Genomic DNA, 132,581 nt, shown 5'->3' with positions numbered 1-132,581 from the left:
AGTTCATTCATTGGAACAAGTTTATTATCATAAACTTACTTTTTTTTTTGCTTTCTTGCAAGACTTTTTGATCCACTTGTGTGGTTATATTTTTGTTGCTTTCTACTACCAATCCCAATTTGTTCTCTTTTCTGTCATAAAAAATAATTACGTATATGATAGAAATACAAATATTACCAACTTAAACCATAAAACACTTTCATCATTTCATTATACTATATAAAGTTATAAACTAGTACCTCTTTTTTTCTTGAGAACCAAAATCTAGATTCATTAACCCCAACTTCATTGGCGAGCATAGTGGCACAGTCGCTTATCATGCTAATCATGTGATCCTATGCATGAAAAGATCGATTGATTATTATTTGCTCTCGTATAATGCGTAGTAAGCTATATTCCAACCTTAATTACTCCAACCTTGCCCAAATTTGATTTGATGCGTAATTTGAGTATATCGTTGTTATTATTTTGCACTCGTCATTGGGTGTTTATTGTTATTAACACTAAATCTTTAACGCCATACTTACTTAATTCAGTTAATCTAACAACGATGCTTAACCCCGATATTCAAACTTTTATAAATATGTATTATACTTTATTATATTATATATCTTCTGTTTCTTCATAAGTAATTTTATTTATGTATTAAGTAATTTTTTCTTCAATTTAGGGTAATATCTGCATTCAATAAGAAGATAGAGAAACCAAAATGGGTCTCATTACCGGTAAATGTGAAATATATTCTTTTATGCTGAGTTTATGTAGATAAATATTTCCTAAACCTATTCAATTTAATTTTTAGGTACCTCGTTAATCCAGTAATACTAAATGTGGATATTATATTCTTCATTTTAAGTAGGAGATAGTGTTACATAATTTTATGATCACATTATTCAAGGTTAGTATCAATTTCATAAACTCGTTATATCTTCAAAAAAATAAAAAGGTACATTATATTCTCATTTCTTAGCATTTACTTCTAATATTTTTTTAGGTGGGAGAGTAAAGAAAGCTTCACGAAAGAAGAACTGGAAGAAGTCCATAAAGAATTGTGTGATTATGTATTATCATTTATCAATGTTGATAAACCTTCAGGTTAGACATTGTTGGTTGAATGTAAATATATAAGGAACAAATTGTTATAATGTTTTGAACATGCCATGTTGAATGGAAACTTTAAGTTTGTACATTGGGTTATTAGTTTAATATTATTATTATACTTAATATGAATACACTATGTGTACTTAATAAATTATTGAGTACGATAATTTAAAAAAGTATATTAATATAACAACATTATCAGTTTTAATTTTGGATATGTGGTTAATTTATTGAAATACAATAATGTTTATTATGTAAATTCTAAAATGTAATTCGTAGTATCACATATATAAACCAAATATTTTCTAGGCATTAATATCCAACTGACAGCAAACGTTTACTGGGCATAAACCTATAACTGATTTGACATATACAATATCAAATATGTTTTTTTGATGAGATTATTGAAAGTATTTTTAGTAAGAAAACGCATTGAATCATCCCTAACAAAAAATTTTTAAGGCATTTTTAACCAAAACTGCCTTTAATAATCACCCTAAAAATTTATTGTGTGGAATATTAAAGGCGATTTAGGTAAAAAAATGCCTTTAAGAATCCGTTGCATCTTTTTGTGTGGATTATTAAAGACATTTTAAAAAAATGCCTTCAATAATACCAACTAAAAATTAATTGAATAGATTATGAAATGCATTTTCCTACGGGTAATGCCTTGAAATGCCTCGAATAATCCTAACAAAATGTTATTAAAGGCGTTTCTAGATATAGTCGCCTTTAATAATTCGACCATTAAAATTTATTATCTAGAATATTAAAGGCATCTTTTTACCAAAATCGCTTTTAATACTCCCCCCAACAATTTATTGTGTGGAATATTAAAGGTGTTTTGGGCAAAAAATACCTTCAAGAATCTGTCTCATCTTTTTTGTATAAATTATTGAAGGCATTTTAAAAAATGCCTTCAATAATACCAATTAAAAATTAATCGAATGGATTATGAATGGCATTTTTCTATAGGTAATGCCTTGAATAATTTTTAATAAAATATTATTGAAGGTGTTTTTAGATATAACCATCTTCAATAATCTGATCATTAAAATTTATCGTATGGAATATTAAAGGCATTTTGAGCCAAAAATGCCTTCAAGCATCCATTCAAACTTTTTCCTATGGATTATTGATGTTGTTTTTGACAAAAACTGCCTTTAATAATCACAACAAAAATTTATTGATTAGATTATAGAATGCGAGTTCGGCCAAAATACCTTCAAGAATTAGCTCCATATTTTTTCTATGGATTATTAAGAGCATTTCTCTGTAAAAAATACCTTCAATATTCTCTGTAAAATTTTTTAAAGCAATTAGTGAAGGCGTTTTTACCAAGCAAATACCTAGAATAATCAATTACAAATAATCTCTGTAAAAACCCAAAAAAAGCTAAAGGGAGGGACCGAACCTACAACCTTATGGTTAACATCTGTACAATCTAAACATTTTGATATGATATTTATTGAAGGCGTTTTTGAACAAAAATGACTTTAGTAAGCTTGTGAAATTTTTTGGTCTAATTATTAAAGGCGTTTCTTGTAGAAAATGCCTTCAATAATCTCATATAATTTTTTATTAGGTGATTATTGAAGGCATTGTCTATAAAAAATATGCCTTTAGTATTCGTTGAGATTTTAAAGGTAGGATTATTCAAGGTGTTTTAGTCAAGAAACGTTGATATCAAGTTTTAGGTGGCGTTTATGAGTAACAATGTCACTATTTGAATATTTAGTGATGTTTTAATAATAAACGCTTTAAGTTTTATAAAAACACGAAAGCTAGAGGCATTTGTAAGTGAAAGGCCACTATAAAACTGTCGCTAATACGTCATTTTCTTGTAGTGTACGTATATATATGTATGTTTCTAAATGAATGAAAGTTTTATTTCTTTATTTTTGATATATGAAAATAGGATCAAACATGTGATTATTTACATTTTGCTATATAAATGATGGATCATGCTTTTGAATGAAATAAGAAATTGATTTATATTTAAAAAATAATTTTATGATAGCTACAAATGAATCCTTGGGAAGTGGGTTCATCAACACTAAAATTAGTTCTATGGCCCTAGCTAATAGGTTAAAGAGTTAGCATAAGGTTATGTTATAATAGTTAGCAATGATCATGAAAATAAAATTATTGATATGATTATTGTCACGGGTTATAATAGTGACTGTAACTAATGATGAATTAATAATAATGATAATTGATGATGATGAATTTACAATTTTGAAAATTGATCCATGATTTATATGAAATATGTATTTGACCATGATTTATTATTTATAATTGATGAAATGATATGTTTTGATATGATATCAATCATTTGAATGCTTACTTAAATGTTTTGGAAGTCTAATTTGAATGATGATTCTGAATGAGCTATTTGTATGTATGAAAACGATACTTAATTTGATAAGGTGTGTGAGCTTATACTTACTAAGCTGTGGTTTTCTCATTCCTTTCTTTAGTTTCTTTTTACAGATGATTAAAATGCTAAGTTTATTTAGTTTGTGAGAAGTTAGAAGATCAAATTGAAAAGATTACTTAAGCATTGGAGACATTGTTGGCATGGGAGATCTTATAAAGCGGTTTTGTATTTTTTTTTTAGTTTATATTTATGTATATGGAGATTTATCATTAGTTGAATTAAAGATATCGATTTTACTTGAACATATTATCTTATTAAAGAATTTTAGAATGATTAAGAAAGAAAGTTTCATATTATTTTAGGGTTCTTGACTTCAAGGTAATACGACCATATTACTTCTCGGTATCAAGGCGTGGCAAAAGTGATCTCAGAGATTAAGTTGTGATCTTTGGAGAATTTTTAGTATTTAGATTATGATATTTAATGATGGAAATTTTTTTAAAAAAATTAAGCTATTATCTTTGAATAGATGAAACTCAAGTTATGATTTTGAGGGATTTTTCTTAGAAGATTTGAGAACGATCTTTGAATAAATGGGGATTTTCTAGGAGTATAATATATGATCTTTAAACTATATGTAAAATATTTAAGAACTTATATTATGATTAAATTTTTTCTAAGAGCTTAAGTTATGATCATTCGAGAATTACTAAGGAGTTTATTTATGATAATTAAATTAATGGTGATTTTTTAAGAAAGAAAATTATAAAAAATTTTAAGAACTTAGATGGTGATTTTTGGATTATATGATGATTTTCTAAGAGTTCAAGTTGAATTCATAGCTCTAGTGATAAATATAAGGAAATGATTCAATAAATTTTGGAGTAATTAAAGTTTTAATGAATTTTGAAGAATCAATGATTTAATGAATTCTTGATGTAATTATTTTGGTTGATATTTGTATATTACTTTTGGATCTTGTAGTTAAGTGAAGGTCTAATTACTTTAATATAGTGTAATGTTATAAGTTAGAGAAACTTTAGGTGCGACTTCTAATGAGACATTTTATGAGCTAAAGGATTATTCAAAATAACGATTTGACCATTGGAGATCTTATGGGTTTGAGAAAAGATCTTTTATTTAACTAGGTTTTGAAGTTATTTGATGACTGTTATGTAAATCCTTAATCATGGATTAAGAATGGAATATAAGTGTGCATTATTCAAAGTAAAAGTAGAAAATATTGGAGTTGGAATTGAATGATATTTTAAAATTTTGAAGTAATTAATTCTCGGTTACTATGCTAGAGAATGTCTTGATGACTTTAGTTGAGAATATTATAGTTGTGGTAAATAGCTTTATATATGTAAAGCAGGATGTTCGTTTGATGTGGTATATTCTATATTTTATTAAGGAGTATTTAAAGTTGTTACATGAGTTGGAAGTTTGCATAATTGATTTGAAGTTTGATTATTATATTTTTATTTAGAATGTAATGAATTTTCTTAATGGTTAATTTGATTAATTTGTGATTATTGTTCTAATTGAAGTACAATATTGGGTTCTTTAGAAAAATATATTACTGCAAAATTTTGATTATGATCGTAAAAGTCATATGCTATAGTATATGTTATGACCTTGTGGATAAGAGTTAAATTGTGGTTAGATAAAGAATTTGGCAAAAAAAAAAAAAACAAATAAGTTTATTTTGAAAGAGTAATTGTTTTAGAATATTGTTAAGAAAGATTTTAAATATCTTACAAGTACACAAAATGGTTCATATTTTGATTAGATCTTAAGAATTAGTAATGATTTTTGTGTATTTAGTGTCATAACGATTTTGGAAACCACTAGATGAAAAATTTTAAAAAGTTAAGAAAAACAAAGTAAGTCATCATCGATCTTTTTTTTATTTTTTTTGTTTTTTTGAATATGATTTTTGAAAGGTTGATAATTTTTTGAAAATAAATTTAGAAGTTTTTTTAAGAAAAGGTTAAACAACTTTTGAAAATAAATTTAAAAACTCATTTAAGCAAAGGCTCAATGACTTTTGAAAATAAATTTAAAAGCTTCTTGAAGCAAAAGCTCAATGACTTTTGAAAACAAATTTAAAAGCTTCTTTAAGACTTAACAACTTTTGAAAACAAATTTAAAAACTCCTTTAAGCAAGGGATCAATAATTTTTGAAAATAAATTTAGAATCCTAGTCCATTGTAGCCCTTTTTATGGCAATAACTGCATGTTCTGACCCTTTCAATCCTGGAAAGTCCACTTTTGATCTTACCTTCAAGTGGTTCATGCTTTATTTTCTTGGTTGGCCTACTAGGCATTATTTTTACCATATAAGCTAACAGTGGTCCTTCATTACTTTTAGGCTAAAACATTCTTCCTTTCACTAGGTTGAGAGTGTTTTATAGGCAGAGAGGTAGGCTTCTTTCTTGAAACATGATGACAAATAATCCACAAGGTTTGATCTATCATACACAATAGCACTTACAGCATCCTAACAAGGGACTCCACTGATGTCTCATTTCCTACATGGTATGTGTTAGCCTTCATTGATCTTTATTTTGAAATAATAAAATATTAAGCTAAATAAGTTTGGTTATAATTTTACAAAAAAATTATTTAGTATAATGTTCTTAAGTTTATTATTTTTGTACTAAAATATATAATATGTTTATGAAAAGGATATTTGATTTGCTAAAGTTTGGACAAATGTTTTAAACATAAAAAGAAAAGTTTTGCCAACTATTTTTGAAGTGGAAAATGTCTTAAGATAAAAAAGTAACTTTTTTTCTTATTTGAAAACATTTTTATGCAAAGTTGAAAATAAAGGATTGATCATCTGGTTGATAGGATTGATCCTCTGGCAAAATGGATCAATCCCTTGAGTTATAGGATTGATTGATTTTTTAAGCAGAAAGCTTCCAAGTTTAATTTTTTACAAAATGGATTGATTTCCAATGATAAAAGATCAATCAGGTCTAAAGTTTAGTAAAATTGATTGATCCCTTAAGAGAATGGATCGATCGATTTTTTTTTTGTCCAGAAAGCAACGAGATTACAGAACAGCCAAAAGGGATTGATTCCTTATAAGAAAGGATCAAATAGGTAGCATATAGGATCGATCAGGTCCAAAACAAGATCAGTTGATTCTTGCTATTTCAAGTTCAAATAGCTAGTTTTTCAAATATTCAATAGGTATTTTCTTATCCAATCAATCCCCAATGGCTTTAAACTCATTTTCTTTATAAATTGGGTATTCCAATACACCATTAATGAAGAAAGCACTAATAGGCTTTATTTCCATTCTCTTAAGCATTTAAGAGTTTTTAGAGCTTAATATCCTTTGTATTTCTTGTATCTAAACTATTTCTTATTGTTCATTCATCATACTTTTTATTTCATTAGAAACACGTAATATTTGAGAGGTGTTTTTGGTTTACAAAACATTAGAGCTAAATTGTAATCAAGAGGTGAGGCATACTCTTGGAAGGTTTTGAGAGTTTTATAGAAACTCATTTTGTGAGATTAGAAGTTGCTACTTTAGCCTAGAAATGTGAGAGATTAGAGTTTGCTATCTTAGCCTAAAAAGATAGTGAGTGAGAGGTTGTTATCTTTAGCTTAGAAAACAAAGTGATTGTATTGCATTTCAATTAGTGGATTGAACTCCTTGACAAATGAGGTTAAGGGAAATGATATAGGTGTATTTGAAAAAGGATCGAACCTTTATAAATTCTTGAGTTTGATTAATTTCATTATTGCTTATATTTGTGTTAAGATCATTAATTGTTGTTAATTACCTCATATTTTCACTAAAGAGCATATTGTTTTTAATTTCTCATTCAAATATTTTGAAATATATTTTTGGAAAAAAAATTTGAAAAAAATTTAATTCACCCATTTTTTGGATTGCTATCTACATTTGAGCTAACAATAATTCTTAAACCTCATGTTTCCTTCAAAAAAAAGCCAAATGACCACTTGAACAACTTTGTTTTGTCATTTGAAATTTGTTGGAATAGTTCAAGGTGGTTAAAAATGAGATTAACTAGTTTTGAGATTTATCAAGTTCTTTTTCAAGCAAATATGATGAGTTTTAATCTTGAAAATATTGAGCTTTGGTTGGTTCATCCTATTTTGTTTGGCATAAAAAATTTTGCTTAAATGAATTTGGTGCTACATATATGATTTTTCTGACCTTAATGCATTTTGTATGGCATATATTGATGTTTGAATAGTATGGAATAAATATACTTTGTGATTGTTCTTAATTGTTAATTTAAGATTTATTTCTTCTCTTATATTTGTGAATTGATGAACTTCTTAAGCTTAAAAGAAATATATTAATTCTTAGTTCATCTATAGTCTTAGTTAAGATATATCCTTGTATGATAATTGATTCAACTTAACCTTAATGCTTATGATTTGAAATACTAAATTATTTATGTCTTGATTTTGCAAAACATTTTTGACATGTGCTTATTTTTGTGCACAATCGATATACTTTTTGGCTTGAGATTTTGAGTTGTATAATGAGCTAATTGATCTTAAATGCAAATATTGTTGGTTCATCTATAGTTCTTATCAAGTGTATGTTTATATGATAAATATTATTTAGCTTGACTTGACATACTTGCAACATGATTTAAGTAAGTTTCTTGTAATGCTTTATTTTTATCTTAAGTCATTATTGATTGTAGCTTATAATTTGTGTAAACATTTATTCTTTTGTGTTAAAATTTTCTTAAATCTATATTTGGATGATAAATATGTCTTTTTTAAACTTTTAATTTTTATATGGGCTAAAATTGGTTTTAACATATTCTTTTGTGACTTCTTGTATACATTTGAATATTGAATATATCTTCTTTGTGTTCATAAGTGACGTAAAAGGATTGATGATTGCACATTATAGGAGAACTTTAGCTTAGTGCCAATATTATGAAAATTTGATGTTTAATGTGATATATGGCCTATAACTTAAGCTAATGATATTGTTTTAATAAAATATATCTCCTTTGCAGTTAGTAACTTGTGCTAAATGAATAAATTTTTTGTTTGCCTATAACTTGAAATATGAAATTCATTTTATAACAATTGGTATAATTTTTATCAATTTGTATTCTTAATGCAAGTAATGAATATTTCTTTGTCAAAAAATTTTCTAAGTCTATACTAGGGAAACTTGAAAAGTGAATGAATATGTCCATATTTTAAAATTTCAAGTATAGCAAACAAAATGGTCATCTTTATCAATCAAGCTCAAGTACCAAAAGACTTGTTCAAATGATGTAGAATAGAGGATTCAAAGCCTCACTCAACTTAAATGAGCACAACAACAAAGCTTGAAAATGATGGAGGTAAATGTTAATAATTCAAATGCTTTGACTGTATGAACACATTGCACAGGAAAGATTGTGTGCAAATATATGATTTTGTGGTTTAATATATGAACAGATTACACAAATCAGTCATCAAGCCACTTGGTAAAGATTTTTTTAATATTATTGAAAGCTTGGATTGATTAATTCACCTTCAATGATATTCATGCTGAGTTTTTTATTGTTTTGGAAATTATAGTTTTAATGCATGAATATTTTTCTAAGATGAATCTTTGAACTTGGCTATGAGTTGAATATATTAATTTCTTAAATTTTAATTGTTTTGACTCATAGATTATGAACTTATAATTTAAAATATTATACATGTTCATTGATTGAGAATATTGAAATAGCATATACCAAATTATGCCTAAATGTTTGCATATCTTTTTGAATTGGGTATATTACTGTATATATAATTTGAAATGTTTTTGCTTATACTTGTATGATTTTGATTGAAATATATGTTTAAATACTTATATATATTTGAATTAAATAATATTAGCTCAAAGATTTGGAACAAACCAAGAGGGAATGAATTGGTTCTTATGAAATTTTCAAAAACAGTATTCAATAAGCACAAATTTTGCTAAACAATTAAACACAATAATAGAAAGTAAATAAGATATAGGGTTAAAAAATTTAACACCGAGATTTATAGAGGTTCGGTCCTTCCTTAGGCACCTACGTCCTCTCACTTAGTCTCTCTTGGCAAGAAGTTTAATGTACTATATGATGAAGATTACAATCAAGCTTCTCAAAGCTTTATAAGAACTTAACTCAACACACTTTTAAGGGTTATTTTCCCCCTTAAGCTTATAAACTCAAAATACATAATTTTTAAGTGTTTTGCAAACTCTAAGAACCTCTCAAAGGTTAGGTATTTGCTAATTTGAAGTACACAATAGTATGGACAAGAAAATAGAGAAAAATTAATATGAATTTTGTACTTTTCTAACTTCAAACAGCTTTGAATGCTAGAACAGATTGGTAGGTGAATAGCAATAAGTTTTTTTGGCTCTTGTTACTCTTAATATGCAGTGGAATGCTTGATTTATAGGTAATAAGAAGTTAAGAGCCGTTGGATAGCATTTAATGCTTCAAACTTGCAAAAATTTCAGATAAAAAATAACCATTGAGAGTTTTTGGCCTTCAGGGGATCGATCCCCTCCCTTAGAGGATCGATTGGTTCATGTTGGAGGAAGCACGATTTTTTGCTTGAAAAACTATACCTGATCGATCCCTTCATCCAATGGATCGATTGGTTTTTTAGGTGATCGATCCCCTATATAAGGGGATCGATACCTTTTCTAGATTTTCAGATTTATGGAGCATTTTGTTTTAGCAAACTATCAATCTTTTGAAGAGAGGATCGATCCCTTTTTTGAAAAATTGCACGATGAAATTTTTTGTATGAAAAAGTTATCGATCCCTTGAATGAGGGGATCGATCTGGTCATTTTGAAACCCCAATCAATCGATCCCTATAGGGAGATGATCGATTGGTTTTTGCCAACACATGAAGAATTTTTGGTTCTAGAAGAAAACAAGATCGATCCCTTTTGCTAGGGGATCGATCCATTCTATCAAAACTTGCACTTTTCAAGTTTTGTTTTGAGAATTTGACTTGTTTTAGTTCTCAAATGGATTTTGGCAAGATAGAAAGGTGAAAAAATGTTTAATTTAAGCTTAAAAAAGATTGATTCACATTAGGCAAATTTTTTTTTGTCAAATCAAAACTCTTGATCAATTCAAGGCCAACAATCTTCCTCTTTTTGATATGACAAAACCAAATGAAAAATTTACATAAAAAACATTTTTTCTTTTGAAAAACAAGCTCATCCTAAAGTTATGAAAAGCAAACTCCCCTTGAATAATAATAAAACTCTCCCTGAATTTAAGCATAAGTTTTAAGGCAACTAAGCAAAACCAATATCACCAAAACCTTCAATATCATTAGGATCATCAAAACAATCATTAAAGTAATTTTTCATACCAATATTTTTCCTCCTTTTTGTCATAGCAAAAAGGATGAAGTAAAGCCAAATGAGAGGACAATCAATTCAAGGCCACTTAAGTGCATATCAATCATCAAATAACACATTAAATGCCACAATACCACAAGCAATATGAGAATGAAATAGAAATTGCAGTAATATATATATCAAGTACCAAAGGTTACAAACCATAATGTAAAGGTTTCAAAGATATATTTACAAGTTACAAAGATGTGGGAAAACATAAGCAATGGCACTAATAGAGCTCATTGAGGTGGAAGTGGAGAATAGGGAGACTGATAAAGATGAGGAGAATGAGAAGAAAGCTGCCTCATGTGCGAAGGTGTAGACCGTATTTGCTCAATGTCAGTGCGAAGGTGACGAACTTATGCTACCAATTCATTCTACATTCTCTTCATAGTTTCCAATCTGGTGTTCATACTACCAACCATCGAATGCAAGTTGTTCATCTAAAGCAAGAGCATTTCTAAGGCTCCTTGAGTGTTGAATGATGAGGTAGAGGGTTCATCTTGAGGTATAGGCATATCTAAGGGTTCTTGCTCTTCCTCTTTTTCTGGTGTAGCTCCAATATCACCCTTTTTAACCCATTCTCCAACTGCATTCTGAACATAACCTATGCTATGCAGTGTAGGAGCCCCTAGAACACTAAATGGGTTAATGAATACCATCTGCCTGTCTCCTCTGGTATTCACCTCCAAATGCCTCAAAATGTTACCTATTGCATATCCATATACCAAAATATAATCTTTATTTTGAATGATCCTTATCATATCATGAAAAATAAAATGCACCAAATTTAGTTTTTATCCATTCTTGATCTTATACATCCACCAATAATCTTACTTCTTAATGGTGAAGTATTGTGTCCCAAAAGGTGCTAGAACATGAGTAACAATGAGGTGTAGTAACCTATTATGCATGGATAACCTAGAGGCCTGAGTGAGAGCAACTTATAGATTATGATCGCTAAAGATGTCTTGAGCAAGTTACACCATGTCACATCTAGTGTTTGTTTCCCCATCATCATTTAACTTAAAAGCTTCAGCTAGCACTTGTTTGGTAATTAGTATTTCCTTTTTTATCACATAAGTTCAAAATCTATCAAGGTAATGCCTATTTGATCCTTCAATCTGGACACAGCTAGTATTACTATAGAAAACTCTTACTAAATTCTCAAATAATAAACCTTTCATGCACAAATAATGTAGCCAGTCAAATTCTTAAAAAATATGCAGGTAGGGGAAAGCTATTGATTAGAAGAAATCTAGGGAAATTACCTTGCCATGCTTTACTTCTTGATGCGTAAAATGCATCTTATACTGGTCTTTGGCATCTAGATTATTGAAATTTTAATTGAAAGATGGCTTTATTGTTGAGCTTAAAGCCTTCCTTGGAGGATTTCTTCTTCCGACAGTGACTTTGGTTTTTAGAGCAATTTTGAGGGTTTTAAGGAATAATTTCGACAAGATATCAAGTGGGAGTGAAGAAATTTACAAGAGATATTGGTAAGAAAGATCAATTTTGGGTGAGAAATGAATGGGAATGTTTAGGGTTTGGATAGGATGAGTTTGGGAAAAAGATGAACATGAAAGAAAAGCTGAAATGATTGGTTACACTGAGAAAGACTTGACTTTATCATGCCAAAAAGGCACTACTCGTTCGATCGGTTGACGTAGAGGATTGGTCGATTATGGTTCTTTGCATGAAACTGATCAATCATTTTTGAAAAAGATTGATCGGTTTTGCTCGTTTCAGACTTCTTGTAACTACTAGTTGAATACCCGATTGATCCTATTCCAAGGGGATCGATCGATTCTGCATGAGTTCAACTAAAATTAAGTACCACCTATACATCCGATCAATCCTATCCTAAAGGGATCGATCGGTTCCTTATATTTTCCCTTTAATTTGGCTATTGGGTGAAGAACCAATCGATCCATTCCAAAAGAGATCGATTGGTTTATGCTCTAGCATTTTTTTTAATTAAAAGATTTAAAAATTATATGTAATATGATCATTCCAGCATACAATCATGCACAAATCATAGAAAAATTTAGATAAACACATATTTGATTAATCAAGAGTACATTATTTATCATAACATCAAGAAATTCACTTCAAGGAACATATATCATGCCAAGTTCACCTCTAATAGCATAAAATCTATCCTTATCAAGAGGTTTTGTGAAAATATTAGCTAGTTGATGCAAGGTATCAACATATTCAAGCACAATATCACCTTTTTAAACATAATCTCTAATAAAATGATGTCTAATTTCAATATGTTTGGTTCTAGAGTGTTGAATTAGATTTTTAGTGAGATTGATGGCACTAGTATTGTCATAATTAATGCAAATATGATCCGTGGTTATTTCAAAATCCTCTAATTGTTACTTAATCCATAGAACTTGAGCATAACAACTTCTGACAGCCACATATTTAGCTTCGGTTGTAAATTGAGCAACACTATTTTATTTCTTGAAAAATCATGTTATAAGCATATTTTCAAACAATTGACAAGTACTGAAAGCGCTTTTTCTATCAATTTTGTACCCACCAAAATTCGTATCGAAATAGGCATGTAAAACAAAAGATGAACCTTTTGGATACCATAATTCTAAATTAGGGGTGTCCTTAAGATACCTAAAAATTTTTTTGACAGTAGATAAATGTGATTCTCAGGGTAAATATTGAAATCTAGCACATACACATACACTAAACACAATATCAGGTCTACTTGCAGTAAGATACAGTAATGGACCAATTATAGACCTATATAGTTTAAAGTCAACACATTTACCTCTTTCATCTTTGTCAAGTTTTGTTGAAGTGCTCATTGGTATTAAGCAAGGCTTTAATTCTTCCAATCTAAATCTTATGAGCAAATCCTTGATGTATTTGGCTTGATTGATGAAGGTGTTATCTTTTGTTTGCTTTACTTGTAGTCCTAAGAAGAATGTGAGTTCTCCCATCATGCTCATTTCAAATTCACCTTGCATAATCTTAGCAAATTCTTGACAAAAAATTTCATTAGTAGCACCAAATATAATATCATCAATATAAATTTGCACTATGAGAATGTTCTTTTTTTTGTTTTAATAAAAATATAGTATCAACCTTCCCTCTATTAAAATCATTTTCTACAAAAAAAAATTGACAATATTTCATACCAAGCTCTAGAAGCTTGTTTTAAACCATATAATGCTTTTGTCAATTTATAAACATGATTTGAAAATTTTGAATTTTCAAAATCGGGAGGTTGCTCTGCATACACTTCTTCATTTATAAAATCATTAAGAAATGCATTCTTGACATCCATTTGAAAAAGCTTGAAATCTTTAAAACATGGAAATGCAAGCAATATTCTTATGGCCTTTAACCTTGCAATCGGGGCATAGGTTTCATCATAATCAATTCCTTCTTCTTGACTATACCCTTGAGCTACCAATCTAGCTTTGTTTCTAATAACATTTTTATGCTCATCTATTTTATTTGTAAAAACCCATTCTGTGCCTATAGTAGGATGATCACTGGCCTAGGTACAAGATTCCATACTTGGCCTCTTTCAAATTGGTTCAATTCTTCCTGCATGGCCAATATCTAATGATCATCTCTTATGATTTCATCTATATTTTTAGGTTCAAAATAAGAGAGAAAAGTAACATAATTATATACATTATAAGAGGATCTAGTTCTTACCCCTTGAGTTGGATCACCAATGATTTCATTATCTTTGAGATACCTCATTTCTTTAAAATGATTAGCTCTTTCTTTATGTGTTGTGGCTCCTTTAAAAACTCATCATTTTTTTTTTAATTGTTCTCCTCAATGTCATGAGGTGCATCATTGATCTATTTTTGAAGTATACCTACATCATCATCATCAAGAAGCACTATTCTCGAAAGTGGGTTAGATTAATAAAAAATAACATGTATAGATTTTTCAACCACTAATGTTCAGTTATTAAAAACTCTATAAGCTTTTGAATTCAAAGAATATCCTAGGAAAATCTCTTCGTCACTTTTTGCATCAAATTTACCAAGATCATCTCTTTTTTTATTCAAAATTAAGCATTTGCAACCAAAAGGATGAAAATAGCTTATGTTAGGCCTTTTTTCTTTAAAAAGCTCATAAGGGGTTTGCTTTAAAATTGGCTTAATCATAGCTCTATTTATAATATAACAAGAAGTATTTATAGCTTTTGCCTAAAAATATCTAGGTAAATTATTTTCACAAAGCATGATTCTAGCCATTTCTTCTAAAGTTCTATTTCTCTTTTCCACTACCCCATTTTGTTAAGGAGTTATAAGAGCAAAAAAATTATGGCTAATACCATTTTTACTATAAAATACATTAAAGCCAAGATTTTCAAATTCCTTTTTATGATCACTTCTAATACTAGTAATTGAATAACCTTTTTTATTTTATATTTGTTTGCTAAAAGTGATGAATTTTTTGAAAGCTTCATTCTTAGAATGCAAAAAGAGAATGCATTTAAATCTAGTAAAATCATCAACAATAGTAAACCCATATTGTTTTTCCCCAAGACTCATTGTTCTAGTATGGTCAAAAAGATCAATATGAAATAGTTGAAGAGGTCTAGCAGTTGAAATGCAATTCTTAGGTTTGAAAGAAGTTCTTTTATGTTTTTCTTAAGCACATGCATCACAAACATTGTCATTTTCATATTTCAACTTTGGCAAACCAACAACCAAATCATTTTGAGAAAGTTTTGAAATTATAGGCATACTTGCATGTCTAAGCCTTCTATGACAAATCCAACTCTCATTTTCTTTTTGAGCCATAAAACAAACATTTTTAGAAGATAGGTCATTTAGATGCACTATATAAATATTTTCTTGATGATGTCCAACAAAAACAAGTTTGTTAGTTTTGATATCAATTACTTGACAGCACATGGATTTAAACACAACCCTAAATCCTTTATCACACAATTCACTAATGCTAAGTAAGTTATGCTTGAGTCCTTTCACAAGTAAAATATTTCCAATAGTAGTAGAAGAATTATTACCAATGGAGCCAATCCCTTCAATTTGGCCTTTAGAGTTGTCACCAAATGTAACATCTCCTCCACTTTTAGCTTTCAAGTCCTTGAAAAGAGTTTTATCCTCGGACATATGTTTTGAGCATCCATTATCAAGGTACCATGGATTGTTCTTGCTTGAATTGACTTTGTCGCAATGCTTATCCACCTATAAAAACATAGTTAAATTTTTATTTTGGGTACCTAAATTTTTTTCGGTCCTTGAGTGTTAGTACTAACAATTTTTGTGCCTTTTGGAATCCATTTCATTTTAGTAATCTCATCTTAAGATGTGCTAACTCTTTTTGAAATCCACACTCTCCAATGAGCTTACCTTTATAAGTGATTTTCTTCAAGGAACAATATTGTATTGAATGACCCAATTTATGATAATGCGTACATATACTAGATGAATCATTTAGCTTAATAAGAAAATTCTTTAAATGAGTTTCTTTGTTGCCATTATTATAACCTAGTCTATCTTTATCAAAGAAAGCTCTTTGTGTTTCAAGCATCTCATTGAGCTTTTGATGTCCCATATAAAATCTAGAAAATGAATTATGCAAATTTTTATTTTTTTTAGTCAAGTCATTGACATTTAATTTTAAAAGCTCAATTTCCTTTTCTAAGTCTTTTTTTGTTTTAGTCAATGATTCATTTTACAGTTTCAATTTAGAGGCCATTTTCTTATATTTCATGCTCATGTTTTCAAATTCTATGGCTAATTCATCATAGGCATCTTGTAGTTCATCAAATATGTATGAATTTAAATTACATGAATTAGAGGTTACCTTTGACTCATCAAGAGCCATGAGGTATAGATTTACTACTTTCCCCTCATTTGATTCATCATCGGAGAAGTCACTATCACTTCATGTTGCTACCATAACTTTTTTCTTTAGCTTTGTCATGTTTTACTTTTTCCACAAAGGACAATCAAGTTTAATGTGACCTGGTTTGTTGTATTCATAGTAAATAATTTGATCCCTTTCTCTTCTACTTGATTTCCCTTTAGTAATCTCCTTTTGTGGTTTTCTTCTACTTGAGAACTTGTTCATCCTCATGAACTTCTTGAATCTCTTTGCAAACATGACTATCTTTTCATCTTTATCATCTTCATCTTGTCCAAAATTTTCTTTATTTTTTTGAAAAGTATATTTGAGAGCAATGCCACCTTTCTTGATTAGTTCTTGTCCCTCTTTTAATCTTTATTTTATAGGTGAGGAGGGAGCCCATTAGTTCATCCAAAGATAGTGTGTGAGAATCTTTGGAATCTTCAATGGCTGTTACTTTGGCTTCCCAGCTCTTTGGTAGGCTATTGAAAATTTTCTTCACCATTTCTATATTTGAGTAAATTTTTCCAAGAGCCTTTAAACCATTAATGATGTTAATGAAGTGGTTTGACATCTCACTAATGGTTTCATCCTGAATAGCTCATAATCGTGAGTGAGCATGTCAATTTTTGTCTACTTCACTTGATTGGTACCTTCATGAGTAACGACTAGCTTATCCCAAATTTTTTTTGCATTTTCACATAAGAAAACTCTATTGTACTCACTTGACCCCAATACACAAAAAAATGTATGCATTGCTTTGGCATTGAGTTGAGCCATCTTCATGTCATTGGCATCCCATTCATTTTCAACTTGATTACCTCCCTACCATCCACCATCTTCATTAAAATTTGAAGACCATTTACAATGATCTTCCAAACTTCATAATCATTAACTTGTATGAACAACCTCATCCTAGTCTTCTAATAGGAAAAGTTGTCACCAACAAAGAGAGAAGGTTCTTATAATTGAATGCCCTTCACTTCTAAGAGATGATGTAACTATTTCATTTGTCATAAGAGACACCTCTTGTTAGCCACTGTAATTGTTGTAGCTTGATGATGGTTTTTCTATATTTATTACCATACTTCTTTGAACTATTTTTATGATCATTCTTAAGTTGTTAAACCTATAAAAAAAAGTACTAACTCTGATACCAATTGTTAGCTCAAAGATTTGGGATAAACCAAGAGGGGTGAATTGGTTTTTAGAAATTTTCAAAAATAATATTCAATAAGCACAAATTTTGCTAAACAATTAAACACAATAGTAGAAAGTAAATAAGAGATAAGGTTAAAGAATTTGACATCGAGATTTATAGAGGTTCAATCCTTCTTTAGGCACCTACGTCCTCTCTCTTAGCCTCTCTTGTCAGGGAGTTCAATCCACTATATGATGAAGATTACAATCAAGCTTCTCAAAGCTTTACAATAACTCAACTCATCACACTCTTAAGGGTTATCCTCCCCTTTAAGCTTACAAACTCAAAATACAAAATTTTTAAGTGTTTTGCAAACTCTGAGAACCTCTCAAAGGTTGGATGTTGCCAATTTGAAGTACACAATAGTATGGATAAAAAAATAGAGAAAAATTGATATGAATTCTGCACTTTTCTAACTTGAAACAGCTTTGAATGCTAGAGCAAATTGATAGGTGAATAGCAATAAGTTTTATTGGCGCTTGTTACTCTTGGTCTGCAGTGGAATGTTTGATTTATAGGTAGAAAGAAGTTGAGAGCCGTTGGATAGCATTTAATGCTTCAAACTTGCAAAAATTTCAAACAAAAAATAATCGTTGGGTGTTTTTGGCCTTCAGGGGATCGATCCCCTCCCTTAGGCGATTGATTGGTTCATGTTGGAGGAAGCATGATTTTATGCTTGAAAAGCTATTCCCGATCAATCCCTTCATCCAAAGGATCGATTGGTCCTTTAGGTGATCGATCCCCTATGTGAGGGGATCGATCCCTTTTTTGGATTTTCAGTTTTGAGGAGCATTATGTTTAAGTAATTGATCGGTCTCTTAAAGAGGGGATTGATCCTTTTTTTGGAAAATTACACGATGAAACTTTCTGTATGAAAAAGTGATCCATCCCTTGAATGAGGGGATCGATCTGATCATTTTGAAACCCCAACCAATTGATCTTTACAAGGAGGAGATCGATTAGTTTTTGCCAAAACATTAAGAATTTTTTATTCTGGAAGAAAACATGATTGATCCCTTTTGCTAGGGGATCGATTTGGTAAGGAGGGGATCGATCCCTTCCCTTAGGGGATCGATCCTTTCTATCAAAACTTGCACTTTTCAGGTTTTGTTCCGAGAATTTGACTTATTTTGGTTCTCAAATGGATTTTGGCAAGATAAAAGGGTGAAAAAATGTTCAATTCAAGCTTAGAAAAGATTGATTTAAGTTAGGCAAATTTTTGTTTTGTCAAATAAAAACTCTTGATCAATTCAAGGCCAACAAATAAATTCCTATGTATTGAAATAATTTAAAATTTATTTGAACAATTATGCTTTTATTATTTCTTTGCTATAGCATTTGTTTTCATCATGTTAGGAAAATCATGCTAATATAATTTTTTGTTATAACTTAATGATTGAATCTCATTGCTCATTAGTACTCATGTTTTATTAATTATGTATGAGCTTATGATTCTTGTTGAATATTTAGTTCTTTAGAATATGCTAATGAAATATTGCTTTTATTATTTTAGATTTATTGATTGAACCTTTCATATGCATGAAATATTTTTGCTTTTTGATAAAATTACTAATAAAATTTTGAACTTTCATAGATGCTTGTGCTTCTTATACAATACTTGATATAAAATATGTGCTTATCCTTCATAGAGTTTGTACGTTTCATAATTTGCTTGATAACATATCTTTAACATTTGATATGAGCTTGAATACATGTGCTTGAATATATTGTTACATGATATTGATGTTTATTTTGAAATGACAAAGCAAATATTATGAAAATTGAAATAAATTGCTTTGAACTAAAAATGAAATTTTTTCTAGCCATTTATCAAGTGAAAAATGTTTTGAAACAAAAAGAAACTTATTTCCTTGATCAAAACACATTTCATGCAAAATTGAAAAGAAATGATCAATCCCCTAAGGGACAGGATTGATCTTTTAGATGAATGGATTGATCCCTTTTTAAAGAAGATTGATTTGTTTTTAACTAGAAAGCTATCTCGTTCTAAAAATTCAAAAATCAATCAATTCCCTCTCATACAAGATCGATTGGATTAAGAGTTTACAAAACAAGATTGATTACAAAATAGGATTGATTGCCTCATTGTATGAATTGATTTGTTTTTTATTCGGTAGCTAAACTTGTTTCATAAACTTGAAAATGGATTGATCACCCATTTTAGGGATCGATTAGGTATGTGATAGGATTGGCTGGGTCCTTTACCTGATTGATCAGGTCATGCTTTTTGCTTGTATCATTTTAACTTAAAAGGCTAAAACCAATTGATCCCTCTATAAATGGATCAATCGGTTTGATCCTAACAACCTCAAACAGTCACATTTTTTTATTCTATGTAAAGCGCTCTAAGCATTAAATGAAACCAATGGCTCTCTTTTCCTTTCTACATATAAAATGGAGTCTCTTACCATATTACAAGCTATCAAGAGTAAAAAAAATTAAATGCTTTCATCCTCTATTTTCTTCAAGTAATAAGAAGCATATTGTTGTGTGAAAAAAGAAAAAAAATCAATCTTGTATTTATTTTTCTCTTGATATCCTTCACAGCATTCATTTGTACTTCAAATTAGTAACCATCTAACCTTCAAGAGATCTTCGTATTTGTAAAAATACTTTAAAATTTGTCTTGGAGATTGTGGGCTTATAAGGAAGCATAACTTTTAAGAGGTTTGTTATTAATTGTATAGAGCTTTGGAACAGTTAAGTTGTAAAATTTAATATCTTGATAGTGAATTAGACTCATTGGCAAGTGAGGCTAAAGGAAAAGATAAAAGTGCATTGAGTAAAAACCAAACTTCTATAAATTTCGGTGTTTGATTCTCAAACTCTATTTCTTTATTTTTCAAATTATTGTTGTTGTGATCATCTATATTATGTTTGATCATCTATATTATGTTTATTGGCTTAAAAATATTTTTTTGTGATTTTTCTATTAATTAGCAATCAACTTGTTAAAATTCATAATTAACCAATTCACTCCCTTTTTTGATTTATTTAACCTTTTGAGCTAATAGTATGAATGTAGTTGTGACATCACTGTACAACTCTCCCTTTCATGTTTGATCAAATCATCCCATTAAACCTCATGTTTATCACATCCATTCCATTCAACCTCCCATTTTGTACTAAGTTTGCTTTCCTTTTCAAACTTTTCAATAATTTAAGGTTTATAATAAGCTAATAATCAATCTTTTACTTAATAACATTCTACTTTTTCAAAACCAATCTCTTTATCACATACAATCTAATATCTTCAAGCATGCTTATTATAAACTTGCACCTAGCTTCTAAGATTATCCCAATGAATGTTTCACACATATTGTTGTCAATACATCACACTTAGTTATTTCATAAAAAAAAGCCTGACATTACTTCTCTACAAGTCATTTTCCAATAGATCTTCTTTTGCACTAAGTCTTCCAAGGATAGTTGCTAACTCATTTAGATGCTTGTTCAACTCAAGCTTATTAGGAGACCTAGCATAATGTCAAAATTGCAATTGTAGGACTTCAATCCTATTTGTCTACCCCCATCTAGCATAAATATGTTTATCATAACTTTTAGGTTTAAAAATCTATCTATTAGACAAAAAAATCATGGAGTAATCATTAATCTTTTTTATTTAGCTGTTATTGACCTTCTATATGAATCTATCATTTTTAAGGTTATCTTAAGCCCAAACTAAAAGTTCTTAAAAAAAAAATAGATTCTAGTCTACAACAACAGAACTAAAATTTGAGAGTCCATTACGTGCAGAGAAGGTATTAGCAACCTATTATGCTCAAAATTGATACCAAATTAATTATGTGTCATTTGATTTAAACTTTATTCAAAGATGGTTTTATATAATGCAAATCATGTAAAATCAATTCAAATCCTTTTATTTTTTATAAAATATTATCATACAAAAAAAAATTCTATAAAAAATATCATGCAATCATATCACCACATGCAATCATGCAAACATCATAAAATCATGCAAATATGAAAATCATACCAAGGTATCATGCAATAAATAAAAAAGAAATCATCATGTAATAAATCATGCAAAAACCAAAATGTAAAAAACCATGCAAAAATATAAAATAAATCATGAAATTAAATTATATCCTTGCAAAAAATATATATAATTAAATCCTATAATAAATTAAATTCATTTCAAATATCATGAAAAATATATACTATAATTATTCATACAAAAATATAAAATATCAAGCAATTATATATTCATGCAAAAATATCAAAATAAAAGCATGCAAATAAAATCATAAATAAAACATGCAAATAATAAATATCATATATAAACAATGAATCATGCAAATAATAAATATCTCACCAAAATTTTTTTTATTATTTTTATCACTTCAATCAACACTTGAAATAACAAATAATAAATAAATATATCAAGAACATAAATCAAAAGAAAAAAATTTAAAAAAAAATCAAGACAAAAAAAAAAGTTTTACCAAAAAAATCGGGTCACGCAGGTCGGGTATGACTTTCATGCGAGTCTGAAGCTGCAGACAATTTTGCTTACGGCACCGTTTTTAATAACTCCTTCCAAACAACCAAAAAACAAAAAAAAGACAAAAACAAAAATTTAGACTTATTTTCTTCTCTTCCTTTCTCTCGACGCTTCCAGATCCTCCGCCTTATCTCCCTTAATTTCTCAGTCAAGATAAAACCAGTCGCGGACGAAGCCTGCTGCTGCTTCCACCGATCGTCGATATCCGCCACGCACCGGTGCTGAAGAGCCCAAAAATCTCTTTGTCGAATCTCCTCCTTTCCAGCAATGTTTCCTTCTTCTCTTTTCTTATTTCCTCGTAGCCTCATTTGTTTTCGTTCCCAACAATTCCCACAGAAAAGTTGGAAGCTTTTTCACTTAGTTTTTCTCTTCTTGCTTGGAACCAAACTCCTGCAAACACCTAAAATTCCCAAAGACAAGTTCAAGCCGAAACCCAAAATCAAAAGAACACTTTTGAATTCTCTTACACTCTTGTTCTAGTGTGTAATTGCTTCTATTTTGTGTATTATGCTTGTCTGTTCTTGCTCTTATTTGGCCATATTTGCTTTGATTGTGAGCTGGTTGGTGTTTGCTTCTAGGTATGGGTAATTTGTGAGCTTGGGTTTCGGTTCTGGGTATGGGGCTGTGTGTGCTTGATTTACACATTTTGCAATGTATGGCTGCAGGGTGCGGATGTTCTCGGGTCTGGCTTCTTGTTTTTGCCTGTCTCTTTTGTGGCCGCTTAGAAAATTGGGCTTGAGCACTGAATTCTTTTTTGCTTGGAATTAGTTCTTGTCTTGCACTCGATTCTTCCTCTGGTTTGCGCTGCTGAGATTGCTGTTGAATATGTGGCTGCCGAATTATGAAATTGCTGGAAATTGTTTTCTGATTGTTTCTCTGTTGAATTGTTGTTGATTCTCCGTGTTAAAGTGCTCTCACTTATGAATTCAGCAATTGCCTTCCCTTGTTGAATGTCTTTGGGCAATTGCTTGTGTTCCTGCTGGGTTGATCTTTGAGACTATGTTGAATTGCCCTGTTTTGGTGCCGATTGCTCACTGTCTTGCTTGATATCTTGCTTTCTGCTTGATCTTGCTTTGCCAATTGCTTGATGTCGATGATTCTGTGGAATTGATGTGCTGGCCTTGCTTTGCTGTTTTTCTAGTCAGTGTTATGCCAAACTGCTCCTCGTCTCTGTTTTCTGCGGAATTGCTTCTTCTTGCTTATTGCTTGATTCTTGTGTTTGTTGTCCGTCCTTTGTATTCACACGCTGGTTCTTTTTATAGTGATTAATCGCACTTTAACTTGGAAAAATCCAAGATTTCCAAGATTTGAATTCTCTGTAATCTTTCCTTTCATTGGACAAACTTGGTATTCAGGTATTTCCATAACCAATTAATCATTAAATTCCAAACCGAATCTGAGAACCGGATCCTAAACCGAATCTACCACTTCACTTTTGCCAAAATCCCCACGTTTTCCATATTTGGATTTCCCTTCCCATTTTTTTTTACACCGGACTTTGACTTTAATTTTGAAAACAAAATTAAAACAAAAATTAAAACTAAAACTAAAATCAAAACCAAAATTAAACCAAAACCAATATATTTGGGCTTTTAATCCTCAAGTCTAAAATTTTTGTTTTAAAGGCCCAATTTAATTCAAAAGGCCATTTCGATTTCAAAAAATTCTTCAGATAAAATAGTGTATACAATGTCCAGCACATATCTTTTGCTCAGCTAAAGGCAATAATTTCATAATAGATTTTATTAAATCCTATAACAAACAAATATATTAACAATGTAAATTGAATATACTTGAATAAAAAAGTAAATAAATTAAATTGTTAATTTACAAAGCAATAAAAATATAACATACCTTTTGCATGTTAAAAATCACTAATCATTCAATTCCATCTTCGATTCCCAAATCAAAACATAGTTGGCTAATAAACTATGTCCAACTCTCAGTACAACTCTCAATATTCTTTATTTTTATCATTGCCCATGCAATTGGGAACATTTTATTGTTTTCATCCTTCTTTATTACCACAAGTAATTGACTTATAGCCACTCATTTCAAAAAACATCCATCCAAACTAATAATGTGTCTACAACCATTTAAAAAATTTTCTTTGATAGCTCCAAAACACAAATACATCTTCGAAAAATGGTAATGAATCTAGTGTTGGTCTTTAAGAAACAACGATAACAGTGCTTCTAGGGTTTGTACACTTCGGCTCCTTTACTCAATCATTTAAAATTTTAAATTATTCATTATATTTCTCTTTAATTTTTTTTAATAACTAGCCTTTTTGCTGCTCCATACACACTAAAAGTCAGAAGCACACTCAAATATTTCTTCACTAGTGTTTTTAAATGCCAAGGTTTAATGAATAGCATAATACTAATCACATTCTCATATATGTATATATTTTATAATAGAAGATGTCATCCTTTTGTTCTTAGTTGTAGGTAGGTAATTATGATCAGAATCATATGATTTCACAATAAAAGTCTTATTAGCATTGCACCATGAGCAAAGGTTCAACCAATTACAAGCTAATGTAAAACATTTAGCCCTCAACCTTAGCTTATCATTCTTTAAGTACTCAAATTGAAGCCTTTTTTGAGTTGAAAAGTCAGTAACCATATTTTTAAATGTCTTTAGATCAGCAAACCTAAGTTTTAAAAAAAATCCTCTAAGGGAACATTAGGATTATAATATTTATTGCTAATTGTGCATAATCTTCATTAGACCAATCATTAGTATCCACAAAACTCCATGGGTCTCATGAATTAAAATATTCACTTTTATATCCATCAACATTTATGCCATGATTTTCATCCTCAACAGTAACATTTTCACAATCATTTTCATCACCATCATCACCATTGTCATCTTTATCTGCATCATCATCATTATCATGTCCATCAACATCATCATCATAGAAGCCAGAATCAATATCATTAATACGTAACTTTTTTTCTTATCAATGTATTTCCTTGTTTTTAGCAACTATCAATTCATCATTAACATCTGAGTTATCACTTGCCCATGGTACATCTACCAATCTCTCTTCATAATCTTTACTACCAACATCACTGGCATGGTTATCGTTACTATCTACATTTACTTCATTATCATTTTCCTCATTTTGCTCACAACTTGCTAAACCCATTTCACCTAATTTCTCCTTTTGCTCACCATTATCATAACCCTTTTCACCTAATTACCCCTTATGTTCACTACTACTACTACCTAATTCCCCCTTCTTTTCACCACTGTCATGTTCCTCATTCTATTCATTATTATTATAAAAGTCCTTTAAAGTTGGTGTATGAGGTCTAGGTGGTTGAGGGGATTGTTCACTATCATTAATTCTGCTTACACTCATAACAACAATATTATCATTATCATTGTCACTCTGAATTGTTTGCCAAAGGGCTTCTGGCATGTCATTATCATTATCACAATTTCAATGCTCTAAATAGAAATCAATACTTCTATTCTACCTTAATTGCTATGCCATTTCCACCATACTACTATCATTATTTAACAACTTTAACCCTGCATTTAATGTCTTGCCATCCTCAAGATAATATACTTTAATTGTCTTATTTATGCCATAACCTAATGACTTTACAACCTCTATTATAGTTCAATAATAAATTCTATTAGCATCATTTTCAAATTCAACTATAGTATCATTTACATATCTAACAACACATTTGGTTCTTGATAATATCTTCTCGTTATGGTACCTTGCTACATAGACTTGCCCCATAGACATGCTAACATGTGAAAAAAGATAAAATGAAAAAAAATTATAAAAACTATTTCAATGGCAAACAAAGTTTTGTTATAGTTAGATAAAAACTAAAAAATAATGTTTCAATAATAGACACATAAAAGCCACAGGGTCCGCACAAACACCACTGTTGAAACACAATACCACCAATAATCTAACCATAAAAACAAAAATTAAACCTAAACCATACAAATATTAAGGCAAAACAAAACTTTTACTGGTTGTTGACAATATGTAGGTAGATAAGTCTTGTGCTTCCACGATTTTGACGATCATCTCTCGCTTCTACTTCAACGAACTCTTTGTCTTCAATGGTCCTCCCTCACTTTGAAATCCATTGCAACAATCCTTTGCAATATTGTTTTGATGCATTGAAAGGAAATGAAAAATTTTAAGAAAAATGGAGAATTTGTTATTTTAGGGTTAATGAGATTAGAGAGGAGAAAACAAGAAGTAACTGATGGATTAGAGAGAGATAAAAAACTAGATGGAAAAAAGAAGAGAGTCTTATGTGGCGCTAATTTTTTCATATAAGCTTTTTAAGATAGTGGGAAAAAAAAATTGCCATGTGAGCTTTAATTGCCTAGATGAACAAAAACAGTCGCCACATCAACACATATACAAATTCAATCATCTTGTTAAAAAGTCAACTTCCATGTCAACTACAGTAATGGCAACAATAACCCCTATCAATAATTTTACTAAATTCTATTGATCATTTTTGTACAGGGATTCAATTACTATTGAATGTAGTGGAGGGACGGATTCCACCATTTCAATAAAGTACAAGGGTATCCGTACAAGTTGACTAAAAATAAAAGGAGTAAAAGTTTTTTAAATATAAATTAACAGTTTACCTTTATTATTTTCTTCAATTTTCAAAAATACATTAGAAGCTTGACAAGTAATATTAACATTTATTTTTTTATCAAATCTAAACCCCTATCATTACTTATTTTATTTCTTATAGCTGTCGTCAATTTATTTTATTATGGTTTTCAAATTTATTTTTATGGAATTCTTGTATGTATATTTTTATTCAATTATTCTTTCCTTTAGCATATTTTTTATCTTATAAGAAAATAAAATTTTAAGTAATTTTTGGTTTAGATAACTTCCAATTGTCCATAAAAAAAACCATATCTTTTATTTTTATAATTTTTTGGGGCCTTATATCAATTTTATATTTTATTTATTTTATATATTTGGGAGAAAATAAAAAAATATATGTATATGAAAAATATGTACAATTATAAAAATTATGTTTATATTAATGGAGCTTGTTAAACGTGTAAAAAAATATAAATATAATTTTGTAATTTATTTTATTTATTAAGATATATTTAAATTATTGAATTTTTTTTATTGAAATTAGTTCCGAAACAGATATAATCTTATAGAAATAATTTTAAACTTAAAATATTTTAGGGATTAATAAAATAACATGAAATTTTCTTTCTTTTTTACTCAAAATAATAAATTTCTAGATTTTTGATATGACAAATGAAACAATTCAAGGTATAACCAAACAATTGAAAGATAATATTACAATGAATTTTTTTTATCTCTAACTAAATAATAGTTGTTAATTTTTTTATTAATTTTAACTATTTAAGCAAGATATATATCTATCATTTTTTTTTCTTCTAAAAGCCGTTAATTTTTTTATTTTTATTTTTATTAATATTTATCTAAACATAATGTAAAATATTGATTTAAGAATGTTTGAGCCGTCGTTTTTTTTTAATCTTATGTTGAAAAAGCCAAAAATTAATTTTCATAGTTCAATTGGTTTTTAAAAAGATTTCAATGTATTCAAACAAAATAAGCTTTTATACTTTAAAATCAAATGATTTCATGTTGACAATACAAAATATGTTAGAAAATTGTACTTATTTGACATCATCCCTCATTAGTCCCATATGATTCCAACACGAGATTTTTTGGTCTATTCCGCTGGCTTTCAACAACCTTCCAACAAATCTATAGTAGCAAATGAAAAGAAAAGTCAAAAGCGAATACTGAAGACCCCAATTTTATATGGGGGTTTTCAAATTATTCAGTTCAGTTGAAGAAATATGTAAGAGACGCTAAGGCAGGAAGAGGTTTTCATTCATCATAGCTTCAAACTTTTTATTTCCGATGGAAGGCTTTATCATATTTCTTGTTATTTGCTTCTTTCTGTGTTCTAATTTAGTAATAACATCCACTCAGGTCGACAACATAGATACGACTTAATCAATTAAAAATGGAGAGACCATAGTTTCAGCAGGTGGAGTCTTTGAAGTAGGATTTTTTAGCCCTGGTGATTCCAGAAAAAGGTACTTGGGAATATGGTACAAGAAATCTACGACGACTTTTGTGTGGGTGGCCAGCAGAGAAGTGGGTCTAAATGATTCTACCGGTGTTCTAAGAGTTTCCAACCGGGGAATTCTTTTCCTTGATCACAATGGGAGCACTGTTTGGTCTTCCAACTCAACAAGAACTGCTAGTAGGCCGGTTGCACAGATCTTGGATTCAGGTAACCTTGTTGTTAAAGAGGAAACTGATAATAACCCTGGAAACTTCATATGGCAGAGCTATGATTATCCTTCTGATACGTTCCTACCAAACATGAAGATTGGAAAGGACTTCGTAACGGGCCTGGATCGTTACTTATCATCATGGAAGGATACCAACGATCCTTCCCGGGCTAAATTTACCTATGAATTTGATCTTGGTGGCTTCCCAGAGTGGATTCTGAGGGAGGGTTCAACCGTGAAATTGCACCGTGGCGCCTGGAATGGTGTGAGGTTTAGTGGGGTACCTGCACTCGTACCAAACTCTGTTTACGGATTTGAATTTGTTTTCAATGAGAAAGAGGTGTATTTCAGCTGGAGCCTTACTAACAGCTCTAGTCTTTCAAGGTTATTGGTCCTTCCTACTGGCAATATACAGCATTTCACATGGATTGATAACGCCCAAAATTGGGTGCTTTATCTTCCACCATATCAGGATACGTGTGACAGTTATGCAGTATGTGGTGTAAATGGCAACTGCATCAATAACAACAACAACTCCCCAGTATGCAGTTGCTTAAAAGGATTTGAGTCAAAAAATACAAAGGAATGGGAAGTGGTACCTGGGTTTGGTGGATGCGCGAGAAAGATTCCGCTAAACTGTTCTGGAGATGGATTTCTGAAGTACTCTGGACTAAAGTTGCCCGATTCAAGACATTCCTGGTTTAACTATCGTATGAACCTGGAGGAGTGCAAGAACCACTGCATGAAGAACTGCTCGTGCACAGCTTATACTAATTTGGACGTACGAGGAGGAGGAAGTGGGTGCCTGATCTGGTTTAATGATCTGATTGATGTTAGAGAGGTGAATGGAAATGATCAAGAAATTTATATAAGAATGGCTGCAAAAGAACTTGGTATGTTACCATCCCTAACCTTCAAAGTCTGATTCTTATACAAGGACTTCTATCAAACTTCTGCAGAACATATATGTTAGGAACACAGCGACTTTCTAAGTTTTAATCCATTCTAGATAACTTAAGCTTACAGTGAAAGTGATCGAAAAAGAATGCAAGAGCAGCATTTTTTTGTTACATATCCAAGTAGGACTGCTGGAATTTTATTTTGGAGTTTCTGCTCTAATTTCTCCACAAATTTTTGTTTTGAAATTTTAATCTCAATATTTTCCTGCTGTGATTTTCTTTGTGTACAGATCAAATTGACCGTAAGAATACCACAGCCGAACCCAATGCGAAGAAAAGTAGAGTGATAATTGTACTCAGCATTGTATTACCTACCATAACTCTGTTCCTGATCATGGTTTTCTTTGTTTGGAGGAAGAGACACCATAAAAGAGGTATGTATTTCCTTTCTTAAATGGTTTATGAAAGTTCTGCCAAATTTTAATTGAAACAATCCAGTAGACAAAAAAAACTAGTTTTATTAATATTAACTTATTATTTTCAATAAAAAAAAATTTTAAAAAAAGAACAAGAAGAAGAACCTCACTTGTATTATAAAAATTAGGTAATGAATGGATGTCGCCAATGAGATACCATCCCTACTGCCTGCTGTAACTTATCATTCATTTGCTGGAGGTTTCTAATTGTTAGTCGCGAATTTTGAAATGATAATATTAAATTAAATAAATTTGATTAAGGTTTTGAAAAAAAAATATTTAATAAATATTCTTAAATTATATTATTTTTATTATTAAATAGATACTAATAATATTTAAAATGAAAAAATTTTAAAATATTTTTATGATATTTTGGAGATCCACACTCAACTTATGAGGTATTATCTATTTTGACTTAAAAGTTTCACAATTTTGCTCCACAAAATACGTTTCATAGATTTGGATTTAAATTTCTACTTATATATTATAACAAATCCTTATAATATTTTAATATGGAATTGAAATATCACAAACTCCTTCATTAAAGCTTGACGTCTCCATTAAAACTTGATGTCAAGTACAACACAAAGCACGTAGATCCACTAAATCATATCAAAAGTTGGGCAAGCTCAACGTAAAACACACACATAAAATCATATAAGACGTTGAAATTCTAGAGATGATTCTCATTATATAGCACTTAATTCTCTTAAAGTTCTAAAAGTGGCTTTTATGGTATAACACTTAGCTCTCGTCTGATTGGTAATAATTTTGATATCATTTATGGAGATCTGAACTTAACTTGCGAGGTATTGTCCGCTTTGATCCGAATATTTTACGGTTTTGTCTCACAAAAGATGCATTACAAGTTTGTAATTAGATCTCTACATATATATCATAAAAGAATTTGAGATTATCCTAATATAAGATTAGAGAATTACAAACTCTCATGTTAAAGCTTGACGTTCCCATCAATTCCAATATAAAGCACATAAATTAACTGAATCATATCAAATATTAGGCAAGCTCAACATGAAGCATACACAAATCATAGATAACAGGATTATACAAGATGTTGGGATTCCAAAGGTAGCTCCTATTATGTAGCACTTCACTCTCGTAAAATTCTAAAAATGACTTCCATAACGTAGTACTTAGTTTTCGTCTGATTAATGACCCCTTTTATATAATTTGGGTGTGGGGCACATACAAATCATAGTTGATAGAATTACACAAGATGTTGAGATTCTAGAGTTAGCTTCCATTATGTAGCATTTAGCTCTTGTAAGATTCTATAAGTGACTTTTATGATGTAGCACTTAGTTTTCATCTGACTGATAATTATTCTTATACAATTTATGGAGACATACATCCAACCTACAAGATATTTTATACTTTGACTCAAAGGTCTCATGATTTTATTTGAAAAAGATATCTCATAAGTTTTAAGTTTAGATATCTACTTATATATCATAGCCAATCTTTAGAATATTTTGATATGAAATTGGAGTGTCATATATATATTATATTTTACATTAAATAATATTATATTTTTCAAAATATTATTTGTTTTGAAAAATATCCTATATATAAATTTTACATATATACAAAAATTACTATAATCACATGTCGGTTGCTTTTTTTTTTTTTTAGTTTTTCCTTTTCCTTTTCTTTTTTTTTTTATTTGTTAATGTATTTTATTCTTAAATTAATTTTATTTTCTTCAAGTGGGTTCCATCACTTTTTTTTTTGGACATGCTATTTTTGTTTTTTTTTTTTGTTAACTTTTTTATATTTTATATTTTTGTTTTATTAATTTTTTTAATTTTTGGGCCCACTTTTTTTGAATGATAGAACCTTTTTTTCCTGATAAGTTTTTGGACCATTTTATTTTTTATATTTTATCTTTTTTAATTTTTTTTTATATTTATTACTTAAAAAATAAAATTTTGTGGGACTTATCATGTTTGTTTTTCATAGGGTTTATTTTGAGTTTTTTACTTTTTATATATTTTATGTTTTCTATTTCGATGGTGACTATGATCTGTTTTATAGATTTATTTTTTTGTTTTGGATTCTTTTTGAATCGTTTTTTTTTTTTTGGGTCTTTTTTATGAGTTTTTTTTTTACTATTTTTATATATTTTATGTTTTTATTGTGAAACCCGCAAGTTTTTTTATTGACCCATTTTTTGTTGTGTTTTTAAATTTTTTTTTTTTTAAAATGTAAGAGCCTTTTTTTTTGCACTAAATTTTATCTTTCTTCATTTCAAAATTTTTTGTACGGTGTTGCATGTTTCTAATTTTTATGCCTATTTAATATTTAATAATTTTTTTTATTTTTTTGTTTAGACTCAGTTGAAACCAATTTAATAATTTTTTTGTTTAAAAATTTTAATTTTTTATATCTTATTTTTTTTGTTTGACCGGTTTAATGCTAAAGGTATGTAAAGTATTAAACCAATTAACGCCTTAATAAACTTGAATAATTTTTAATGCAAACCCTACAAAAAAAATAAAAACATCTCAAAAAAATTATTAAAATCAATTGAGGTATGTTTGTTGGGGAACACCACAGCTCTGATACCATTTGTTGGGCTAAAAGCCTCTAATCCAACCACACACAGCAGAAGCGAAATCAAACAATAAAGCAAACACATAAAAGATAACAATTTAACGTGGTTCGGTCCAACTGACCTACATCCACGGATGAGAAAAAAGATCCACTAGTTGTAGAGAATTACAAACTTACATCAAATCATCAACCTCACTCAACAATCAATACTCATAAGACACTCTCAATCTTCTTTAGTCCTATGGAGTATTTTCAACCCAAATAAACACAAACTTAAATCCTTGTGCACCCTTTCAACATAACCAAACACATACCCATATGCTCCCATACACCATACCTATGTGGACCCTCTCAATCTCTTCTAGTCCACTCATAAACAAACATACACACCCATAAGACGTAGAGCCTCAATACTCCTATGGGGTATCTATCCCACAAAACCCTACAACTCTCTTACATCTTTTTTTCATACCTAACCCTGTAGAGACTTCACCTATTTATAACCATACAAACTTGCCCATTAAGAATCCCTTTCCTCTTAGAATTCTTCTCTTGTAAGTCAAACTTGCCTATTAAGAATCCCTTTCCTTTTAGAATTCTTCTCTTACAAGTCAAACTTACCTATTAAGAATCCTCTTTCTCTTGGAATTCTTCTTTTATAAGTCTTCTTTCCATCAAGCAATATCTGACAAATCTCAAACAAATCTCTTATGATATTTGAGTCAATATTCCCAACAATGTTAAATAAAACAATCCGTATCTAAATGATTTTGATTCAACCAAATTCGATAGGTGTATTTTTTATTTGAAATTGAATTGAGACTTTTTTGAAAATTAAATTCAAGTCGGATATTGATTTATAATATTCCTTTTTGCCTTAACTGTGTATATTAAATTATATTTTATATTATTTAATTTCATTTTATTTGTGTATGTATTATATTAATAAAGATATTATTTAATATCTTAATTTTTAAAAATGTCATATTTATACATAATTAAAATATAATCCATCCATCCAACTTTTTTAAATTTTTTATTTAGATTAATTTTGTAAAAAAAAAAAGTTTCCACATGGCATCCTAATTTTTTTTTCTTTTCAATTTTTTTAATTAGATATATTTTGTAATAATAATAAAAAAACAATGAATAGGAATGTTAAAACAATTCGTATCGTATGGGTTCTCATTCAAATGAGATGTTCACATAGAACTCAAATAAACTTTCTTTTCCTCTCTTTTCCTTTTTATGTTTTATGTTTTATATTTTTTTTTCTCTTTTCCTTTTTCTATTAAAATTCTTTTGTAAAAAAAAATTAAAAGTGTCCATGTGGCAACCATTTGTTTTTTTTTTTTTTTACTTTTTTTAATTTTATAAATTTTGCAATGAAAGACATTAATTGATAAATATGCCGAAACAATTCATATTCGATTGATTTTGATCTATCTCGATCTGATAAGGGTCTATTTTTTTTTTTTAAATCAAGATTGAGTTGAAATGTATTAGATTTTTTTGAAAGAAATGATATTAGGTCGGAAGCATGTTTACGGTGCTTTTTTCCAACCAATTTTGAGATATATATTAAAGCATATATATTTTACATTTAATTTAATTTAATTTTAAGCATATATATACTATATTAATAAAATTATTTTTAACTTTAATTTAAGAAATTAATATTTTAAGCTCAATATAAAATATAAATGTAACACCATCCATAAGCTGTTTTTTATTTTTTTTTTCATTTTCTCTTTTCATTTTTTAGTCTTTTAGTTTTTTTTTTAATTTTAATTTTTTAATTAGATAAATTTTATGAGCAAAGGAAGTTGACATGTTATTCATGTGTCATTCCCGTTTGTTTGTTTGTTTTTTTTTAATAGATAAATCTTGCAAAAGATATATGATAAATGCATATAACAAAACAAAAAAATTTTGACCCATGGCAACATGAAGGTATATTTCTAGCTTTTATAAAATTTAAAATCTTTTTTTTATATATTTTTGTATTTGTCAAACTAAAATTATCTTTAAAAATTATTTATTTGAATTTAAATGAAAATTCAATTGTTTTTTTTTTAAGTAAACTTATTCATCTTGAACTTAATACAATTTTGATAATTTCGATTTTAAGAAATAAATTAATTTGAGAAAGTTGATTTGTAAGAATAATTAAAGTTTTACAGCATTGAATTTATTTTTTTTTAATTTACAAAATTTTAATACTTGAATATGGATGAAAAGTCTTTTGAGTCTATTTTCTAATAGACCAAACAAAATGAAAATCAAAATTTTTTAAGAAAAGATTTTAAATTTTTATTAGAAACTATATAAGTTATCTAACAACTGCACAAGGGATAGTTTGAAAATTCACTATAATTATTACACATCAAATCAGATATTGAATTTTATATGTATTGAAAGTCACATAAATTTAGTTTCTAAATTTTCAAATAAATCTTGATTTGAAATTTTATAATTCAAAATATAATCAAATTAATAAGTAGAGTGTAAAAAAAAATTTATTTGAAGGCAGTCAATGTACTATTCATATAGTCCCTTAAACAAATTTTGCAAAAATAAATAGATCACTATGAAAATGGATTGACCCATTCTGAAAATGAATCAATCTCTTTATGAAAATGTATTGATCCATTCTGAAATAGATTGATCCCCTATAATATAGATGGATCCATTATTTTGTAATTATTAAAATTTGAATTAAATTCAAGACTCAATCAATTCCCTATTGTATCCAATCATCTTTTTCGCTCTTGATAGCTTTTAAAGATTATTTTGAAAGGAGAAAATCATGCATTTTCATTTCTCAATCTCGGGCATTCCAACACACTTGTGAAGTAAGAAAGTAAGCACCAACAAGCTTTACTTTTATTTTCTCAAAAATGCAAGAGCATTCTAAAAATTAGAGCTTTAATTCTTCCCATTCTTATATCCAAGTTATATTTGTTCTTCCTTTATCATTCTTTGTACTCAAAATTAATCAAATATTTAACTTTTAAAGAGGTGCTTCATAGTTTAGAAATTTTTTGCATTCAAAAGGGATTTTTGAGTCAAAAAGTGAGGTATCTTCTTGACTGAAATTAATAGGATTGGATAATATTTAACTTTTAAAGAGGTGCTTCATAGTTTAGAAATTTTTTGCATTCAAAAGGGATTTTTGAGTCAAAAAGTGAGGTATCTTCTTGACTGAAATTAATAGGATTGGATAGAATGCTAGAAAGGGTAAATATTACTATTTTGACCTTAAAAGATATGAATTATATATTGTGAGAGATTTTTTTATTAGTGGGTTAACCCTAGATAGGAGAGCTAAGGGAGAAGATATAGGTGTCTTTGGAGAAGAACTAAATCTCTATAAATCTTTATCTTTGTTTTCTCTATCCCTACTCTTTTATTTCATTATTGTTTATATGTGCTTTAATTTTATTTATTATTGTTAACATTATCAAATTTCCATCAAAGATTTTATTGTTTTAAACTTCTCATTCAAATTTATTGAAAAAAAATTTTCGAAAAGAATTTGAAAATAATCCAATTTACCCTTCATGGATTGTCATCTATACTTAAGCTAACACCGATTTTATTAAAAAGCTGAGTTTTTATATAGGTTGCTGGTATCATTTTTTTGTATATCCATGTTCCTTCTTTGCAGGATTTCTTAAATGCATTGGTGGAAGCAGTTCAAATAATCAAAAGCAGAAGGAAGATCCAGAATTACCATTGTTTGACAAGGGGACAATTGCCCATGCAACAAAAAATTTTTGCAATACGAACAAGCTTGGGGAAGGTGGTTTTGGATCCGTCTGTAAGGTAAAAATGTAGTAAATTGGATAGCAATATCCTCTTTGTTAATAACTATGATTGTCTTCACTTCTTGCATCGACATCAGTAGCATGTAACTGAGGTTTTCTTCAACTTCATCATTACTTTCCTACTCTAGAGAGACGGAATACAGGATTCAGTGAGTATTATTCGTATTGTTACTCCATATATATTGACAAAACTTTTCAACTAGTAAGACTCAGCACTTCAGATATCAATGAAACTGTGTTTTTCTATGGGAGGGGTGGACTATTAGGTGTTTGGTTATGAAAATAGGAAAAGTAGCCTTCTGAATGGTGCCTGTTTAAATTTGGCATCAAACAAACTTTTCAGCATTACAATAATTGATCTGTGGTTATCAACTTCAGGATCTGTTAAGGGATGGACAAGAAATAGCAGTAAAGAGGCTATCAGAGAATTCGAAACAAGGTCTTAATGAGTTCAAAAATGAAGTACTACTTATTGCAAAGCTGCAGCACCGAAATTTAGTGAAGCTTCTTGGTAGCTGTATTGAAGGAGATGAAAAGATGTTGATCTATGAATTTATGCCTAACAAAAGCTTGAATTTCTTTCTTTTTGGTAATCTTTCTTAACCTTGCATGTGACTGCATTCAGCATAAAACCACAACTTAATATTTTCAAGTCCAATATCAAAATCCTGCCTTTAGGTTGCATGCTGAATTAGTTAGCCAATGCATAAATTTGCACGTTTCCAAGTTCACTTGGGCTGTTTAAAATTGTTTCTTTTCTTTATATATATATATATTAATCCGGATATTGAATTGTGTAAGAAATTTAGCAGATCAAGCTCAAAGCTTGTCCCTGGATTGGCCTAAGCGCTACAACATCATCAATGGAATTGCTCGTGGACTCCTTTATCTTCATCAAGATTCCAGGCAAAGAATAATTCATAGAGATCTGAAAGCTGGTAATATATTACAAGACAGTCAACTGAACCCAAAAATTTCAGCCTTTGGCCTTGCTAGAAGTTTTGGAGAAAATGAAACCAAAGAAAAGACCAAGAAAGTGGTGGGAACATAGTAAGTTTTAGCTCCATAATGGTAAAACATTTAGTGTCAACGTATTATGTAAATTTGAAACAACAGCCAATGGTTTTCTGCAGTGGTTACATGTCTCGAGAGTATGCAATCGATGGGCTCTACTCAATTAAATCTGATGTTTTTAGCTTTGGTGTGTTGGTGCTAGAGATTGTTAGTGGCCAAAGAAACAGAGGATTCACACATCCAGATCACCACCATAACCTTCTTGGGCATGTAAGTTTGAAATGATGATCACATTTCACCTTTTTGATATGATTTCTATTATAATTGAAGTTGTTTTAACTCAATATATAGGCCTGGAAGTTATATGCTGAAGGGAAGTCCGTGGAACTGATTGCTGCACCAATTAGGGACAACATCTATCTATCTGAAGTTCTGAGATCAATCCATATAGGTCTATTATGCGTGCAACGGAGTCCAGAAGATAGGCCAAGCATGTCAAATGTGGTCCTGATGCTTGGTGGTGAAAGTCCTTTGCCTCAGCCTAAACAACCAGGTTTTTTCAGTGAAAGGGATCTAGTTGAAGCTAGTGCCTCATCAAGCTATCAGAAACCATGTTCATATGACGAATTCAGCATTACACTAATGGAAGGAAGATAACAGACATTTTTCTCATATAGACCTTTCCATTTTATTTCCTTATTTTCATGTCTTGGTGGCAAATAAAGGGAATAACATCCAATGCTTCAATGTACAGTTTAAAGATTCAAAATTTAAGAACAGGAATGGTAGAGATTATTCTTTTAAAAAACAATTGATCTCCGAAACTCCACCTATCATAAGCATTACAATCCATGAAGACATGACATCAAGTTGTGGAAATTATGAAACACATTAGATGGCACATCAAGTTGAAGACATGACATCAAGTAGCAACCTAGGGAAATCATCCTACATTCTGCTTCCTCCAGGGAGAGAGATTTGGGAAATTTATGCTGAACCACCCTGGGAAAACTTTTTTCTTTTACAATTGGAAAACTTAATACCAAGTAGATTGAAAGGTTGGATTTGTTTAAATTTGAACATGAAAGAACAGTTGTTGGGGGATATACAGTTGAGGTATTGACTTTGATAATCGACACTTAAAAATCACTGAATCCCTATTGGATGTAAATTCCTAATACGAGAAATTTTTGTATGTTTCAACAAATGAAAGCAAATCAGTCTTGGTTTCTATACTTTTTCCTCAATGTACGAGATTCATTGAATTGTCAATGACGAAATTCATTATCGTTATTCAACTGGAAATATTTAAATCTATTGAGGTGGAGCATCGGCAAAGATTGAAAAGAAATGTGAAAACAGAAATAACATTGAAAAAGTTGCTGCTTTGGCCATAAGTTTTGTGCTGCTGACTATTTGGTAGGCATGGTTGCATTTTTCATCGCCTTTATGGGTTTGCTGCTGCCACCATCCACCAGAATTAGAGACAGAGAGGTTCTGTTTTCTGTGCGAATGTCGTGATTGCTTCTACAGTTTATTTGGACAGTTATGGTTTCTAGCTCGTCTTTGTCCGATGGTAACAGAAAATTGTTGATACAAGTACAACACAATCAATTAATTTAGGTTTCAAAGAAGAATAATATGCTTAGTTTGATAAAATTGTTTTTCTCTTCTATCATACATGCAAATTTTTATTTGTCAATTGAGCTGCTAATTAGTCGTTTACCTTGAATTTTACAACCCAGTTGCCTGTAAGTCATCTTCTAAAATCTAATCTTAAAAGATTAATTTTGTGACTATGAATGAAAGCAAGAAACTTTTAACAATGAATTAACCAATGGAACTTTCAACCACAAGAGAGTGGTGCAGACAGTAACTGATAAAAACATTTCTATATCTTTAATCTTCATCTTTAGGAGAACCCTGAAGAAAATCATCTTCATTTCAAGACTATAATTCACAACATGTTTCTGACATTTTAGTACTTTACTAGGAATGTGCTAGGCTGCTGAATTATATTTAACTATGGTTTGGCTGGTGGCGTACTAGCATACACATATCTGCTATAAGAAGCACTATGCAGTGCATAAGTTAGTCTTTACAAGGTGCAAGGGATACAATATATCAAGAAAAACAAGCTAAAAACCTTGGAAGATAGCAACTTTCATGAGGCATCCTTTGAGAAAAACTATCCTGCTAGGGTGTCAAATGATAGTGAAATTTAAATGCGGAACTTCCTGAACCGAAAATGTTTCAAAATTTTCAGTAATTCGTAGTCACCTTGCAAAATTTTAGTGATATGATGCTCTTCTATCTTGCCTCTATTGTAATGGTGAATTCATTTAATGAAGATGATTGTTTGCCTGATGGCAGATTCTTTTCAATGAAATAACCAGGCTGATTTGGTTGAGGTAATGTACTCTCACCACCCAACATAAGCAACACAGATGACATGTTCGGTCTGTCTTCAGGGCGTTGTTGCACACATAAGAGAGCTACATGGATACATCTTAAAACTTCAGTTATAATGTAGGAGTCCCCTAATGTGTTCTCGATTAGTTCTAATGGCCTCTCTTCAATCCACAATCTCCATGCCTGAAAAATTTTAAAAAAAAATCATTTGTTACCATGAAATAGCAATTTAATATGTGACGTTTATGCTTACATGTCCAAGAAGATTATGGTCATGATCTGAGTAGCCTCTGCTTCTCTTCCCTGTTATTATCTCCAGAACCAAAACTCCAAAACTGAAGACATCAGATTTCATTGAGAAACACCCATGAAAGGCATACTCTGGAGACATGTAACCACTGGAAAATAATTGAAAATGAGAACCTTAAAAGTGACGTAGAAAATTATCCGAAAAGTTTACTAATACATACTATGTTCCAACCACTCTTCTTGTCTTGTCCTCAGTCTGATCTCCTCCAAACTTCCTAGCCAAGCCGAAGTCTGAAATCTTCGGATTCATACTATTATCTAGTAATATGTTACTGGCTTTTAGATCTCTATGGATAATCCTTAGTCTAGAGTCATGATGGAGATAAAGAAGCCCTCGAGCAATTCCATCTATAACGTGCATGCGCCTATGCCAGTCCAGCAATTTGTTTCTTGTTTTATCTGTCATCAATAATTAACCTTAGCTGCATTCTCAGTTGATTTTCAGATTAAAAATTCAAATCTGAAAGTGATAAGATATTGAGTTCAAACCAAAAATAAAGTAGTCTAAACTTTTGTTGGGCAAGTATTCATAGATTAGCATCCTTTCATCCCCCTTAATGCAAAAACCAAATAGCTTTACAAGATTGCGGTGCTGAAGTTTCACGATCAGTGTAACTTCATTTTTAAATTCATCCAATCCTTGTCCAGAATCCTTTGAAAGTCTCTTTACTGCAATTTCTTTTCCCTCTTTCAACATACCCTATCAATCATAAAGGGCAAAATGTTAAGAAACATGAAATGAAAGATGATTCAGCATATTATTGAAGACAACTGACCGCGTTTTGCTTCATAATTACCTTGTATACATGACCAAAGCCACCTTGTCCCAGCTTGTTGCTGGTTGAGAAGTTATCTGTCGCATTAACTATAGTTGCAAAATCAAATAGTGGCAACTCCATCTTTTCCTTGTGTTTACCTGGTAATTCCAGAATCAGAATGAGACTCATTGGATAATGATATCAACATTAGCAGCTTTATAATCAAAATTAAATGGCATATCTAATCTAGCGGTATGATCCCCTGATATGAATTTCTTGCAACAAATTAATATCAACCAACTTTTTACCTTCATTGCTAAGATTTTTCTTTCGTTTGTATAGCAGAACCATTGTTACCATCATTCCCATGGCTATTATGATGGAGATGGCTATGACTACTGCCTTCCGCTTTTCCTTTGACTTCATTTTTCTTTGAAGTTGATCTGAAAAATTGGGCACACAAAGATTCAGCAAACAAGGTTTTGAGTTCAGCTACTTCCAAAGTTTTTCAATAAAACTTCAGGCAAAGCTGCCATAGTTTTTGCAAATCTATAAACTTAAAAGTTAATCCAAGGTGTCTTTATAAATTAAGTAAAATCCCAATAATTACCAATTCCATGTTATTTTCATTTACTGCCACTGAATTAGGCAAACTTGCCTTACAGACTAAGAAAACTGGTGAAGCTTAAAATTAAATAAGTTAAAGAACAGCTACCTAGCTCTGACTTAGCCAGTCGAATATAGAGGTCTTGTCCATCCTCGGTGAATTCTGTCATGTCAATCAATTCATTAAACCAAAGCAAGCAGCCAGTTCCTTCTCTGATATCTAAATTTGCATATGCCGTGCAAGAGCAGTTTCTCAAACACAATTCCTCACACTCCTTGAAACTCATACTCTTGTTAGCCCAAGATTTTGAAGTGTCTGGCAATTCCAACCGAGTGTGCTTGAGAAAACTGTCTCCACTATCACAAGCCAGTGGTGTCCTTCTAATGCATCCGTCTGACCAATCTATTGAATTCCAATCACCGGAAGTTGGTGATTTGTGTACAAATCCTTCCAGGCATGCACATGGACTAGACCTATCAGGGTTGCAACTAGCATATGCTCCACAAAAGCCATAGACAGTACACTGATCTGTCTGTGCCGTAGAGAAAATCTCCCATTCTTGTTTTCTCTCATTCCATAAGAATCGCTGCATGAGGCCGGATGGATTCATTGCATACCTCGAAATAACTGAACTGTTTTGGAGCTCACATTTGTAGTACACCTCATTCTTATCCAAGACGAACTGATATGAATATAGTGGACTTGGTTTAGTATTTGGCTTCCGGTGTGAAAAATAAAGACCATTCCATGACCCTAATCTAAACACTACTTGCGATCCTTTCCTAGCAACTAATTGTGGGAATCCATGGGGATCTATTCTTAATGAATATTGCCCTTGAGCAGGATCATCTGCACTTTTCCAGGACGATATATACCTCTCAAAACCAGTGACTAAGTCCTTTCCAAGCTTCATTCCTGGTAAAAAGTTATCACAAGGATAATCAAAACTTTGCCAGAAAAAGTTCTGTGGATTGTTATCATTTCTGTCTTTCGCCACCAGATTTCCTGATTCCAACAGCTGTAAAACAGGATACTGGGCTGTTCTTGATGTATTGGAAGACCAAACAACAGTTTTCGTGCTATTCAGGAGTGTGAGAATTCCTTGGTTACCGAAACTTAGAACTCCTGAGTGATCAAAAATAGGAGCTTCCCTGTTGGCTACCCAAACAACAGTCCTACTCGGAATATTCTTGTACCATATTCCAACATATCTACTCTTCGAGCTTCCAGGACTAAAAAATCCCAGTTCAAAGCTTTCACCAACTGATATAAGAGTTTCACCATCTTTTATGGACTGTCCTGGAGTAATAATTTTTAGTGTGGACGTTCGTAAAATGAAAGAGAATAAAACTAAGTACCAGATAACCTCCATTAATGAAAAGGCATGCAATGATTTTCTGATGATTTATGTCTCTTTTATTCAACAGCAGACAACATGCGTGATAGAGGGAGTTGCATGTAAAACAAGCTAGAAAATCGGAACCCCAGATAAGAAAAATCTTTGCATGGACCCTTTGATAAGAAAAATGCTACTAGCAATGAAGCTTATTAGAAACATTGAATCATTAAAGGATGACTGTTATCGTTGGATAGTCATTGTCGTCATCTATCTTGCTCTGAAATCAATTTTTTGATGTATTGGTGTCCAACACATATTTAACTGACATGGATGCGAAGACCCGACCCTCCAAATATATAAATATATATAAAGGTTAGAAAAATTGAACATATTTTTGTGGGATGTAGTGTGAATAGGATGACTTTTCCACTTCCATGAATCAAATATCTTTGAATTCCATTCTTGTGTCTCAGTTGGTTGGCTAAGCACGCTAGAGTTGAATTTGTCAATTATTTTCTCTACGCACATCTAGAAACCTTGTTAACCATTTTTTTCTTCTGAGTTTCCGTACAATTTAAATTCCTCCTTCACCAGCATTTAAATCATCTTAATAAACCTTCTTAACTCTCAATTAGATGATAAGACACTATAATAGAATTACCCAAAACGATTCTTGGTGAATCATGAGGGCTCAAGCAGAATTAGCCTCCATCAAAACTTCATACCAAAATGCATATCAGTTGCTCAAGCAGAATTAGCCTCTATCATTCCCCTTAAGGGCTCACCCTGGCAAGCAATACAGGTCAAACCCAAAGCAGACCGTTTTTGTCTTCTTACTTTTATTTGTTTACTTTGAATGGAACCAGAACAATTTCTGCTTCCATCAAAGTCGTTAAAATTACTTTACTTAAGATGTTAAGACCATAAACAACAATGACATGGTTGACAGCAAATATACAAACAACAAAAGTCAAGTCAAAGTTAAAAAAAATCTCCAAGGATTTTCATGACTTTAGGCTTGGCTCTAATATTGTCATGCACAAATGGGTTTGTTGGGCAGCGGAAAGCATCATTAGAAAACCATAGAACATAATTTTAAAGAAGTTTCTTTAGTAACATATGCAAATTATTGCTCATGAAATGTTGTGTTAAATGAAACATCCAGTGGAGCTTTGATCATAGGTATGATGAAGTTCCGATTCGAAGGCAACATCAAAGATGTACTTTCGCAGCTTATAGATAATTGTAGACAACTGCATATATTGAGGATTTGTAATACCCCAACCTAAATGATAATTGGGCTATACTAAAATCCATCAGTTTATTAAAAGATTAATTAATAAAAGAAAAAGAGTTGAGATATTAATGAATGAAAACTTATTTATCCTGAAACAGAAAGAAAGTAAGAGTTTTTCTTTTTCATCTTTCTTAAGATTAAAAAGCATGAAAAATCAAATTAGAGATTCGAAATCAAGGGCTACAATTAAGTTAGTCTCCTAATGGTAAATATATGTCATCTTTTTATTTAAGAAATATACCATGTGATAAAATATCATATCATCCCAATACTAATAATTCATATACTCACTCCCTCCCTATACAGGTTCGTTCCTCCTCGGATCGGATGAGGAGCCACCATCGGTACTAGGTCAATACTAGCGAGAGGGATGATAGTGACTCGAGCGTAAGCGATAGGGATGACTCGACCAACTAGAGAGGGATGAAGGGGAAGAGTTTCAAACCTCTCCTTTCCATGCATAAATCTTTGTAGCAAAGCAATTGAACGTGCAATGGCTACTACTACTAAATAACTTCCTTTGACTTTTTCAAGTTATTATTTGAAATTGAAGTTCTAAAAGAAAAATAAAAAAAATTATGAAATGTTTCATTAATCTTCTATTAGGATAAGTTATTGTGTTTTATTTATTTCATATTAATAAGATCTAATGATGATTATTGAGTAGATTTTAAAGGCTGAAAGTGGAGATTTTGATTTTTAAAGTTTAAAGGAAACATTTTATTTTTGGATAAGATACTATTATTTATAGCAATAGATTAAAATAATATTTATATCAAGGGATTAGATATTGCTATGATTATTATATATCATTGGAAAGCATATTGAATCTACTTTCTAATGAAATAAACGGAAGTTGAATCGAGTTTTCTATTGAAAAGTTATCTAATTTTTACTTAAGAATATGCAAGTTGTATAGCAGTAGCATCAATGTTGAATTACGAAAATTGTTATAAATTTTATACAAGGAATTAAGAATTGAGCCATACATGTTTGAAAAGGTTATTGAGTAAGTGGAATTGAATTTAATATTTCCTATGAATAAATATGTAATTTTTATTAGAAGTTATGCATGCTATCTGGTAGTAGCATATGACGCGAATTGCAAAAATTATTACAATTAATCTATAAGGAATTATGATGTGAGTCTTATATGGTTAGAAGGTTTATCGAGTCTAGTTTCTAACGCACTATAAAGATCTTAATTTTGAGTTGGATATCTTGAGATATGATTATTTTTATGAAAGGAGCTTAAACTGCCAATATTAGTTATTAAAGTTAACATTTATATAACTTAGTTGTTTTCAGTATTAATAGTCTAAAAAAGGATTGATTAATTTTTATATATTTAAATGATCTTAAATAGGTTGTTAATTATTTTGGGAGAAAAACTAAGTAGTGGAATTGAATGGAGATAAGTAAAATTTTACACACTTTACTTATTTTTGAATCTATATATATGTATATTTTTAAATGAATGAATGTTTTATTTCTTATTTTTGACGTATGAAAATAAGATCAAGTATTTGATTATTTTGTATTTTTCTATATAAACAATAGATCATGTTTATGAATGAAATGAGAAATTGGATTATGTTTAAATAATTATTTTATAATAGCTATGTTTTTATATTCTTGGGAAGTGGGATTATCGACATCAGAATTAGTTCTACGGCTCTAGCTAACAGGCTATAGTAGTTAGCGTAAGGCCTTGACTAGCAGATTATAATAGTTAGTAATGATCATAAGAATAAAATTGTCGATACGATTAATGTCATGGATTATAGTAGTTACTATAAGTAATGATGAACTAATGATTTATGATAATATATGATGATTTTAAAGATTGATCCATTATTTGTTTGATTATGATATTTGAATGGTAGTATATTTTAAAATGATTTATGAATTGATATGTTTGATATTGATTAGTGAGTTTACAAAATGTTTGACATAATAATGATATTTGAAATGTTTTGATATTATGATTTGATGAATGTTTTGAATGATCTATATGATATGTATGAAAACAATACTTGATCCAATAAAGTGTGTGAGGTTATACTTGCTAAACTATAGTTTGCTTATTACCTTTTTTACTTTTTCTTTACAGATAAGTAAATGATAAGTTTACTTAGTTATATTAGAAGCTAGAAGATAAGATTGAAAATATTACTTAGACATCGGAGATACTATTGGCTAATGAGATATTATGAAGTGGTTTAGTATTTTTATTAGTTTGCATTTAGGAATATGAAGATTTCTCATCAGTTAACTTAAAGTTATGTATTTTATTTGACAGATTATTTTATTGAAGAATTTTAGAATGATTTAGAAAGAAGATTTCATATTACTTTGGAATTTTATTTCAAGATAATATGATCACATTGTATCTTAATCTCGGAACGTGAAAAGATCACCAATTATTAAGAATGTAAGATGCAGAACATACTATAAGCCAGCAAACCTTGCCGAATTCACTTGTTCTAGATTTTGAAAGCAAAGGTTCGTAGTAGCAAGCAAGCACCAAAATGAAACAAAGACATAATTTCCATTGATCGTGACAAATTTCAATGTTTTACTTAAATTCTTGTGATCTTGTTACATTTTCTTTCAATGATATAAATAGCTTCTAGCGTGGCTCTAACAATGTAATGGTGAATTCATTTGATGAAGTAGATTCATACTTGCTTGATGTGGACTCAGTTGAAGACATATTTCTTTCAATGAAATAGCCAGCCTGATTTGGTTGAGGCAATGCACTGTCACCACCCAACATAACTAGCACAGATGATATATTTGGTTTGTCTTCTGGCTGTTGTTGCACACAAAAAAACGCTACACGAATGCGCCTTAAATTTGGCATATAGCAATTTTTTCCTTTTCAAGTTAGGCAAAAAGGAGTCATTATATTGGCAGTGAAGGGGCAGCTCCCAGCCTTTAATGCTTCCATTATGTGGATCCTTCCTCAGAATAGTATGTGTCATAATATCTAGATCCGGGGATTTATCGCTAGACATTGACTTGAAAGAGTCGCCACCAATCCTTTTTATCTAGGTGCGATTGACCATCTAAAGAATCTATCCTTTCAGGGAACACTTAAGTTTAAGGGTCCCTAAAAGAATAGGTTCGGGTCTACTAACCAGAATAGGGTTTGAGAGTTCGGTTACATATGAGGAAGGTTATAGCACCCTCATAACGCCCATTAAAAGATGGTACCAACTTAATTTTATGTTATCTAATAAGCCTTAAAAATTTATCAAGTAATTAGTTATTGAAAATTATTCTCAATAGACTCTAATACTTTTAGTAAAAAATTGAAAAAATCCCCTCACCTCAAGAGTATGCAAGAAAACTACTATTTCACCTGCAGAAGCTCCATTGTCGGATTATTTAACATTAAAAAAAAAGAAATTCAAGAAAGTAAAAAAAAATGATTGCTTTTGTGCAGGAAAAATTCATACTTTCAACTTTTTCTCAAAAATATTTTTTGAAACTTTAATTTCGAGAAAAATTGATACTTTCAACTTTTTCTCAAAAATCCATATTTGAAAACTTATTTTTAAGAAAAATTGATACTTTCAACTTTTTTCCAAAAATATTTTTTGGAAAGCTTATTTTCAAGGAAAATTGATACTTTCAACTTTTTCTCGAAAATATTTTTTTTTCTTGAAATTATTATTTTTATTATTAACCAGTGTTTTTAAATCATGAAAACACAAAATAAATAAATAAAATGAATGAATAAATGACATGCTACAACCAAAAAGTCAAATCGGGAAAGAAAACATTTTACAAAAATTTGGACAATTTCTCGATTTGTACGTGTCATCCTTGCATAGGGGCCATGCCTACAACCTTCTTCTACAGGATTTGAAATCTTGATGTTTTTATTCCACTTTATAGGCCTGTCCAAAAATTCTTTTGCAATGCTTTCATGTGTAATAAGATGAGATGCTGTACTGGAGATCTGTCCGTTTGTCCATAAGCAACCAAATGCAGTCCATTCAGTAGCCTTGTCCATATTCTCAATCTTATCCTCTGAAAAACCACCAGATGATTGGATTGTGATCTGCTACTCTTTTCCAATTGCCTTATCCTTAGCAGAAACAGTTACAATCCCATTAGTGTCTATGTCAAATGTGACTTCAATTTAGGGCAAGCCTCTACGTGCAGGTGGAATACCAACAAGATCAAACTCACCCAAAATCTTATTGTCAGTTGCCAAGTGACATTCACCTTGAAGAACTTTAATTCCAACCTGAGTTTGGTTGTCTGCTGCAGTAGAGAAAACCTGTAATTTTTTTGTAGGGATAGTTGTATTTCTGTCGATCAACCTAGTGAAAATTCCACCAAAAGTTTCAATACCAAGTGACAGAGGAGTTACATCCAACAGAAGCAGCTCTTTAACATCACCTTGAAGGATACCACCTTGAATAGCAACTCCCATTGCAACTGCCTCATCAGGATTAACCCCTTTGCTTGGAGAGTTACCAAAAATTTCTGAAACAATTTCTTGCACCTTGGGTACATGAGATGCAGTGTCTTCATGCCTCTGATGATCAGATACGCAACATTCAGGTTGAAAGTACCTCTCAAAATATGATGCAAAGTATGAATTTCAGTAACCAACTTCTCAAAACCACTTATGCAACCAGCAAAGAACATCATTGAGGCCCCCCAATCTGTCCGATACAGTTGTCAATACAACTTTTTACAATTGCCACCTCATCAACGGAGGAGACATCGATGGCAGTTGCCTGAGCAGCAACCACCGTTGAGAAGGGTAAATTCGAAGCAAGATCGTTCGATCATGAAACAACAACTGCTTGTGCGACACCGATGTTACTACAGCTGTGGCGAGCTTTGATGCTAAGTTGGCACACGAAGTCAGGCGAGAAACGAAATATCAGAGACAATAAACTCCCGTCACCGATTTCTCCTCCAACACAAAACAACAATGTCATCACCCGTCGTGTCAACCCAACACGTGGCTTGTCTCCTATCGGTGCGCCAGAGAAGTCGGGATCGGAACGACACTCAAATGAAGAATAAATCTGATTTCTTCTAAACTTTTGGTCACTTGGCAAATCCCAGATGCCATGCAAGATCAAGATAAGCACTTAGATCTGTCTGAACTCCAATTTTCTTACAACTTGACTTGGCCGTGTTTAGGCCAACCTGATTATCAAAAGCTTTTGTATTTAAAAATTCTTGGATAACCTCATGATAAGCTGCAATAGGGATTCCATGTTCTAAGTTTACAATCCTTGACCCATGAAAATTAGCAACGTTCACTTCATTCTTTGAATCCATAAATGCAAGCTGATCCTCCTTATTTCTTTCCTTCTTGAGCTGTGAACACTCTCGTTTCAAGTCCTCTTGCTGCTTTGAAACGTGTCTCAGCTATTTCTTTAAGCATTTAATCTTGAGATCTTTAGCGTTTTCAGCACCGCAAACTAGCTACACAGGAGTCGAAAGAGTAGCGCATTTAGCAAAAATGCCATTAGAATTCAAGGCCCTACCGAAATCGATAGTTATCTGGGAGAGTTCTCTGAGAGGCGAGTAACTAAGGGAATCAGTGCGAGATAACGATGAAAAATGTAGGTGTTGATGATGTGACGATGTTGGTGGTGGTGGCCGTGACAAAGGTGGTAAATAGAAGGAAAAAAAGAGGGCTGTTTTGGTTAGCAGAAGAACAAAAAAGAATGATTTCTTCAACTTGGATAAGTTCCTCCAAGAAACTCACGTCCCATTTTTCCAAATTTTCTTTCACTCATACCCTTTTTTTTTCTTGGTTTCTGTTTGGTTTTTTTCTTTGGTCACCTCCCCGCCTTTTTTATTACTGTGAATTGTGATGATATATAAAATCAAGTGATTGTGTTTCAGTTCAATTCTAATTATCATCCAAAGCCAAAGATTAGCATATCTAATATTTTTTTATAACAATCATCACCAAGCCTAATCTCATTATTTCAGCTTTTTTTTTATAAATTAATCTGATAATGGAGAAAGAAAAAGAAAATAAACAATAGATAGAAGATAAAAATGATAAATATGAAATAAAAAATCTAAAATAAAAATGAATAAAAATCTCCACAATTGAGCTTAAATTAGTCTCAATTGACAAAGAATCTCGGACAAAATAGGGTGTTTACAGCTGCCCCTCTTTGCATATTTTCTGTGAAATAGAAATTGTGCAAAGACGTAGACACCCATTTAAAACTCAACTTGACTTTTTTTTCTGCTTTTTTTGCCCTTTTTTATTTTTTTTATTTTTTTTTTATTTTGATCAAAGCTCCTCTAAGCAGAGGCTCAATGACTTTGAAAAATAAACAAAGCTCCTCTAAATAGAGGCAACTTATTTTTTTTTTTAATTTTTTTTTAAAATTTTGATCAAAGCTCCTCTAAGTAGAGGCTCAATAACAGAGACTCAACAATTTTTGAAAAATAAACAAAGGCTCCTCTAAGCAGAGGCTTAACAACTTTGGAAAAATAAATAAAGGCTCCTCTAAGCAGAGGCTCAACAACTTTGGAAAAATAAATAAAGGCTCCTCTAAGCAGAGGTTCAACAACTTTGGAAAAATAAATTACTCCTCTAAACAGAGGCTCAATGACTTTTGGAAAAATAAATGGCTCCTCTAATCAGAGGCTCAATGACTTTGGAAAATAAATGGCTCCTCTAATCAGAGGCTCAACAACTTTGAAAAATAAATGGCTCCTCTAATCAGAGGCTCAACGACTTTGGAAAATAAATAAATTCTCTAAGCAGAAGCACCATGACTTCAAAAATAAATGCTCCTCTAAACAGAGGCACCACAATTTTGAAAAGTAAATTTCTCCTCTAAATAGAGGTAACCTCGACTTTGAAAAATAAATTACTCATTAACAATCATGTCTAAAGGAGTTATACATCGTGACTGAAGGAATTTTGTAATGGGAACTCAAGGATTCATAATTTGAGTTCAACATTCAGAGGTTCAGATTCACAAAAATCTTTCAACTTCGTAAGAATTTATTGAAATTTGATTCTCAAAATTTCAGTTTCATTCAAATTTGTAATATCTCGAGATTTGCATTTATAACTTGCAAGACTTGCATCCAATATTTAAAGATCCTTATTTGAATTTTGGATATTCACATCCAAAAGTTCAAGGCTTTTTAAAGGTTCTCATTTGGCGAACTTGGAATTCATATCCAAAAATCTAAAGCTTTTCATTTGAATTTTAGAGATTCACATCCAAAAATTCAAAGCTTCTCATTTGAGTTCAAAGGCTCACATGCAATAACACTTAGAGTTTCGCATCTAAGTTCAAAAGTTCTCATTTAAAACATTAGAAATTCATATCCAAAAATTAAAGCTTTGTATTTTGGAGATTCACATCCAAAAGTTTAAAACTTTTCATTTGTTCGAAGATTCACATTCGACGAACTTTAGGGTTTCACTCCTAAAAAATTCTTATTTTGAAACTCAAAGATTCTCATTGGAGTTCTGAAAAATTCTCATAAAAATATTCACAATTTTTTTTAAGTGACTCAAAATTTTGCATGAATGAATTTTATGACCAAAGATGCAAATGCCTTCTTAATGATGCAAATGCGGTAACCTATATTCTCATAGTGCCATGCATGTCCAAACAAAGTTTAATTCATCAAATTATGTGCATGTACTATTTAAACGATGATGCCACCATGATGCATGTAATACGAATGTCAATAATGTCATAAAATCTTAAATAATTATGGTGATATGGCTCTCAAAACTCTACTATTTTGCATGTCTTCCTTGTTCAGTTTCTCAATACTTTGAAACAAGTTTCATTAATCGATCATCACTTGACCACCATTCATGGACTTTTCAGCACTAACAAATTTCAGAACAAGTTTCATCTACCATCACTGAGTCATTACTCATAGACGTCTCAGCATTAACTATTCTGAATTAGGTCACACTCATAAGTTTCTCAACCCTAAACTTTCCTAAAACAAACTTTGTCCACTGATTATTTTCATCATTTAATCATAACTTTCAAGTCATGTCGACCAATTCATCCTTGTACTCATCACTTGGTCATCATTCATAAGCTTCTCAGTATCAGTTTCGTCTATTGCTCCATATCATTTTCATCACTTAACCATAACTCATAGGTTATATCAACCAATACATCTCCATATTCATCACTTGATTATACCACTTTTCAAGATTTGCCCCATCTTCATTTTATTGTCCAATCCATCATTATATTTTTCTTTTGATCACATCATATGTCCTTTCAAATCATCTCTTTTAGGTTTCTACCATTTTTTCATTTTGTTACCACCATCATCTTAGATTTTTTTTCAAATGAATGCAAGACTCTTTTAAGCACATATTCATTCATTCATTATCATTTCAATTCTTGACAAATATAATGCAATCAAGCATTTTCTCAATTCATTCTAGGGGTGTAACAATAAGAGAACACAAGGTGAATTATGGTGAAGATAATCAATAAAGATCTATTTTGGTACAAAACAAATAGAAAAGAAAATAAATTGGATACATGTCATTGGGATGAATGGTATGTCCAAATGATGAATATTTAGCCAATTCTCAACATTAATCTAGGATTATTTTTCAAAAACTCATTCCATTTACTATTAAAGTCATTTTGAGCTTGACAAACTTTGCCCCAATATTTGAGGGTTCTTCAGATGTCTTTGATCTTTCATCTATGTGAACCATTTGACCTAGATCTTTTTCTACCTAAATCACTTTTTCAAGTTTTCAATTTGAATCTTTTTTTTATTTTTTTCATTGTTTCTTTTTCCATCATCTTCTTTTCTTTTTTTCATTTTTCATCCATTGTTGATATCTTTCCACACATCAAACTTTAGAGCAATGTAGCATGATTCCATTATTTCATCATGAGCATGCCTTCGCTCAACATATGATCATTCAAGTTGAGCATTCACACTTTATCCAAATAGATTTTTCAAGGTTGTAATGTAGGTCAAGGAGAGGGGTCATAAGAAAAATGGATATAATAGGCTCAAAACATGAATTAAAAGGTTCAAGACCAAAGAATCATTTGATGCAACTTGGCATTTTGTCCCCACATCATTTCACTACTTTTTTCTTTCTTCACACAAAGGATTTTCATTATTTTATCCTAAATCATATGTGGCATTTATTTTTTTTCTTTTGCTTTTCTTTCTTTTTCCATTTTTGAGACCTTTTATGATTTTTTTTTTTTAAAATTACCCCCAAGTGTAGAGGGTGATCCTTGGTTAGGGTTCTTTAGAAAAAGAAATCATAATAGGCTCAAAAGAGTAGCAATGAATGGTTTTTCGAATGGTAAAATAAAGATTGCCATTTTTCATTTCAATTGTGAATACTTTTCTTGAATATCATCTATCGAACAAAGCTTATGAACTTGTATGAAAGATTGCACATCTCCAAGAAATATCTATTTCACCTTTGGTAACAGCTTACTTCTTTTTTGCTCAAATTATCTCCTCATATTAATGTGGGTGAGTTCTCAAAATTAAATTCTCGAATTATTGTTATCATTGTCTAAATATTCATCATCTGAAATTTGAGAATGGGAATGTAAAGTTATGAAAGGTAACAGGGCATTGAATAATGGTTTAGTGAAAGAAAAAATGTAATGAAACTTGCCTTTATTAAGATGATAACAAGTGAAATTATATTGCAAAAAAGAAATTCTAACATTACTTTAAAAAAACTCTTAGAATGACAAGTAGCATTCAACCAGTTTTAACATCCTCTTTAAAATCATGTTCATGTGTAATCAGGTGAAGGATTTTTATCTCGCCCCATTGCTTCATTGCGACTCTTCATATTCTTGATCCTTAAACAAAATGATTAGGCTTTTCTTACCGAGTTCTAAAGATACAAGCTTGACCATTTGAGTGGCTACTTCCATTATCATGCTTTTTGTTGTAGTGCTTCTGGTAAAAGCAATCTTGTCAACATTGAGATGAAATGTTCAAGACACTTTGAGGAAAACTAACCTTCCTACACACGTCAGCCAACTCCAAACAGGTGATAGATACCAACTCGAAAGGCTTCAATATTACAACATAATCTACAACCAAAGCAAGAGCTATTTTTCAGGCGACCATCAACAGTAGATAATTTCATAGAGTAATCAATCCAATGACCCCAAGTGGTTCTTTAAGCACATAACTCTTAAATGTCTCAATAGGAAGAGAGATAACAACCTTTTGCTTCACATTTAAACCTTTAGCAAGGTACGTATAGTACTCAAAACATCCAGCAACATCATTAATGTCCCAAGTTGCTTCATCAAGTGGTTTCCCGTAATCAATTGCTCAAGCTTTGCTAATTCAAATTTTCTCTCTGTTATCTTGCAAACGATGGCCTGTAAATACTTAACATGAACAGTGCCAGAAGCTAAAGCCCAATCTTTGCCTTTGTTTCTAGAAAGAGCTCTTTGAGCAGCAGTCATCGCAAGCTCCACATCTTCAGCTGTAGCTGCTGGAATATGATCGATGTTCTATTCAATTATAGGATAGATAATTAAAATTCGCTTCTTGAGAACATGCTCTCTCCACTCGCTGTCGATGAGTAACATTCGACTCGAAATTTAGACCACCATATTAAATCAATTTGCCTCTTTTTTTTTTGTTTCACTCTCATCCTTAAACCAGTGTCTAAAAAGCTTTTTTTTTCTATGATCTTTCCCTAATCTCTGTACTTGTGTTCCTCTATTGCTCTTCTTTGATCAAAACTTACCATTCCATCCTTGATTAATCGTTACACCTCATGCTTTAGAGTAGTATAATTTTCAGTGCAATGGCCAATAATTCTATAGTGGTAGTCACAGTGAGCTGTAGGATCATACCACTTAGGATAAGATGGTTTAAGCGGGTCCACACAGCTTGGGGGCAATCAAGTGGCTATTATAGAGCTCTTGTTATAACTTTATATAAGTTATGGGGATTGGATCATATACGAGCTTTTCTTGAATAGTTCATTGCTTTCGTGAACCACTTGCTAGGTTAATAGGGTGAATTTGAGGTCTTGCAGGAGTTTGAATGTTAAGACTATATGTAGACTTTGGGGATAAAAATGGGCTGGTATGTGGATGAATTAGGTAGTTGTGGGGCTGGTTGGTATAGATAAGATGAAACATTGTTAACAGCAGGATAGTATGGATAGTAACCTTGGGATGGATAGGGTTGATATCCCCTGAACTATCTATCAAAGCCTATAGTTTGAGCTTCAGTCTTTTTATTCTTAGGTGTCTTCTTAGTTTCTCCTCCTTTCAGCTTGTTATTTTTAATGGCATTCTCAATGATTTCGTTTGAAATCACCATGTCAACGAAATTCTTTATGACATTCCCTATCATCTTTTCATAATAGGGGGATTTCAAAGTGTTGACAAACAATACGATGGTCTTATTTTTAGTCAAAGAAGGTTGCACCTAAGTAGCCATGTTCTTCCACCTCTAGGCATATTTTTTGAATGATTCAGTTGCTTTCTTTTTCATATTCATCTAGCAGCAGAGCCAGTGAGGTTATCTTAAAAGACGTGCATCAAGAGCTTTTCATTATTGGTATGGGCAGCCATTTTTCGACAGTACATAGTAATATGAATTTTCAGACACCTTGTACCATCGTATTTCTCAAACTCTGGCACTTTAAACTTCGAAGGGTTAATCACATCCAAGACTAAACAGAGTCTATCAGCATCGGTAGAATAGTAAAAACCCACTCTTTCCACTAGTCGTAGCCTTTCCTCTAACAAGTTTATCTTTTGTTTAGCTTTTAAGGCTTCTACAAGCTCCTTCTCTTTGGGCCTCAATTTTTTTTTATTCTTTTAGATCATCCAAATTAGGGACTGATATTGGTTCTACTACCTTTTCAGTAAAGACAGAATTTATATAACTTTGGTACTGTCCTTGATTTGAATCTCATGGTATTTTGAGATATGTGTACCCTATAAGATAGGTGAACTGCTGTGATGGTGGACCTTATACAGGTTGGACTTGATGTGGCTTGAAACCAGGAGGGTACAGTGGGTCATCCTCCTCTTATAGAGAATGATCTTGTTGGCTAGCATTCTCCTCTATTGTCTTCCCATTGTTTAACTTGTTCAAAGCCTCTAAAATCTTATTCAACTCCCCTTCTAACTTTTTCTGAGCTTTCTCTATTCTCTCGAGATGATTAAAATTTTTTTGTTCCATTAATCTAGCTTGAGCTCTTGTATTGTATTGGTGAATGAGATTGCTTGGTGAAGCTATCCTTGAACCTTTAGCACCCTAATTATGATTAAAAATGCTATGCTATGTTTTATGTATAATACGTTGATGCACAAATAAAATGTACATTTTTATGGATGAAATCTAATATGAAATGGATGCAAATGATTGTGTTAAAATATGATCATGAAATAATACAGACGCATAAAATCAGACAAACAACATGGTTAGTTTCACAGATGAAATGAAAGTGATGTCGATGCATAATGTTACATATGATAATGAAAATGATGCACAAAGTCAGACAATCAAAATGATTAGATAAACACCCTTTTTGTGTCCTAGTTTCAGAGTATATCTATCATTGGGTAGATATGGCTCTATCTTAGGGTTAGGCATTTCTAAGGTTCACTATATGTGGTTTGAGGTTAAAGTCTAAAGGTTCTCAAATTGCTCATTACATTATTGTCCATCACAGACTAGTAAGGCATCCTAATTTTTACCCATTACAGGCTACAGGCGAAAAAGGTTCAATTTGAGTGGGAGTATTTCGCTAGCCACTACGGATGCATTAAATCTCACGAAAGCAATAGGTACTTTACTCCCTCCTAGAGGGACGGAGCTCGAGTATAGAGCTCATGTTATGCACATGCATATGAATGACATAATTAATAAAGTGAATAAACATGAATGAATAATAACATATACATATACAAAAAGGTTCAATTTTATTAGGCTTTTTGGATAACATAAATTTATTTGCTGGCTTGACTCTCAGGTGTCCCCAGTGGAGTTGCCAAGCTGTCATAACGTTTAGATCCGAGGATCTATCACTAGACATTGACTTGAAGGAGTCGCCACCAATCTTTTTTATCTAGGTGCAATTGGTCACCTAAAGAATCTATCCTTTCAGGGAACACCTAAGTTTAAGGGACTCTAAAAGAATAGGTTCGGGTCTACTAACCAGAATAGGTTCGGGAGTTCGGTTACATGTGAGGAAGGTTATAGCACCCTCATAACGCCCATCAAAAGATGGTACTAGCTTAATTTTGTGTTATCCAATAAGCCTTAAAAATTTACCAAGTAATTAGTTATTGGAAATTATTATCAATTGACTCTAATACTTTTAGCAGAAAATTAAAAAAATCCCCTCACCTCAAGAGTATGCAAGAAAACTACTGTTTCACCTGCAGAGGCTCTATCGTCGAATTATTTAACATTAAAAAAAAATTCAAGAAAGTAAAAAAAAATAATTGCTTTTGTGCAGAAAAAATTGATACTTTCAACTTTTTTCTAAAAATATTTTTTGAAACTTTAATTTCGAGAAAAATTGATACTTTCAACTTTTCCCCAAAAATATTTTTTGGAAAGCTTATTTTTAAGGAAAATTGATACTTTCAACTTTTCCTAAAAAATATTTTTTAGAGAGCTTATTTTCAAGAAAAATTGATACTTTCAACTTTTTCTCGAAAATATATTTTTCTTAAAATTATTATTTTTATTATTAACCAATGTTTTAAATCATGAAAACACAAAATAAATAAAAAAAATGAATGAATAAATGACATGCTATAACCAGAAATTCAAATCGGGAAAGAAAACATCTTACAAAAATTTGGATCATTTCTAGATTTGTGCATGTCATCCTTGCGCAGGGGCCATGCCTACAAAGAAAACATCTTACAAAAATTTAGACCATTTCTCAATTTGTGCGTGTCATCCTTGCGCAGGGGCCATGCCTACAACCTTCTTCTATAGGATCTGAAATCTTGATGTTTTTAGTCCACTTTACAAGCCTATCCATAAATTCTTTTACAATGCTTTCATGTGTAATAAGATAAGATGTTGTATTGTAGATTTATCCGTTTGTGCACAAGTAACCAAATGCAGTCCATTCAGTAGCCTTGTCCATCTTCTCAATCTCATCATCTGAAAGACCACCAGATGATCGGATTGTGATCTGCTGCTCTTTTCCAGTTGCCTTATCCTTAGCAGAAACAGTTACAATCCCATTGGCGTCTATGTCAAATGTGACTTCAATTTGGGGCAAGCCTCTATGTGCAGGTGGAATACCAACAAGATCAAACTCACCCACAATCTTATTGTCAGTTGCCAGGTGACGTTCACCTTGAAGAACTTTAATTCCAACCTGGGTCTGTTTGTCTGCTGCAGTAGAGAAAACTTGTGATTTTTTCGTAAGGATAGTTGTATTTTTGTTGATCAACCTAGTGAAAATTCCACCAAGAGTTTCAATACCAAGTGACAGAGGAGTTACATCCAATAGAAGCAATTTCTTAACATCACCTCGAAGGATACCATCTTGAATAGCAGCTCCCATTGCAACTGCCTCATCAGGATTAACCCCCTTACTTGGAGACTTACCAAAAATTTTTGAAACAATTTCTTGCACCTTGGGTACACGAGATGCAGTGTCTTCATGCCTCTGATGATCAGAGACGCAGCATTCCGATTGAAAGTACCTCCCAAAATATAATGCAAAGTATGAATTTCAGTAACCAACTTCTCAGAACCACTTATGCAACCAGCAAGAACATCATTGAGGCCCCCCAATCTGTCCGCTACAGTTGTCAATACAACTTTCTACAACCACCACCTCATCAGCAAAGGAGACATTGTTAGTGTGTTAGTGGTTGAAGCATGTTAGTGTGTTAGTGGTTGAAGCAACTAAGTATGGCATTTCTGCTGGAACTTTCTGATAGCAGATTAGTCTAGGTAAAATGATGGGTCTGTGTATGGTGACCCATGCTGTTAGGCCAACTACTTTTGTATTTTTGAAGCCTATAAATTAATGAAATGAAGCTCATGATCAAATGAGCCAATTTACTTCAAGTAACAAATTAGTTTCTCTTATTTTCTGCTATAAATCCTTCAATTGGTATCAGAGCATTCCTTAAGTTCTTAGAGGATCTGTGAGTCCCAAAAATTGAGTGAAAAGCCATCAAACACTTTCAACCAGCCTTTGTCAACCTTAAATGGCCTCAAGCAATTGCTCCTTACCTTCACCTCCTATTTTTTCTGGTGAAAACTACCAAATATGGGCTGTCAAAATGAAGACTTATTTGAGTGCTTTTGATTTGTGGAAAGTAGTGGAAAATGAGAAGGAACCACCGCAACTTCCTGTAAATCCAACAGTAACTCAAATGAAAAATTATAGTGAAAAAAAGGTAAAGAGGTACAAGGCTAAAAGCTGTATTGAGTCTTCAGTTTTTGATGACATATTCATTAGAATCATGACTTGTGAAACTGTAAAACAAGCTTGGGATGTGCTCAAGGAAGAGTTTCAAAGCAGTGACAAGACAAGACAAATGCAAGTGTTGAATCTTAGAAGAGAGTTTGAAGTCTTAAAGATGAAGGAGTCTGAAAATTTAAAGGAGTACAATGACAGACTCATGAAGATAGTAAACAAGATTAGATTACTTGGTGAGGAGCTGTCAGACAAAAGAATTGTAGAGAAGGTTCTTGTCAGCTCACCAGAGAGGTTTGAGTAAAAAATCTCATCCCTTGAAGACTCTAAGGACCTGACCAAGATAACTCCAGTAGAATTGTTCAATGCTCTACAAGCTTAAGAGCAAAGAAGGGCTATCAGACAAGAGGATTCAATAGAAGGTGCTTTTACAGCCAAAGAGAAAGACAAGATGCAAATAGAAAGCAAAGGCAAAAAATAAGGAGATCAAAGAAACCAAGGTTCTAGAAACAGTGAAAAAAAATTTTTCCACCATGCTCTCACTGCAAAAAGACTACTCATTTGGAGAAATATTACTGGTACAGACCTAACATACAATGTAGGTACTGTAAGCAGCTTGGTCACATGGAGAAGGTATGTAAAAACAAAAAACAGCAGTAGCCAGATCAACAAGTCAGAGTTGCTGACAATCAACAACAACTAGAAGAGCAAATTTTTGTTGTAACTTGCTATGGAACCAGAACCTCCTCCAGTGCATGGCTCATTGACAGTGGCTGCACACATCATATGGCATCTGATATCAACATATTCAAAGAACTAGACAAGACCTGCACCTCTAAAGTCAGAATAGGTAATGGTGATTTCATAAAAGTCAAAGAAAAATGAGTAGTGGCAGTTGAGACACCAACAGGTACCAAACTCATTTCAGATGTGTTATTTGTGCCCAAAATAGATCAAAACCTGTTGAGTGTAGGACAGTTGCTAGAAAATAACTACTCTTTAGTCTTCAAAGACAAGGCATGCATAATTCATGATCCCACTGGCCATGAACTCTTTACTGTTAATATGAAAAGAAAATATTTTTCCTTGAATTGGCATGAAGCAAACTCCTCTGTATATGTTACTTCACATGATGAATCTTCTTTATGGCATAAAAGGATGGGACATTTCAACTACAATGCATTGAATTTCATGCATAAAAATGATCTTGTATTAAACATGCCTACTGTTGAAGTCAGTGCTGGAGTGTGTGAAGTCTGTCAACTAGGAAAACAAAGTAAGTTGCCATTTGTAATTAACAAAGCATGGAGGGCAACTGAAAAATTACAACTTGTTCATACTGATGTTTGTGGTCCTATGAGAACCTTATCCTTGAATGGCAGTAGATATTTCATTGCTTTTATAGATGATTTTACTAAAATGTGTTAGATTTACTTCATGAAACAAAAGTCTGAAGTTGCAAATGTATTTTGGAAGTTCAAGGCTTGGATTGAGAATCAAAGTGGCTCCAAAATCAAGATCATAAGGTCAGACAATGGTACTAAATACACATCTGACAGATTTAATGAGTTTTGTGAAGTTGCAGGAATTGAACACCAACTGACAGCAACTTACACTCCACAACAAAATGGAGTCAGTGAAAGGAAGAATAGAACAATCATGGAGATGGCAAGATGCATGCTGTTTGAGAAGAATCTTTCAAAGAAATTCTGGGCAGAGACAGTCAATACCTCTGTCTACTTACTCAACAGGCTGCCTACAAAAGCTTTGAAGGGAAACACTCCTTTTGAAGCCTGAAATGGAAGCAAACCATCAGTGTACCACCTCAGAATTTTTGGCAGCATCTGTTATGTGTTTGTTCCTGATATCAAAAGGGACAAGCTTGATCAAAAAGCAGAAATATGTATTTTTCTGGGCTATAACAACATCACTAAAGGCTATAGGACTTACAATTCACTTACAGGCAAGATGATTGTAAGTAGGAATGTGAGATTTAATGAGCAAGTTGCCTGGAATTGAAAAAAATCAAAGGGAAAATCAGTCAAGCAAATTGCTGCAGACATGATAAGCTTCCAAAATCAAGAAGATTATATGTTTGAAAATGAAATCATTGATCATGAACCAGTGAGAGGAATCAGACCACTCACAGATATTTATCAAAGATCAAATATTGCCATTCTTGAACCTGCAAGCTTTGAAGAAGCTGTCAAATTTTCAGAGTGGAGAAATACCATGAAGGAGGAGATTCAAATGATTGAGAAAAATCAAACATGGATGCTGGTTGACTGACCAAGTAACAAAAACATCATTGGTGTCAAATGGATTTTCAGAACAAAGTTGAATGCTGATGGTTCCATCAACAAACTTAAAGCTAGATTGGTAGCTAAAGGCTACTCCCAACAGTTTGGTGTTGATTTTTCAGAGACATTTACTTCAGTTGCAAGGTTGGACACTATAAGGCTGCTATTAGCCTTAGCAACTCAGCAAAGTTGGAAAATATACCAACTTGATGTCAAATCTGCCTTCTTGAATGGTTATCTTGAGAAAGAGATCTACATTGAACAACCTGATGGTTTTGTTACCAAGGTACATGAAGGCAAAGTCTATCTACTCAATAAGGCTTTGTATGGATTAAAACAAGCTCCCAGAGTGTGGAATTCCAGAATTGATGATCATTTACTGAAGTTAGGATTCAAGAAAAGCCTCAGTGAAGCAACATTGTACATTAAAGTTTTTAACAGTAATGATCTGTTGATTGTTTCTTTGTATGTTGATGATCTTCTGGTGACAAGTAGCAAATCAGCTCTTGTGGAAGATTTTAAGCTCCAAATGCAAGAAATTTTTAAGATGACAGACATGGGAGAAATGTCTTATTTTTTTGGAATGGAGATTCATCAAGACCATCAAGGAATCTTCATTTGTCAAAGAAAATATGCAAATGAAATCCTGAATAAGTTTGGGATGGAAAATTGCAAACCAGTCAACACTCCTTTGGCTCAAAATGAGAAACTTGTTAAGGAAGATGGAGCTAACAAAGTTGATGGCTCTATTTATAGAAGCTTGGTTGGTTGCTTATTGTATTTGACAGCAACAAGGTCAGACATCATGTATGCTGCAAATTTACTCTCTAGGTTCATACAAAATCCTAGTGAGTTGCATTTTAAGGCTGCAAAAAGAGTGTTGAGATATGTCAAAGGAACCAATGAACTTGGAATTTGGTTCAAGAAGAATGACAGTTCAAGATTGGTAGAATTCACAGACAGTGATTGGGCTAGCTCTCATGAAGACATGAAAAGCACTTCAGGCTATGTGTTTTTCATTGGATTAAATGTGTTCAGCTGGAATTCAAAGAAACAAGGAACAATGGCTCAATCAACAGCAGAAGCAGAGTATATAGCTGCTGCTGCTGCTGTTAATCAAGCAATTTGGCTAAGAAAAATTTTGTTGGATTTGAGTCAAAAGCAAGATGATCCAACAGAAATTTTTTGTGATAATCAGTCAGCAGTTGCAATGGTCAAGAACCCTGTGTTTCATGGAAGAACTAAGCATATTAAGATCAAGTATCACTTTATTAGAGAAGTTGAAGCTGAGAATGAAGTGAAATTGGTGCATTGCAAGTCAGAAGATCAAATTGCAGATATTCTGACCAAAGCCTTACCAAAGGCAAGGTTTGAAACATTAAGAAAAAGTCTTGGTGTTTCCAGTAGAAATACCAAGGAGGAGTGTTAGTGTGTTAGTGGTTGAAGCATGTTAGTGTGTTAGTGGTTGAAGCAACTAAGTATGGCATTTCTGCTAGAACTTTCTGACAACAGATTAGTCTAGGTAAAATGATGGGTCTATGCATGGTGATCCATGCTGTTAGGCCAACTATTTTTGTATTTTTGAAGCCTATAAATTAATGAAATGAAGCTCATGATCAAATGAGCCAATTTACTTCAAGTAACAGATTAGTTTCTCTTATTTTCTACTATAAATCCTTCAGACATCGATGGCAGTTGCTAAGCAACAACCATCATTGAGAAGGGTAAATTCGAAGCAAGATCGTTCGATCATGAAACAGCAACTACTTGCGCGACACCGATGTTACTATAGCTACGACGAGCTTTGATGCTGAGCTGGCACACGAAGTCAGGCGAGAAACGAAATATCAGAGACAATAAACTCCCGCCACCGATTTCTCCTCCAACACAAAACAACAATGTCATCACCCGTTATGTCAACCCAACACGAGGCTTGTCTCCTATCGGTGCACCAGAGAAGTCGGGATTGGAACGACACTCGAATGAAGAATAAATCTGATTTCTTCTAAACTTTTGGTCACTTGGTAAATCCCAAATGCCATGCAAGATCAAGACAAGCACTTAGATCTGTCTGAACTCCAATTTTCTTACAACTTGACTTGGCTGTGTTCAGGCAAACTTGATCATCAAAAGCTTTTGTATTTGGAAATTCTTGGATAACCTCATGATAAGCTGCAACAGGGATTCCATGTTCTAAGTTTACAATCCTCGACCCATGAAAATTAGCAATGTTCACCTCATTCTTTGAATCCACAAATGCAAGCTAATCCTCTTTATTTCTTTCCTTCTTAAGCTGTGAACACTCTCGTCCCAAGTCTTTTTGCTGCTTTGAAACGTGTCCCAGCTCCTTCTTTAAGCACTCAGTCTCGAGATCCTTAGCATCTTCAGAACCGTAAACTAGCTACACAAAAGTCAAAAGAGTAGCGCATTTAGCAAAAATGCCATTAGAATTCAAGGCCCTACCGAAATCGATAGTTATCTGGGAGAGTTCTCTGAGAGGCGAGTAACTAAGGGAATCAGTGCGAGATAACGATGAAAAATGTAGGTGTTGATGATGTGACGATGTTGGTGGTGGTGGCCGTGACAAAGGTGGTAAATAGAAGGAAAAAAAGAGGGTTGTTTTGGTTAGCAGAAGAACAAAAAAGAATGATTTCTTCAACTTGGATAAGTTCCTCCAGGAAACTCACATCCCATTCTTCCAAATTTTCTTTCGCTTATACCCTTTTTTTTCTTGGTTTCTGTTTGGTTTTTTTCTTTGGTCACCTCCCCTCCCCTCCTCCTCTATTGCTGTGAATTGTAATGATATATAAAATCAAGTGATTGTGTTTTAGTTCAATTCTGATTATCATCCAATGCCAAAGATTAGCATATTTAATATTTTTTTATAACAATCATCACCAAGCCTAATCTCATTATTTTAGGTTTTTTTTTTTAAATTAATCTGATAATGGAGAAAGAAAAAGAAAATAAACAATAGATAGAAAATAAAAATGATAAATATGAAATAAAAAAGAATAAAAATCTCTACAATCGAGCTTAAATTAGTCTCGATTGACAAAGAATTCCGAACAAAATAAGGTGTCTACAATATGCAGTGCAGAGAGAGGGTTATTCATAGAGGCTGAACCTACTTCTTCCGTTATGAATCAATTTATTGGTGATTTTACATATAGTTCAGTCTCAGAGGTTTCGAGGTTAGTTCCAAAGATTGATTATTCAGGAGGAATATCTTCTCACCATTGATGCAAGTAAGCATTCATCAAAATTATGGAGATATGCTCAAAAGTTTTTTTTTTTTTTTCCAATTTTAATAGGCTCAAAGGTGTTGGTGAGCACAAGAAATCTACCATACTAAACTTAAGGAGAGACTGAGTGAAAGCACCATTAAAAATAAAAGATCTTATAGTTCAAAAGTAATTTAATTAATCAATTCGTATCTCAGTGATGAGGTGCAGACTAATGCAGCCAATAGAATTCTGATTAATCGGCTTTATTCGATCAGATTTCAGTTTGATGTAACATAGGGTTGTTTTTAGTGTTTTATTAAGGAGAATGGTGTTTGTACTTATGCAACTTAAAAATAGCAGTACAACTGAAGAGTTTTCAGAGAAAGAGATGAACAGACATCAACTTAATTAGGTTACATACTTCTTAGCTCATTATTGCCAAGAATATTGCATATCTTCAACCCATCATGTGGTAAGTTTTGTTATATACATACATATTCCTGCTTGCTTGCGCGATAAGTAGTACAGAAATCACTATAGCTGCTTATACATAGACAGGGTAAATAACCATCCCATAGAATTGTGGGCTATTCATGTCTTCATATCCATGAAAACACTAACGCTTAATTCTTTGTCGAGGGCAGATTTCTATCGTGCCTCTAACAATGAAATGGTAACTTGGTTTACTGAAGCTGATTCATGATGGCTTGATGAGTAAGATTCTGATTCAGGCAGATTCCTTTCAGTGAAAAAACCAGGCTGCTTTGGTTGAGGTAATGGATTCTTACCACCTAACATTAGAACTACAGATGACATGTTTGGCCTATCATCTGTTCGGTTTTGGACACATAACAGACCAACATGAATGCATCTTAGAACTTCAGACACTGCAAAGCAATCACCCAAGTTGCTGTCAATTAGCCGCAATGGCCTCTCTTCCATCCACAGTTTCCATGCCTGAAACATTAGAATCAACATGTCAAATATTTATTTAATAGTCAACATCTTAAATAATATTTTGTTCTTCCTGCTTACATGTCCAAGAAGATTATGGCTGTGATCTGGGTGGTTGAATCCTCTGTTCTTCTTCCCACTTATGATCTCAAGTACTAAAACACCGAAGCTAAAGATATCAGATTTTATGGAGAAGAGTCCATCTACAGCATACTCAGGAGGCATATAACCACTGCAAAATGCCATGAAAAACAAAGAAAAAATTAGAAATAGCAGAAGATGGTTATAGAACATTTTGGCATTGGCCCAAGGCTTAATTAGAAAAGCAAGGGAAGATTAGAAATTTAAGTACAAGTGAGAGTGTGTTTACACTACAATACTTACTAAGTTCCAACAACTTTATTTGTGTTTGCCTCAGTTTGATCACCCCAAACTGTTCTTGCCATGCCAAAGTCTGAAATCTTCGGGTTCATATTATCGTCTAGTAAGACATTGCTAGCTTTGAGATCTCTATGAATAATCCTTAGTCTAGAGTCTTGATGAAGATAAAGAAGTCCTCGAGCAATTCCATCAATGATATGCATCCGCCTTCTCCAATCTAGTAATTTGCTTTTTGTTTGATCTGATTAATATCTCACCCATGTTAGTGCATTGTCTTAATTGAATCCTCAGAGAAAATATTTTACAATATGAAAAATAGTGGAAGAAAAGAATTTTGTGCTTTGCGCATCAAACCAAATATAAAGTAGTCCAAGCTTTTGTTTGGCATGTACTCATAGATCAACATCTTTTCATCTCCCTGAACGCTACAACCAAGAAGCCTCACAAGGTTGCGGTGCTGCAGCTTTGCAATCAATCCAACTTCATTTTTGAACTCTTCCAATCCTTGTCCAGAACTTTTAGAAAGTCTTTTTACTGCTATTTCTTGCCCTTCTGGCAATATACCCTGGAAAATCATTACAAAAGTCAACATTCTTTTTTTTCTCTTTTCTTGAAAAATGATAGCTAATCCGGGTAGCAATTTCTTAAATTTACCTTGTAAACAGGTCCAAAACCACCTTGTCCTAGCTTATTGTTGTTTGAAAAGTTATCCGTGGCTTTCACAATAGTTTTTAAATCAAATACTGGTAACTCCATGCCATCCTTTCCACCTTCGATGTTGTAACTGTTTTCGCTGCCTTGCTCTTTGATTCACGAGACAGCAGAACAATACTTTAAGCATTAATCAAAATGAAATAATAATTCTATTATCAAAACCAGATGATTATAATAACAATTAGTATGCACCAAGCATCAGTCGATCTTCATTTCTATCGATAGTAAAACATTGGTGAGTAAAGTTAGTTACCTTGCTTTCTGTGTTTCTTCCACCTCAAGTAGAAGATTAATCCTCCCAAAATAAGTCCAATTAATATTACTGGGATGAGGATAATTGCCACTTCCTTCTTTTTACTCGAGTTTTTGCTTACAACAAGGTGACCTGAAACATAAAAAAATTGCTTTTAGTTTATGAATTCCCCTCTTTCCTTAGCACTCTCTTTTCATTTCCTTAAAGAGAACCGAAGGGAAAAGTGTAAATGTCAGAATAATTAAACAATTAGCTTCCCAGAAAGTTCAGATAAAAATGTTACTGATTCTGCTTAGTTATATAAATACTAGAGATGGTACCTGATGTTGAATTTGCCATTCTTATGTAGAGATCTTCCCCACCATCAGTGTATAATCTCATATCAATAAGGTCATCGAACCAAAGCAAGCATCCACTCCCCCCGTTTCTGATATCTGAATTTGCATAGGCCATGCAAGCGCAGTTCCTTGAACACTTTTCTTGGCATTCTATAAGGCTCATGCTTGTGTTAAAAAAAGAATATGATGTGTCTGGCAATTTTATGCCTTTGTACTTTGTAAAGACAGAATTTCTGCAATCAAATTTAGTGCCACGAACGCATCCATCAGACCATTTTGAATTGTTCCAACCTGTAGGAGATTTTGGTTCAAATCCATCCAAGCAAGCACATAATAGAGGAAAGTTATTGGTGCTGCAGGTAGCATATGCACCACATACTGCATAATGGTCACATTCATCGCGAGGAGCAGAATAGATCTCCATCCAAAGTTTCGATTGCTTTATTCTTACAAAGCGCTCCAAAAAGCCTGATTGATTCACAACTAACCTTGAAATCAGTGAAGTAGAGGGCTCACCTTTGTAGTACACCTCATTCTTATTCAATTCAAATTCATACTTGAAAAAATTGGCTGTTTCCATCTGTTTCAGATCAGGAGTCCCAGTAAAACGTTCTCCATTCCACGATCCTCCTCTGTAAAGTATTACACCTTCATTTCTCACAACTAGCTGGGGAAACCCCTCAGGATCTATTAATGCCAAAAAGTGTCCTCGACCAGGATCATTTGGGCTCCTCCAAGATGATAGAGACCAGTTCATGCCAGTAATAAAATTCATTCCAAGCTTCATTCCTGGCAGTAAGGTGTCACAAGGATAATCAAAACTTTGCCATAAGAAGTTTTCTGGGACACTTTCATTTCCATCTTTTACGACAAGATTTCCAGATTTCAAGAGCTGCACAACTGGATTTTCAGCTGTTCTTATTCTACGGGATGACCAAACAATGCTACTTTTCTTATCCAGAAGAATAATAGTACCCTGGTTAGTGACATTTAAAACTCCAAAATGATTGAGAAGAGGGGTCTCTCGGTTGGCTATCCAAACAACTGTCTCGGGGGAAAATTTGTACCATATTCCTAGGTAACGCTTTGTTGAATTATGTGGACTGAAGAATCCCAATTCAAAAGTTTCATCACCTGAAACTAGAGTCTCGCCGTCTCTGATAGATTGGCTTGGAGTAATGTTATCTGTTACAGCAAAGGCTCCCAAGAAAAATGCAAGCATACACGCAAACAAAAAATACATTCTAAAGCCTCCAGCTGATTTTCTGTTCATAATTCAATCTGAAAATATCTGAAGAAATCAGGACAAGTCAAGCATTCTTAACTTGGTGGTACAGGTTTGGATTCATGTCAGAAAAAGAAGCATAGGCTACATATGTCAACCCGAAACAGCTGCCCCAAAGCTTAAGCAAACCTTGATTAATGGATCCGTACTCTCTGAATTAACTAGTTCAATCAAGGTTAAATGCAAATTTTGCTTCCAGTCATTTGGTGAAAGAAGTCTGGTGTTGAAAAGTTCAATAGGAGACTGGGAATTATTGTTCAATGTGACCAGTACCAACTTGTAGGAGTTAGGCAGTAAGCCAATTAATAAATTTCTCAATCCACATATCCAAATCAGTGTTAATTAGCCTACCAGATTCCTTCCAGCTACCAAATGGAAATGGAATTGAATTAGGTTAATCAACTTACAGATCCATCTAATGAAACTTAGTACAAGATGCTAATGCAAAAGCAAGTGATTCATCATTCATGTAAACAAGTAAATTGCCAAAAAATGATAAGTAAGCCTTCAAAAGAACCAGTCAATTCTATCAGCAAAATACAAGACCATTTTTTTTTTTTAATTTCTCATGTCAATAATATAATCATGCAAAGTCCAATAATGGGCAATGGGGCACTCTTAATGTAATATGCCAGCCCAAATAATAATTGGGCTAGACTAATGCTAAAGCCCATCAATTTATTAAGACATTATTTAGTAAAAGAAAAAATGTTGAAGTATTAGATGAAAGAAAACTTAACTATTGTGAAACAGAAAGAAAATAGAGTTCTTCATCCCCATCTTCTTTAGGGTTAGAGAATATGAACAATCAAGTTGGAGATTCGCAATCAGAGACTACAATCAAATTAATCCCTTAAAAGTGAGTATATACCCTCTTTTTATTTGAAAAGAAATATCAAGTTGATTGCTATTATTTGGAGGTGAAGTTTTGAAAGAAAAATCATGAAATCCTTCATTAATCTTAATGATCTATTTGGGTAAATTACTAAGCTTTATTTATTTCATGTTCTTAAGATTTATTGATGATTATTGAATGGAGTTTGAAGGCTGAAAGTAAGGATTTGAGTTTTTAAATATTAAAGGAAAAATTATATTTTTGGATGAGATGTTGTGATCAATAATAATGAATTAAAATAGAATTTTGTATTAATGGATAGATTATTGTTGTGATTATTATAATCATTAGAAAGCATGTTGAATCTAGTTTCTAATGAAACAAACAAAAGTCAAATCCAAGTTTTCTATGAAGAGTTGTCTAATTTTAACTTAAGGATATGCAGGCTGTAAGACAACAGCAACAGGGTTGAATTACGAAATTCTTCTTAATTTGTATACAAGGATTTACAGATTAAGCCATATATGTTTGGAAAGCTTATTGAGTCTACTTTCCAATGAAACAAACGGAATTGAATTTGGAGTTTCCTGTGAATAAATATACAATTTGTATTAGAAGATATACGGGCTGTTTGGCAGCAGTATATGACATGGATTTCAAAAATTGTTATAATTAATCTACAAAGAATTACGAGGTGTGCTATAAATGGTTAGAAAGCTTATCAAGTCTAGTTTCTAACGTATTAAAGAGATCATAATTTTGATTTGGATATATTGAGATATGACTATTTTAATGAAAAGAGGTCAGGCTGCCAGTATTAATTAGTTAAGTTAATCTTTTGTGTAACTTAATTGATTTTTGTATAAATGGTCTCAAAAAGGGTTGATTAAATTCTGATATGTTGAAATGATCTTGGATAGGCCATTAATTATTTTAAGGGAAAAGCTAAGTGGTGGAATCGAAAAGAGACAAGTAGAATCTCATACACTTTACTTATTTTTGAATCTATGTATATATGTATGTTTCTAAAGGAATAAATATTTTATTTCTTTATTTTTGATATATGAAAATAGGATCAAGCATATGATTATTTTGTGCTTTTGCTATGTAAATGATGGATCATACTTATGAATGAAATGAGAAAATGATTTATGTTTAAAGAATGATTTTATAATAGCTACGTTTTTATATCCTTGGGAAGTGGGATCATCGACACCAGAACTAGTTTTACGACCCTGGCTAATGGGTAATAGTAGTTAGCGTAAGCCCTAGCTAACGGGTTATAATAGTTAGCAATGATCATGAGGATAAAATTATCGATACGACCAATGTCACAGGTTATAGCAGTGATCGTAGCTAATGATAAACAAATGATAATGATGATTTATGATGATGATGATTTGCGATGATTTTTAATGATTGATCCATGATTTGGTTTGATTATGATGTTTAAATGATAGTATATTTTGCAATGATTTATGAAGTGACATATTTTGACATTGATTTATGAATTTATGAAATATTTGACAAAAGGATGATCTTGAAATGTTTTGATATTATGATTTGATGAATGTTTTGAATTATCTATATAATGTGTAAGAAAACGATGCTTGATCTGGTAAGGTGTGTGAGCCTATACTTACTGAGCTGTGGTTTGCTCATTCCCTTTTTACTTTTTCTTTACAGATGATTAAATGATAAGTTTGGTTAGTCTTGTGTGAAGCTAGAAGATGAAATGGGTAAGATTACTTAATCGTTAGAGAATATGTTGGCCAATGAGATTTTAAGAGGCAATTTTGTATTTTATATGGTTTGTATTTGGATATATAAAGATGTATCATCAGTTGGATTAAAGATATGAATTTTACTTGACAGATTATTTTATTGAAGAATTTTAGAATGTTTAAGAAAGAAGACTCTGTATTACTTTGAGATTTTCTTCAAGATAATATGATCATGTTACGTCTTGATCTTGGGGCGTGACAAAAGTGGTATCAGAGTTTAAGTTACGATCTTTGGAAAATTTTAAGAGGTAGATTATGATTTGTAGATTGTGTTGAGATTTTTTTAAAAAGCTTAAGTTATGTTTCTTGAAGATTTTCTAAGAGTTCAGGTTATGATCTTTAAACTATGTGAGATGTTAAGGAGTCTATAATATGATTTTGAAGATTTTCTAAGAACTCTGATTATAATCTTTGGAGATTTTTAAGAAGTTAATTTATGATAAGTAGATTAACGATGATTTTTAAAGAATATAGTTTATGATCCTTAGATTGAAAGAGATATTCTATGAGTATGGTTACAATCTATATATTATGTGAAGATTTTTAAGAATTAGATGATAACATCTGGATAATGTGATAGTTTTTTAAGGACATAACTTTGATCCATAGACTATAGTGGTGAGTACAAGTAAATGATTCGATGAATTTTGGAGTAGTTAAAGTTTCAATGAATTTTGAGGAATCAATGATTCAATGGTTTCTTGGTGTAGTTATTTTGTTGATATTTATATATTGCTTTTGGATTTTGTAGTTAAGAGAAAGTGTAATTACTTTGATATAGTACGATTTTATAAGTTGAAGAGATTTTTGACGCCACTTGTAATGAGATATATTTTATAAGTTAAAGGATTATTTAAGAGAACAATTTGATCGTTGGATATCTTATGCGTTTGAGAAAAGACTTTTGACTTAATGAGATTTTGAAATTATTTGATAAGTGTTAAGTGAATCCTTGATCAAGGATGAAGATTAGAATAGGAGTGTACATTGTTGGAATTAGAAGTATAGAATATTAGAGTTGGAATGAAATGATATGTTGAAATTTTGATGCAATTATTTATAGATTATAATGTTGGAGAATTTATTTTGATGGATTTAGTCCAAAATGTTATAATTGTGGTAAATAGCTTTATATACGTAAAGAAAGATGTTCATTTGATTTGGTTCTACATTTTTATTAAGAAAGTATTTAAGGTTTGATTATGCGAGTTGGATGTTTGTATAGTTAATTTAAAGTTTGATCATTAAATTCCTATTTGAGATGTACTGATATTTTTTAATGGCTAAAGTGATTAATTTATGGTTATAGTTTTTAATTGAAGTATTCTATTGGATTCTTTCAAATTTTATATTTATGGAAAACATGGCCTATTGTGGTATAGGGTTGTGTACTTAGCAAGGAATTAAAATTGTGGTTATCTAGATGATTTAGTAAGGAAGTTGGTTTTAAAGGAGTAATCGATTTATAGAAAAATATGCATGTTTTGGTTAAGAATGATTGTTTGAAATCTTACAAGTGCAAATGATTGTTTGAATTTTACAAGGGCAAAAGATTGGTTGAAATCTTACAAGTGATGATTTTGTGTACTTTGTGATGTTGAGCATGTATTCAATTTTAGAGAAATTTGAGAGAACTTTTGAAATAATGTGATCATACCACCCTGGCTAATGGGTAATAGTAGTTACCATAAGCCTTAGCTAACGAGTTATAATAGTTAGCAATGATCATGAGGATAAAATTATCGATACGACCAATGTCACGGGTTATAGCAGTGACCGTAGCTAATGATAAACCAATAATAATGATTATTTATGATGATGATGATTTGCGATGATTTTTAATGATTGATCCATGATTTGGTTTGATTATGATGTTTGAATGATAGCATATTTTACAATGATTTATGAAGTGACATATTTTGACATTGATTTATGTATTTATGAAATATTTGACAAAACGATGATCTTGAAATGTTTTGATATTATGATTTGATGAATGTTTTGAATGATCTATATGATGTGTAAGAAAACGATGCTTGATTTGGTAATGTGTGTGAGCCTATACTTACTGAGCTATGGTTTGCTCATTCCCTTTTTACTTTTTCTTTACAGATGATTAAGTGATAAGTTTAGTTAGTCTTGTGTGAAGTTAGAAGATGAAATGGATAAAATTACTTAATTGTCGGAGAATATATTGGCCAATGAGATTTTAAGAGATAGTTTTATATTTTATATAGTTTGTATTTGGATATATAAAGATGTATCATCAGTTGAATCAAAGATATGAATTTTACTTGACAGATTGTTTTATTGAAGAATTTTAGAATGTTTAAGAAAGAAGGCTCCGTATTACTTTAAAATTTTCTTCAAGGTAATATGATCGTATTACGTCTTGATCTCGGGGCGTGACACTTAACAACTCGAGTCTTGAGTACTGCAGGCTTATAAAGAAACAAAAATAGAAAATACCACCAGAAACCAATCTATTCTTCCCTTAAATGGATCATAATTTAGATGGTTGCACCTTATTCTTTACAACAACTGCTTGCAAATAAGCATAAAGTTTTCAGAATCCTAGATGTACCCTACCTTGTGCAAGCATATATATTTGCAAGTAATCCTGTGCAAGGTTAGATAATCCTCATAATTATCAAACAACGTGGCAACTCCACTTTCTATGAAATTTCAATTGATTTGATCAAGTCCTTGACCCCCATTCAACTTTTTCAGGAACTTAAAAGCTATGAATCGACCTGTCAGGTCCACCAGTAACAGCTATCTCTGTTTGTCATAGGACAAGCATTTAATTGAAAATGGTATTAATGAGTCATGACCCCTTGCAAAACATAAGTTAGGTTTTTTTTTTTTCTTTTCAAAAGCCATTGGTGCAGTAATGAGTTGCTCTTATGGGTGCATGGATGGAGACCCTAGCTTCACTACTAAAATGAACTAATGAACTAATATGTATAACATTTTCAAAGTAACGTGGGAAAACAATCTTACATTGAAAGGTAAACATTGGGACCACAAGTGCTTAAATATGAAAGGGTGGTAGGTAGTCCTCTACAAATGGGTTAAAATGAGACAAAATGAGCTGTATCATTGATATGGTTCTTCCAAGATGATAGAGATCGATTCAAGCCAGAAATAATGTACCCTCCAAGCTTCATTGCAGGCAGTTCAAATTGTCATAAGGATAATTGAAACTCGGCCATGTAAATTTTGCTTAAGCATTGCCATTTCCAACTTCCACTACAAGATTACTGGATTCCAATAGCTGCACAGCTGAATTTTGGGCAGTCCTTGGTCTATTGGATGACTAATCAAAAGAAGGATTTTGCTAAGGAGTTTGAGCGCCCTTAAGCTATTTTTTAATGTTTCTATATATAAATAATCCCTTCTGGAAATTAACAAACACAAATTTCTCCACTTTTATACCATGGCCTATTTCAGTAAGACTATTTTGGCATTGAACAAAGATGCCATGCAAGGCTTTCACATTATTACAAATGATTTTCAGCAATAGTGAATGAGTTATTATTAGCTGTTTGTTTGCAATTCAATCACTGATAAGAATTGATTCAGAAAACTTTACTGCCTGTTTCAGATAATGGGGTTGCACATGTACTTCGTGATGCAAACCAATTGGATCAAAATTTCATCCTTAAACATTTCTCTGCCAGAATAATTAACTCAAGAATCATTGTTGCATAGTTTATTTTGTAATTATGCTTTATGCACAGAATGTTGTGATTGTCATATAAAACCGTGAATCTTGAACTGACAAATTCATTTAATCAATCAATAAGATGAATTATGAACTTTTTACATTCAGCTTCCAAATCAATCAAATATCCAATTATTTTCAGTTGGCAATTTCTTCTTGGTGTTCTGAAAACATCTCATTTTGGTTATGAAAGGAAAAAATAACTAAACAAGTTCAAAGTTTCATCGAGCATTTACAACTGAGATTGTTAGTTTATTTTCAGAGAAAATCTCTGGCTGACTCTGACTTGAATTGTGGATTGAGTCTACCATACTTCTGACATTTGAGAAAGCTGGTTGCTTTGGAGAAGGTAAGAAGGTAAGTTCATTGCTCAGCATCAAGACAACATCAGGCATGGTTGGTCTGTCCGCTGCACGTTCTTGAACACAAAGAAGTGCAATTTTAATGTACCTAATTGCTGCATTGGCAGAAGAAACATCTTTCATTGCAGGATCCATCAACTCCAGAGGCCTTCCGCTTGTCCAAATATCCCATGCCTGAAAGGTAATATAACACAAAATAAAAGAAAGACAATGTTTTATCTCTTGGTTACTACCAGGAGATCAGTAATGATAGAAATCTAGCGGGGTTATATATAGACTTGAAAAAGACGTCAATTTTGGTCTGAAAGTTTTAGAACTATCCTTAAATAGATTGTAAGAAATGGTAAAACGGAAAATGATTCTCTGCATAAATTTATGTCACTCACATATCCAAGAAGATCGAGAGAATTGCTCTGATAGAAACCAGTGTTCCTCCTGCCACTTAAAATCTCTAACAACAAAACACCGAAGCTGAAGACATCTGATTTGACAGAGAAGACACCTTCCAAAGCATACTCAGGAGCCATGTAGCCACTGTATTTAATAATAAATTAAAATATTTACTAGCTTCATAACTAGGAATAGATGCAGTGCAGATTTCATCATTTTAACATGGCAATCAGGAAATGAAACCTAAACTTCCAGGTGCAGAAATACCTAGCGTAGGCACCATCAAAAAGAACATGGATAAAACTACAGCAACAACACAGCAAATGCAGATGGCCTTATGACCTTATGCGTACTGATGTTCTGTATAAGAGAATTCATATACATGCTGACCACTTACTAAGTCCCAACAATTCGATTAGTAGCTTGTGGTTCACTGCCTCCAAAAATTCTTGCCATCCCAAAGTCTGAAATTTTGGGGTTCATGTCTTCATCTAACAAAATGTTGCTGGCCTTCAAATCCCTGTGAATAATTTGTAGCCTGGAATACTGATGCAGATAAAGAAGACCTTGAGCAATCCCTTCAATGATTCCAACTCGAGTTCCCCAAGGTAGTGTCAACATTTTTTTGGTTCCTTCATGGATTTAAAACAGACAAAATAAACAATTAATGAAACTTAAACTATTCCTGAAAATTACATTTAAGTGACAAACATGAGAAGTTTATGTTTGTGCTGAAATGACAAGAAGTTACCAAAGAGGAAAATGTCTAAGCTCTTATTTGGCAAATATTCATAGACAAGAATCTTTTCATCTCCTTCAATGCAGCAACCAAGAAGTTTCACAAGATTCTTGTGTTGTAGTTGGGCCATGAGCGTTGCCTCATTTTTTAACTCATCCAAACCTTGTCCAGATTTTCTTGAGAGCCTTTTTACAGCTACTTCATTCCCTTTTAGTAATGTTCCCTGAAACAGAAAATCCTTTGAGTTTCTCACAGAAATGTAATAGATGTAGCTTTTATAACAAGAAAACTTTTGCACTACTTGCAAAGGACATAGTTTTCTTTAATAAAAGTTTATATTATTTGAATTTTCTTGATAACAATTATGGCACCGAATCTCTCAATTTTACCTTGTATACAGGTCCAAAACCGCCCTCTCCAAGTTTATTTGAGAAGGAGAAGTTATTGGTAGCAGCAGACACGCTAGAAAAGCTGAATATTGGAATCTCCACTTCCTTCTTAAGTTTCCGTTGTCGTTTTACCTTCAATTGTTCATGTTTGGTAGGCGCTGGGCTAATACTAAGTTCAAATGATAACAAGTCCTCACCTGCTTGGTGACGAGTTGAGGAAGCATGAGTGCATACATAATGATATTTGGATTTCAGTGCATAGGCAGTGAAAGGTTCATGCACTTAAAACCAAATAATGAAATTCCAACAATCTATTGCGCTATTATTTGAAAAACCACAAATAAATTTGATCCACTGTTAGATAAACAAGCAAACTGCAGATCCTTATTGTTAGCGCTGGGGCAATGGAAAGATCATTTTCGTGTGAGTTTTGTGTAATGACTCAAAACAATTCAAGCTAGCACTTTTAGATGATGAATTTGTAGCATTTTAACAGGTATTTCAATGGTAAATTCAAATTTGACCAATTAATGCAAAAGCAATTCAAGAAAGCACTTTTGATTGACAAGGCCACAAAATCATGCTCAGTTGCTTGTATGTTACTGGAGAGAAACTTTTACCTTTTCTTTTGTTCTTTTTCATCTTCACTTGCCAAATGAGCAGGGCTAAAGAAAGAATTGTCACAGAAACGGTCACCGATATAATAATTGATTGCTTTATCTTATTCCCTGTGCGTTCTGCATATGTCCCAGAAACATATAAGTTAATTAGATTATATCTACCGGTGTACGCACCTAACAGAAACTACTAAGAAAAAATCATGGTTAAGAGGGAAAGAGCATATGAAAAGTTCATGTCAAAGCAGAAAAATTTACAGAGATTACTACTATTATTCTTACTTCCAGTTTCCAAATCTGCTGCCGCTAGTTTGAGGAAAAAATCTGTTCCAGAAATGTCATCAGCTGAGCGTTGCTGCACGTTAATAAGATTACCGATCCAGATGGAGCAATTTTGATTGATATACGAAAAACCGGTACAGGAACAGTTACTCAAGCAGGATGACCTGCACTCACCAATACTCTGAACCTCTAGAATCAGCTGTTCCTTTGGTACTACTATGTTAGACAGCTTAAGAAATCCATCTCCTGCACCCTTGATATTAGTGTTGTTGCCACAGTGCAAATCAGTTTTCCTTGAGCACCCATCCCTATGAACTCCATCCTTCCAAGACTCGGGTAATCTAGGTTTAAATCCAGGTAAACAGCTACAATATGGTGATAAATCATTGGTGCAGCTTGCATCGGCACCACAATAAGCATAAACGTCGCACGGTTGTCTAGGTTGGGAGTTGAACAGATCCCACTTATTTTCTAACCATACATATTGTCTTAACTGTCCCGTTGCATCAATCATAAATCTACTAATCATGTCTTTCCTATAGAGGTCGTAAGTGAGATAAGTGATGTCAAATTCAGAAACAAAGTTAAAGTTGTACATGTTCAATCTCATTTCTGGAAGGAATTCAAATACGTTGACTTTGTCTCCCCAAGACCTAAATGATCTCCAGTATATTTCATCCCCATTCAAGATCAGAATCCGATTTTCTCGTCCAGTATCCAATTCCAAGGTGAAATTTCCAGGACTAGGGTCATTATCACTTTTCCAAGAGACATATGACCAAGAATTTCCATTCCCTCTATCATATCCAAGTTTCATCCCAGGCAAGAAAGTATCTGAAGGGAAGTCAAAGCTCTGCCATAAGATATTAGATTTTTCATCTCTCAAAACAAAATTTCCTGTATCCAACAATGTAGCACTCACATTTGCACTAGATGCTGTCACCACATTTGCATTAGATGATATGTCTGTCACCATGTAAATTATCTTACCTTGCCTAATTACCAGGTTGCCATCAACACCAATACAGAGAACTGCAGAAGCAGTGAGCGGATAATCTCGGTTTGCTAACCAAACAACTGTTTTTTCCGAGATATTCTTGTACCATATTGCCACATAGTATTTCATTGAAATGGTAGGGGCAAAAAATCCTAATTCAAACATTTGACCAGATGATACTATTGTTTCTGAGCTATTGAGGTGTTGCCCAGGTGAGATTGTGTCTATTACAGCATTGGGGTATTTCAAGATGTGGCATGAGAACATCAGCAGGAGAACGGGATAAGAAAATCTTGAAATCATTTTGTTACCCATAAGTAATCCAAATGCAACGACCAAAGCTGGATCTATTTTCATATTGGAGAAATTATGAGATATGATTCCTGTTTGTTCCTAACTAATTTCTTTGAACTTTTAGCTCAAGCAATACGTATCATTGCATCAAAGTCTGCTTTACCTAATGGTTCTGAGTTTGAACCATGTCAACTCAATATTTTGCTTTAGATGAAGATGCAATATCAAAACCCCACATGCATGCAAATGAAGAATCTTCAACTTCAACCAGAATCTCAACTTATTTGCTTAAACCCTTTCCCCTAACATTTAGCTATCATGGTATGTGCTTGACTAAGGGTCAGAGTTTGAATCCTTTCACCACAAAATTCTGCTTTAAATAAAAATGAATATTCAACTTTGATCTATTCTGCTATATGCGCCCTTAAGATTGTCCTGAAAGAGGATTAGGCAAAAGTCTGAGATACCATTATAAAAAAAAAATATGTTGAATGCTAAGAAACAACTGGAAAAGACAAATACCTGTAGCCGAAACCATACTCATATTTGCCAAAGCAGAAGATGAAATCAGTATTGTGGCCTGTTCGTTGTATAAATGTCTATAAAAGATAGCATCCTCTTATCAGATGCTATTCCAAGGCCACGGGAGATTCGTTAAGAGTTGAAAAAATTACTTGCTTTGAAAATTCTTCTAACAAGAGATAATTAGATTGAAAATTGGCAAATTATACTAATAACAAGAATACTAGTCTTGGTCAAAGCATTCTAAAGAAACTTCTATAAAAATATCAATAGTCCACAATGTTTTTTTCAGACCAAAACAAGTAAAATCAATATTATTGATATGAACAATACAGAGTCATGCAACATCATTACGGGGTTTAGCATTAAGAAAAAAAGAGAAAGTCCATGGTGTTGACAAATGAATTTGCGTGTAGCTATATTTTCTACATTCATAGCTAGTTCATTTCTTTTGTTTCTTTCTCATGGCTTGACTTTTTGATAGGTACTTGACTGATTAATATATCAATGCCAGATGAGAAAAGTAAAGGTTTACTATAGTCTAAAATCATGATTTTAGATGAAGAAGCAATTGATTTTTCCCGTCATGATTTTTTAATTACAGAATGATGTGTTCGCCATAAATAATAGGTTTCGAACTGATATATTAAACTAATATAAGCACTAACTAAAAAGAATTAGGAACTTCTAGTTGATCATCATTGTTTTTACTATACATGAATCTAGGCATTCTTTGTTCTTAATTAGCCATATTTTTATTCATTGTGTCAAAGACAAAATTTACGATTAAGCTTCTAGCATGCTTATAGAAGCAGCAGGATAGCTAATAATAAGCTTAATTGGTCAAAACATAATAAGCTTAACTTTTACAAATATATTTGTAGAGACCTGCACTTAATTTGGGGTGTTGTCCCATTTCGACCAAAAGTCCCATAATTTTATCTCGATACCTCTAATATCTCAGCCCAAATGATAATTGGGTTAAATTATTACCAAAATTCATTAGTTTATTAAGAAATTAATTATTAAAGATGTGGAGACCTGCACCCAACCTGTGAGGTATTGTCCGCTTTGACTCGAAGATTTCATGATTTTATTCCATAAAAGGTACCTTACAAGTTTGGGTTTAGATCTCTACATATATATCATTCCTTATCCACCAAGATCACACAGACCACCGTGTAGCACTTAATCACTCTTACTGTCGCTGATCGGTGACTGCTTTGATACTATTTGTGAAGACCCATACCCAACCTATAAGGTATTGTCCGTTTTAACCTGGTTTTCATAGTTTCGTCCCATAAAAGGTGCCTCACAAGTTTGAGTTTAGATATCTACATATATATTATTTCTTATCCACACATTTTTCAATGCGAGATTGGGAGCGTTACAAAAGAAAAGTAGCAAAAGCATTTTAAAAAAGAAAACATAGTTATCAAAAAACAGATAAGAAAAGTAAAGCTCTTCTTCTTTATCTTAGAGTTAGAGAGCACAAAAAATCAAGCTGAGATCTAAAATCGAATACTATAATTAAGTTAATCTTTTAAAGGGTGAGTATATGCTAGCTTTTTATCTAAGAAAAATATCATGTTGGTTGCTATTATTTGGAGTTGAAACTTATGAGAGAATAATCAAGAAAAATTATGAAATCTTTTATTAATCTTCATAATCTATTTTGGTAAATTATTAAGCTTTGTTTACTTCATACTATTAAGATTTAATGATAATTATTGAGTAGATTTTGAAGGCTGAAAGTAGTAATTTGAGTTTTTTAAAGATTAAAGGTGAAAGTTGATTCTGAATTTTTCATGAAGAATTGTTTAATTTTTACTTAATGATATGCAAATCGCATGGCAGTAGCATTAGTGATGAATTACGAAAATTGTCTTAAATTTTATAAAAGGAATTACAAATTAAGCTATATATGTTTGAAAAGCTTATTAAGTCTATTTTCCAATAAAAGAAGTAGAATGGAATTTTGAGTTTCTTATAAATTAATATGTAATTTTTATTAGAAGGTATATATGCTGTCTGACAGTAGCATATGACCTGGATTTCAAAATTTATTACAATTGATATACAAGGAATTAAGAGGTGGGCCATATATGGTTAAAAAGCTTATTAAGTCTAGTTTTTAACACATTAAAAATATCTTAATCCTGAATTGGATATCTTGAGATATGTTTGTTTTAGTAAAAGAAGCTTAGGCTATCAATATTAATTAGTTGAATTAATCATTGTGTAACTTAGTTATTTTTTGCATAAATGATCTCAAAATAGGTTGATTAATTTCTATTATATTGAAATAATCTTGAATAGGCCATTAATTATTAGGGGAACTAAGTTGTGGAATCAAAAAGAGGTAAGTTAAATCTCATACACTTTACTTGTTTTTGAATCTATGTATATATATATGTTTATAAATGAATAAATATTTTATTTTTTATTTTCAACGTATGGAAATAGGATCAAACATATGGTTATTTTGTGTTTCTCTAATAGATGATGGATTATGTTTATGAATAAAATGAGAAATTAAATTATGTTTAAATAATAATTTTATAATAACTACATATTTACATCACTAAAAAGTTGATGTATTGACACAAGAACTAATTTTATGGCTCTGGCTAACGAGTTATAGTAGTTATGTGATACCCGTAAAAAAAAAGACGATTATAAGTATTTTTATAAGTGGGAAGACTCTTTAATAAGGAATGAGAAATGCAGAGGACTTATTGATAAATAACCCAATTCTTATTAATAGGGTTAACTTTTCAGTTTTCAGTCGGTGATTAATCGAAAGAAAAATAGAAATTTATTTCTCATATGTTTCATATACAGAAAAGATCAATTGAAGGATTCCAAGTGAAGGAAAAGAACAAATCTACAAGGAAAAATTGTTTATTAGAGGTGAGTAAATAATCTCTTTCAATTTTGGAGTATTGATGGTTAAGTCTTAATGTGTAATTTATAATCGAAAAACCTTAAAATTTTAGGGTTTCCATTATCCCTCTTTGGGCAGATGATTTAGACTTTAATTAGGGTCAATTAAGTGTTGAGAAAGTTGGTAATATGAATTTATTACTGAAACAGAAATTTGATTGGAATAGAAAGGAAAATCTTTATTTCGTATAAATCTTGATATGAATCTTATATTTGTAATGATGAATTAAGGTTATATTCTGTATTAAAGGGTTAAATACTACTACGATTATTGCATATGGTTGGAAAGCATGTTGAATCTACTTTCTAATGAAACAAACGAGAGTTGAATTGGAGTTCTCTCTGAAGAGTTATCCAATTTTTACCTAAGGATGTGTAGGCTGCCTAGTAGCAGCAATAAGGAGGAATTACGAAATTTTCCTTAATTTTTATACAAGGATTTACAGATTAAGCCATATATGTTTGAAAAGCTTATTGAGTTTACTTTCCAATGAAATAAGCAGAATTGAATTTGGAGTTACCTATGAATAAATAAGTAATTTTTATGAAAAGGTATACAGGCTGTCTGGCAGCAGCATATGACGTGGATTGCAAAATTTGTTATAACTAATCCACAAGGAATCACGAGATGGACCATATATGGTTAGAAAGCTTGTCAAGTCTAGTTTCTAACGCATTAAAAATTTTTAATTCCAAATTGGATATCTTGAGTTATGGTCATTTTAGTGAAAGTAGCGCAGAGTGCCAGAATTAATTACTCGAGTTATTACTTGTTTAACTTAATTGTTTTGGCATAAGTGGCCTCAAATGGGTTGATTAATATTGTTATGTTGGAATTATCTTGAATAGACCACTAAATTTTGAGGGAGAAAAATTAGGTGGTGGAATCAGAAGAGGGTAAGTAAAATCTTACATACTTTGCTTGTTTTCGAAACTATGTATATATGTATGTTTCTAATTGAATAAATATTTTATTTCATTATTTTCGATGTATGAAAATAGGATCAAGCATATAATTATTTTGTGTTTCTCTATACTAATGATGGATCATGCTTATGAATGAAATGAGAAAATGATTTATGATTAAAGAATGATTTTGTAATTGCTACATTTTTACATCCCTGGGAAGTGGGATCATCGACACCAGAACTAGTTCACGACCTTGGCTAACGGGTAATAGTAGTTAGCAAAGGCATGATCATATGACCCTGTTAACGGGTAATAGTAGTTAGCATAAGGCCCTGACTAACGGGTTATAATAGTTAGCAATGATTATGAGAATGAAATTATTGATACGGTCCATGTCACTGGTTATAGCAGTGACCGTAACTAACGATAAACGATTGTTAATGATGATTTATGATTATGATGACTTATGATGATTTTAATAATTGATCCATGATTTGGTTTGATTACGATATTTGAATAGTAACATATTTTACAATGATTTATGAATTTACGAAATGTTTGACAGAACGATGATATTAAGATGTTTTGACATTATGATTTGATGAATGTTTTGAATGATCTATATGACATGTATGAAATGATGTTTGATCCGGTAAGGTGTGTGAGCCTTTACTTACTGAGCTGTGGTTGGCTCATTCTCTATTTTTTTTTCTTTTACAGATATTATGAATGATAAGTATGATTAGCTTGAGAAAAGCTAGAAGAATCAAGCATTGGAGAACTACTTAAAAATATGAGATTTTATGAAATATTGTTTATTTTAGTTGTAATGCTCGACTTTGAACCTTTGGAGACTTGTTATTTAGCTATGTTACTTAATGAGAACCTTTTATATTTGAGAGTTGTTCAATGGTTATGGATTAGGCTTCGTATTGCTTTGGAGTTTTACTTTAAGGTAATATGGCCGTGTTATGCCTCGATTCGAGACGTGACATAAAGTGGTATCAGAGCGAAGGTTTAAGATCCAGGAAAGGAAAGAATTGAGTTATAGTTAGTGTAGAACTTAAGTATTCTTAGCATTTACACTGATAAGATTTGATTATTTTATTTTGATCGCTTATGAACTATTTTTGTTGGTATTAAATTAGGTAAGAATGAGTGGTAAAAATAAGACATTGGCAGACCTTGTGGGTCGAAGGAAAAAAATTGACAAGAGAAGGGATGAATTTGAAACCACCATTACTCGAGATGAGCAAATTGATATTGAAAATGCTCTTAATGCTCAAGTGACACGGGATGATTTAGTTGGAGTGTGTCAGGTGGTGTCTAATTTGATACAACAACGACAGTAAACACAAGAGAATCTGTAACAATGTGAGACAACTTATGAACGATTTCGAAAGGTCAACCCACCTCAGTTTGAAAGCGGCCCTGATCCTTTAGTTGCAGAAGCTTGGGTTAAAGAGTTAGAAAAACTCTTTAAGGCAATGCATATCTCTGAAGATTTGAAATTGAGCTTGGCTATCATTCAACTAAGAGGAAATGCTGAGTACTGGTGGGATACCATAAATCTCACATTTGAAGATTCAGGTAAGCCTCTGACTTGGAAAAAGTTTAAAGAGATTTTCTTTGATCAATATTTTCTAGAATCAGTGAAAGTAGAGAAGGAGAATGAATTTTGCAATTATAGCAAAAGCATGATATGTTTGTGCTGGAGTATGCTAACAAGTTTAATGAGTTGGGACGTTTCTGTACTCACATCATTGACTCAGATAAGAATAAGACAATACAATTCGAGCATGGGTTGAAGCCAAGTATTCGATCTTGTTTGTCTTCTCACATAATTAATAGTATAAAGATGTGTTACAGTGAGCACTGAAGATTGAGTCAGACATGAAAAGATATGAACAAGAGAGGGGTGATAAGAAACACTCGAGGTTTGAGAGAGATCAAAGTAAATGCTAAAAGAATGTTAAAGGAAACATAGGTAAGAAGTGAGAGATGAAATCTGGTATTAAGCTCGAGAAATATGATTTTTGTGAGCGATTTCATTCTGGACCATGTTTTAGGAAAGTAGAAATTTGCTTTGAACATGGAAAATATAGGCATATTGCTTGAAATTGCCTAAACAAGAAGAATGATGCTATTAAAGCTAAACCAATAGAACAACCATAAAAGGGAAATGCTTGAGTTTTCACTTTGACCCACCAAGATGCTAATGCAAATGATAATGTAGTGACAAGTATTGTTTCTATTAATCATGTCCATGCTAATGTTTTATTAGATTTCAGTGCCTCTCATAGCTTTGTTTCTGTCAAGTTTGCTACATCTTTGAGTATTGAACCTAAGAAATTGAATGAGCTTTTATATGTTGCTACTTCTATGGGAAAAATTATGTGTGTTGATATTATTTATAAGAATTATGTTGTACATATAAGGGGTTGTGAACTACTAGCAGACTTGGTACAATTAAAGATGCTAGAATTTGATGTGATCTTAGGGATGAATTGGCTATCTATAAATCATGCAGTTATTGATTGCTATAGAAAGAGAGTAGTGTTTCAGTGTCCAGGACAATCAGAACTTATATATGAAGGTCACCATTTAAGCCTTCCGTGTTAGATTGTGTCGATCTCAAGTGCCATGCAATCTCTAAAGAAAGGGTGTCTAGGCTACCTCGCCTATGGGAAAGACACTCAAATGAATGTAGGCTCACGATTAGAAGATATTTCGATTGTTAGAGATTTTCTCGATGTCTTTCCTGAGGACTTGCCTGGCTTACCTCCTAATCGAGAAATTAAATTTGAAATCGATCTTATCCCTAGAACTGGACCAATATCTAAGCCTCCTTATCGCATGGCTCCATCTGAGTTACGTGAATTAAAGGTGCTACTCCAAGAACTATTAGAAAAAAAGTTCATTCGTCCTAGTGTGTCACCTTGGAGAGTTCTTGTATTGTTTGTTAAAAAGAAAGATGGGAGTCTGCGCTTATGCATTGATTATAAGGAGTTAAATATAGTGACTGTGAAGAACAAATATCCTCTTTCTCGAATTGATTATTTGTTTGATCAGTTACAAGGAGCAAAGGTTTTTTCAAAGATTGATTTACGGTCTGGATATCATCAGTTGAAGATTAAGGCAGGTGATGTATCCAAGACTACTTTTTAAACTAGGTATGGCCATTATGAATTTTTGGTTATGCCTTTTGGATTAGCAAATGCAGCTGCTGCATTCATGGACTTGATGAATAGAATTTTTCAATAGTATCTGGATCAATTTGTTGTTGTTTTTATTGATAACATTCTAGTTTATTCTAAGAGTGATGGGGAACATGAGAAACATTTGAGGATTGTGTTACAGATTTTGCGGGATAAACAATTCTTTGCAAAGTTTAGCAAATGTGAATTTTGGTTGACAAGTGTTAGTTTTCTTGGTCATGTTATTTCTAAAGATGAGATTTCAGTTGATCCAAAAAAGATTGAGGCAGTGGTGAATTGGCCTTGCTCGACAAATGTGACAGAAGTAAGAAGTTTTATTGGCTTGACAGGTTATTATAGAAGATTTGTTGAGGGGTTTTCTCAAATTGCTGTGCCATCGATTCGTTTAACTCAAAAGCGAGCAAAATTTGAATGGACTAAAGAATGTGAACAGAGTTTTCAAGAGCTAAAGCAACAATTGGTGTCAGCACCTATCCTTACCTTACCTTCTGATATTGGTAGTTTTACCATTTATAGTGATGCTTCCAAGAAGAGGTTAGGTTGTGTGTTAATGCAGAATGATGGGGTAATTGCTTATGCTTCTAGGTAATTAAAAACCTACAAGCAGAATTATCTGACTCATGACTTAAAGTTACGTGCCATTATGTTTGCTTTGAAAATATTGAGACATTATTTGTATGAGGAGCCTTGTGCAATTTATACGGACCATAAGAGTTTAAAGTATTTGTTCAGGTAGAAAGAGTTGAACATGAGATAGAGAAGATGGTTGAAATTAATCAAAGATTATGATTTGACCATCAATTATCACCCGGGCAAAGCCAATGTAATTGCTGATGCTCTTAGTAGAAAGTCTATTGGAAGTATGGCTGCTTTGCTTACTTTGCAACCAAAATTGTTGGAGAAACTTGATATGCAGCAAATCGAGATGATTATACAAGGAAAAGGTGTTGTTATGGCTAGTTTGGTGGTTCAACCAACTTTGATCGAAAAGATAAAATTTGCACAAAGAAAAGATAGTGAGTTAGACAAAATTAAGACATAAGTGCAGAACGGTTTGCGGTCAGAGTTTAATCTTCACGAGGATGGCACATTACGTTTTAGAAAAGATTGTGTGTACCAAATGATCTTGATCTAAAACGAGAGATCTTGGAGGAAGCACATAAATCTCGATTCACTATACACCCTGGAGGCACTAAGATGTATAAAGATTTGAAAAGAAGTTTTTGGTGGAATAATATGAAATGTGACATAGATCAGTTTGTGTCCCAATGTCTAGTGTGTCAACAAGTTAAGGCTAAAGATCAAAGAGACCTGGTGTTGAAACATTGGTGCACATTGCATTGGCCCCACAGTAAGCATAAACGTTACACAGTTGTCTAGGTTGGGAGTTGAACGGATGCCACTCATTTTCTATCCATAAAAATTGTTTGAACTGTCCCGATGGCTCAATTGTAAATCTGCTGATGATGTCTTTCCTATAGAGATCGTAAGTGAGATAAGTCATGTCAAATTCAGAAACAAACCTAAAGTTGTACAGGTGCAATCTCATTTCCGGTGTGAAATCAAATATGTTGGTATCATCTTCCAAAGGCCTAGATCTCCAGTACATTTCATCACCGTTCAAGATCTTAACCCGCTTTTCTTGGCTGGAATCCATTTTCAAGGTGAAATTTCCATGAGTAGGGTCATTAGCACTTTTCCAAGAGACATATGACCAACATTTTCCATTCCGTTTATCATATCCAAGTTTCATCCCAGGCAAGAAAGTGTGCGTAGGGAAATCGAAGCTCTGCCATAAGATATTAGATTTCTCATCTCTCACAACAAGGTTTCCTGAATCCAACAGTGTAGCACTCACATTTCCATTAGATGCTATATCTGTCACCATGTAAATTATCCGATCTTGCCTAATCACTAGGTTCCCATCAACACTAATGCTGAGAACTGCAGAAGCAGTGGAGGGATAATCTCGGTTTGCTAACCAAACAGCTGTTGGTTCCGAGATATTCTTGTACCAAATTGCCACATAGTAATTCATCGAATTGCCAGGGGTAAAAAATCCTAGTTCAAACATTTGACCAGCTGATACTATAGTTTCTGAGGAACTGAGGTTTTGCCCTCGTGAGATTGTGTCCGTTTCAGCATTACTGTATTTCAGGATGTGGCATGAGAACATCAGAAGGAGAACAGGATAAACAAATTGCGTTTTTGAAATCATTTTCTTATCCATAAGTAATCCAAATGAAGTATTGGAGAAATTATGAACTGTCCGCTTGATCCCAAATAATTTCTTTGAACTTTTAGTTAGCTCATACAATTAGCTACCATGGTATCAGAGTCTGCTTTACCTAGTAGTTCTGAGTTTGAACATGTTGCATTAGATACAGATGCAATATCAAATTTCCACAAGCATGTAAATGAAGAACCTTAGACTTCAACAAAAATCCCAGCTTATTTGCTATAACTTTTATCCCTAACAAATTATTTGCTTAAACTACTACCCAAAAATGAATATCCAACTTCAAACTGCACTGTTGTATAAATAAATGACTGCTAAGAAACAAGTGGGGAAAGACAAATACCTGAAGCAGAAGCCGAACTCATATTTGCCAAAGCAGCATATGGAATCAGTATTAGAGCTAGTTTTGTTGTATCCACTGATCAGATACTATTCTAAGTCCATGGAGATTAGTTTGGTATGGAAAAGATGACTCGAAAATTGACAATTTAGACTAACAAGAATACTAGTCTTTTATTGTTTTTGATTGGTCTATTATGAGTGATATTCTAAACAAGAATTATACAAAATATCAACAGTCCACGATATTAACAAATGAATTGCATGTAGCTATATTTTCTATGTCTATGTACAATTCATGATTTACTTTTTTTTTTTTTTTTTTTTGGGTGGGTATATCTTAGCATGAGGTCGAGAGCACAACTTAGCTTATAAGTCTAAAACATGATTGTGACAAACTGGAATTGAATAAATAAAAATTACAATCACATTCAAATAAGAAATTTTCTCAATTACGTATTGAACAAACCGACTTGCTTGAAAATTGATTTTCTGCAATAACTCTATCAAGCAAGAAGTCTACCCCTTATTTGGGTATTAAATTCAATTTAACGCGCAAAATGTTGAAAATGATATGATACAAAACAATGGATTCCACCAACATGAAATTCAAAATAAAAAAGATATTATAAAAGGAATAACTCTAAGAGTATACTATTTTAAGGGTCAGATTATCTATCCAAATTCATATACTTTTTCAAGTTTTGAAAAGGTTTAGACAAAAAATTAAAATTTGTTAAACGAGTTTTGACACAATTTTTAAATTAATTTAAATTTCAAGTTAGGTCTTGAACAAATTATTAAAAACTTGAGCTTGGTTCAACCCAGCTTGAATTTATATATATATATAAATTTTTTTATTTTTATATATACGTTAATTATATAAAATTAATTCATATATATGTAAATTAAAATTAAAAATTATATAAATATATAAATATATTATTTTTATTTTTAATTTATATATATATGTGAATTGAATATAATAAGTGAGTTTGACATTTTTTTTTAATTTAGATCAAGTTTAAAAAAATTTTGAGAACCAAAATTTCGAATCTAGATAAGTAAATAAACTATTAATATCAAATATAAGCCTAGTTTAAATCCAGCCGACTTAGTCCATGAATATTTCTATTTAAAAGTGCAAATAATGAATGAGATCTATAATTTTTTACAATTATAATATTAATTGTTTTATAATAATGATTTTCATTAATTAAAATATTAACTAATTTTATTTATTTGCTTATTAATTTTAAAGTCCTTATTAATGTAAACTTTTCTTAATTGATATATTTTTTTTATTAAATTAAATATTAACTAATTTTTTATCCATCTAAGTTTTTACCAATGTAAATTAAAAAAAAGCAAAGTCTTTGTTAGCTTTATCTTGTAGCATATATCATGTGACATACATGCGTGTGCTGGGATTTGGTTCAATTGCTTGCAACCCTGCATTTGAGTTATTTCTCAAGGATATGAAATTGTATAGTCATAGTTATTTAGAAGATTGAATTTCAATTACTTGCATATAGCCTGTACATTTAGGTTTCGCTTATATGGTTTCCCAAGTGAGTAAAATAGAAGCTCTTGCACCGGAAAGGAAGAAGGAATTATATTAGGTAGAAGAATGTTCATATGCTATTAAATTTATGGTTACTAAAGATTGTAATTCAATTTATAATTTATTTGGATGAATAGTAAAATTGATTTTGATAAAATTATTAAAAAAAAGTGATTATGTTATTAGTTATTGTAATAATAAAATTAAGTAGTATAACACTAAAATTAATTAAAATTAATAGAATAGTATGTGTTTGAATAATAAAATAACAATAGCAATGGGGTGAAAAGGAAAAATAAAGATATCTTATCTAAAAATATAAAAATCAAAACGTTGGACTAAAAAGATTCAATGTAAATGGTTTTTTTTTTTTTTTTATACATATATAGTCTTGAATAAATGTCGTATATTTCACATTTAATTATTTTGATTTGATTTAAATTTTAAAATATTTTATACAATAATTTTTTTTATATTTTTAATTAACTTACCTTTGACATAGATGTTAATAAATAAAGAATTAATTTTCTTTCCATAAATTCTTAATTGGATTTGATTATGATAAAATTAACTAAATTTTATTTCTAATAACTTTGTTTTTGTTGAAAGAATATATGACACACTTCATTTTTCCATTTTTCTTATAATTAGTTTTGATTGATAATTAGGTTACTTAAAGTCAATTTCAAAAAAAAAAAATTACTTAATGTCATCATTTATTTACTAAATTTTAATTGGCGACATATTGATTTTTATATAAAAAATTTTAGTGTTAGACTAAATTTATTCAATGTTAATATTCTTCAAGAAAATGCACTTTTTTTAATCACGGTCCAAAAAGTTGATTGTGAAATAACTTATACTAATGACTTAAGCATAAAAGTCAAAATAATTACTTGTTCAACTATAAATTTGTTTTATATAAAACTTATTATTATTATTATTATTATTATTATTCAAGTTAAATGAAAATATATAATAAATGCAAATGTCAAAATTAAAAATCATTTCAATCTTAGATTAAATGCGCTCCTTTTATAGGTTTAAATTAAAACCATCTAAATAAAGACGATAACATAAAACAATCATTTATCAAAACTAATTAAAGAAACTAAATGATCTTCATAATATGGTTTTATGTTAAAATTTTCTTTTATTTCTTTTAAATTTAATGTAAAAGTCGAGTATACAACGTTAACTTTTTCTACGTGCAGAATGCAAATGTATAATAAAAATTAGTAGACAAAAAGAGTGCAATCTAAACTTCATTTAGTCTCTAAAAACATGGCAAAACTTATCACTTTAGGAAACTTAAATATGTTACCGAGCTTCCAAGACTGAAAATGTTACATCATTTACAGAGCAAACTTCTGACCTGCCCTGTACCAAGTTCTGCTTCACCATACTTCTTACATTTAAGAAAGCTGGTTGTTTAGGAGAAGGTAGGACCAGGCTTTCATTTTTAAGCATCGAGACTACATCAGACATGGTTGGTCTATCATCTGCACTTTCCTGGACGCAAAGTAGCCCTATGTTAACATTTCTCAAAGCCATCTGTGTAGGCACTTCCTCCAGCATTGGATCAATTAGGTCCAATGCCCTGTTGCTTGTCCACAAATTCCATGCCTTAAATCACAGAAAACAACAATAATAATGTGTCAAGAGAACAGGCTGTAATTTCTTTGAGCAAATCATGGCTGCAAGAACACTAAATTCTTGGTCTTGGACTCGGTAGTGAGTGTTGGATACAGTAGCGTTTGACATATGTACGTGCAATTGCTTTTCAAGTTTTTTCTTATATTTTGAGGGTTTGTGAAAAACTGCATTCAACCTGAGGTATTATCTGTTTTGACCCAAAGGTCTGGACCTCCATAGTCATTTCCATCGGATTGTATGGGACATGGGTAATTCAAGAAAAGTGAAAGGTTGGATTAACATAGGTCACTCTCATAATGCAACTCAATTTCTCGAACCATTAATTAGAAAACTTTGAACCCTGAATTGAATTGCAGAAAAATTTGAATTCAACGCGTAGAACTGTTAATTGCAATTTAGAAACTCACGTAGGCAAGAAGATGGAGAGAATTAGACTGATAAAAACCAGTATTCTTCTTCCCACTTACAATCTCCAGTAGCAAGACTCCAAAGCTGAAAACATCCGATTTCACTGAAAGGAGGCCTTCCAAAGCATATTCAGGGGACATGTAACCACTGAAAGTGAATGTTAATTCAAAAGTTGTCAATAAAAGTATAGCTTAAATCAAAATGGATTTTGATTACATACACGGAGTTCATATAATATGGGGTTCCCGTTTTTTTTTTTTTTTTACTTACTAAGTCCCAACAATGCGATTCGTATTTGCTTGTAATTCCTCCCCTCTGAAAATTCTTGCCATACCAAAATCTGAAATCTTGGGATTCATGTTGCTATCCAACAGAATGTTACTGGCCTTCAAATCCCTGTGAATAATCCGCAATCTAGAATATTGATGAAGATACAGTAGCCCCTGAGCAATGCCTTCAGTGATCCGAGCCCGAGTCTCCCAAGTTAGTATCCTACGTTTGCTAGAATCTGTAGCACATCAGGAAGATGCTAGTTAATGTTCCACTGATCTTAGAAAAGGATTGAAAACAGATTCAAACATCTGAGAAAAGTACAAACCAAAAAGGAAAAAATCCAGGCTTTTATTAGGCATGTATTCATAAATTAGTATCTTCTCATCTTTCTCGACGCAGCAGCCTAGAAGTCTGACAAGATTCTTGTGTTGGAGCTGGGCTATGACTACTGCTTCATTTTTCAACTCCTCCCACCCTTGTCCAGATCTTCTTGATAGCCTTTTAACAGCTATCTCATCACCTTTCAGTAATACACCCTGAAACGATGAGCCCTACATTGGTTTTAATTTCATCCTAACAAAGTTATCTGAATCCTGAAATAGTAAGGAAAAAAGTTCATACCCTGTAGACAGGTCCAAAGCCACCCTCTCCAAGCTTATTTGTGACTGAAAAATTGTCTGTTGCAGCAGAAACGCTTGCAAAACTGAATAATTGGAGTTTCGATTTGTTTTTCCTGTGTGTTCCAGGCTTATTGGCCTCCTTCAAGTCTGTGTCATCAGCTGCTAGGCTCATAGCCAAATCAAATTTTAACAAATCCTCCCCTGAATGATGCAGAGAAAATGAACTTACTGTGTTATATATGGACGACACCACTCATGGCCTTGGTAGAATATAAAGGGGATAAAAGTTTTACCTCTAGATTGGTGCTGTTTTTTGACAAAATAAATGCCAATGCCCAAAACAAGCATTGAAAGAGATAAGGTGAGTATGACAATTGTCAAAAGCTGCCTGTTGTCTCTTTGTACCTTTTGATCTCTTGTAGTTCCATCTGTTGGGCTTGTGCCTATGAAACAAAATCAAATATGAAGTTAATGTATTGTTGCACTTGCATTTCATCCTAAAGTAGAGAAAAGAACAAGCTGTAACTTTTTTCCTACCATTTGTAATTAGCTCAGAAGCTGCAAGCTTGAGATAAAAACTTTTTCCATCAATATCATTTTCTGGAAGTTGCTTCAGATCGAACAAATCTGAATACCAGATTAAACACCCAAGCTTTATATCATAAGCATAAGCAATGCAAGAACAGTTCTTCAAGCACTCTGACTTGCAATCAGCTGCATTCCTAATTAGATTTAACAAATACTCATCACTTGGATAATCTACATAAAACATCAGAAGAAACCCATCATTCTGAACATGACCTTCAGTGCTGCAGTGCAAGTCGGTTTTTCTCACACAACCTGTATTTGTCCCATTCTCAATTGAAATATGGGAAGAAATGGGTTTGAAACCTACCAAACAGCGGCATGGTATGTCAGCAATGATGTTGCAAATACTGAAAACGCCACATCGATGATATGAACACTTAGAAGACTCCAACGTATACCAACGTTGGTCATCTTCAGACCAGGATTGTAGCTTAAGCTGCCCAAACTCATCCAGCACTATCTGTGAAATCCCAAAAATATCAGGAAATTTCCAAGTAAAGCCCAAACCAAACACATCTATTTGCCGAAAGAGATTTCGAGTATCAGACCAGTATGTTTTGGAACCCTGCTTAATAGTCAACGATCCCGGGCCTGGACCTTTTAGTTCCAAAGAGAAAGAACCAGGGTCTGGATCCTCCGCAGTTCTCCATGACACAAGTGACCAATTATATCCAAATAATCTATCATCACGTTGAAGAGTCATCCCAGGCAAAATAGTATTTGTGGTATCATAAAAACTTTCCCACAAAACTTCCAAGCCACTACGATTGAGCAATACAAGGTTACCTGAATCTAGTAGGATGGCATAAGTGTTGGAGCTAGTTGTAACGTCTGTCACCACGTAGAGCATTCTTTCATCTGAAATCACAAGTTTTCCCTCAGCGTTGATGCTAAGAATCAAAGATTTACTAGGGAAGGGATGTTCTCTGTTTGCTACCCAGACGATACTTCGGTTAGACACTTTATGCCATATTCCAACATAGTAATTCGAGGTATTTCCTGGGGAAAAGAATCCAAGTTCGAATTTCCCCCCAGCTGATATGATTGTATTCGGATATGCAATCGGATCACCTTGTTCAATGGTATCATTACCATTGATAGCATGGAAGGCAAGGCATAGGAAAGCCAGCAAGCTAAGAAGAGAAGCCAATCTACTTCTCATTTTTTTTTTGTCCGAAAGAGGTTAGAATGGGAAAAAAATGATGGTTTAAGTAATGAGATTGTGGAAGAACTCTAAGATGTCTGAGAGATCAAGCAGGCACCTCATATTCCATTTAGCGCCTTCTAAGCTACTGTTATAATCAACAACAGGAAATTTCATTGGTTAAGCTACATATAATAGAAAAGTAGAAGTCAATACAAATACTATTAATCATAATTTTCTAATCATCGGTGAGGGCCATAACCTGCCAGAGTTTACTTCAAGTCAATGATTTCATCTGATAACTTTTACCGTTTGTAATATGAAACCATCAACAAAAATACACTCTTGACGAGTTGTTTTCACGTTTGAGTAAAACTCTCACACCATATTAAAGGCCTCTCGAGTCTCAATTGCATTAACACATCCATTAACTTTAAGAGGGGTACATATTTTCATTGACTAACTTTGTGCTTTAACACCTTATCTCCTTCATTGCTGGTTGCATCAATCTGACTTGGTCAGTACTGTTTTTATCTTTCCTCACATTTTCTTATTTTCCCATTTTGTCTCCTTTAATTGAATGTATACTAGTAGTAAAGATTCGGTAAATCAATCAAAACATGTGATTCATAAAGCCTTGTTATTATTATTATTATTATTATTATTATTATTATTATTATTATTATTATTTTATATCTTTATATCTAGAAGATAAATTTTGCTCAACTGAGTATTGACCTCTCCGAAAGCCATCACGTGACACCTCTTCATTGCTGTTTTTATTCTTTTTCCTTTCATTTCTTTCTCACTTCCCATGCCCGCGTGAAAGCACAAAGTCCTAAAGCCATCCTCACGGTATCTCTTCATTGCTCTTTTTTTTTTTTTTTTCTCGTCTATTTCTTTCCCACTTCCCATGCCCATATGAAAGCACAAAGTCTTTTGATTTGATAAAGAGAAAGCATGGACAGGAGAAGGTGGGAGGAAACTCGCTTTCTTTCTTCTTTCCCTATTTTCTGTTCTTACAATTTTTTGGTTTTGCACTTCCTTGCTTTTGACTAAAACAAAGAAGTAGTTCGGAGAGCCTTCATCAAGTATATACGATTTGCAAAGTCATGTTTTTTTTGTTCAATTTTTTTTAGCTTTTTTAAAATTTTAACAATGAGTTTTTTTAGTTTACAAAAAAAAGTTATTGAGGATTTTGCTTTATCTCAACTTGAGATTTTCATTTTTTTTTTTAAATTTGTTTCTCTCAACTCAATTTTTTATATTCTTCAAAGACTCAATATTTTACGGTTTGGGCTTGAATCAAAGCTCGAATTTGTGGGTTTTTAATGTTTCTCCTTTTCTAACCTTTTTTTTCTTGTTTTCTACCAAAGATTTTATGGCTCTATTGATACTTACATATTTTGTTGGTTTCTTTAATCAGTGAAGAGAGAATGAAAAGAAAATGGATAAAAAAAATAGAGAAGGGGAAAGGAAAATAATAAAAATACAAAAAATTTCATTTTTTTTCACATTTTTTTGTCACTCCTATTTATATGTGTGCTTCTTTTAATTTTTCACTTCTATTTTTTCAAGAAAATTTTAGCTGAGACTAAACAAAATTGGGGATATGAAATGTTGGCCATAGAATTGGAGTAAAGAAAGGTTTCTACATGTATGATGGGATAGACACCTAATTTTGTTTGAAAAATTTTAACTAGTTATGAGGCCTTTAAAATCTGGCTCAATTTGAATCCAACATTAATAAATTTTTTAAATTGAATTTAGGATTAATTTGACCTAAATGCCATGTAATCAAACTTAGTCAAAATCAATCAAACTTGGTTGAACTAGGGTCAACCTTGGAATTCACAATCTAATGGGATTATCAAGGCTTAGGATTAATATTCTTCTTATTTTAATGCACTAAAAGTCCATGATTGTACCGCGAAAATGGTAAAATGATCAAAATGTATTTGTGGTATTTTTGTAATTTGATCTTCTCGAGGTCGAATTTTCATGAAAGATTCCAAATCATATTTTGATATCATTAAATGGTTTTTAATGTATTAAAAACTTTGATCGCACCTCAAAATATGTAAAATTACTAAAATACCTTTTAGAGACATTTTCGTAATTTAACATTTTCGAGGTCGAATTTTCAGGAAAAACTCCATACCATATTTTTATATTATTTCATGATTTATGGTACATTAAAAACCCTGATCATACATTGAAAGGTGTTAAATTACCAAAATACCTTTTAAGGATATTTTCATAATTTGACTTTTTTGAGGTCTTTTTTTTACAAAAACTTTCAGATTATATTTTTATGTTATTTCATAATTTTTGGCACATTGAAAACCTTGATTACACCTTGAAAGGTGTAAAATTACTAAAATACCTTTTTAAGGGTATTTTCATAATTTAACCTTGTTGAGGTTGGATTTCACGAAAACTTTAAGATCATGTTTTCATATTATTTTATAATTTTTTATTCATTAAAATCACAAAAACAAGGATGGGGTCATAGGTTTTTAAGAAATCCACGTAAAAAAGCTTAACAATGCTAATAAAGGGGTTATTTCATATACCATGAAGGGATTGCCATACATATAGCCAAGAGAATATGCTGTGAATAATGAAGACCATTAGATTTTAAAAGACACTAATCTAATGGTCAATATTGTGAGTTTGGCCACCAAGCTTAATAAAAAAGGTCAAAGGATTTTGTGCCATTGGATAGGATTGGATCTAAAGGCTATTAGAGGGTTTCTTTTTTCTAGTTTTAAAGCAACAAAAGGCAATCTTGGTTGGAGGGAGCAAAGCAAAAAAATAGAGGGGTAAAGGCAAAAAATATGATAAAAAGAAAGGAGAAAAAAAGGTGAAAGAAAGGAGTTTTAAGGAAGATAGCTTTTGTTCATCATTCTCTTATTTTTCTTTATAGATGAAACTTCAAAATTGTGGTTTTCGTTTTTTCCTTTATCTGGTTTCATGTTAAAAATGGATGCTTGGTTTCAAAATCTAAACGTTTTCCATGAATGAAAAGAAAAGGTTTTAAAGTTCAAAGGTTTAGTTTTGGTTTAGTTACATGGCTTTCTATAAGAGTTGTCTTGAATCTTATTTTCATTTTTTTAGTTTTAAAACCAACTTCCATGAAAGATTCAATTATGGTCAAGTAGTCTTATTTTTTCTCTTTCTTCTTTGCTCAAAAATAGTTTGAGGGATGATGTCCGATTTTACCCACAATGGTTGTGTTGAAAGTTTAAAGCTTTTGGTGTTCAAAAACTAGTTTTTCGAATATAGCCTTTTATTGGCTATTTAAGGAGGTTTTGGCTTAAGACTTAAGCTCTTAGGTTTAGTTTTTATATAAAGTTTGAAGCTTTTATGGCAAAATATATGAGTTTTTCAAAGCATGACAAATAAGAAAGTATTTGGTGGCTTTTGAAGTAGTTTCGGTTCCTAGCATTAGAGGCTGTTTTTGAAAGTTCAAAGCGGTTTTTCCTTTGTCTCCAAGTGATGCTTAATCAAGAAAGAAGTGCCTTTCATTATAAAATTAAAAAGTACGTAGAAATAGAAGGATGGGAGTGTTTAAATGACAACAAAGTATTAAAAACCACAAAATAGGACTTTCAGTTGTCTTAAAATAAGTGGCACTCTTCCCTTTGACTTTTCATTCATCACTTTTAGTAAAAGCCTTGGTTATTGTGATTGTTCAAATTGTGTTTTGTATACTAGATTTGTTTCCCGTTTTACATGTTCTATAGTTTACACGTTGTGATGCTCACTTTAATTGTATTATCATGTCTCCTATGTTAATTTGTTAAGGTTATTTATTTCACTTGCAATTCATTAAATGTTCATTCATTATTGTTGTTGTTGTTGTTATTGTTATTATTATCCTAATGCTCATTATATGATTATCCTTGTTTATATGTGCATTTTACTTATTTAATAACTTAAATTTTACACTAACTATATCTTGGTTTCTTTTCTTTCCTAGGTCTTAAATCAAGGCTTTGATACCATTTCATGTCATGCCTTAAGATCGTATCGCAACATGGTCATATTACCTTAAAGTAAAATATCAAAATAATATGAAGTTGTTTTCATGATCATTGAAAAATTCTCAACTAAAATAACGTCCTCAAGAAATTTTAATATCTATAAAACAACTAAACAGCAAGTCTCCAAATTGTTATTATTGAGTAATACAACTAAAAAAAATTAATATTTCATAAAATCCTATTCACTAAATAATGTGTCCAATGTTCAGATTCTTGTCACTCCTCATAAGATAAAGTCTACTTATCATTCATATTACTATAAAGAAAAAGTAAAAGGGGAATAAGCAAACCACAACTCAGTAAGTATAGACTGAAACACCTATTAGATTAAGCATTGTTTTAAGACATACCATATAGATCATTCAAAAATAACCATCAAATTATAATGTCAAAACATTTCAAAAATCATCATTTTGTCAAGTATTTTGTAAATTCATAAGTCAATATCAAACATATCAATTCATAAATCATTACAAAATATATTGTCATTCAATTCATAATCAAACAAATCATGTATCATCTTTAAAATCATCACAAATCATCATAAATTATTAGTTCATCATTAGCTACGGTTATTGTTATAACTCATAATATTGGTCGTATTGATAATTTCATCCATATGATCATTGTTAACTCTTATAACCCACTGGCCAAGATCTTGTGCTAACTACTAAAACCTGTTAGCCCAGGTCATATGACTATATCTATGCTAACTACTATAACTCATTAGCCAGGACTGTAGAACTAGTTCTAGTGTCAATGATTAATTTTGTAGCTATCATAAAATTGTTACTTAAGCATAAATCTTTTCTCATTTCATTCATAAACATGATTCATCATTTACATAGCAAAACAAAAAATAATTATATGCTTGATCCTATTTTCATGTATTGAAAATAAAGAAACAAAATATTTACTCCCTTAGAATCATATATATATATATATATATGTTTGAAAACAAACAAAGAGTGTGAGATTCTACTTATCTCCTTTCAATTTCACCTCTTAATTTTTTTCCAAAATAATTAATGGCTTATTTAAGGTCATTGCAATATAATAGAAATTAATCAACCCATTTCAGGATCATATATACTAAAAACAACTAAATTATATAAGGGTTACCTAATTAGCTAATACTGACAGCTTAAGCTCCTTTCACTAAAATGATTATATCTTAAGATATCCACTTAGAATTAAGATATTTTTTGTAGGTTAAAAACAAACGTGGTAAGCTTTCCAAGCATATATGGCCCATCTCATGATTCTTTATAGATTAATTATAATAATTTTTGAAATTCACACCATATGTTGCTACCAAATAGCATTTATACCTTCTAATAAAAAATATATATTTATTCATATGAGACTCAAAATTCAATTTCGCTTATTTAGTTGAAAAATAGACTCAATAAGCTTTCTAACAATATATAATAATCATAGTAATATTTTATCTCTTAATACATAATATTATTTTAATCCACCACTACAAATATTATGGTTCATACGAAATAAAAATTTTCCTTTCTAACCCCATCCAATTTATGTTTTCTATTTTTACAACCATAAAATCACATTATTAAACCTTCTCAACATTTTAGTAGACACAAATTAAAGTCTAAATGATTTGCCCAAACCAATCTTGAAGAAAGATAATGAATTTTTTAAAATTTTAGGATTTTTTTATTACAAGTTAAATTTCAAGACTTAACAATCAAAATTATTTCTCTAAAATTGCAGGAGGTTATTTACTTACCTTTGGATGACAACTCTCCTTGTAAATTTTGTTGTTACCCTTCAACCAAAATCCTTCAACTTGTCTATTTTATATAAAAAAGAAAAGAGAAATAAGCATTTTTTTTTTTTTTTTTATCAATTGTTAACCAAACAAGTAATATAAATTTACCCTAGTAAAAGTTGAGTTATTTATTATTAAGTCCTTTAACTTTCTAACTATTTATTAAAAGTTTTTTCACTTGTAAAAATACTTAACAATAATCTTTTTTTATATGAGTATTACAATTGAAGAGTTACCAACAATTATCATCTATAAAAAAATTTATTTTCATTTTCAAAGAATGTCATGTTGAATTTTAGATGAAAAGAATTATTTTTAAATTCTACCTAGATGTTGAAAATTTTTAAAGTAATTCTTTAACCTAAATATTTTCACAATATTTTTAAATAAAGGTTTTTAATAAAATTAATTTTTTTTTCAAAAGTGAAGGGAATTATTATTAAATTTTAAAATAAGACCATTTTTTTTTATTCCACACCAATGATAATGCATGATTAATTGGTACCATTTTTAAAATGAGCATTATGGGGTTGCTAATAATTCCTCATGTATAACATACTCCCAAACCCAACTCTATTTTCAAAAATCAAAAATATTTTTTGATAAACCTTAAATTCACTTTTTTGGTTTTATTAAAAAGATAAACCTTTTAGATTGTTAATCACACCTAACAAAAAATGTTGGTGGTGACTCATTATTTTTCTCAAGTTTTCAAAATTTTTATATCCTGTGGTTGGGTTCACAAACATGTACGTTGTGTCAAATGGTAAGTCTAATTTTTTTCATGATTTTAATATGAAGAAGTATGTCAACAAAATTAAAACCTAGTTTTTTTTTTAAATTTTAACAAGAATTTTTACTCTTTTATTTTACTTTATGAATTTTCTACTCTTTAACGGTCTCCCTATTTACCTAAAAACCAAACCCTTTTTGTCTATAACCTTCTCCTTTTTATCTAAAAAAAAACCCATATTCTCTCTAACTTTCTCTTCTTTTTCTCTAAAAACAAATCCCTCCATTTATCTTTGTCAATTGATTTTTTTTTTTTAATTTGAGTTAAAAAAACAGAATATGATGGTTTGAGATAAAGCTTAAAGGGTCATAGAGAGAAAGTTTGAAAAAAGATAGAGTGATGGGGTGATAATGGGGAGCAAAAAGGGAGAAGGAATGATGCAAATTTGTTCAAGCTATCTTAGGTTGTATTAAGGCCAAAGCCATTACCATTGTGACTTACCATTTCTTCTTAATGTTCAAATTTTTTTTTTTACTTTTTTATTAGAAAGCTTTTTAGATCTAGCATAGAATGAAAAATATATAATGATTATGGTAGGAATTGTAAAATGTAGCTTAAGACCATTGTTAGAAAAATTTATGTTATAGAAATTGTGAAGTCAAATGAACATTTTTCACCTAGTCATGAATGTTGCATGTAAAAGGGGCTTTGATAATTTGTTCAATGTTAATAGCACTATCAGAAAATTAAGCTTTATTGAAGGAATTTTTCATTGGTAAAAGTTTAAAATCCGTTAGTAATACTTTTAGCAATAGTTTTACCAACAAAAAAGTTTTGTTAGTGCTAACTGTGTCAACAATGCTATTTCGTAGGTAATGCTTCAAATTCGTCAGTAATTATTAACAAAAAATATATTGGTAACATTCACCAATAATTTATAAACGATTGATTTTCCTATGGAATTTTTCATTGGTAGTTAGCTATGAAATTTTTTGTCGATCAATCCATCTATAATGAGTTTTTTTTTTTTTATGGGTAAATCAATTGGTAATAATAAAATTCTGTAGGTAATAATAAAAATCTATTAGTAAATCTGTTGGTAATAATATTTTTAAATCATATTTAACTATTATTTTATAATTTTTTTATCATTTTACTAATTTGACTGTCGGTCTAGACAAAACGGATATTTAAATCTTTGTATTTTCTCTATTTTACAAGGATATGTAAAGAAAGACAACTGTAAACACCTGTTTGTGTTCAAGGTGTAATCAAACTTTTATTTTATTTTTACTTTTATTTTATTTTTGTAATCAAATTTTTATTTTATTTTATTTATCATTTTTTTATTATTATCCTATTATTATTTTATTTTTATTTTTTCCTTTTCTTTTTATATTTGCATTTAGTAAGGAAATTAAAGAAAGGGAATCGTGTTAATTCCCTAGAATCAAGCAATTAATCTACACAATCAGAGGATTTTAAATTCAAAATTGAATCAATTAGACTTGCCAAACCTAAGCCTAAATTGCATTGGACAAAATCCAATCCTAGTATTCAAGCTTAGATTGATTCTATTCAAGCAGAATTTAATCCCAAGATTCAAGCCTGGATTAGTTCTATTCAGGCCTTAAAATCTCTACTAAGACAGGCTATAAATTGGACATAGGATCACAAAAAAGACACGATGGATTTGTGGGAAAATTTTTGGGTTTTGAGTTTTTGGGTTTAAGGATTCTAGGTTTGAAATTTCTAGGGTTTGAAGTTTTAGGATTAAGAGTTTAAACTTCTAGGTTTAAGTTTGATGATTCTAGGTTTTAAGTTTGAATTTTTGGGTTTAGGTTAAATTTCTAAAAAAAATCTAAGAAAATCTAAAATATCTAGGTTTTTGGTTTAAAGGTATGGATTTTTTAGTTGAATTTTTTTACAGAGTTTGAATTTTTTGGTCAGATTTCGGCTACATTTTTCAAAAACTAGTGAGTTACCCAATTTTCAGTGGATTGCTATGGGGTTTTCTAGAAAGAAGTCAAAGCAAATTTTGGCTAAAGTGAGAGAATCGAAGGCTTTTAAAGAAAGGCTAAGTGTTTTGGCTTTTATACCTACAGTAAATGATGCTGTTTCAGCCAGCCCAGAATTCGCATAAACCTGTTTAAGATTTGTACACTACCTATGGACCAACACGACCGACTGCAGTTTTTTTTTTAATTTAATTTCATTTATTTTAACAATTTCATTTTTTAAAGATTTTTCTTATTTTAATTTTAATTTTATTATTTTACTAATTTTAAATTGAGTAAATTTTTTTAAATATTTTTGCAAAATTCATTTTTATTGTTTCTAGAAAACAATCTAAATTTTTTTTTTCAGGTACATTTATGAATCCTACCAAACTATTGGAAGATTTTTCATGAATTTAAATTTTATGGATTCTACCAAACTATTGGAGAATTTCATAAATTAATTATAAAAATAATTATTAATAAAGTATTTTGTATTTTATCCTATCAAACTATTGGAGGATTGCATCTTAAGTTAAATATTATCAAACTATTGAAAAATTTAATGAATTTTCTCAAAAATAAAATTTTATAAATATTTTACAATAAAATCTTATCAAATTATTAGGAGATCTGCATCCAAGTAAATCCTATCAAACTATTAGAGAACTTTACTAATTATTTTTTGGGCAAAATACATTAATAAATCCAATAATAGAGCCTTTTCAAGGTGGGACACTAGTCTCCATGAATACTCTTAAGGTGAGAAATTATCTTAAATTGCTACCAAACTATTAGAGTAATATTGAGATCAATTTTCAATAGTCAATATTTTGGTAAATTATAAACATGTTTAAGGCTTGGATAATTTGAAATCAAACTAGTACCATCTTTTTATGGGTACTAAGAGGGTGCTATAACATTCCTCATGTGTAACCATATTTTTGAACCTAAAATTTAGTTTCATGGATCAAAATCTATTATTTAAAGATACCTAAGTCAATATTGGAACTTCTTTAAATAAGACAGATTGATCAAGTGGCCAATCACACTTAGATAAAAAAAAGATTAGTGACGACTCCTTTAAACTATATCTAGTGGTAGGTCTACAGATATATACGTGATTGATAGTATTCGAGTCCAAAAATGAATATTCAGCTTCAAGCTATATTGTTATATAACTAAATGAATGCTAACAAACAAGTGGAGAAAGACAAATACCCGAAGCAAATGCCAAACTCATATTTGCCAAAGCAGCATATGGAATTAGTATTATAGCATATGTTGCTGTATCCACATACCAAATACTATTTTAAGTCCATGGAGATTAGTTGGGTATTGAAAAGGTGACTTCAAAATTGACAATTTAGACTAACAAGAGGAATACTAGTCTTTTATTATTTTTTAATTGGTCTAATATGAGTGATATTCTAAACAAAAATTATACCAAAAAATCAACAGTCCACGATGCAGATATAGCGTAATGCTAGTGCAAACTAAAATATCCAAGTCTTTGTTAGCTTTATATTATAGCAAATATCATATGACACACAAACGTGGTTTTCCATATTTATTATATCCCTTCTATGAATATCCATACTCAACTTGTAAGGTAATGTCCACTTTAATCCAAAAGTTTTATGGTTTTATCCCACAAAAGACACCTTATTAATTTGAATACTAGTCTTTTATTGTTTTTGATTAATCTATTATGAATGATATTCTAAACAAGAATTATACCAAAATATCAATAGTCCATGATGTTGATATCGCATAATGCTAGTGTAAATTAAAAAATCCAAGTCTTTGTTAGCGTTATCTTATAGCATATATCACATGACACTTATGCGTGGTTTTCTATATTTATAGGTATCTCTTCTATAAAGAATCGCACTCAACTTATAAAGTATTGTTTACTTTTATCCGAAAATCTCATAATTTTATCTCACAAAAAGTATATCACTAGTTTTAATTTAGTTCTCAACATATATCTCATATCATATCCTCATATAATTCTAATATGATATTGGGGGCATCATAATCTTTCTCTAGTAAAACTTGACATCCCCATCAAGTTCAACCACTAAACCAAAATTACACCAGATATTGAGATTCTAGATGTGGCTTCCATCGTATAACACTTAGCTCTTTCGAGATTCTATAGGTGACTCCCACGATGTAGCACTTAGTTTTCATTTTACTAATGATCGCTCTAATATTTTTTCATTTTACTAATGATTGCTCTAATATTTATGGATACATACGCCTAACTTATGAGATATTATTTGTTTTCACTCAAAAAAATCTTCTAATTTTGTCTCACAAAAAATACCTCACTAATTTGAATTTAGATCTTAACATATATATCATATCATATCCTCAAATTCTTCCAATATAAAATTGGGGACATCACACTTTCCTTGGGTTGGGATTTGGGTAACCTATCATTTGAGTTAAATGCTTGCAACCCATCATTTGAGTTATTTTCTAAAGGATGTGAAATTGTAAAGTCATAGTTGTTTAAAAGATTGAATTTCAATTACTTGCATATACATAGCCCATACATATTTATGTTTGGCATATATGGCTTCCCCAGTGAGTAAAATAGAAGCCTCTGCTCATGCACCGGAAAGGAAGGAGGAATTATTTAGGTAGAAGAATGTTCATATGCTATTGAATTTATGGTTACTATGCATTGTAATTCAATTTATGGTTTATTTGGATGAACGGTAAAATTAATTTTGAAAAATTGTAAAAATAATTATTATAATATTAGTTACTGTAACAATAAAATTAGATAATATAATGATAAAATTAATTAAAATTAATTATGCTATATGTGTTTTAATAAAATATTTGTAATAGTGAGGCGAAAATGAAAAATGAAGATATCTTATATAAAAATATAAAATATAAACATTTGACTAAAAAAATCCAATGTCAATGGTTTATTCTAGTCTTGAATAAATGTCTATGTACTTCAAATTTAATTATTTTAATTTGCTTTAAATTTTAAAATATTTATATAATAAATTTTTTTTATATTTTCAATTGACTTAGCTTTTACATAGATGCCAATAAATAAAAAATTAATTTTCTTTTCATAAATTCTTAATTTGATTTGATTATGATAAAATTAATTATATTTTATTTTTAATAACTTGTTTTCTATGAAAGAATGTATGACACATTTCATTTTTCCTTTTTTCTTATAATTAGTTTTGATTGATAATTAAGTTAATTTCAATTTCAAAAAAAAAAAAAGGTTACTTAATGACACCGTTTACTTATTAAATTTTAATTGGTGACATATTGATTTTTATATAAAAATTTTATTGTATACTAAATTTATTCAATCTTAGCATTCTTCTAGAAAATGTATTTTTTTTAATCATGGACCAAAAAGTTAAATGAAATATATAATAAATGCATATGCCAAAAAAGAAAAAACTATTTCAATCTTAGATTAAACTAGGTATTTATTATAAAATAGTTAAGTTACACATATATAATATGATTTACTAAGTATATAATTAGCTGTATTAGAATATATTAACAGTTTCATTTTCATATCAATTATAAAAACTTGAATTTTTTTTTATAGTCTTTCGTATTTGTTTCCAATTAATCAATACATATGTTTGGTGGATAGATATAAATATAATAAGATAATTATTATATTATCTTATGTTTGGTGCATACATAAAAAAGATAATTGGATTGCAAGAAGAATCAATCGCCTTTTTAATATAAAATAATCCAATCACTCCAAAAAAATTTCTTTTTTTTTTTTAAGAAAAGAAAGGAGTATTAATAATACATATAATTTTTTTAAGAATAAATAATAGATTATTTAATAATTGTAAGTTGATAATGATATAATAGTTGTTTTACGTTGATTATATGAATATAATATTTAATTATGATTGTAACAATTTAAAGAAATAGACTTTTTGATTAAAAATTGATTTTTTTCTCTTTTTCTTCTTTCTAGTGTACCACGTCAACAAAGACAAAATGAGATTTAAAATTATATAATTTCATTAAAATGCCTTCTTGCATTTTCTTTTTAAATTTAGGCCTTAATTAGATCAGAATTTTGAGAAAAAAGATGACTAATTATGTAATTTAAGATTTAATCGGAGATAAAAAAGGAAATTATGTCTATATTTCTTTTTTTTTTTTTGTATTGTCACAATTATAAAGAAAAAAACCATTAACTATAATGTAACAAATTTGTCTCTATCTCAATTAAAAAAGTTTTTAATCTCATTAGGCTTTTATGAGTGATTAAAGAAGGAAATATTAGTGGATTAAAATTAATTAGAACAAAAAAAAAAAAAAAAAAAAAAAGAAAGAAAATAAAACCGGGTCCACTCCTTGATTAGTACTGTTGTTCACTTTTTCGTCAAAAGGTAATTTCCTTTTGGCTTAGGAAAAGGACCAAAGTTTATAAATAGTGTAAAAAAAATTAAGACTTTGGATTTTTATAATATTTTATAAAATAAAATTTTAAGAACTCATAAGAAAAATTACTGTATTAAAAAATATTGAAGTAGATTGTTATAATAAAAAAATATAATTTTATAAAAGTCAGATTACTTTGCTTGATATTGACTAACTGTACTTAATATTCTTTCGTTCTTTATAAGTAATTGAGGTCAAATTTCTAATTGTTTTATTAAAGAAGATCAAATAAAATTAATTTTAAAAAATCATAATTTATAAATCAATAAAAATTAATATAAAAATTAATAATATGTAAAAAAATTATTAAAAATATCGTTTATAATCAACATTTCATGTAAAATTTTCTCATAATTTAATGAAAACATTAAGTTGAATTAATAATTTGTATCCCAATGGATGGATCAGCATAATTTAATAATTTAAGTCCATGTAAACTTTTAGACTTAATCAATAAGTTGATTAAGAAAACAAGCTCAAATATTAATTTGACTTAATTAATAAATATAAGAGTAAGATTTTATGTAAATTAATGTAAGTTTATTTTTTATTTTTAAATCAAAATTAAATTCATAATTAATTTAAATTAAAATAATATTTTTAATTTTAATTATTTTAATTCAAAAATCAAAATAAAATGTAAAATATATATTGATATAATTAGATCTCTCCCCTCTCCTCTATATATATTTATTTATGTAGTATACTGGTCATACTAATAAATTTATGAGAACTAATTTGAACCAATTTCAAATCATCTCACTGCAATTAAATTAGAAATCTAGATTGACTAAGAAAACTATCGTGGAAGCCAAACTCTAGAAAGCTGCCTTGTCTAAGACGGTGACACCGACTTTGAAATCGTCCGAATTTATAATATAAAAATTCGCTAGTAGCATATTGTCCTTGGTTTGAATATTACTAGACCTAGACTTATTGGTAAATTAAATATCACGACCTTGTTTTAAACGCTAAAGATTAGGGAAAAAAAAGGGGGTCTCGGAGCTGATCTTGTTGATTTTCGAGATGAATGTTAGAAAACAAATAATTTTATATTCATTATAATTGTTTATTTTATTGATTTAGTTAATTATGAATTGAATTATTTAAAATCGAATAAATTAAATTAAATTAAATTATTATATTTTTATTAATCAAATTGAATTAATTAATCGAATTTAATTAAATTGATTAGAATAATTTTTTAAAAAATTAAATAATAAATACATTTAAATCAAATTATATTTTAAACTTTTAATTTCTTATATTTTAAATAAATTAAATAAAACTATCTAACAAAATATTCAAATATTAAAATATTATATTAAAAACTATAATAATTTATGAAATAAAATAATTTTTTATTTTTTATTTGGATTATATTATATTTCAATTAAAATTTTGATTATTTCAATTAAGTTTTCTTTCAAACCAAACTAATTAAAAATTAATTTTTAAAAAAAAATTAATTTCATTAATCGACTAAAAATTATTAGATATATATTTAATTACATAATTATAAAATATATCACATTAACGTCTTTCAAACTCAAAATGATATTATCAGTGTTAATTTAAATTTGTTAACTAAATTTTCAAAATGATCAAAAAAATTTTGCTTGAGTTTGCCCCTTTCAAAAAATATTTATCACATTTATTTTCTCTTTCTTTCTTTCTTGGTTTTTTTTTTCCTTTATCAAAAGAAAATGACTCATTTAGCATGCCTTTATTCATGTGGTAAATTAATTATACTTTAATAAATAACAACAAGATTATTGAATAAGAAAATATTGGAAAAAAAAAAAAAAAACAAGTTGATATTATAAAGTTTGGTAATGAAGTCGTGAAAATTAGTGTGATTACATACCATGTTAAATAAGTCGATTTCCTTTTAGATTTGAAGTTATATAATTTTAAAAAATCTCATATTAAAAAAATATAAATTATAATATCAAAACTTTTAATAAAATAAATTAATATATGAAAAAGTACAACTAATCTTTTTTTTTTTTTCTGGTTACAGTTACAAATAATTTTGAATATATCAATACAAAGATGTTTGTGTTAATTGAGGACATATAAAATTGTAAACCAATTAGAGATATTGATTTAACGAGCTCAAATACTTTTAAACAATTTTTTTTTTTGGGTTAAATACTTATTTGGTTATTATATTATATTATTCACTTTCGATCAATTTAATTTTTAAAAAAATAATTTTTATAATTAATTATTTTTATTTTTATTTTGTCATTAATTTTAATACTCGGACTAATGTTATTGTCATAATGATCTTGAAATTGTTAAACGAATTTAAAAACATAAAAAGTTGTTACTAATTTCTTTTAGTTAAGTATAATCGATCATTTAAAAAAACTTATTTTATTAATAAAATCATAAAATTAATTAAAATTTTATTAAAAAAATAAGTTTTAGGTATGCAAATAAACAAAATCAAATTGGAGGTACCATTATATATAAAAAAAAAAAAATAGTACTCATAAGGTCCCGTTTTAAAAATTATATGAATCAATTATGTATTATCTTTTAATTTAGATAAAAATTATTTTAATTCGTATTCAACTTGTAAAATATTATCTATTTTGATTTGAATGTATTACAATTTTATCTTATAAAATATATCTAATAAATTTGAGTTTTAAATTTTAATTTATATAACATATTTTCAGAACATTTCGATTGGAAACACACACGTTCTTACGTCAAAATCCCCTTTATTTAGGTTTGTTTATATAACCAATTTGTTAAAGACCACACTTTTCGGAGACATACTACAACTTCTTGAATGAGTGGAAACATTCTAGTCTTCAACTAGGATCCAAAGCATCTTTATAAGTTAAAAGAGTTTTGGACCAATCAAATATAGTTCAATTATCATGTTAAGTAACTTGAAGCAATTTCCATGTTTCGAGTTTCAACTATTGAAGGGTATAGGGAAAGGAGACTGATGCCAATAGCCTTGCATTCTGTTGATTGAGTGATTTTCAGTTTCAGTTTCAGTGACTGCGGTTCTATTCCTGAAAAACAAGAAAAGGAGACTGGTGCAGTTATTGGGTTGCAAAACCGGGCTTGAAAATTGGTAGCCCAAAAGACAACAATGAAACCCAACCAAATGGTTTCAAAAATCCATTGTGTATTTCAGTTCCAAAAATTTGTGTCTTGACACGAACAAAACCCTATAGATTATTGATGGTTTCTTTTATGTAAATGCTGAAATATTATCAATACATAGTGAAATAAGAATAATTGTCAAGAAAATTACTTCTGAACTTCTATTCCTTCCAGCATTTTTTGTTTACTGCATTTTCTGAAATTGCTTCTAATCTTTTTGATGTTGAGTCCATATCATCAGAGACTTCTTTCTATGAAGGAACCTGGTTGTTAAAATTCAGGCAATATTTCTGTGTCATTTACCAGCATGGACAGTAAGACATTACAAGCCAGTCTTGCGGGACATTTTGAAAATAATAGTTGTGGAAACCGTACCAAACTTTTTATACCCATATATTATTTAAATATGAGATAGAGAGCGATATAATTTTTTTTTCTTTAAGACGTAATATGACAAATAAAATATAATTATAAGATCAAAATCACACCAGAAATTAAAATTTTAAAATTAATTTTTTATCGTGTAGCAGTTAGTAATTCGCACGATCTTATCATATAACACTTAATTTTTATTTATTAATGATCACTCAATCCTATCGTATAACACTTAATTTTTATTGACTGGTGACTACTCTAATCAATTGTGGAGATTCATACTTGTAAGAAATTGTTTGTTTTGACCCAAAAACTTTACAATTTTATCTTATAAAAAATATTTCATAAATTTAAATTTAAATATTTATATATATCACATCATATCTATATGTTCCTCTAACGGAAACTGGGGCATCACAATAGTTAAACCCAATTGAATACATTCAGCACCTGACATGGATATTCCAGGCATGCATTAATTAGTCTTTATTCAAGAATAACCACGCCTAACTCAATTGCACAAATTTTGGTTAGTCATTTTGATTAGTAACCAAACACCTATAGGAAAAGAGAAAGAGAGTAAGATATAAGATATTACAGTCAATCAATCATCTTAACTACAGGTCCTAAAAGTTTATGAGGTGATGATAAGTGATATCCAAAAGTAACAAATGAAGTTGGTTTTACACTTTCTTCTTTTTTTTTTTTTTTTTTTTTTTTGCTTTACATTTGTCAGGATGAAGGTAGATATATAGCTGCAATATGGCCTAACTATGCAAAAGGAGGAAAACCAAAAGCAAACTTCTCAGGTATTTCTATCTCCCTCCCACCATTGTAATAGTCACTACATTTACAGTATGTTGTTCTTCCTTTCTTCTTCTTGTTCTGCCTGCATTTGTATCTGTGAAGAATCCTGGCTCTTTAGGAAGAGGCAAAATTGCTCCCTCATTTGCCAAAATAAAATTTACAGATGACATTATTGGCCTGTCTCTGGGGTAATTTTGAACACATAATAAGCCTACTTTAATACATCTAAGAACTTGAGACTCAATAATGGAATCCTCCAAACATGCATCTACCAGCTCAATGGCCCTGCCTCCATTCCATAGCAACCAAGCCTAGAATAATAATAGTCATTAGAAAAGTTGCAACGAAAGGGAACAAAAGCTGCAAAATCATTCTGTGTACTTACATGTCCCAGTGGGCTACGGTGATGATCAGGATGACAGAAACATCTACTCTTTTGGCCACTTATTATCTCTAGTAGAAGTACACCGAAGCTGAAAACATCAGACTTTGCTGAAAATTTACCATTAACTGCATACTCTGGAGACATATATCCACTGCATGAAAATATCAGGAATAAGTCCTTTGGAACGCTAAAAGGCTATGATCATAGATGAATGAACTTACAATGTTCCAATAACTCTCTTAGTTTCTGATACTTTGTCATTCCCTTCAAAAGTTCTTGCCAAGCAAAAGTCTGAAATTTTGGGGTTCATATCACTATCTAGCAGAATATTGCAAGCTTTGAGATCTCTATGAATGATTTGGAGCTTAGAGTCTTGGTGTAGGTACAGAAGTCCTCTCACAATCTGCATGATAATGTCAAAGCAGTTCGGCCATGTCAATAATGTTTTCCTGTCATGATCTGCACACCAACTCCATGACTTAAATTTTCTCAAAGTTTAGCATTTCAAAAGCTATTTGAGCTTATTGTACTGAAGATTGAGTGATCATATATGTGGAAATTGAATGTATATTGAAAAACTGCTTATCAACAATTATACAAGAATCTTAGGTTTATATACAACTAACTAGGGGTTAAACTAGGAAACTAAATCTTCCTTAATTCTAGGGATACAAATATAAATATACAGATTACAAGATTACAACCAGCTGTAAATAAGTGTTTTCCCACACTCCCCCTCAAGCTGGTGAATAGGTGTTTTTCATTCCCAGCTTGGAAATAATTTCTTGAAATGTTGCACTGCTGAGACCTTTAGTCAACACATCTGCAAGTTGACCCTTGGTTGATACATAAGGTGTACAAATCAACCCACTGTCTAGTTTTTCCTTTATGAAATGTCGGTCTACTTCAATGTGTTTTGTTCTGTCATGTTGCACAGGATTGTGTGCAATGCTTATTGCAGACTTGTTATCACAGTAGAGTCTCATTGGTCCATCCCACTTGATCTTCAAGTCTTCTAGGATAATCTTTAACCATAGTAGTTCACAAATTCCTTGAGCCATTGCTCTGAACTCTGCTTCAGCACTTGATCTTGCCACCACATTCTATTTTTTACTCTTCCAAGTCACAAGATTACCACCTAAGAAAGTGCAGTAGCCTGAGGTAGATCTTCTATCAGTTACTGAACCTGCATAATCAGCATTTGTATATGCTTCTAGAACTAACCCCGAATCTCTCTTGAATAAGATACCTCTCCCAGGATTGGCCTTCAAATAGTGCAATATACGGTAGACAGCCTGTAGGTGCACTTCTTTAGGACTATGCATAAATTGACTTACCACACTCACAGCATATGCTATATCAGGTCTAGTATGTGAGAGATAAATGAGTCTTCCAACTAATCTTTGGTACATCTCTCTATTTACAGCAGCATCTTCATTAGCTTCTCCAATTTTATGATTAGGATCTATAGGAGTATTTGCAGGTTTACATGCAAGCTTCCCAGTTTCCTTTAGAAGATCCATCACATATTTCTGTTGTGAGATAAAAATACCATGCCGTGAGTGAGCTACTTCAATTCCTAGGAAATACTTCAATCTCCCTAGCTCTTTTATCTCAAATTCTCTAGCCAAACACTATTTTTGAGATTCTCTCTCTTTTTCATCATCTTCAGTTACAATTATATCATCAACATACACTAATAGAACTGTGACTCTCCCTGAATCAGAGTGCTTGATAAACAATGTGTGATCTCCTTGACTCTGTTTATATCCCATTGCTAGCATCACTTTGGCAAATCTCCCGAACCAAGCTCTAGGAGACTATTTAAGGCCATATAAAGCCTTTTTTAACCTGCATACTTTGTTTGCTGCTAGATGACCTTCAAATCCCGGTGGAACCTTCATATATATTTCTTCTTCCAAATCACCATGTAAAAAAGCATTCTTTACATCAAATTGTTGAAGATGCCAATTGTAATTTGCAGCTAATGATAACAAAATCCTAACTGTATTCATCTTGGCAACTGGAGCAAAGGTTTCCTGGTAATCCACTCCATAGGTCTGAGTGTAGCCCTTAGCCACTAACCTGGCTTTATACCTTTCAACAGTACCATCTGCCTTGTATTTTACAGTGAAAACCCATTTACACCCCACTGAATTTTTTCCTTTAGGCAACTCTACCAGTTCCCATGTCTGATTTTTCTCTAAGGCCTCAATTTCTATTTTCATGGCTTGCCTCCATTTCTCACTGGATAATGCCTCGGATAATGTAGTTGGAACAGAAATAGTGTTTAGGCTCACAAGAAAATTTTTGTGGGATGGGGAGAATTTTTCAAATGACACAAAATTAGATATTGGGTATAGTGGATGCTTGGTACATTCTCTGGTTCCTTTCCTAATGGCAATAGGCAAATCATAATCACTAGCTATAGTTTTAGGAGATTCATGCTCATTTTGAGAAACAGAGTCAAAAACTGTAGTTACCTCATTTCCAGAGTTAGGATCAGGTTTTTGGACTGGCACTGGTTCAGGATCTGGAACTTTTCTTCTTGAGTACACCTGTAATTCCTTCATAGAATCAAGAACAATATTATCCTTTGTCACATCTTTCGTATTTGGAATGGGTTCAGACTCAAATTCAATGTTTGACTTGGGCTCAGCAGAAACAGGTTTTGACTCATAAGAATTAATGGGTGTAAATGTTGAAGAAGGGGGCAAATCAAGCAAAAAGAAGTCTTTATCCTTATCTTCCATGAATGAAGTCTCCCCCTGAAGATAAGGTTGAGTAAAAAATGGTTTATTTTCTTCAAAAGTGACATCTGCAGACACATAAAATTTTTTGGTAGGAGGATGATAGCACTTATATCCTTTTTGAGTTAAAGAATACCCCACAAAAATACACTTAATCGCTCTTGGATCCAACTTTCCCCTGTTATGACTGTGAACATGAACAAATGATGTACAACCAAATATCCTAGGTGTGAGATTGTTTGTGGTATTGAGGTTGGGATAAAATTGCGAAAGTAGTTCCATAGGAGTTTTAAATCCCAAAACTCTTGAAGGTAACCTATTTATAATGTGTGTGGCAGTGAGAACAGCTTCCCCCCAATAAGATTTAGGTACATTTGCTTGAAAAAGAAAGGCTCTGGTTGTGGCTAATAAATGACTGTTTTTTCTCTCTGCCACTCCATTCTGCTGTGGAGTATTAACACAAGATGACTCATGGATAATCCCCTCTTTTTGAAAATAGATGGATAGACTCTGGTTGAAGTAGTCTTTTGCATTATCAGACCTAAATCTCTTGATTTTTACTCCAAATTGATTTTGGATCATGTTTTGGAAGCTTAAAAACACACTATTCACATCTGATTTGGATTTAAGTAAAAAAACCCAAGAGACCCTAGTACAATCATCTATGAATGAAACAAACCATCTCGCACCAGAAATATTAAGAATTGTAGAGGGACCCCAAATGTCACTATGAATCAAGTAAAAAGGAGTAGAACTTCTTTTGTTACTGATTGGAAAAGACACACGTCTATGTTTTGCAAATTCGCAAATATCACAATGAAAATCTTCAATATTTAATTCTTTAAACAAAGAAGGAAACATGTTTCTCAAGGTTCCAAAAGAAGGATGTCCAAGACGAAAATGATAAAGCCAGATTTTGTCTTTATTGGAAGATTTTTCAGAAAAAAATGACAAAGGTAAACTATTTTTGATACTACTTGTGTTATTTGATGTCTCAAGATAGTATAGTCCATCCTTCTCCTTAGCAAGTCCAATCATCTTCCCGAACTCTGGTCCTGAAATTCACAATAAGAGGGATAAAAAGTTACTTTGCAATTCATATCTCTGGTAAGTTTTTGTATAGATATCAGATTAGTAGACAATCCAGGAACATGAAGAACATTTTTGAGAACAAACGAGGGATTAACTTGAACATCTCATAATCCTGCCACTGTGGTAAGTGAACCATCAGCAACAACAATTTTCTTATTACTAGGACACAGGTTATATGTACTAAACTTTTGTGGGGAATGTGTCATGTGGTCTGTGGCTCCTGAGTCAATGACCCAAGAACTCGTAATAGGCTTAGCCGAGACATTTAATCCATGAGAACCAGAAGCTTTACCTGAATTAGAAACTTTACCCAAAGAACATACCATAGTAGGCTTTTCAAGGATTTTCAATAAGTTTCTCAGCTTTTCAATCTCTTCCCTGTTAAACTCTCTTTGTTTCTGAGACATCTGTAGTACTCCAGTGATTTTTTCAGTTAACATTTTCTCAAATTGGGTGATAGTGATATCTTTCTTTGAAAGGGTTCGGCAATGAAGGCCTAAACAGGATTCGGCAATGATGGCCTAAAAAAAGTCGGCAATGAAGGCCTAAAAAAGTCAGCAATGAAGGCTGAAAATTTTTCTTCCCAAGAAGAGCCTAAAGCTCTGATACCATGTGAAAATTGAATGTATATTGAAAAACTGCTTATCAACAATTATACAAGAATCTTAGGTTTATATACAACTAACTAGGGGTTAAACTAGGAAACTAAATCTTCCTTAATTCTAGGGATACAAATATAAATATACAGATTACAAGATTACAACCAGCTGTAAATAAGTGTTTTCCCACACTCCCCCTCAAGCTGGTGAATAGGTGTTTTTCATTCCCAGCTTGGAAATAATTTCTTGAAATGTATACTATGTAATATGATAGGATGCATGAAAGCTCAAGAAATCAAACCAAAGATAAAATAATCCAAGCTTTTGTTGGGCATATATTCGTAGACCAAAAGCCTTTCTTCTCCCTCTATGCAGCTGCCATAGAGCCCAACAAGATTTCTGTGTTGAAGTTTGGCAATTAAAACTACTTCATTCCAAAACTCTTCAGCACCTTGTCCTGAATTCTTTGACAGCCTCTTGACAACAATTTCTCTTCCTGTTGGAAGGATGCCCTGCAAGTTGCTTAGACAAACATACAACTTACAACTCTTGATTCTTAAGATGCAAAAAGTCGCTGAAACTTTTCTGACGATGGAATGTCAAGAAGTAGTGAGTCATACCTTGTAAACAGGACCAAATCCACCAATTCCAACAAAATTTTATTCAGAGAAACTATTGGTAGCGGTATCAATGGAAGCCAAATCAAACAAAGGCACGTCTACATTGTCCTTGCAGCTTTCTTGGCCTATTCTGACACTTTAGCCTCTAAGTCTAAACGTAATTGAAAGATAGAGATGATGATTTAGTAATGTAAGCTGCATTTAATTACCTCTTTTCCATATTTTGTAGCATAACAGAGCACAAGATAACCATGCCAAGAATGAGTGAAAGCAGTATGGCGATCTTTATTCTTTTCTTATCATTTGAAGTATAGGCTGATCCTGAAACAGACAATTGCAGCAGCAAGACAGGTTCATCGTGTAACTAAAATACAACTTTCCAGTTGAAATTTTAATTAAAAACCAAAAAACAAAATCAACAAGGTCAAACACATATGCTTACCTCTATTCCATTTTTCCCACAGGAGAAGGGAGAACAACATGCCCAAGACATTCATTCCGGAAATGATTGAAACTACTACGACGATCACTACTCGTTTCTTGACATTTGAAGCACCGACTGATCCTTTAAGAGACAATGTGAAGTCTAAACTATAATTTTCTTAAAATAAATTGACCTTCTAATTTTTTTTCAAAAATGCTAAGCCGTAACACAGGAACCTTGGCTAAAGCATTCTTTAGGCCTAACACCATTTTTAAAGATTTTTTTTCCTTACATAAAACAACAGGACAGCAATTCTGTTTGTTTCCACCAGTTAATGTTGCAGGGAAATATTATGATGTAAATTTTCCAATCTTATGTGATGCTTGTGGGTTTTTAAAGCTGATTCAACTTATAATTAAGCAAATGGTTGTGGTTCATGTTGCAACCAGAAACTTCTTATTAGGACCAATGCAATTTTCAGAAGAAATTATGTAACAAAACAATGAAAAAACGACGATAAAAGTTATATTTCTCATAGTTTACATACCTAGTTCTGAAGATGGTACTCTTACATAGATATCATGCCTCATCATTTGTCCTGATAGGTCTTTCATATCAATCAGGTCCCCATACCACATCACGCAACCCTGCTCTTGTTCATCTAATTTCGTGATTGCATAAGCACTACAAGAGCAGTTTTTTAAGCAGTCCACCTCACATTCCTTCAGACTCAAACTCTCATTCAACTTGAACTCTATCAAGTCAGGCAGTTTCATCCCAACAAGTTTTAGAAACACCTCTTCATTTTGGCAATCTGATGACAATTCTTTGACACACTTTGTAGACCAATTGTGGTGTGATTCAGGTCTGAAACCTTTCAGACATTTACAAATTGGTGTCTTGTTGATGCCGCAAATACCATTTGCACCACATTGGCCATACACATCACATTAGTCTCTTGGCGCTAAGTAAGCTGTGGTGCTCCTTTCATTCCATATAACACGCAGGGAAGTACCTGAATGGTTCAAGGTTAATCGTGCAATAATTGGGTTATTGAAAGGCTCGTAACTGTAATAGATTTCATCCCCATTATGCACCAAAGATGGTACAAAAACCAAGTTGGGAGACGAAGGAGTGCCACCAAAGTTAAATTCATCCCATGGTCCACTACGAAACACTTTTGCTGATCCCAAGTAAATAACTAAAGAAGGCAAACCTTGAATGCTGAGTCTGCAAGTAAAGTTTCCTGGAGACGGATCATCATCACTTTTCCAAGCTGTTAAAAACCATTCTGATCCAGTTTTTAAGCTCCTTCCAAGCTTCAGGCCCGGCAACAGCGTATCTGACAGGTAATCAAAGCTCTGCCTCAGATAGATCTCAACAGCAAGTTGCATTGTTTTGTTGTCTTTAACAACAAAGTTTTCAGAATCTAAGAGAAGTGCCACTGGACCTTCTTCTTTTCTAGAGACATTTGAAGACCAAACAGTGCTGTTTGTTCCATCAAAGAGTATCAGTTTTCCATCACTGTTGATGGTTAAAACTCCACGTGCATCAGCAATTGGGCAGTTTCTGTTTGCAACCCTCACAACTGCCCCAGGAATTTTCTTGTAACATATCCCCAGGAATCTGTTCTTTGAGTTGCCAGGAGAGAAAAATCCCAGTTCAAATCTTTGGGATGAAGAAACCAATGTCTCACCATCACTGATGGATTGCACTGGAGTTATCATATCAGCTGCAAATGACAACTTCATGATTGATAAAAACATCAAATGGTATAAAAAAGGGTTTCTCATATCAGAGTTATTCATTTAAGTATTGTTTAATGTTAAGGTGGTTTCAGTATAGAACACAATGATAACAGAACAGGAATTGCCAAGATCTACATGTAAGGAATGGGAATAGAGAGGAGAATTTGGCAGAAATGTTTAGTTCATGTTCCACTTGACCATGTATTCACGTTATTTTACTTGTCAAAAAGAAACAAAATATAAAAATGTACTTGTCAAAGTCTGAATTTCATTAAAACCGTACAAAATTGAAATCCCATGAAAAAAATCCCCTAGAAGTCGATGAGTTTCACGTGTTGGCTGACCCAGTCTGCCACTTTTGTTCCAAGGAGGATTTTAGTTAACTTGGTTAGTGGGTTTTCAGCCTTCAAAAACGAACTATAACTATCTGACCTAACTTTTAGTGTGCTACATTTATCACAATTTATAATTTTTTTTGGACGAATGAAGAATTAAGCTGGATATGGTGACCTTAAAGTCACCCTAAAATCCAAAACAAATGATAAGAGGGAGAAGAGTTTTGGTGAGAAAGCACACATACTAATTTTCATTAAAAGTGAATATATAAACAATACAAAAATAAAGTTTCCAAGTTATTTCCTAATCCAACCACTACAAAGTACATTTGTCCGCCACTAAAATTTTTTTAGTTATATGGATTATATTTTCAACAGTCCATGTCACAAAAATCATCAAAAAAGCTAGTTATATCACTGCATTTAACCGTTTATGATAATTGAGGAAATGTTTGGCTAAAATGGTGACTTGAAGCTGAAGTCAATCGATTGCTGTCCGCTAAATAATATTTCTACATACAGTCTTACAATACCATTCAAGAATAGCTTAAAATGCTATCGAGCCTCAAAGGCTGAAAATGTTACATCATTTACAGAGAAAGTTTCTTGCCTGCTCTTCACCAATTGCAGGTTCCCTATGCTTCTTACATTTAAGAAGGCAGGTTGTTTAGGAGAAAGTAGGATCATACTTTCATTGTTAAGCATTGAGACAACATCAGACGTGGTTGGTCTATCATCTGCACTTTCTTGAACACAAAGCAACCCTAAGTTAATATATCTCATGGCCAAATGCGTCGATACTCCCTCTAGCACTGGATCAATCAACTCCAATCCCTTGTTGCTTATCCACAAATCCCATGCCTTAAACCACAAGAAAAATCGGCTATAAGAACAGGACTTACTGACGTTATTGTGCAAGCGATTGCAATTTTTTTATACATACCAATTCTTTTTTTTTCATTTCAATTAAATGATAAATACGTGAATTTAATATATCTAACTGATCTTGTCATCAAACGTCACAAAATTAAGGAGTTCAGATACTCACATGTCCAAGAAGATGGAGAGAATCAGATTGATAAAATCCAGTGTTCTTCTTGCCACTCAGGATCTCTAGCAATAAGACTCCGAAGCTAAAGACATCGGATTTGATAGAGAAAAGGCCTTCAAGTGCATACTCAGGTGACATATAACCACTGCAAGCAAGTAGTGAAACTTTGTTAGTAAGTGCGTCTCTATGAGTACATATGCATAGTCAAACTCATCCGGGTTTCAGATGACAAGTGTGGAAGTTCAACTAATTGAGAGGTTCCATTTTAATTCTACTTACTAAGTCCCTACAATTCGATTTGTGTTTGCTTGTAACTCATCCCCTCCGAAGATTTTTGCCATTCCAAAATCTGATATTTTCGGATTCATGTTGTTGTCCAACAGTATATTACTAGCCTTCAAATCTCTATGAATAATTCGCAGTCTAGAATATTGATGAAGATAAAGAAGCCCTTGAGCAATTCCTTCAATGATACGAACCCGTGTGTCCCAGTCTAGTAACCTACGCTTGCTTGAATCTGTTTAACATCATAAACATGATGTTAGCCAATAGTCCAATGATCATGGTAAAGAAACGATAATTGACTTCGATATCTAGCAAAATACAAACCAAATAGAAAGAAATCCAAGCTTTTATTAGGCATGTATTCATAAATTAGTATCTTCTCATCCTTCTCGATGCAGCAGCCTAAAAGTCTGACAAGATTCTTGTGTTGGAGCTTGGCTATGACCAATGCTTCATTTTTCAACTCTTCCCATCCTTGTCCAGATCTTTTTGAAAGCCTTTTAACAGCTATCCCATCTCCTTTCAGTAATGTTCCCTGAAATTGGCTTGATTTTATCCCAACACTTCAATCCTAAAGTACGTAAATGACATTTGCTAGCATTGCAAACATGGCAGGGTCAAGTTATTGAAAGAACCAGTAACTAAAGGTTAAAAAGTTCATACCTTGTAGACAGGTCCAAAACCACCCTCCCCAAGCTTATTTGTGGCTGAGAACTTATCTGTTGCTGCAGAAACGCTTGCAAAACTGAACAATGGCAGTTTAACTTCTGGTTTCTTATGTGCTGGAGGCATATTTGCCTCTGTAAGTTCTGTATCATCCGGTTTTAGGCTCATTGCCAAATCAAATTTTAATAAATCCTCCCCTGAAAGTTGTAGAAAAGTGAAGTTATGGCTTCCTTGAATGCTACTCATGTGTCACAGCTTGCTTTTTTTTTTTCAAAAATATACTTTTAAATTTAATTTAACAAAAGATTTAACAATGAAATGCCAAAATTGAAACAATTTGACCAAGAAAACAATTGAAACTACTTCATTGGACAGAGGAAAGTGCTAGAATATGCCAGAGAGAAAGTGTTACGTTTCACTTGGAGCTTTCTTCTAACATAATGAATCAAGAGACACAGCACAAGCATTGACAGAGATATGGTCAGTATGACAATAGTCCACAACTGCATCTTGTTGCCTGTTGTTTGATGCCTATTCATAGTTCCATTTTTTGCGAAAACATCTGCGAAACAAAGTCAAACAGCAGTTATATATACTGTACTACCATATTAGTTATACTATCCAAAAGGTTAGTCTTAAAGAAAGCAGCTCCCTTTCTTTGTCAATCAGGGTTTGACTCTATGAGTAAAATCCTGAATGCATCTGGTCGATGATCAGTGATAGTCAAATTTCCATTGTTCTTACCTACGGTAATCAACTCAGAAGCCGGAAGTTTGAGATAAAAGTTTTTTTCACTAGTGTCATTTATTGCAAGTTGTTTGAGATCAAACAAATTGCTAAACCATGCTAAGCACCCGAGTATGTGATCATAGGAATAAGCTATGCAAGAACAGTCCCTCAAGCAAGCTGAGCGGCATGCTAACGCACTGCTAACATTGAATGCCTTTGGATCACTTGGAAAATCTACAAATTTCATCCAATAAAACCCATAATTCTGGATATGATCACCACTATCGTTGCACTGCAGCAAGTTGGTTTTCCTCACGCAACCCTGATCATATGTATGACGCTCACTCGAAGTATTGCCAGATAAAGGTCTGAAACCTTTCAAACAGCTGCATGGCTTCTGGACAGCCGTGATGTTGCAAACACTGAAAGCTCCACATAGGCGATATGAACACTTGGAAGACTTTAAAGTATGCCAACTTTGGTCATCTTCAGACCAGGACTGTATCTTAAGTTGTCCAAACGCATCCAATAGCATTTGCATAATCCTAGAAGTATCAGGAGAAACCCAAGTAACGTAAAAACGGCCATTCTTATAAATGCTGTAATTTTCAAACTCATGAAAAGAACCAGTCCAGTATGTTTGGGGACCCTGCCAAACGGTCAAATTAACATCAAAATCCATATATTCCGTGGAATACATATATCCCAGGGAGAGGGAGAAAGAACCAGGGGCAGGATCTTCCAGACTTCTCCAGGACACCAACGACCAAGTATTTCCGTATACCTGGTCATATCCGAGATTCATTCCAGACAAAAGAGTGTCGGTAGGATAATCAAAACTTTGCCACAAAACTTCTAAGCTACTTCGGAGTTGCAAGACGAGATTACCTGAATCTAGAAGCGTGGCAAACGTGTTGCTGTTGTTGCTAGTTGTAATGTTTGTTACCTTGTAGGACATTTTACCATCTGAAATCTCAAGCTTTCCTTCAGAGTTGATGGTAAGATTAGAAGAGCTACTCAGGAAGGGATATTCTCTATTTGCCACCCAAACTATTGCCGGCTTGGACACTTTTTGCCATATTCCAAGATAGTAATTGGAGGTCTTTCCCGGAGAAAAAAAGCCAAGTTCGAATTTCCCATTCGATGATATAATGGTCTTTGGATTGGTGATTGTTTGGCCTTGAAAAATTGTATCAGTGCCATTTGTGGACTGCAAGGAATGAAATAAGATAACCAGCAAGCTAACAAGAGGAGCAAACCAACCTCTCATCATTTACAGATGATTTCCAGTGATCAGATTGAGAATCGTATAAATGGATTTCTGGGATTAAAGTATCCATTCAAGTCATCTCTAAGTCAATCCTATTTGCGAGTCAGTTTAGAGAACTTTGTTCTTTAGCTTTTGGTCAAGTCGTCGTCGTAGAGAAGAGAAAGGCAATACATCTAATTATGTAATACCGGTATAAAAAAAAAAAAAAAAAAAGACTATTTCATAGGCCTTTTTAAGTGGAGGAACTTTTTAATAAAGAATGAAAAATGCATAAGATTTACTGATAAATAATTCAAACTTTTAATAAGATTAACATATTCTAGCTGTTTGGCTAAATCCAAACAAAAGAAAATGCTTATTTCTCCTCTCTTCTTATATAAAGCAAACAAGTTGAAGGTTTTTAGCAAAAGTCAAGATCAAAATCTACAAGGAGAATTGTCTTTCAAAAGTGACTAAATAACCTATTTCAATTTTGAAGAAATAATTTTTTATTATTGAGTCTCGGAGCTTAACTTATAATGTAGAAACTTAAAAATATTAAAAATCTATTATCACTCTTCAAGATTGATTTCAGCAAATCAATTAGACTTTAATTAGTTCATAATGAAATGTTAATATAGTTTTATAATGTGATTTTATGGTTGTAAAAATAGAAAACAGAAATTGGATGGGGTTAAAAAGAAAAAAAAATTATGTTTCATATAAACTCTTATGTTTACGGTGGTAGACTAAAACAAAATTCTATATTAAGAGATAAAATATTATTATAATTATTAATACCGTTGGAAAGCTTATTTAATTTACCTTCCAACGAAACAAACGGAAGTCGATTCTGAATTTTCTATTAAGAGTTGTTTAATTTTTACTTAAAGATGTATAGGCTGTCTGACAACAGCAATAGAAAGAAATTACGAAAATTCTCTTAATTTTTATACAATAAATTATAAATAGGGAATTCTAAATGCACCCCATTGAATGCTATATACACCCTACTTCTATATACACCCAAATTCAAAACTCATTTTCCTATTTCTGTTAAATATACCCCACCTCTCACTTTGACCTTTTTCCATTCATACCATTTCTCTCTTCTTCTATATTCACTTCCTTACATCGAGCTTCTCGAAAATAAATATGCAAGAAGTTTTTAAGCTTCTCAAAAATGAATATCTGAGAAGCTTTAAAGATTCTCGAATATCCAAAGCTTCTCGAATATCCATTTCAAAAAGCTTTAAAGCCTTTCGAATATTTATTTTTGAGAAGTTTCAAGGTTTTTCGGATGTCCATTTTCGAGAAGTCTTTAGTTTTTCCAAAATAGATATCTAAGAAGAGTTGAGACTTCTCTGATATCTATATCCGAGAAGTTTGAAGTTCTTGGTTTTCTAGGCAAGACAAATCCACTGATAGAGAACTTTAATCTTTCGACCAACAAGCAAGGTCCATTCAATAACGTTTGCAACATTTTTGCAATTTTGACAGATGTGCATTCAAGAGGAATTGCTAAGTGTGAAGAGGCACTTGTGCAAATTGGCTACTGTATTATGTGCGATGAAATATAACTACCTCATCTTGCATGGTGCAATAGCCGCTTGCAAGAGTGCTTATCACAATTAGTGATTTCTTTTCAAATGCACGTTTGTTAGAATTGGATAAACATTACGAACATTATTTATCAAATAGTACTTGGTTGAAAGATTAGAAATTTTTATTGTCGAATTTATACATCCCATATGTTGGAGTTGATGGTATTTTTTAGTGGCCCCAATATTAGAGATTCTGATTTTCTTGTTATCAAAAGTTTATAATTAAATATAATTTTAAAAAATTTTATGTATTCTCGAAATCAAATTTCTAAGACTTATATTGTCTTCTCCGAAATCCATTTCTAAGAAAACAATATAAGTCTCGAAAATAGATTTATGAAAGATGTGTTTTGTTCTCAATAATTAATTTCTGAGAATTATGATGCTTTCTAGGATATGGATTTTCAAGAACACAATATAACACTAAGAAATTGATTTACAAGACATACAAGATGGTTTTTTGGAGAATAAGCTATTAAGGGTATTTTTATCATTTACTAAAAGTTAAAATTGGCATTTGGTATGTGGGTATTTTTGGAAGAAAATTTTGGGGGTGTATAAAGATATTTTGATGGTGTATTTAGAACACCACATTATGAATTGAGCAACATACATATTTGAAAGGGTTATTAAATCTATTTTTCAACAAAATAACCAGAACCAAAGTCTGAGTCTCCAATGAATAAATATCTCATTTTTACTAGAAGATATATATGTTATTGGTAGTAGAATATGACATGGATTGCAAGCATTATTATAATTAATCTACAAGGAATTACGAGGTGGACCATATGTGATTAGAAAGCTTATCAAGTCTAGTTTCGAAGACATTAAAAATATCTTAAGTTTGAGTTATATATCTTAAAATATGGTCATTTTAATGAAATGAGCATAGGCTACCATCATTAGTCAGTTAAGTTAACTCTTGTATAATTTAGTTATTTTAGTTTAAATAGCCTCAAAAATGGTTGATTAATTTCTGATATGTTGAAATGACCTTGAATAGGCCATTAATTATTTTGAGGAAAAAAACTAAGTGATGGATCGAAAGGATGTATGTAGAATCTCACACACTTTACTTATTTTCGAACTTATGTATATATGTATATTCTAAATGAGTAAAAGTTTATTTCTTTTATTTCAATATATGAAAATAATATCAAGCATTTGATTATTTTATATTTTGCTATATAAATGATGAATCATACTTATGAATGAAATGATAAATTGATTTATACTTAAAGAATGATTTTTTTATAATTACGAATTTACATTCTTGGGAAGTTGGATCATTGACACTAGAACTAGTTCTATGGTCATGACTAACAGGTTATAGTAGTTAGCATAAGGCCATGATTAACGAGTTATAATAGTTCGAAATGATCATGAGAATGAAATTGTTGATATAGTCATTGTCACGGGTTATAACAATGATTGTAGCTAATGATGAATTAATGATAATGATGATTTATAATAATGAATTTATGATTTTAAAGATTAATCCATAATTTGTATGAAACATGTACTTGACCATGATTCATGATTTGTAATTGATGAAATGTTTTGATATAATATCAATTCTTTGAATGTTTATTTAAATGTTTGAAAGCATAATTTGAATGAGATGTTTATGAATGAATTATATATATGTATAAAACTTGATTCGGGAAAGTGTGTGAGTCTATATTTGATGAGCTATGGTTTGTTTATTCCCCTTTTACTTTCCTTTACATATGATCAAAATGATAAGTTTGTTTAGTCTTGTGAGAAGCTAGAAAATCAAATTGAAAAGATTAGTTAAGCATTAGAAACACTATTGGCCACTGAGATCTTATGAAGTAATTTTGTATTTTTATTAGTTTATATTTTTGAACATGGAGATTTTTTCATTAGTTAAATTAAAGTTATAGATTTTATTTGAATAGATTATTTTATAAAAAAATTTTAAAATGATTAAGAAATAAGGTTTTGTATTGACCATATTGTATCTTGATATCAAGGCATGACAAATTATGGTCACATACTGATTATCAAATTAAAGCAATTATGATCACTGTAAACACCCATTCGTGTCTAAGGTCAATCAGAATGAATCAAGGGTCAATCAGACCATGGCCATGGTCAATTGGAACGAATTTAATTATTTTTGTTATATTATATTATATTATAGTATTATTGTCATATTATTATTATTATTATTATTAGTATATTATATAGTGTTATACCATGTTATTATTTTTTTATTATTATTAGTTTTTTCTTTTTTCTTTCTCTTTTCTTTTTAACTAGTGATTCAGGAAACTAAAATCTGAAAATCAATTTAGTCAAAGGTAACTTCAATTGGGATTAAATCAGAGGCCTAAAATTATGCTCGAATAGAATCAAATTCCAGGATTCAAGCCTGGATTGATTATATTCACTTCCTAAAATATGTCCTAAGGGTGGCTATAAATTGGATATTCTCCAAAGAGCATGAACATAGAATCGATTTAGGAGACACAGTGAAATTTTAAAAAAATTTTGGTTGTTGTACTCTGAGGATAGATTTCTGGCTAGTAGGGTTTTATATTTTGATCTGAAAATTTTTTAGGAATACCGAGAATTCTGGATTTAGTTTTAGGTTTCTAGAGTTGGGATTGAAGTTCTGGAAAGATTTGGAAGAAATCTGGAAAATCTAGAAAAGTTTGGGAGAATCTTGGTTTTGTTCTGAAAAATATGAATTTTTCGATAATTGTTTGAAGTTTTTGATCAATTTTTCGGCAGGAATTTGAATTTGCTTGTTAGGTTCGGACCAATTTTCTAGAAACTGGCAATAAACCCAGTTTTCGGTTGAATTTTTTAGAATTATTTTAGAGAGAGGTCAGAGAGAATTAGGGTAAAGAGAGGGAACGGGGTGCATCTGAGGTTCAAAACGCTGAAGTTGGCTTATATATCAACCCAATATGACGTTGTTTTAACAACTTAGGATTCGTGTTCAAACCCGCTGACTCATGCTTCAACCCGTGTTTTGACACAACCCGATTGCAAGGTTTCCCTTTTCTTCTTTTTATCTTATTTTTTATTTTTATTTATTTTCATAATTTAAGTTTTGTTTTATTGGTTTTTATTTATTTATTTTATTTAGTAATTCAATCTTTATTAATAAAAAAATCTTTTCTTTTTGAAAAACAAATAAAAAATATAATAATAAAAAAAATAAAAACAAAAAAATCTTTTCAAACAAGTTTTCAAAAAATGTATAAAAAAAATCCTTTCAACAATAAAAAGATCTTTTTTTCAAATAAAAATCCTTACAAAATAAATTCATAAATTCTACCAAACTATTGGAGAATTTTCATGGATTTAATTTTTAAAATGAAATCCACCAAACTATTAAGAAATTTCATAAATCAATTTTCAAAAAAATAATAAATAAATAATTTTTATCTTCCAAACCATTGGAGGATTATTTTTCAAATTAAGTATTACCAAACTATTATGAGACTTAATAAGATTTACAAAATTTTTACAAATCATTTTACAATAAAATCTTATCAAACTATCAGGAGATCTGCTTCAAAATAAGTCATACCAAAAAATAATTTTATTAGAAGACTTTATTTATTTTTTTGAAATAAAAAACCTTAAAATTTTTTATAATGAAGTCTCTTCAGAGTGAGACACTAGCCTCCATGAATACTCCTGATGTAAGAGAATTATCTTAAATTGCTATCAAACTATTAAGATAATTTTAAGACTAATTTTCAATATTAAATAATTCGATAAATTATAAAAATGATCAAGGCTTGGATAATCTGAAATCAAACTGGTACCATCTTTTAGATGGGCACTATGAGGTGCTATAACCTTTTTCACACGTAACTGCACTCCTAAACTTAACTCTAATTTCGTAGATCAGATTCGATCAGGTGGCCAATCATATATAAATAAAAAAGATTTGTGGTGACTAATCTTATCCATGTCTAGTGAAAGTCTACGGATTTATATATTATGACAGTTTGGTGACTCCACTGGGGATATCAAGAGTCAGGCCAGTAAATGATTTCTTATTATCCAAGCCTTGCCTAATAAATTCGAGATTTTCTTTTCTTTCCTATTTCTTTCTTTTCATTGTTTATATTCTTTTTATTTATTCATTGTTTATATATGTCATTCATTTGCATGTGCATAACATAAGCTATCCACCCGAGCTTTATGTTTATGAGGGAGTGAAGTACCTATGCCCTTATGAGATTTCATGTCTTTGCATGGGCCTGCGAAACACTCCTACTCGAATTAAACCATTTTTGCTTGTAGCCTATGATGAGTGAAGGTCGGGATGCCTTATTAGTTTATGATGGACTATGATGTAAAGAACAATTTAAAAATTTTTAGAAGTAATCCAAACCGCATATAGTTAACTTTAAGAGCCTAACTATAGATAGAACCATGTCCTTCCACCCTTCATAGTTAAACCAAAATTTAAAGTCATGTTGTAATTTTACTTGCTTTATAGTGTTTTTTTTTTTTTATTATTGTGATGACTAACCAATTTTCTTTTTTTGTTTTTTTTTCTTTTTTTCTTATGCATATTCATAAACATACATACAGATTATATATTATACTTACTAACCTTTTTTTATTATGTATGCATGCATTCAGGCATCACTACATTTATTCTCATACATAATCTGATGGTTTCGTAAACATCATCTTAAATTTACACCACAATTGTAAGAAATCAATATTCAATGATAGCTCAACACTAGTATTACACTCAAGCTAGAGCCAAGAAGATGGAATAAGATAATGCAAATTGTCTTAAAAGGATAGAAAAGGCTGAAGAAATACTTGAAGAAAAATTGAGTAAAATTTTAGAAGCCTTAAAAAAGGTAAATAAAGGGAAATCGATAGAAGAAGATACCTTACAAGAAGCTAATGAATCAGTATATCCTTCAGGTTTCGACCCATATTAGACTCAGACCGCCCCAAGCTTTCAACCATAACAGGCTACATTTTCAAATTACAACTATTCGGGAATAACTTATACACCCACTTAAGGGAATATTTAGAGCTATACCAATCCTATCTTCGTTGAAAATATAAATGAGCCCATCCAAAATTTCAAAATAGATGAAACCAAATAAGAAGTGAAAGTCCAAACAGTTACGTCCCTAAAAGATTCTAAGACTGACCAAGCTATAAGTATAATTGAAGAAAGATTATGATCTATAGAAGGCATTGGTTTCTATGGATCCATGGATGCTGTCAACTTTTATCTGGTTTTAGATGTTGTGATTTCTTCAAAATTTAAAACACCCAATTTTGAGAAGTATGACAATACCAAATGCCCCATTACACATATCACAATGTACTATCATAAAATGGCAGCACATGCTAGCAATGAGAAACTGCTAATGTATATGTTTCAGGATAACTTAATTGGGTTTACTGTAAGATGGTATGTCCAGTTAGATAAGACTTGCATTAAGTCATAGAAGGATTTGACTCAATCTTTCATTAATCAATACTATCACATCATAGACATGGCTCCTAATTATCTTTCGTTACAAGGCGTGAAGAAAAAAGCATCTAAGTCTTTCAAAGAATATGTCCAAAGGTGATGAGATGTTACTACTACGGTACA

The 132,581-nt window shown here is 31.4% G+C and overlaps 6 protein-coding genes and 6 pseudogenes across 10 annotated transcripts; 1 reads left to right on the top strand and 11 right to left on the bottom strand.

Moving 5' to 3' along the window:
* The first annotated feature begins 28,294 nt into the window (after window positions 1-28,294).
* Window positions 28,295-38,362, top strand: LOC111276153 (G-type lectin S-receptor-like serine/threonine-protein kinase At4g27290). Of its 2 annotated transcripts, none has more exons than XM_089754807.1 (7): window positions 28,295-29,711; window positions 30,008-30,151; window positions 36,438-36,595; window positions 36,976-37,186; window positions 37,407-37,647; window positions 37,731-37,881; window positions 37,963-38,362. In XM_089754807.1, exons 1-7 carry the CDS (start codon window positions 28,910-28,912, stop codon window positions 38,266-38,268), a joined length of 2,013 nt encoding a protein of 670 aa, XP_089610933.1. In that variant the 5' UTR covers window positions 28,295-28,909; the 3' UTR covers window positions 38,269-38,362. The 2 variants fall into 2 exon arrangements, with proteins under 2 accessions (XP_089610933.1, XP_089610932.1); XM_089754806.1 differs by having other exon boundaries at window positions 28,549-29,711; window positions 37,410-37,647.
* Window positions 38,363-39,528: 1,166 nt separating this feature from the next.
* LOC111275770 (G-type lectin S-receptor-like serine/threonine-protein kinase At4g27290) lies at window positions 39,529-43,278 on the bottom strand. The gene is made up of 7 exons (XM_022861279.2): window positions 41,806-43,278; window positions 41,399-41,533; window positions 41,130-41,248; window positions 40,822-41,032; window positions 40,494-40,731; window positions 40,277-40,421; window positions 39,529-40,206 (listed from the first exon to the last, which is right to left on the bottom strand). The coding sequence occupies exons 1-7, from the start codon at window positions 43,067-43,069 to the stop codon at window positions 39,922-39,924; spliced, it is 2,397 nt and encodes a 798-aa protein (XP_022717014.2). The 5' UTR covers window positions 43,070-43,278; the 3' UTR covers window positions 39,529-39,921.
* Window positions 43,279-46,965: 3,687 nt separating this feature from the next.
* LOC111276159 (aminoaldehyde dehydrogenase 1, peroxisomal-like) lies at window positions 46,966-55,933 on the bottom strand (annotated as a pseudogene).
* A 2,240-nt stretch (window positions 55,934-58,173) lies between these two features.
* On the bottom strand, window positions 58,174-58,231 carry LOC149511710 (U6 spliceosomal RNA; annotated as a pseudogene).
* Window positions 58,232-58,248: 17 nt separating this feature from the next.
* LOC149511709 (U6 spliceosomal RNA) lies at window positions 58,249-58,335 on the bottom strand (annotated as a pseudogene).
* An 87-nt stretch (window positions 58,336-58,422) lies between these two features.
* LOC111276160 (heat shock 70 kDa protein, mitochondrial pseudogene) lies at window positions 58,423-59,198 on the bottom strand (annotated as a pseudogene).
* A 6,397-nt stretch (window positions 59,199-65,595) lies between these two features.
* LOC111275767 (G-type lectin S-receptor-like serine/threonine-protein kinase SD1-1) lies at window positions 65,596-69,516 on the bottom strand. The gene is made up of 7 exons (XM_089754808.1): window positions 67,919-69,516; window positions 67,599-67,730; window positions 67,286-67,434; window positions 66,986-67,196; window positions 66,635-66,872; window positions 66,332-66,482; window positions 65,596-66,253 (listed from the first exon to the last, which is right to left on the bottom strand). The coding sequence occupies exons 1-7, from the start codon at window positions 69,207-69,209 to the stop codon at window positions 65,945-65,947; spliced, it is 2,481 nt and encodes an 826-aa protein (XP_089610934.1). The 5' UTR covers window positions 69,210-69,516; the 3' UTR covers window positions 65,596-65,944.
* A 5,944-nt stretch (window positions 69,517-75,460) lies between these two features.
* Window positions 75,461-80,034, bottom strand: LOC111275771 (G-type lectin S-receptor-like serine/threonine-protein kinase At4g27290). The gene is made up of 7 exons (XM_089754483.1): window positions 78,347-80,034; window positions 78,068-78,184; window positions 77,448-77,644; window positions 77,071-77,281; window positions 76,717-76,951; window positions 76,316-76,463; window positions 75,461-76,103 (listed from the first exon to the last, which is right to left on the bottom strand). Exons 1-7 carry the CDS (start codon window positions 79,698-79,700, stop codon window positions 75,789-75,791), a joined length of 2,577 nt encoding a protein of 858 aa, XP_089610609.1. The 5' UTR covers window positions 79,701-80,034; the 3' UTR covers window positions 75,461-75,788.
* An 8,492-nt stretch (window positions 80,035-88,526) lies between these two features.
* On the bottom strand, window positions 88,527-89,462 carry LOC149511708 (G-type lectin S-receptor-like serine/threonine-protein kinase At2g19130 pseudogene; annotated as a pseudogene).
* Window positions 89,463-92,522: 3,060 nt separating this feature from the next.
* On the bottom strand, window positions 92,523-96,176 carry LOC111276162 (G-type lectin S-receptor-like serine/threonine-protein kinase B120). The gene is made up of 7 exons (XM_089754484.1): window positions 94,869-96,176; window positions 94,625-94,774; window positions 94,333-94,532; window positions 94,037-94,247; window positions 93,709-93,946; window positions 93,438-93,585; window positions 92,523-93,000 (listed from the first exon to the last, which is right to left on the bottom strand). The coding sequence occupies exons 1-7, from the start codon at window positions 96,079-96,081 to the stop codon at window positions 92,695-92,697; spliced, it is 2,466 nt and encodes an 821-aa protein (XP_089610610.1). The 5' UTR covers window positions 96,082-96,176; the 3' UTR covers window positions 92,523-92,694.
* Window positions 96,177-113,341: 17,165 nt separating this feature from the next.
* LOC111276163 (G-type lectin S-receptor-like serine/threonine-protein kinase At4g27290) lies at window positions 113,342-121,246 on the bottom strand (annotated as a pseudogene). Its single transcript, XR_016333750.1, has 7 exons — window positions 119,836-121,246; window positions 119,307-119,429; window positions 118,865-118,989; window positions 118,546-118,756; window positions 114,025-114,262; window positions 113,804-113,954; window positions 113,342-113,729 (listed from the first exon to the last, which is right to left on the bottom strand). The product of XR_016333750.1 is annotated as a G-type lectin S-receptor-like serine/threonine-protein kinase At4g27290 (transcript).
* A 518-nt stretch (window positions 121,247-121,764) lies between these two features.
* Window positions 121,765-125,460, bottom strand: LOC111276169 (putative G-type lectin S-receptor-like serine/threonine-protein kinase At1g61610). 3 transcript variants are annotated; one of them, XM_089754678.1, is made up of 8 exons: window positions 124,991-125,450; window positions 124,118-124,886; window positions 123,786-123,935; window positions 123,371-123,570; window positions 123,032-123,242; window positions 122,702-122,939; window positions 122,420-122,567; window positions 121,765-122,232 (listed from the first exon to the last, which is right to left on the bottom strand). In XM_089754678.1, exons 2-8 carry the CDS (start codon window positions 124,800-124,802, stop codon window positions 121,927-121,929), a joined length of 1,938 nt encoding a protein of 645 aa, XP_089610804.1. In that variant the 5' UTR covers window positions 124,803-124,886; window positions 124,991-125,450; the 3' UTR covers window positions 121,765-121,926. The 3 variants fall into 3 exon arrangements, with proteins under 3 accessions (XP_089610804.1, XP_089610802.1, XP_089610803.1); XM_089754676.1 differs by having other exon boundaries at window positions 124,118-125,453; XM_089754677.1 differs by lacking the exon at window positions 121,765-122,232 and having other exon boundaries at window positions 122,422-122,567; window positions 122,713-122,939; window positions 124,118-125,460.
* Between the last annotated feature and the right edge of the window lie 7,121 nt (window positions 125,461-132,581).

This window comes from Durio zibethinus, chromosome 25 (assembly GCF_047325235.1).
Source record: "Durio zibethinus cultivar Kanyao isolate XHJ-2024 chromosome 25, ASM4732523v1, whole genome shotgun sequence".
Taxonomy (NCBI): Eukaryota; Viridiplantae; Streptophyta; class Magnoliopsida; order Malvales; family Malvaceae; genus Durio; species Durio zibethinus.
Note: the sequence above shows the minus strand (reverse complement) of the source record. Positions and strands in the feature narration are given on the sequence as shown.

Coding starts and splice junctions, on each gene's coding strand:
- LOC111276153 (XM_089754807.1), top strand. CDS start 28,910: ATGAAGATTGGAAAGGACTTCGTAACGGGCCTGGATCGTTACTTATCA. Junction 29,712..30,007: donor AATGGCTGCAAAAGAACTTG/GTATGTTACCAT, acceptor CTTTGTGTACAG/ATCAAATTGACCGTAAGAAT. Junction 37,882..37,962: donor ACCATAACCTTCTTGGGCAT/GTAAGTTTGAAA, acceptor CTCAATATATAG/GCCTGGAAGTTATATGCTGA.
- LOC111276162 (XM_089754484.1), bottom strand. CDS start 96,081: ATGAGAAGTAGATTGGCTTCTCTTCTTAGCTTGCTGGCTTTCCTATGC. Junction 94,775..94,868: donor TTCTGAGCTAATTACAAATG/GTAGGAAAAAAG, acceptor TTTGTTTCATAG/GCACAAGCCCAACAGATGGA. Junction 94,248..94,332: donor GCTTTGGACCTGTCTACAGG/GTATGAACTTTT, acceptor TCATCGTTTCAG/GGTGTATTACTGAAAGGTGA.
- LOC111275770 (XM_022861279.2), bottom strand. CDS start 43,069: ATGGAGGTTATCTGGTACTTAGTTTTATTCTCTTTCATTTTACGAACG. Junction 41,033..41,129: donor GCTTTGGTCATGTATACAAG/GTAATTATGAAG, acceptor TATGATTGATAG/GGTATGTTGAAAGAGGGAAA. Junction 40,207..40,276: donor ACCATAATCTTCTTGGACAT/GTAAGCATAAAC, acceptor AAAATTTTTCAG/GCATGGAGATTGTGGATTGA.
- LOC111276169 (XM_089754676.1), bottom strand. CDS start 125,375: ATGATGAGAGGTTGGTTTGCTCCTCTTGTTAGCTTGCTGGTTATCTTA. Junction 123,571..123,785: donor AAGAAAGCTCCAAGTGAAAC/GTAACACTTTCT, acceptor TACAACTTTCAG/GGGAGGATTTATTAAAATTT. Junction 122,233..122,419: donor CTCTCCATCTTCTTGGACAT/GTGAGTATCTGA, acceptor TTGTGGTTTAAG/GCATGGGATTTGTGGATAAG.
- LOC111275767 (XM_089754808.1), bottom strand. CDS start 69,209: ATGAACAGAAAATCAGCTGGAGGCTTTAGAATGTATTTTTTGTTTGCG. Junction 67,731..67,918: donor AATGGCAAATTCAACATCAG/GTACCATCTCTA, acceptor TTTATGTTTCAG/GTCACCTTGTTGTAAGCAAA. Junction 67,197..67,285: donor GTTTTGGACCTGTTTACAAG/GTAAATTTAAGA, acceptor ATGATTTTCCAG/GGTATATTGCCAGAAGGGCA.
- LOC111275771 (XM_089754483.1), bottom strand. CDS start 79,700: ATGAAAATAGATCCAGCTTTGGTCGTTGCATTTGGATTACTTATGGGT. Junction 78,185..78,346: donor AGCAGATTTGGAAACTGGAA/GTAAGAATAATA, acceptor GGACATATGCAG/AACGCACAGGGAATAAGATA. Junction 77,645..78,067: donor GAAAAAGAACAAAAGAAAAG/GTAAAAGTTTCT, acceptor GTCACCAAGCAG/GTGAGGACTTGTTATCATTT.